The 119,054-nt window shown below is 41.0% G+C and overlaps 10 protein-coding genes across 16 annotated transcripts; 3 read left to right on the top strand and 7 right to left on the bottom strand.

Annotated features, from left to right (window-relative positions):
• Positions 1-29,179: 29,179 nt before the first annotated feature.
• prox2 (prospero homeobox 2) lies at positions 29,180-38,268 on the bottom strand. Of its 2 annotated transcripts, XM_080293820.1 has the most exons (6): positions 38,112-38,268; positions 35,057-36,659; positions 33,198-33,311; positions 31,643-31,837; positions 29,769-29,958; positions 29,180-29,354 (listed from the first exon to the last, which is right to left on the bottom strand). In XM_080293820.1, exons 2-5 carry the CDS (start codon positions 36,599-36,601, stop codon positions 29,791-29,793), a joined length of 2,022 nt encoding a protein of 673 aa, XP_080149946.1. In that variant the 5' UTR covers positions 36,602-36,659; positions 38,112-38,268; the 3' UTR covers positions 29,180-29,354; positions 29,769-29,790. The 2 variants fall into 2 exon arrangements, with proteins under 2 accessions (XP_080149946.1, XP_080149945.1); XM_080293819.1 differs by having other exon boundaries at positions 29,180-29,958.
• A 3,819-nt stretch (positions 38,269-42,087) lies between these two features.
• Positions 42,088-51,807, top strand: dlst (dihydrolipoamide S-succinyltransferase). The gene is made up of 15 exons (XM_026152263.2): positions 42,088-42,298; positions 43,052-43,085; positions 43,168-43,210; positions 43,454-43,515; positions 43,796-43,870; positions 43,954-44,009; positions 44,314-44,422; positions 44,516-44,686; positions 44,846-44,931; positions 45,051-45,148; positions 47,172-47,302; positions 47,704-47,777; positions 47,866-47,949; positions 48,207-48,374; positions 51,101-51,807. Exons 1-15 carry the CDS (start codon positions 42,236-42,238, stop codon positions 51,233-51,235), a joined length of 1,389 nt encoding a protein of 462 aa, XP_026008048.1. The 5' UTR covers positions 42,088-42,235; the 3' UTR covers positions 51,236-51,807.
• Positions 51,808-54,112: 2,305 nt separating this feature from the next.
• rps6kl1 (ribosomal protein S6 kinase-like 1) lies at positions 54,113-60,000 on the bottom strand. Its single transcript, XM_026152973.2, has 12 exons — positions 59,885-60,000; positions 59,088-59,204; positions 58,728-58,900; positions 58,325-58,449; positions 58,033-58,125; positions 57,811-57,858; positions 57,267-57,399; positions 55,691-57,133; positions 55,506-55,595; positions 54,927-55,009; positions 54,723-54,818; positions 54,113-54,627 (listed from the first exon to the last, which is right to left on the bottom strand). The coding sequence occupies exons 2-12, from the start codon at positions 59,120-59,122 to the stop codon at positions 54,517-54,519; spliced, it is 2,430 nt and encodes an 809-aa protein (XP_026008758.1). The 5' UTR covers positions 59,123-59,204; positions 59,885-60,000; the 3' UTR covers positions 54,113-54,516.
• A 1,543-nt stretch (positions 60,001-61,543) lies between these two features.
• Positions 61,544-63,532, bottom strand: olfm4.2 (olfactomedin 4, tandem duplicate 2). The gene is made up of 5 exons (XM_026151096.2): positions 63,345-63,532; positions 63,082-63,249; positions 62,785-62,997; positions 62,559-62,700; positions 61,544-62,472 (listed from the first exon to the last, which is right to left on the bottom strand). Exons 1-5 carry the CDS (start codon positions 63,417-63,419, stop codon positions 61,679-61,681), a joined length of 1,392 nt encoding a protein of 463 aa, XP_026006881.1. The 5' UTR covers positions 63,420-63,532; the 3' UTR covers positions 61,544-61,678.
• Positions 63,533-65,896: 2,364 nt separating this feature from the next.
• Positions 65,897-82,060, bottom strand: olfm4.1 (olfactomedin 4, tandem duplicate 1). Of its 2 annotated transcripts, none has more exons than XM_080294031.1 (6): positions 81,294-82,060; positions 67,729-67,757; positions 67,453-67,629; positions 67,148-67,360; positions 66,931-67,078; positions 65,897-66,852 (listed from the first exon to the last, which is right to left on the bottom strand). In XM_080294031.1, exons 3-6 carry the CDS (start codon positions 67,459-67,461, stop codon positions 66,017-66,019), a joined length of 1,206 nt encoding a protein of 401 aa, XP_080150157.1. In that variant the 5' UTR covers positions 67,462-67,629; positions 67,729-67,757; positions 81,294-82,060; the 3' UTR covers positions 65,897-66,016. The 2 variants fall into 2 exon arrangements, with proteins under 2 accessions (XP_080150157.1, XP_026007863.1); XM_026152078.2 differs by having other exon boundaries at positions 67,729-67,869.
• lrrc74a (leucine rich repeat containing 74A) lies at positions 67,920-73,558 on the bottom strand. The gene is made up of 13 exons (XM_080293704.1): positions 73,447-73,558; positions 73,148-73,320; positions 72,965-73,072; positions 72,768-72,861; positions 72,504-72,553; positions 72,309-72,390; positions 72,132-72,217; positions 71,869-72,063; positions 71,687-71,782; positions 70,742-70,885; positions 70,447-70,551; positions 70,231-70,316; positions 67,920-68,864 (listed from the first exon to the last, which is right to left on the bottom strand). Exons 1-13 carry the CDS (start codon positions 73,556-73,558, stop codon positions 68,255-68,257), a joined length of 1,941 nt encoding a protein of 646 aa, XP_080149830.1. The 3' UTR covers positions 67,920-68,254.
• Positions 82,061-84,058: 1,998 nt separating the features above from the next.
• Positions 84,059-90,970, top strand: angel1 (angel homolog 1 (Drosophila)). The gene is made up of 10 exons (XM_026152074.2): positions 84,059-84,211; positions 84,719-85,594; positions 85,701-85,930; positions 86,016-86,085; positions 86,178-86,617; positions 86,705-86,840; positions 86,965-87,075; positions 87,186-87,219; positions 90,102-90,262; positions 90,366-90,970. Exons 1-10 carry the CDS (start codon positions 84,145-84,147, stop codon positions 90,524-90,526), a joined length of 2,286 nt encoding a protein of 761 aa, XP_026007859.2. The 5' UTR covers positions 84,059-84,144; the 3' UTR covers positions 90,527-90,970.
• Positions 90,971-94,494: 3,524 nt separating this feature from the next.
• vash1 (vasohibin 1) lies at positions 94,495-98,454 on the bottom strand. Of its 3 annotated transcripts, none has more exons than XM_080294017.1 (8): positions 98,162-98,325; positions 97,562-97,767; positions 97,243-97,331; positions 96,812-96,868; positions 96,372-96,446; positions 95,358-95,739; positions 94,848-94,957; positions 94,495-94,686 (listed from the first exon to the last, which is right to left on the bottom strand). In XM_080294017.1, the coding sequence occupies exons 1-8, from the start codon at positions 98,172-98,174 to the stop codon at positions 94,614-94,616; spliced, it is 1,005 nt and encodes a 334-aa protein (XP_080150143.1). In that variant the 5' UTR covers positions 98,175-98,325; the 3' UTR covers positions 94,495-94,613. The 3 variants fall into 3 exon arrangements, with proteins under 3 accessions (XP_080150143.1, XP_080150142.1, XP_026008680.1); XM_080294016.1 differs by having other exon boundaries at positions 97,562-97,814; positions 98,162-98,291; XM_026152895.2 differs by having other exon boundaries at positions 97,562-98,454.
• Positions 98,455-98,735: 281 nt separating this feature from the next.
• On the bottom strand, positions 98,736-102,785 carry fcf1 (FCF1 rRNA-processing protein). Of its 3 annotated transcripts, none has more exons than XM_026151905.2 (8): positions 102,482-102,785; positions 101,833-101,897; positions 101,650-101,721; positions 101,412-101,560; positions 101,209-101,281; positions 101,024-101,111; positions 99,378-99,472; positions 98,736-99,237 (listed from the first exon to the last, which is right to left on the bottom strand). In XM_026151905.2, exons 1-8 carry the CDS (start codon positions 102,491-102,493, stop codon positions 99,189-99,191), a joined length of 603 nt encoding a protein of 200 aa, XP_026007690.1. In that variant the 5' UTR covers positions 102,494-102,785; the 3' UTR covers positions 98,736-99,188. The 3 variants fall into 3 exon arrangements, with proteins under 3 accessions (XP_026007690.1, XP_026007691.1, XP_026007692.1); XM_026151906.2 differs by lacking the exon at positions 102,482-102,785 and adding an exon at positions 102,231-102,378; XM_026151907.2 differs by lacking the exon at positions 102,482-102,785 and adding an exon at positions 101,999-102,081.
• arel1 (apoptosis resistant E3 ubiquitin protein ligase 1) lies at positions 102,236-113,510 on the top strand. The gene is made up of 22 exons (XM_026151904.2): positions 102,236-102,374; positions 103,064-103,284; positions 103,696-103,864; positions 105,717-105,937; positions 106,453-106,524; positions 106,750-106,976; positions 107,080-107,317; positions 107,409-107,578; positions 107,746-107,926; positions 108,011-108,255; positions 108,529-108,606; positions 108,710-108,851; positions 108,952-109,073; positions 109,753-109,828; positions 109,938-110,047; positions 110,141-110,320; positions 110,659-110,784; positions 111,279-111,408; positions 111,531-111,589; positions 111,668-111,757; positions 111,851-112,026; positions 112,589-113,510. The coding sequence occupies exons 2-22, from the start codon at positions 103,137-103,139 to the stop codon at positions 112,689-112,691; spliced, it is 3,063 nt and encodes a 1,020-aa protein (XP_026007689.2). The 5' UTR covers positions 102,236-102,374; positions 103,064-103,136; the 3' UTR covers positions 112,692-113,510.
• The last annotated feature ends 5,544 nt before the right edge of the window (positions 113,511-119,054 follow it).

Raw genomic sequence — 119,054 nt, forward strand, 5'->3', positions numbered from 1 at the left:
ATAAATGTGATTTTGTATTTAAAATATGACTCATAAAGTGTGATTTATGGAAATTGACAGATCATATGTGATTCCTGAATTAAATATCATCCAGATCGCACGTTTTATGTCCTTTCCTCTCCCCTGTCTCTCCTTGCCTGAGAAAGAAGCCTTGACCATGCAGGTAATTTACAGTGTTATGGGACGAGTGCAAAACATGCTGTAAATAAATAAGACTCGACCCGTTTCATTTTAGGACAGTGGGGAGGTCAGCTGTCCCCCCCCCCCCCCCCACCACCACCACACCCAACCCGGCCCAACCCCCAAAACCTCACCCTGCTGCCCAGCTAACACAGTGATGTCCCATCACTGGGTGCGTCGGTATATCACCAGGAGGAAGGGGACCACAAATGGGGCAGCAAGCTACACTCTGCAGTCCATTTGCTAATTTCAATATGGTGTCCGTCTGCACGGGTATGGCCTTGGGCACAGTAGCAGTCCCCCTCTCAGTTCACTGCCGCTCCCCCGTCTCTCCATTGTGTCCCTTTGACCTTGCACTCAATCACAAACAGACTTCACACACATATTGACAGCATGAGAAACTGCACACAATCCACAGCACACAAAGAAACTCTGGGGTAAATAAAAAAAAAAGATTCATATATTCATTTTAGTTTAGTGCCACTTATGCAAGTTTTCTTTTCTTTCTTTTTTTTTTATGGAGCAATTAAAAGCGCCTCTTATTGTCAGACTCAGGCAAACAGAAATCTACCCGAGCCTGACAAACATCCAATATTTTTAGTGTACATGCTCTTTTTTTCTTTGTGCAGTAAGAGCTCATGTATCTGCGAGGCGTTTTAGGACACATTCAACGTAATTAATGAGTGAGCAGTCAGAGGATGAATAATTTTAGAAATCCCTGTGACCACATCGGTGAGTATGTGTGTGATCTGCAGCTTGTCTCTTGGCCCCAGCAGCGCAGACACACACCGCACATACCTGCATTTGAATTACTGTGACTTGCTCACAGCTCTCTACAGTGACACGGCTATGATCATTGCCCAGGAAACTGGTTTCTCTTACTGCTTCTCACAAACTTTCAAAGACAGACAGAAAAACTTAATTTGAAAAATTAAATGAAACTTTTTCCTGCGATCACATCACATTGTTTTGTCCTCAGTGCCCAGCACATCTGCCTGCCTGCTATTTAAAGCTTTACTGGTTCATGAATCGTGATGAAAACATCTCCTGTGAAATATCTTTTACACTTGTTGCAGTTCGCGCGTACCCACAACCTCCTAACTTATAAGTGTCTGTACATGTTCTCTCATCCTCCCCTTTCATTTCATCTGTGTGTGTGAGTGTGTGAGTGAGAGAGAGCGTAACGAGAGTTCATGTGTGTGAGGGATAGGTGTTAGAGCAGAAGCAGAGGGAATATTACACAATCCTCTGTGCATTATTGTAATTAGATTTCCCAGGATAGCTCAATTAAGTCATACCGCTCCAGGGACCCGGTGGTTTGTGGTTTGACACTCACCCACAAGGGGTCCAGTGTATTAAGTAAGGCAGAGAAACACAACTAAAATGGTCACTATAGCCGTTTAAATGTTTTTTCTTCCTGAAAACGGCAACACTTTTGGGTTTTTTGTTTTAACATGGAGCAGGTAAAGGTTGAGCCTACACCACAGCACAGCTCTTGTGATGCTGTTTAAGGATGATGGACGGCGCACAGTTACCGGAGAAGAGCCTTGTAATGTAATGTAATGCATATTCTAATGAGAAGAGCTCCATCTATGGACCACCTGTTGAACTGCATTCATGATAAAATCCTGTAAACCCAGCTTGGTGTTGGGGGAGCAGAAAGGCTTGTGTGGGGCAATTTCAGATTTCAAAGCTCTATTTTTAGCAGCCACGGGATAAATCTGATGGACACTCAGTATTACTGTAGAGGTCAGCCTTTAAAGGGCCCTCCTGGCTTCCTGTGATTATTTATTTGTATGAATGCAACAAACATGAATATGTTTGGAGGAATTGCATGTCATGTGTGGTGACAAAAGGAGATTCAGCACTTTTGATGATATGTGGTTACATTACTGGTCTCAAGGCTGGCGCCGAGTTTAAATGCTCCAGTAACATTTCCTTTTATTTATATCCGCAGACCTTGGCTGAAATAAATGAGTTGAGACAAGTGTGAGGGGCCGGTGTTACGAACAATTTCTTCCTGACATCGGGAAACGAGTATGCGCAAGACATTCAACTCTTTCACTGCCAGTGGCTGACAGGCCGTCCCGGCTCGGCAGCAGGAGGCCTCTTAAAAAGATTCAATGTCGGCATCAACGTGAAAGTCGTTGTGTCATTATCTTAAATCTTAACTATCCAGCAGGATGAAAGTGTGAGAGACAACCATATCTGTCAGGGGTCGGCAGGAGATGTTTTATTCTCTGTGTACAGTGAGTGCCCCCTCTCACACGCTGAGATTAGCAGTCCCAACCGAGGAAGTCACTCTATAAGGGTCATTCTGCACCCTGCCTTCAATTTACTGCCACTTTTAATATTCTGTCATAGTTAAATTTTTTATTGCCCTCTTTTACGACCATATCCTTATGTCCCGTGCTTATGAACTTTTCTATGCAAATCACTCACTTGAATCAAAAATGAAGGCCCGTGCTCTTTGTTTTCAGGCAGCTGAGGCATCAAGAAAATCAGAAGCTTCTTGTCTTCTGTGCACAGTTTCTGCAAGCCCACCCCGTTTCTGAGACAATGTGTGGTCCGCTGGATGGAAGGGGACAGCTGTCCAGACAAAACAACTGAGGAACAGTGTCAGATATTAGGAATTCAAAATTACGTCAACTCGACGCTGTGTTTGGTTCAAAACATTTTTTCCCCTTTAGTAAAAGTGTATGAGTCTATTGTGGGAGCAAACAACACAACCTGAGCTGAATGCAGTGCTTCCATCCCATGTTTTTCTCTCTCTCTCTGTAACGGTGCACATGGGCTCACGGGGGACTGGTTTCTCTGAGCTTAACATTTGTACTTCCTTCACCTCGCTGTATTTTCACACTCTTCTTGCTCCCTGACAACTGCCCCGTCTTGTTTTCTCTTCCTTTGAGGCTTGACAGGCCAGCGGGCATCTGTCCCTCTTGAAGAAAAAAAAAAAGAGCGGCGAAGAGGATGAGCCAGAGATTTACGGCTGCATCGATCTGCCACCCGGAGGATGAAGTTTATGAAGTTTATGATTTTGTCCTCTTTATAGGTTACAACGTTAAATGCAGAGAGCCGTGCCTTTTGATATGCCAGAAGCATGGATCATACAGTCTGCCACGTGGAGGAGGAGACTGGCGTGAGACTGAGTGGTCAGCAAGGCTGGACTATTGTCCTGGTGCCATGGTGACTGGGACCAATCGATACTGTATTAGTTTGATATGGATACGAGTTGGTGGATGCCTCTCTCCACACTCACACACCCACAAGCACACATGGACTTTTAATGATAGTTATCTGATTGGGAAAGGGGCATCGAGGAGAGGGCAGACCCCACCAGGGTGATGTGTGGATGTGCAGGGGGCCTCTAAGTGCTCATGAATGGCCCTAATGAGGGTGGCAAATGGAGACATAAAGAGGGAATGGGTACACTTTTCACTTTAGCCTGACATACCGTTGCTGCCCCCTAAAGCCCTTGAGGGGGCATTTGTAGAGGGTGCAACCATGCTTCAAATCCTCCTCCTCCTCGGACTAATTGTTGAGGATATTGACCTTGGGAAGGAGGAGAGAACGAGGGAGGGGAAATTGGGTGAAGGGTTGAGGTGGCTCACAGTTCATGCCGGTTGCTTGACCTACAGCTAGGCCATCTCAGTGCGGCCCACACACATAGTTTACAGTCTCAATGATGTTTGCAACCTTTGTGGAATCAAAGGAGTGCAAATAACATCACATTCAAGAACATGGCACCAAATCTGTTGGAATCAATCACTCCATTTTCTGGCCTGATTTTTGCGGCACTTTATTGATTTTAAACACGAACGCAGCACTATTGAATGCATGAAGCCGAATGTGGGGGTCTCACACAAACATTCCCTTCCCCTGTCCCTTGCCCTGACCCTGATCTGCGTTAGACAAGTTCACCATCCCGTTCTTCTTCAACACCCAGTCAATGAGTGTCAATAAGCTGGATTGTCCGGGCGACAGGGGCTCGAAAGGGAGTCGATGAGGGGCTGAAAAGCAGGCTGCTTTGTTTTAGTAATGACGGCTTAAAAGAACGCCCGTCGGCCCTTCCGTTAAACCAGAGCCTCAACTCAAACAACAAGCTTACATCAATAAAGGGACAATAACACATATCTCTAGTACGGCTTCATCCTTAAAACATTTATGACACGCAGTTTTGCACAACCTCTTCAGATATTATTTTGATGCAACTTAAAGTGTCAAGCCCAAAGTTCACAACGTCCTCATCCAGATCAAGGGTTGCAGGGTCTTATTTCTCAGCGCTAACTAAGAAATTAGAAATCCAGCACTAAAACCCTTCCTTTTTATTTTTCATGCTGATTAATTGCCAGCTTAATGGCATTTTATAATGTTACATTAACACTTTAACGATTTAATACTCTTGGTTCTGCATTGTAATATCCAAAGTTCATTAGAAGTAAATCATATCTCATTACTGATCATGCTGGAGTTATTGAAATTGTAATTCTGATTTATATTACACCGAGATATACGGTATAGCAAGAAAAGCCGTGGATGCGGATGCAAATGTTTGATCAGAGGTGACTACGCATGAGCGTGCACATGCAACACAGCATGTATTCACACCACGGGAACTTAATGCACGCTTATGCTGATTGCACATGAAAAAGCAAGGGCGGCCGTGTGTCTGTGCTCCATGCATGGTTTTTAACCACTTACGTACTCGTTCCGTTGCTTTAAGAAAGATGTTTACATTGCATGGCCTCCTGCTGGGAAATCACCTTTCAGTGCCGTAATTTTTCCCAACTGTTAATTGTCATTTTTCTCATTTAACTGTCTCATATACTCCTGCTCACAGTGTTAATTTTACTATGTATAGACACGGCTTAAAGACATAACAAAACACTATGATGAAGTTAATCACGACAGGCGTATAAAAGAGAGCTGCGGTGATATATTTATTACATTAATATGTGAGGTGTTGCGGGAAAAAAGAATAATGTTTTCAATGGATCATTGCCCCTGTTAACATTTAGCCTAAAGACTGCTTTGACCACTTGCTGTGCTGTACTGTATGACTGCAAACAATAGCCTTTTTACAAGAAAGCACTCCTCCCTCTCTCTATGACAGGCTTTTATGGTGTGACAGTTGCACTATACCTCCGCAATTACTTTTCAATTAGCACGATGAACATTTCCAACACTGCGGCACAATTATTTTATAGCCCAGTGTCTTAGCCCATTAATGGTGCTACCAACAGCATGGGAAGTGATAAACCATCTGGCCAGGCTCCCAAAGAGATAGAGCACACTTAATGGAGTGAAAAAGTAAAAGCAATTAATGTCACATTAATATAATGATAATAATGCCTTCCCTTACAGCTCTGGCAGGCAGAGCAGGATACTGGGACAGGGCTTTCATGAGTGCTGCAGAGCTGAGGACAGGAACTCTGCTGGGACTCTGCACAGCCCCAAACAACCCAGAGGATAGGGAAACAACCTCACTGCTCCTCCAGCTGGAACATGAATGGAAAGAAAGTCCTGGCAAGGGAGGAAAAATGTGAATGGAGAGGGAATCGGATACAACAGCAAGAAACGAATCCTGTTAGATATTTAATTCCTGTACAATTAGGGAAATTCATAAGCGGGCGATTGGTTTGAAGAATGTTTATGTCTATTGAAATATTCCTCCATCAATTTGAGTGTTTACATCTATCAAAGGTGACATTCCCTCAAAGGTGTATTAGCGCGTGCACCTGCAAACGTGTGTGTGTGTGTACATGCTCAGAAACATTAATGGGGTTCATTTTATTTAAGCCTGTGTGTGTGTTGCGTGTGTGTTTGTGCGTGTGTGGGGCAGTGCCTGTCTCACGAGCAGCTTCCCTGTCCTATCTCCTGACCCCTCTGTGTTCCCGCCGCCCTGCTCTGTTTGTGTTAATTCCTCTACATCTCCAGGGTGGCTTACATTAGAATATCTTAACCACTGGGCTGCATTAGCATAGTGTGATGGATGCCGCTGAATCTCCATGCCAGATAATGTCCACATTTTGCATTTTAAACTAAGCTACGCTATGGACGTGCTATCCATTTTCACAGGGGGAAATTAGGTCCTGGTGGGAGAGCGCCTGGCACTCTGTCATCCCAAGCAAAGCTCCCTGCCCAGGTTTTATGACACCTCTGGGGCACCATACAGAGACAGGTTGAGGGTCATTGTCTAGCACTGGTCAGCTGTGATGTCACATAAACACTTCGTAAACTTGGCTGTCAGTTTACTCCACGTGTTTGTTTTTTTAAAGCTCACCAAAGTTGGGGATGGGATTGTTGTGTAGCGTGCACCTGCAATATTCATGCCTTTCTGTATGGTCCACCTGTCCGCCAGTCTTTCTGCAATGCATCCTGTAATTCTTTCCATGGAGTTACTTGCAAGCGGAGCGTGATAAATCATGCATAATTTCCATTTCAATCCTTACAGTCCAACAGATGACTTGCGTGCACATGTGTCTGTGCAGTCAGACTGCCTTGGCTTTGAGGGAGTGTTGATTTCCGTTACGAGGCTGTCTCGGCCTCCGGCAGTTGATCAATAGGAATAAATCAGTGGGCTCCTTTATATGACATGAGATAGTTGTACATTTATAAGCCTCTTTATGAGATAAGATCTCAACACTTGAGATTGCATCATCCACGCTGACACACACTCGCATGCAGTGCCAGGTTCTCGGTGCTTATTAGGCAGCAGAATAATGGCATATCTGTATACTTTGCCTGAGGTGTGATATTCCTCAATAAACATCCACAGACGGATTTTATCACTTTTATCCTTATTGACAATGCTAACAAATGTTCCGACGGTGTTTTATAAAGCATCAGCCTTTAAATCAGATTGCACAAGCTAAAGAAATTAATTTTAAAAAATGACAACACTATGATTATGAAGGGTCAGATTGCATTACAGTAAAGAGCTGGATGGTTTTCACCAGTATATAAACACCACTTATATGCATAAGCCTGTGCAATGACTAGCTCATTGATTAGTCGTCTCCTTGCTTTTTCTTCACACAAGCATGAAAGGCATTGCTCTGCAACCTAATAATTCCGTAATGTTCTGCTAATTACGTTTGACTAATTATGAGTCTTTTATGCGGCAATATAAGCTGGGAGTTTCCCCTATTATTACAATATAGGTCCTGGCTGTGCTTCATTGATTCACGATTGCACACCAAGGTCTCTGCTTTCTGTTTGTTTTGTAATTAAATATTAGCTTTAACCACGTTGAGGGTAGGGAAAAAGGGGGGTAATTAAACTATTACACCCCCACGCACCCAATGACCGCTCCAGAATGTGATCAAGTGAGACTCAAGCTTTAATTAGACGCTTGGACATCACTGTTTTTTTTCCCCAGGTTAGGAAAACCCAGGCAGGATGCTTTCAACACCAAGCACATTGACTGAGCTCAAATTACATCCGCCTTTAAATAGTGGATTGATTGGGGAAAGGATAGGCTGTCTTTACAAGCTAAGTATTTCTGAATAGAGCTGCAGCATATATCTCCTCTACTGCCCTTTCATATTCCCCCATAAAAAAAGGGCTCCGCTCAAATGGAGTGGGGAGTATGTGAAAAACAGAAGTGATTCAGATGTTTACAGTTTAATGAAAAAAAAGAAGGAGAAGAATCCATGACCCTAAAAAGTGAGGGTATCCTGCAGCTTTGTTGTGCTTTGTGGGGCATTTTCCAAGCCTAGTTTAGGTGTACTGTAAATCAGTCCAAAACCTTTTTAATGAGTATAATTTCTTCAAGACATGAAAATCATGTGACTAAAAGGCTGTGGTCATCATTGTCGTGAGACCTCGACCAACGATTATCAAATTTGATAGTGCATGCAACTATCTTTTGGAACCATGTTGTTCCAAATGTTCCCTTCAAAATACCCTCAGAGAGGTAGAGAATCTGAGCTAAGGCATATTGAAGCTCTTCCTTTGTCGCGCTTTGGCCTTAACACCATAGCAGGACACCTAATGTTGTTGTTGGTTTTTTTCCTTTAATTTGTCACCCGCCCGTAATTGAACAACACTTGTGTAGATGAAAAGGAGGGGGCCAGCGCCGTGGCAAAGACAGGATGTCTCAACAGAGAGTTCGAGAGAGGAATGTGCCGGGAAAGGTGTGTGCATGTGTGGGTAGGTGTGAGCATGTGTAGGTGTGTGTGTGTGTGTGTGTGTGTGTGTGTGTGTGTGTGTGTGTGTGTGTGTGTGTGTGTGTGTGCACGCGCTGGGGTGGGATGGGGTGGAAAGCAAAGTGCCACTGTGCTCTCTCTCTCTCTCTCCACAGATGATGGATAGCAACAGTGGGGAGAACAAAACCAAGCATTCCTCATGCTGTCACCACAATGAAACAGGGACATAACAGGATTTGGTCACAATGCGAACGGAGCACTTCAGAGAGATGCCAGGCCATCATGCCACTTCTACTGGAAGTCAAAGACTCCATCCATCACATATAACGTCCCCTTAGCATTTGACTGGGGCTGGCGCTGCTGTCTTCCATGGGACTTCCCAGTCTAACTTGCTAGCCTGTGTGATGGATTTATTTCCCTGCCCATTGTTTAGCTTCTGTTGTTATTCTATTGAGGGAGTTGTGAATTGGGTGTGCAGAACAGTTCATGTAACATATGCAAACACAGGAGATAAAATTAAAAACCTATTGTGTCTCTTCTTGAGTCAGTTTAAAGTATTAATAATAATTTGTTAGATAGATGAGAAGGTCACCATCCCATTGGTTGATTAGTGAGCTTTGAATCTGCTGGTAGCCAGATATGGGTTTTCAGTCAGGCTATATTTTTTCCTCCATTTCTTATTCTTATTGTAAGCTAAGCCAAACAAGTAACTGTATATAAAAGATGGACATATTTGGTGGTCTGAAAACTGAAACCAGGGCAGAAATGTTGTAAAATGGCATTCATATGCTATTTCAATTCAATTCAGTTTCATTTTACTTATATAGTGCCAAATCACAGCAACAGTTGCCTCAAGGTGCTTTTTATTGTAAGGTCAATACCCTACAATAATATAAAGAACACAGAGAGAACCCCAACAATCATAAGTCACGCTATGAGCAAGAACTTTGGAGACAGTGGGAAGGAAAAACTCCCTTTTAACAGGAGGAAACCTCCAGCAGAACCAGGCTCACGGTAAGAGACACTCTTCAAATCAGTTTCAGCAGCCATGGCACAACGTGCCAGGAGACGAAAATTGGAAGGTGAACGACCTTTGTCAGACAGTACTGTGTGAGGTACTGCATGATGGGTATAAAAAGGCCCTTAATGTGTCGCTATCTTGTCTAGGATATGTGCATGCAGGGTACTCAGGTTCTCAGCCTCACTTTCCTCGCAAATAACAAAAAACGTTTGCTAAGATTTTTTTTTTTTAAACAAAAATCTTGCACCCTGATTATTATCATAAAACAAAGAGCGATGACTGTTACACCTGTCTTTTATTTACAGTCTAATGGGACAGCTGTGACAGTACCATCTACCTTATCATGTAATATTTAGAAAGCAAACAAATATTATTTCCCGAAAGTATGAAAATATAATTTGAAGCAAACTTCAAGTTTAAGATGCATAAGAATTATTTAGCATATTCTTCTTTATACCATTTAGTGATTTAATGTTTGTTTTTGCTATGATGTTTTAAATCCACTTTGTCGGTCCTTTCTATTGATGGGTGTAGTCCGTGCAGCGCAGTGCTAGCAGGTGTTTCCCCTTGTGTCCCGAGCTAAGAGATCAGCTCTATCTATAGTCATGGGCTGTGCTCCTGTCTGTAATGTGAAGCCCCCCAATCACACCACACAAAACGAGGACCCTGGGGGGGGAGGACAGCACTTACAGCCGAGCTCCGGAGTGATAAACCCGATTGTGTAACACTCCTGTGATAATGTGAATATTGTGATGTGAGGAGCAGCTGGGGGTGTGGGTGCTTGGAATGAGTGATTGGAGGAGGGGAGTTGCATTCTCAAAATTAAAAATTGTAGCCTATTAGTCTGTGTTTGGTAGCTGAGCACGCGCCCATGCCTAGCACGCCTGCTAATAGGAAAAGATGTGTGGAAGTGTATGATTTATGGTTGCACGCAAGCAGGGGTGGAATAATTTGGTGCAGAACGGGTACTTACTGAACGGCAACAACTCGGCTACTTATCCGTACTTTCTGGTGATAAATTAGCTCTTGTTTAAAGTAGCTGGAGACCCATTTTTCATTTTGATTACTACACTTGATATCTCTTTCTTTCTTACTCTCTCTTTGTCAGCAGTGGTTCTTAGCATTTTTTGTGTGTGTGTATATGGTTCGGTGTATGGTGTATGTGTGTATTCAGTCAAGCCGCTGGTCCTTAAGCTCTCAGTGACTAGACACTGCAGCACACTCTCATGTAAAAACAAGGTAGCGTTCCTAATTACGCAGAAACGCAACATGGTCAGAGTGACATGGCTTTTCTCATTGACCGTGAGCTGTCCTGCTGCCAGCTGGATGCAGGGCTCCTGTCAATCAGTGGCTGACCCCTGCCGGGACCTTCCCCTGCTCAGACAAGGTTCCCATTGATCCCTTCGTCGCCCCTCTGACAGGAAGCAGCTTCAGTGGGGGAAATAAGAAGATAAAATATTAAGTTATAAGTCAACTTCCAATCAATAAACAGAGACAGAAGGGGAGGGGTGGAGTCTGCACAGCAGGGTCCCCACTAGCCAGGGGGTAATGCGATTGAGGTCTGCGGATCACCCCAAAGACCTGCGGCAGAGCCGAAGCTACTTCTCTGCTCCCTGACTGAGGCTGTCACACTGAGTACACTGCCAAGTCCTGCAGCACTAGCTGGCACCCGCTCTTATAGACCTTGGCTTGGCACTGCCACCCATGTTAGTGCCCAGACAGAGCTGGACACTCTACAAACGGCATAAATAAAACATATGAGAGCTGTAATGAGAAAAGAGTTGCAGGGCCAACAGAGTCAGGGTGCACTGTCCATTGATACACACAGAGAGACAGCTAAAAAGGAGTCCGATACAATTACAGATGTAACAGAAGGCTTGCAGAGCCAACAGCTCCACCTTTGGTTTTCACCGGGAACCGCAGAGAAGCACAGGTCGTATGTGTTTGAAGCCGTTGTCCTGAGTAGTTTGCTTAAATCGGTGAGCCTCTAGCCTCGGGGTTGGATAGCTTGGCAGGTGTCAGCGGTTATCTTGGATTGTCTTCTGTGGACAGGGCAACTGAGGAGGTAGCGATGAGCCCTTGTCAGCCCCCCTCCCTGTTAGGCCTGAAGGGGCAGGGGCATGGGGGCAGTAGGGCAGCTCAGAGAGAAGGCCTTTTTCCAGCAGGGCTACATCTCCAGGGTCTGCTCCTCCAGCCCCCTCCCCTCTCCACTCCCCCCTATGCTTGTGCTTCTGACTGACAGCTATCTTCCAGCTGCGGGACATGCACCCCAGCAACCCACTGCTGATAAAATGTTAATGTAATTAACAGATAATGGCTGTTGTTTTTAGCTGTCAATACTCGGACTGGGAAGGGATAAAGGATTGAAGCCGCACAAAGTCACATTCAGATATCTGCCAACCATTGTAGAATTCAATTATTCGGCAAAGCTATCCCCCACCTGTCCCTAGCTGCTAACCTCCACACCACCATCTCAGAAATCTCTTTTCTCACCTTTATTAAGCAGAAGCGCACATCCGATCGTCTCTATGTGATATTGACAGCATTTCCTCTGGCCCGTTATTCAAGGGTTACGTGACTGGAAGACGGGCTCGCTCTCTGGCCAGCCATCGGGAAGTTTTTCCATATTCAACTGCTGCTTTTGGATCATAAATCATGTGACTGAGGCAGGCAGCCACGGGGCTCCTCTCACCTCGGACAGCACGTCGGACACAAACAAACCCAGCCAGCCAGCCTGCCACAAGACAAATGTATTTTTATTTGTAACCAAAAACACAACGGCTATCAGGACATGGTCAGTGCTGCTTTGGACAGCGCCTGCCTGACTATTCTGGTATTTTAATAAGTATCAGGCCCAAACAAGATTAGGCTCTTCCAGTTTACGAAATGTCAGCGAAGGCAGTGCTATCACTCATAATAAATGGGCTTATGCAAACAGTGGGGTTTTTGCCATGCATAAGAGCTTGTTTGGTGTGCTCCACAGTGATGCTGTATGCTGATATGCAATTATTCTAAAGAGTATCAAAGTTCAGGTGTGAGTCTACCGTCTTACTGGAGCAGTGGGGGATGCTCTGAGCAGCTACAGATTACCACTGGAATATTCCATGAATAAAGAGGGGAAAAAAATTGTGACGATAAGCGGGAGCCTGGGAGTATGATAAAATACATTCCATAATGGATGGTTCTCTGTGTAATCATATTTTGTTTTTGGTCCAGCTCTATGGCCGATGTGAGTGATAACTCTGTAGCCCTAGCCTTAGCTGAATTTACTCCCAACCATGTCAGACTGGAACTTTGATCAGTCCACCTCAAGTGTTTGTGCTCCCATTCCCTAATTAACCCAGTTTGTATGTGCTAATGACACCTAATTATCATTTGTGTAACAAGATTGCTCTCATTGCCATAATGAGAAAAACTCCTTCAAATGTTGCACCGCTTACAAGCGGCTTTCTGCTGTTATTAGCGGAGTGTTTATGCAATCACATCTAATTGAAGCGTTGATTAAATCAGGAATACCATTTTGCTAAACAAAGACGCTAGGTAGCGGGAGAAAGCTAAGGTTAAAAGCCTAAAGACACCCCCTTTCTCGCCAAACATATTTTAGGAGCCTCCCCCCCCTTACCATCCCCCACCACTCAAACCACACATCGTCTCACCCTTTTACCAGCTGCATCCACAGATGAGGAAGGAGAACCAAATAGAGGTGATTGGCACTTTGACTGGCTAGTTGAAATCAGGCCCCTCCCTCGCTCCCTCCTGCTGAATCACTCTTAATTGCCATGCACAAGAAAGTGGAAGGCCTGACGACTCTTGACCTTGTCTGCCCATCAATAATCATGTACCCGCTGAACGAGGACAAATATCAGTAGTCAGTATGTAGATAGACTGGACACGTTTTAGAAATCTAATGTGTATGTGTGGCCAGCAGAGACACACATTTGTATATTTACTTGACTAATATTAGCACAACATTAAAATGTAACATAACAAACACTGACTGTGACTATTATATTTTCTTGGATTTTTTTTAAATGGCATGAATCATCAAAAGTGCCATAAACACGTATCTTAGAATTTTAATTTGACATAACAGCTCACAAAGCTGAGAGAGGATGGAAACTCATTTCAAACTGCAGGTTTGTGTAATATAGAAGATTTCTGGTTACTCCAGATAGAAAAAAATAATGCAGCAAAGACATAAATACTGTTATTACACCAAGTTTGCCTCATTCTTGTTAAAATGTGGCCTCTACATTACCCACAAAACACTTTGCCAAATCTTAGTGTGGCATTGTTGTAGCCCTTAAAACAAATTGTCTAGTACGGTGGCCCATGGAGCTCAAACGCACTACAACAATGCAGAAAAAATGCAGCAAAGGCACAAAAAACACAATGGAAATTGATTTAAATACAAAGGAAATTAAAAACAACAACAACAAAAACAACAAAAGTGTTTTGGGGAAACAAAAATAATGTGACTGCAGAAGAGACATGCTAACAGAGAATGGCTAAAATCAAATTAAATTGTGATTAAAACACACATTACCTTGCATCTTTTTCTACCTCACAACAATGAATCCGTTGCTTCTTGTGAGCAAGTATCAGTGCAGACCTCTGCAGCTGTCCCGTCACATTATTGTCTCCCCAGAAACACTTCAGTTGTGTTTCGTGTGCCTTTGCAGCATTTTTATATTTGCTGGTGTTTTCTTAATCGGCAGTACAATTGACCTCTCGGGCTATTACTGAGATCTTGGGAAAAAACAAAACAAAAGATATTCCCGCTCTGTACTGTGCAATTCAGTGTGTTGCATTGCAGTGTTTAAAATATACATGTGAGACCTTTAAAAGCACCTGAGATCACTTCTTTCTACCTTTGTGGTATTAAAGTCAATACAGGTAAGACAAGTAACTCAAACATGCTATTTAAATTCTCAGTGCAACGCTCAGGAGCTGGCTGTGGAGAGTGTTGTGACGGAAATGTGTGTTTGTGAAATGTGTGCGTTAAGACTACATACACAATAGGTCATTCGATATTGTAGCAGTGATACACACATCTAAAAAGAGACAGATATTGCAGGTATTGGCACACACACAGAGAAAAAGCTTCAGTTAGGAGATTATGAATTGATTTCTTCCGCCCTATAAAGCTGATGTCTTCCTCGGTGAATGCAGTAATGTGTCCACTTGACCTTTCTTGGTGGACTCCTTTCTGGTGAATTGACTCCTAAGTGTTTGGCCCTGGCCTTTTCAGCACCATGGGTGTCCTCCATCTGCAGAGTGTGGCCTGGCTGGCAGACATCAGCAGCCTGTCAGCGCGTCACGCTCGCCCTTACAAATGCAAGCACGCTCACTCTCACACGCTAAGTGCATTTAACTGCTGAGGCATAACACAGAAGGCCTTACTGTATAGTAATACAGTATGTCTGTATAAGGCTGATACAGTGAATCCAGCTGCAGGCAGACAGAAAACAAATCAAATCAAATCACTTTTTATTGTCACATCACATGTGCAGGCACACTGGCACAGCACATGCGAGTGAAATTCTTGTGTGCGAGCCCCACAAGCAACAGAGATGTGCAAACACAACAACACAAACGAGCAAAATACAAGAATGGCCAACCTGAGACTAATAAATATATGTACAATATATAATAGTGTATGTGTGTGTGTGTGTGTGTGTGTGTGTGTGTGTGTGTGTGTGTGTGTGTGTGTGTGTGTGTGTGTAGATACTGCATGAGAGTGCCATACGACTGAATTTATTTTGTTGACCTACACCTATTAAACTGGACTCTAGCCTATAGTTCTACCCAGCATAGTTAATGCATTATGCAGTGTAAGACACATGTATAGAGTATTTGCTGCCACTGAATTTCCTGGTCTTTGTCCAAGTGCCGTCTCAGGTCTGTGGAGTGTGGTGGAACTGAGAATGGTCAGTGACACCGAGGTCTCGGGCATCTGAACTAGCATCTGTTGCGGACAGGAGCAGCACAGCGGCCGCCCTGTCCTCGCTACTGGTCCGACATCCTCCCACACCGTCCACTGTCTGTCACATTCAGCACCACGCAAAGTTAATTGTGAACTAGAGTGGCGCGTTGGGGCCCTCTCGCTAAGCAGCCCCTAATGACAGGCAGAGAGACAGCTACACATGTTTGCTGGCTCTCCCTCTGGAGGAGGCTACAGATAGCGCTCCGGCACAGACACTGACCTGTCACAGTGCTGTCAGCAGCCAGCCTGTCAGCCACGCAGCCCAGCACGCGGCCTAGCTATCCCAGGTGCTCAGCTGACAATCTCTGCATCCTGTTCTGTCGGCTTCTCTGCCAAGCCTGCTGCCACTAAGATTCATTAAGGCTTTATTCAAAGCAGCCTCGGCCACTTCATTATGAACACACCGAAGTGTGCGGGACACACTTTACAAGCTTTGAATTGCTGTTCAGAGGCTTCTAGAGTCAATGTTGTTTAGTAATCTTGTACGGGTGTTAGATTTTGAGAAAATTCTCACCCCCTCTGTTCCACTTGGTCTCCCTTGTTGTGGCGGCTCCTGAGATGTGCGTTTTGTGTTTCTGAAGGATTCTCCTGGTAGTGCAGTGGAGCTCAGCACAGACGTATGGAACACATGTGCTAATATCTCCTCATAGGAGCCCAAATGAGCCATTACAGAAGCTAATCTGACAGGCACACTGCATTCAGTTCCCCATCTGCCATCCGCGGTATTGAGAGCCACATTGTGTTCCTTCTGAGTGCAGAGCTGGAATGGATCGGCCAGATGGAAAACACTCTACTTTGGAAACAAACTACTGACCACGGATACAGAGCGATGCACGGAGGAGGAGGACAGTTGATAGCATCGTGGAATTACCTGGTCAGGGGGAGATGTTTGCAGGAATCAACGCACAATTCAGCACTTTTGTGAATGAGGTTGAAGGAAATCCTTATTTAAAATTATACAACACCTTTTCTACCTGGCTACATGGACCCTCTGCATCTTCTGCTTCCATGCAGTTTCTCAGTTTCCTCCATGCTCTTAACCCATGGATATTAGGAGAAGAAAATGTGGAAGGAACAAAGGAACAGTACAGGCTGCTGCCTACCTCTTGAGGAAGAAGACATATAACATTAACGGCATCTGTTAACATCTCCTTAACCCCAATCCTCTTGCTTTTGGAGCACCTCCCATCCCCTGTGTCGTCCCCCCTCGCAGCCAACCACAACCCAACACGGTCCCTTCTACCTCCACCCCACCCCTCAGGCTTTGCTCCCTGGGGGCCTGTTTGTTTCCCTGCCAGGGGCACAGGCGGTGGAACACTGATGAGGTGCTCAGGCCACCGTGAAATGCACCATAACCTGCCAGCGCAGGGGCCTGGTGAGATTGCCGTATTTACTTTTTAATCTGGCCGCCTTAATACATGCGATAAAAACTTTGTCACATTAGATGGTGACAGATGGGCCCGGAGATGTTATTACTGGTTGGGGGTGGGGGTGTCGGGAGGAGCGGGCGCGGGCTGGGGAGCACAGGGCGGGAAAAGGGGGGCAAGAGGGAGAGAGAGGCAATGCCCCCAATCACGATAATTTTTCATCACCCCAATTACATTGTTGAGTGCGTCTCGCGGTGGCATGTGCGCACCCAGTCCTGTTGCTGGGAAAAGAGCGAGGCAGAGAGACATAAATAAAGATAAAACGAGGTGCCCTAGGTCTTCTATCCCGCTGACTATTCCTCTGCCATCTCTCCAAACTGATGGAGGCCCTGTTTAAATGAAGGCTAAATCTTATTTAGATAAGAGAACTGAACTGCTGCCCGGGACGAGAGCATCATTGTTTGTTACTGATGGCTGGAGAGGTGGAGAGGAGGAGGAGTATGGGGAGCTTTAGGGCGGGGGGAGGGGGGTGGTCTTTGCATGTTCTTATGCTATGAGAGAGATTGAATGTTGTTTTTGTGTTTGCAGGAGAGCAGGCGAATGATATCTGACACTACAGAGATAGACAGGCGTGGTTTTTGCTTTCCAAGTGTGCATTTGTGAAGTCAGTCCCATGGTAATAAAATTTCATTGCAGTATATCTATCCTAATGTCATTTCCTACCTGGGAGCTCTTTTTGGCTCTGTATTGCACGGAATAAAAGATCACAATACAGCTGTTGTTTATAGTTTCCCTTTATAGATGAGCAGCCGAATGTTTGTTTGCATCTGTGAGTATTTGCTCCACAAACAATTTGCCTGAGCCGCTGAGCATGCCGCACTGAGAGGCCTCAAGCAGGACAAGTTTAGCAACTGTTTTCCTTTTTAATTGTTGCGGAAATTAAATAAGAGAGTTTGTGACATGAATGTTGGAGGTAATGAGAGCCCAAGAGCAGCTGGGAGGCTACGGGCCTGGCGTGTGCATCATTAGGAGCTCAGAGGCTCCCGGGCTCCACGCTAGCGTAAGCCGCTAATGAAAAGAATGTAGTCACAGATCTCATTTTTCAGGCAATTCTTGTGTAAACTGGAGATTTTCCAGTGTATGCACAGTGGAACAGGGGCCCCACATAAATCACGCGGGCTGGCTGCCCTCGGTAAGAAAAAAGAGGGGGTTTCGAGCGCATGCTAACTGCACAGACATATGCTGCAGAAAAGTGGAAATCTGCAATGGCACAGCTAGAGGGAGAGCAGCTCACAACACCTACACCTGTCTAACCCACTCACCCCACCCCAACACATCTCTCCCCATCTCCTCAAGCTCTCTATCCATCTCCACTGCCCCTGCACAACAGCCCAACCCCCACCACCACACCACCCCCAGACACACACACACCCATAACATCCCCTCCTACCCGCAGGCAAACCAGGCAACCGGCAATGCCTGCATGCAAGCTATTGAAATGGGTCATTTTTTAATTAAATACAATATTAATTACTGCGAGCATCATTACCGATATGTGAGATTTGACTAATTAGTGTAATAGTTTTGGAGTCACGCTCATTAAATATGAAAATTACAGCAGTAGAAAGGATTGGTTCCGTGATCAATCTTGTATGGACAGAGAGGAAATGATTTAGAGAATAGCTTTTATTGTACAATTAACTCCATTACAACCTGCCAGACAAGAATAAAGAGAGCAGGGAATTTGGTCGATGTTAAGAGTTTCACACAAGTGCTGCCTTCGGGTGCTGGCTCGCTCACTTTCAAGCGCAATTTTTTTTTCCCTCTAACTAAAAGAGACACTTGCCAAAGCATACTGTACAATACGCTCCCAAGGAACCTCAGCCTCATCACCCACTCAGTTATGACAGCTGCTAAATGGAGGACTTGTTGATCTCTTCTATTTGACACCCTAAGAGTTCTTTGTACTTTAGTTTGGCAGCTTTGCACGCAAAAGGGCAAAAAAAGTAGGTCAGAATTGTTCTGGGGAAGCTGCGATTTGTTCTGAGGTTCATCTTAGCTCAAAAGCTGTCCCTGGAAATTGCCGATCGACCCCCAAGCAAAAGATCATCAACAGGAGAAGGAAGGTTCAGGCAGGAAAAACGTAGCAATTCAAATAGACAATATTGTACAAAATAAACGTTCCACATGCCAGAAATAGATTATGGATGGTCTCCAAGGTGGCCAGTGGGCACAGAGCTCTATGTTATTTGTGTGCATCAGGGTCTCTCTCCACTGCCCTGGTAAACACATTGCATAGGACCACAGCCAGTGCATAAGAGCTGAACAGAGCTCCTCTATGTCCTCACCATTTGTATTGCTAAACACTGAGAAATTGGCCCCTTTTTTCTGCAGTGGGTTTTTTGTGTGTTTAGCATATCAAAGCTGTGAAAATAACCGTGTTTGCATTGCCTCTTCCCTTTCCAGGTGGTCTATCATATCTGGGCCCTCAGACCGAATGGCACGAGCTGTGTGTGCTGATCAATATAGCATCTGGGTAAGGGGAACACCCCTGGCTGGCACTGCAAGTGTGGTAGTTTCAATAGAAGTGATGGCAGCCATGGCAAAACAAACATGTCAAAAGCCTCATTCAAATTAGGCTTCTTTTTACATAATTGAACATTTTTTGATGGACAAATATCACCATACTAAGAAAGATAACCTTGCAGTTACCCTTTGATAAATTATTGACTGCAAGTCACCTGATAAATGATCACCCCCTAATAATCATTAAGTTTATTTATGTAATGCATCGATCCTTGTTCATCAGTTGCTCTCAGTCGTAAATAAGCTAGATTGTCATTTTTAATCATATTAAAAGGGATCTAAATATTATTCCTGTGAACTGTTTTGTATTAATATTGTACTTTATTGGCATCAGTTTGAATACAATTATATCCTCCTTGCAGTAAAGCTCCCTATTGTTCATGACCTTGTACCTTGAATGTCTTTGCGACCCTCTGCTTGTATACGTATGTACCATAAACATTTCCCCCCTCTTTGAATATATGCAATAATCCTATCTCCAGCCACATGAATACCGGCCCTCCATATTATTGTAATGCTAACCTCCAGACTGCATGCCTGATAGCCACTATTTTATCACAGCTTTGCCTTTTTTATGGGTCTGGTGTCTCTTTAAAATGATTGCCCCTGTTTTGATCTGATTAATTTTGTGTGAGCACAAACAATTACTTTTCATCTTTATCTGCTCAAGGAATCACCCTTTTTTTATGGGTATCATTTATTACAGGTGGACAGCTACTTGTTTATTAGAATTTCAAGCAGTCTATCGCTGCTGAGATCTCCCGCGGTCTATATTTACATTTCAACTTCAGCTAAACAGGTATGACAAACACACACAGCAAAGGGCCAGCCATGGCCACGCTTCATTTTCATATTGCCTCCTCACGAGCCAGCCAGACTGGACCTAATGCAAAAGTTCCTGACATGGTGGCAGAAGGCGCTGAGCGGGAGGGAGAGAAAAAGAGAGAGGGAAACTGAATGAGAAAGGAAGCAAGAGGAAGGGAGAAGGAGAGAGAGGAAGTGAGAGGGATGGGAGTGGAGGAGGTGGGATGGCGAGAGCAGGTTGACTGAGTATGTGTTTGAGCTTTCAGGTGAGTGTCCATCATTCAGGGAAAGAGAATGGGTTCATGGCCTCTGAAATCCATCCATGGCAAGGGGGTCTTCACAGTGAATATAAATATATGTGTGTGTGCCACGGCCAGGGCCACTCTTGACAAGCCAACAGCTGTTAATTATGAATTGGCCTGCAGCGAGGGAGACAGGCTAGTGAATATGCAGAGCTGAAGGAGCGCGCAGAGCCCGTGCAACACAAGTGTCAGACCCCCACTGCACCTAGAGTGGCAGGGGTTGACCTGGGTGTCAATCACAAGCACTGGCCAAGCAACAGGACAGAGTTTGCTTGGAAAGGACCCAAAAAACTGCAGTTTGACTCACACAGAAATTAACTTTTCTATTTGACGACAGTGAGCAGAGGTAAGTGCAATCCTTACCTCGTAAATATTGGAATATTAAAAATTAAGGTGAAAGGAGGGATAGTTCAATCTTTGTACAGTGCTTGTTTTTAATTTCTCATGACTAACTGATGCTGTAACAAGCCAGTCACTTTTTTTTTCTTCTGTCTGCAGGCATTTTATCCAACCTGTATCATAGCTAAATGCATGTTAAACATCCAGAATGGAAGACGGCAGGTACATTTTAATTAAATAGAAATGTACTTCAAATATAAGCACCATAAATCAACATTTAAAAAGACACATGGGATATTACAGGTAAGAGAAAACAATGCTAAGTTTACATTCTTGCTAGCTGCTTTAGTAAGGGCTTTGAGCTAATTGCTAACACAAGATTAGCATCAGGCTTAGCTGTTTTTCACACTGTTTATCTTATTTGGTTTAGCCTGTTAGCAAAGATAATAAGAGCTAATGAGAAAATAAGTCGCTAAGGGCAATGGTTTGGGAGACATTTGGAATCAAACACCAAAGATGCCAGAATTTTGATTTATATTTTATGGATGAATTTCTGTATACAGCTTCCTTAGAAAATCCCATAGCAATTGTTATTTCATTGCTGTGTTTTACTGTATTTTTTAAGGTACTGAGTTTAAATCAGAGCACTAAACCAAGTAAATGATATGGCTAAAAATGCACAACTAACAAAGACTAATTTAGATGAGAAGCTTCAATTTAAATATGTCTTAATTTCTTATTGATTTTGGTATTGGACATTTATAGCTAATGGTACTTTAGTTTTAAGTATGGCCTGATTTTACTGATAGTCTTCTACATTTGGGATGTAATGGCTCTCTAATGCAGACAGAAGCCTAACTATGCAAAGGTTAAAAAAATGTCATCCCTAAAATATATATATGCACATCTCCTTCCATTCACAGTGGAGAGCCCCTGTGTATACACTAGCTATTCACAGTAGGACCAGGGTTAACAGGGCCTGTGCCTTTAATGACAGGGATATCTCCAGGAATTTTAATTAATTTTCCACTCTTAGCAGCTGAATCCGCGTTAATTTCCCCCTCAAGGACTTTTATAAATTTCATCATTAATAAAATCAGACATTCAATTAGTCCCAAAATCCAGATTGCCAACTGTTTCATAACAGTCGTGGTCTGATTTTCCCTTTTTTATTGGGTTGGGTGAAAAAAAAGTTAAAACTAATTTCATTAATCTAATTGTCATAACTTCGAACCATCTCTTAATTAGTTCAAATTAATATGATTAATCACAATAATGACAAAAACTCATTCAATTACAGGTTTTCAATGGCAAGTGGATGTGTTCGGGGTGATAGGGGCATAAAGGATGAGGGCGGGAAGCTGAGCTGGCTGCGAGAGTTGGGATTGGTGGTGATTATTCCAATGACTGACAGGTTATCAATCATGCTGCACTTTTAATAAAGGCTGCCTGAACTTCAGTGGAAGGCCTGGCTCAGTTGTCTCCTTTCTTGTTTTATTTCTTCAAAATCCTTTGGAACTCTCCTCATTCCTCTGTGAAATATGATCCCTCTTTGAATGACTTGAGCTGCACATTTTAATGAAGAGAGTAGTGTGCGTGAAAACAAAAGTGGACTCATCCATATGTAAATAAAAAGATGGCAGTGCATATGCTCATCTTCACTACCCCATTATTGCAGAAAATTGCATACGTTTATGCACTGGAATGATATCACTTTATTTTCATTTGTCTGAGCCTTTCGCTAAAGCTGAAGATGAGTCTGCCCCCTCTTGCGTTCCTTTCTCTCCGATCCTCTGCAGACATATGGGTGTGAGAGGTGCCTGCTGCTTTGCTTTCAATCAGGGCCACCGATCTAACAAAGCAGGGAGCGGAAGCATGTCACCATTTGTCACATGCCACTGGGGCACAAGTCGAGCAGCAGGTACACCCTCGGGTGTGTTAGGCCAGGAGGGAGTGCTGCAGCTGCCAGTCTCAGGCAGGTTCCCTCTTGTCCCGTGCTGTCCCCCTGGGACCAGCCACCCAAATGTCCCCAGTCAGTTGTCTGGGACGATTTGACCTGTGATCCACCCATCTGGAGAGAAGGCTGCATTCTAACGGCTGCTTAGTTTCCATCACCCTGAGGAGGAAGGAGTCAGATGATCAGTAAGTCCATCTGCGGTTTGAGATCCCCCCCCTGGAGACTTCGGAGTCCTAGAGATGTACCTGTTTTGGCTATTCGTGCCCGCTTATTCCCTGCATTACTTCAGACACCATGCTTTGATCCCTTCTCCCGTGGGGATTGGTACTCAACAGGGGAATTCACCTGCCACCCCAGGTGAAGCCAGCCAAAGCCTGCTGGAGCGTTAAGCAAAGCATAGCATAGATACATATGTTATGTCTCTGTGACAGTGCTTATCATGAAGCTCAAGGGCTCCCATCCTTTACCCAATGGTTATATCTCACACAGCATTGGATCCATGTCTGATGCATATCATGGGTGACAACATAGTTGAAAGCCTGGAGCAATGATAGACATGTAAAAGTGTATATTGTATATTGAACTGCTCAAAGCAGTGTACACTGCAGCTTTTAAGTCGCTCTACTCTGCTGTGGCATTTGTTTATAGACCCTAGTGATTAGAGGCTGCTGGATGTGATGCAGAACCACATAGTGCCATACTTTCTGGATGTGGGGCAGCATATGGAGCAAGTTCCTCTTCTCTCTCCAGGACTTTTTAGACATGTCACTTGGGCCTTAATCATGCGTTTTTCTGCACAAGGAGAGAATTGGAGTATCTGTGCCAAGCTGGCTTTTGTGCCCATGCAGTTTTTCCACCAACAAAGTCAATCAATAGTGCCCAGTAGGGCTGCCACAAACGATTATTTTGATAGTCGACTAGTCACCGATTATTTTTGCGATTAGTCGACTAATCAGATCATCATCCATTAGCTTACAGCTTTAAGTGTTTAAGGTCTGTGCTAACTAAAAATAAAGACAAGATGATAGTTTATTAAATTTTAATGAAATTTGCAGATTGTTTCGGTGAAGTTTAATAAACTCCTTGCTATCTAAAATATAACAGGACACCGGAGTATATTCTGGAGCATCTCACACTTCTGATAATCAGTTGTCTGCTTGACGTTTATTCAGCTGTGTAAAAACTATAACTTTAATCTCAGACAAACTGATTTAATCAGGAACAAATAAAATACTAAAAAAAAAAAAGCCAAACAATAACATTTTAAGTTATCTAAGTGACTCATATATATTTAACCTGAGTAGCGAAAGACGGCGGTGGGTTTGAAAACGATTTGCGGGGAGTCCGGTGTTCTCACGGCGCTAGTGAGCCTAGCCCCCGGCTCGCTAACGAGCTAGTGGGTAACAGATGTCTCCGAAAACGTCGGAGCGCTTTTGAAAATATGTGGTGTCCTGATAAACTGAGCAGATATTTGAGGTTTACACAGCTACATTCTCGCCTGAAAATATGTTAAACGTTTATTTTGTGACCCAGAAAGAATAATAAGAGTAACATTAAAACTAACTAACTACCGCCATTGTTGGAAACTGCGCTGGCCCGCGCTATGAATTCTGGGACACAGCTGCTTCTTCTTCGGGGTTTAACGGCAGCTGACATCCTTGTACATGCAATGCTGCCATCTTCTGTTTCAGTGCGTTATTACACTCTTAAATCCTGCCACTTATTCCTGCGTCTTTTGTGATCGTACAAAGTTTCGAACGACGCGTCGACTATTAAATCAGTCGTCGACGATTTTGATAGTCGACGTAATCGTGACTAGTCGACAAATCGTGGCAGCCCTAGTGCCCAGCATCAATATGTACACAATACACAAACACACAGTCACAGACAAGCGCAGTAAAACACATACACACACACACACAGTTTACCTCAGTCCTATTTAGGAGTCCGAGCTTATGCTGTCTGTTATTCAGGCCACCGTGCTTTAGACCATTCCTTATTGTCATCATGCTTTTTAATTAGAAGAGAGTGAACTGGTGGATGGGGGACCATACCTCAGTAGTTTAGCCTTCCAGAGACTCAGGGACAAAAAGGGCATTTTTCAAGGTCTAAACCCACCCTCCCCTAATATGCTCAGCCATCTCCAAGTCCCCAGCCACCCTTGAGAGGGAAGCACAGCCTTCCATGTGCATAAAGTTGAAATAAACTGCAGTCTGTATTTTCATTGGGGAAAGTGAACCCAATTTACATGCTGCTCCATTGAAGATGAGCACTCTAGCATACCCTAGCTGGTAATCTTGCCCAGATTCCCCCCTTTGTGTCCTGCATTATTGTTGAAATAAATAACCTTTCACTGCAATCAGTGTGGGGATCTTCACTTAAATTATCGCCCCACAGATAGCTCACTCATGATCTGCTTCTATATCCATTAACTATCTGGGAAAGTGATTTATTGGTGAAGGGTAAGAAAAAGGGAATGAGGAAAAGCAGAGGATTCGGTTGGGTTAGACAATAGTGCCCTCTACTGTCTGAAAGTGGATCAGCGTGACGGAGTGAAGACTGGAGTCCTGCACTGATAACATCTTCAGCGGTGATGCTGCGATAGAGTTTTAGGAACGGCTTCGGTATCTCTTGTAAACAAAAACCTTGTTATATCAAAGTCTAAAAATTCAGTTAAAATGATCAGGCATGGCAGGATGAGCAGATTAGATAGACAGCAATATTAGCGCACAATGTAAAGGCCAGTATATCCAATACTCTATTCAGAGAGACAGCAAAAACACAGAACTTTCATTTCAGATGGTAGCATGGGCATCATTATGCCCTCTCTCAGCAGCAATTTAAGCCAGGGCTCCACTACCTACCCCCCTCTTCATGCCTCCATCCCTCCTCTGCAGGCCCTCCATCCCCACACTCCTGTGATGTGTCGTTACACGCTCGACTGGCTCCTCTTCCATGACAGACTGTTACTTCCTGGAGTGGAAACACATTTGATTGTTAACATCTGGGCCATTACAATTGCAAACTAGGGCTCTGTACATCAATCAGGAAGTGATTTCAAAACAAAGAGACCGTCCTCCAATCAATCTATTGGGAAGCGGGGGCATTACATGCTCCTGTAATCCCGGCTAATTAGCGGGATAATGGGAATGAGATTTATGAATCTGCTGAGGAGAGTGGAGGTGCGAGGGAACACTCAAATTAGCGGGGATGTGCAGCAGCCATTGCTGCAATAAGGAAGATGTGCTGTTGATTTTTTTTATAAACCTCTTGCTGCCTGGCCACCTTTGGCTTGGTGTCATTGTGAAGGAGGCATTACAGGGTAATGTACAGGAACTATGTAAGGCAGGGGTACAGTAATCACAAAGAGAACTAGGACTATAAAACCATGATCAGATTCTTAATGCTCCTGTTGAACATCTGCCACTTTGCAAAGGAATATGGTTTACATGTTATTAAACAACAGCACTAAAATGACCAACGTACTTTAAAGACTTTTTATATTAGATGTGTTTTTTTGCTTGCTCTTTGTATGGTTGTTGCTTCCTCGGTCCCTACCTAGCTCAGGTTTTTACATCTTTTTCCGCTAAAAAAATACCCACTTTGTGAGCTGTATAGCTACACACATCGGTCGGTGTTGGATTGGAGATAAAGGAGCTCTGATGATTTGAATGGGAAGATGCAGCCTGGTTGTCTCTGTCACCTGGAGTGCAGTGTATTCAAAAGTAAACATTTTGGGAGTCTTGACTTCTGGTTATATCATCAACGCCATTGTCTCTTCCCTTTCTCTTTTTATTGCCAGCTACTTAAAATCTATGATGTTAGGAAGAAAATTACAGTCTAAACTAATTCGATGTATAGTTTGGAATTTAAAAAATGTGGCAAACAGCCACCGGTCTCCTCTTTTCCACAGCTGTCTGTATGAGTGTATGAGAAAGATTATGTGTACGACACTTGCTGTGTGGTAGGCACTGTGTGTGAGGCAGTGGATCCCTGGAGGTGGCTGTCTTGGTGGGACCCTGAAGCCTCTTTCGCCCCAGCGGGCCCCGGGCCTGACCTTGCCCGCTGGCGGGGGGACATCTCCCATTAAAGCAGTGCATTGTGATAAGGCCATTTCTTTTCCTTCAGCATCCCTTTAATGTCATCCCTGAAATATGAAGTCATTAAGCGATATTAAAACAGTGCTGACAAACTAATTAACAGAAGACATTATACGGGATGGGCTCGATTAATCCGCTTTAATTGCTCTTTTAAATGGGGGCTCCAATTAAAATTAATAAAGATTTACTGGTGATCGCACCAAACTACACCAAGAAGTGGTTGTCTGAAGGGCAGCCTAAAGTCAGCGGCTTCCATTCTCAAGTTACACTCCCTTTTGCTCCGAGGGCCCTCCCTGTGCGAGCCTGCCAAAAAGCTCCTATCCACGAGCAGGAGATTAAACAGAGGGACTCTCCCAGTGCCCCGAGTCCCACGGCTCCTATTGTTTCTAGCTCAGGGGTCTTTGATCCTGCCTTTGTCTTTCCAGGACCCCGCTAAGGAGACCAGATCTTTTTTTTTATTTATTTTTTTTTATTTTACAACGCACACACTGTCAGTGCAAAATCATCCATGCTTCTCCAGCATCCAGACGCACATTTTGCAAATGAAAAATCTGTTATGGCAAAACATTTCATTCAGTACTTCATAGGGTCAGTTTGCAGTGTTTGCTGTCCTAATTCTCTTGGCATCCTCTCAGATTCTACACAGTGACAAGTGCACCCCTGTGTGGAGAATAGTGTGCATGACGCAGTCTGATGCTCGATATTTAATAGAATTAAACATTATATATGCAGAAACTTAAATTTATAAAGAATTGTAGCAATTGGTTGAAATGTGAAAACATATTTGCATACAATATACACTTAAAAGTATTCAACTTACTCCGTCGGAGTTGAATCAGTCAAGTTTGGGTCAAAGCTGAGATGTATGTGCGATACAGCAGACAATCACTAGATGATGCTGTTACCCTTCTGTAAATACATTGCTCTATTTCTAGGAACTGAGCGATTGGCTCTGATTTTTCTTTGTACTGAAAACAAAAATCACATTGTCGAGAATTTCCACGAGGTTTAATCCAAACAAAAAGCATCTGCTTAGCCAGTGTTTTTCTTTTCATTTTATCACGTCCCCGTGCCTTTTACTTTCCATTTCATCTTCATTACACAGCGCGGCGTTTTATCTGAGATTCTCTAATACAGAACATAATTTCATATCGCGCCGTTTAAGTTGAGGCCTCGTCAGCCGGAGGCAGTTAAACAACTGAAGGTTGTATTTTCTTTGTTTTCTTTCATTATTTCAGAGGTTACCAAGTCTTGTTCAGAAAATGTCACACAATAAATTAATTTGAGCAAAGCACTTTGGTCCAGTCGGAGGCATTTTAATTGAGTTGAGAATGTAAATCAATTTGCTGAAGAAGACTGATCTAATTGAAAAGAAATGTCTATTAAAAGATTAGTGAGGTTTATTGTCTCCAGTCTTTGTCATCAACCAATCCAACTAATGTTTTAATTTCCTTAATGTTATCATTTCTGATGTAATTGGTGCTTGGGTGCCTAACAGGTTTTCCAATTAAATGTTTGGTTTTGGGCACTGACATTTGAATCTCACGCAGTGGAGAGAAACACTCAGCCTGCACTTTCGAGCTGTTGTGCACGCTGCGGTCCACCTTTCTTTTTGAAATTTTTAAAACTTAAATGCATTTTGCAGCCTTGTTCCTAGAGTTTTACTAATGTAATTACCTGCAAATATTGAATAATATTATAAAAATTGTCTATTAACTCATTCACTGCCAGCCATTGGCAGTGAATGAGTTAAACCCATTGACTCATTCACTGCCATTGACGGCTATAGACGTCAATGGCAGTGAATGAGTTAAAAGCGACACAAAAAGGAGGTGGCAAATTTGGCATTTATTTCCCCGCTGTGTGTTTATATTAAGCCCGGGGCATCGAGAGTAGCCAATCTGTGATTTCTGTGACATCACCAACCTGCGTGCGTGCGCGTGGTGTTTGCGATCAGCGTGGTCTGAGTGGATGCCTGGAAGAAAGAGTCAACGGGTTTGTGGAATTTTGCTTTGGTGGCACAACTGCGATATGAGGTCACCTCGGGCATTAGTCATTAGGAGGGAATGCATTGTGGCTGTTTTTAAGACATGGCAGTTGTCCGCATCCGCACAATGAATGCAGGCCTTAGAAAGTTGACTTGAATTGGCTCTGGTGAACAATGTGAACAGCATAGTTTGGTGGGGCATTTAACAGCTGGCTGTTGGACGTGGATTAGAGGCACCTTAGGGGCTCAGTACTGGGCAATACTGCTTTCACAGGAGGGTTAAACATTTACAACCCCAAATAAAGTGTGTACCTGCTGCTTCTTGTGTCTTCAAATCATGAAAATATGCTCAATATAGTGGAAACTGTAAATTAAAAAAACCATAACACACTAGTTTATATTATAATTTAGTGCATCTTTAATTTTCATCATCATCCAATACAATGTCTGTGACTGAAACATCAGAAAATGATTGTTCTTTACATAAGAATCATACCTTTACACGTGGTAATAAAAAAAACACACACATTATTTTCACATGCTTTCTGTCAAGGTAGTAGTTTACAGCATACAATCTGAAACACAGAGTAAGTAAATATACAGTTACAAGACACGCAGAGCAACAACAAAACAAAAGCAGAAAAATGGAATTAAAACTAAACTAATACCAGCATATCGAATGAGTTCCAAGAGGCTCAGGCTACGCTATGAATGAATACACATCTGTAAAACTTTATATACACCTACAAACTCAAAAAGCTCTCTAAATGTGTCGAGGCAGAATATATAAGTGAACACTACAAAAATCCACAAGAGCATTGCTGTGTGTTGTTTTCAGACAACAGATTCGTAACTCTTAAAATTGTGTGTGCGTGTGTCGGGGTGGGGGTACAAATTTCATCTACAGTTCACTTCACTAAGATACACTACAATAAATTATGATATAATACTGCCAAGTGACTAATTTCAAAAATCACCCATTCCTTCACCTGTACATTTCGCTACTTCAGCCTATAAGTAGGAAGACGTCTTGAACTCCTCCGGGACGTCGCTGTCCAGTTTACAGATTACCTTGTATATGGCTTTTTTCCATGACGGGTCTGAATCTTTAGTTGCAGAAATGGCGTTGTAAAACTCGTGCAAGGTAATCTCAGCAACCTCCAGAAACCTATCAGGGACCTGGAAGAGCAAAAGGAAGTGAAAGTAAGTCTAGTTAAAATCATACTTAGTGGAGAAATGCTCTTTGTGTAAAGCTGTGTTGCAAATGTGCCAAAGCGCCTGCCTTCAGATTTCTCAAAGTCAAAAACATAGCATGAAGAACTGCGGTGCAAACTCTTCAAACACTCAAACTGATGAAAGGCAGCTCTACTCTTTGTTCTCTGCACAAAATACAATAAATGTAATGCTTCAATAATTAACTTTAAATTAGGGGCCTCTTTGATTAGCTTTTTGTGTTTTCTTGAACCTTAACTAATTATAGGTAAGCCTTCTTCCCAGGGATTCTTCTCAGCTCACCTAAATAAAGCATTAGTATGAATTTCAATAGGAATATAGCAAGAAGCTGAAATTCGCTCGTATAAACCTTCAGACGAATAAAGATAATTGTGGATAAGTAAAGATTTGGAATGGTTATTGCTGGGGGCAAGAATATGGGACTGATAGGATCCACAAAAACACACCAACAAATAAAGGCTGGATGCAAGTGATACTGGGAGGAAAACTATCCAGCAGTGCAGCACTTGTTTCCCATCCATTGGCCGGTTAGCACAACAGTTGTTGGCATAAGTTATTTTTCTTTCCCCTCATCTCCTGACACAAAAGCATCCCTGGGAAAGGAATGTCTTGGTCCCAAGGTAAAGAAAACGGTCTCATCCCTTTCCCACCAACCGGCCTTCTCCCTCGGAATCCACAGCGTCTTTCTCAGCATTCCGCATCAGTAGCAATCTCTGTCTCGCTCAGGCGTACTGGTCCTCTAATCCCAAGTTGTTTTAGTGGGATTTTGCGGCTTCCTCTTCCCACAGTTTGATAAAGCATCACTCTGGAGTTTAGATAATGGCTGTAAAGGCTGGCCAGCCACAGGTGCAGTGTGACACACAGGTCAGCACACAGACATACATGACTGCAGCCACATGTTGGAGGTCCGACATGGTTACTAATAATAGTTGGTAAACAATGAGTCAGCCCTGGCACTTTAAATGAATTGCTTGACATACTGGGAAATACACATTTTAGTGATGAGTTTGGTGAGATTTGTATTACCCTTACATCTGTAATTACAATAACAAGGCTACAAGCAGCAACTAGTTATCTCAGCCTACTCTGTAAACAAGGGGAACGTCTAGCTTGACGAAAAGTAAAATAAAAATCAGCTAATACCTCTAAAATCACAAATGAGGTTAGGTAGATACATTCGTCACAGAAGAAGTTCAGAAGAAGTCATTTCAAGTGTTTCTTGGCCTTGTACGATATCCTCTTGGAGTTTCTGGAAACAACTGCGCAACATCAAGAAAATGCCTATTCCAGCATCCCAGTAAGCGATAACCTGAACAGTTTGTTAGACTGTCAACACTAATACGTTTTTGTTTTAAGCCTAGCATCTGCGCTCCTACAATGTTTTGGAACCCCTTATAATAGAAGTTTCGGAAACACTGCTGACACAGTTTTACTTTCAATCCTCTGATTGCATTTTAGTCAGGATGAGCAGAAAGCTGGGACTGTAAACAATAACACAGACGTGCGCGTTCACAGGACGAGAGCGCTGCTTCTTTTGACTAAAATACCTCCTCAGCGAAAGCATCAGCAAGATTTGTCAAACAATGCAAACTGGAAAACAAAAGGTCGGTGACTAACAGGTGACACTTACGTGAAAGTCGTTGGCTTTATTGTAGTGCATGTTCAGTGCCCGGAAGAGCTCCGAGTCCCTGCTAACTGACATGTCTTTGATGTCGGTGACGCCGTCAACGATGGCCTGGCGGGCAAACTTCTCCATCTGGATGTAGTAGAACTCCCTGAAGTTACTGAACCACTTGATCAGCTGAGAGGTGATGCAGCGATTAAACTGGAGGTGGAGAGAAAAGACTTGTTTGACATAATGTAAATTAGACCAAGTTCACAGCAAGAGACTGCCCTGCGACTGAAGCTGCAAGCTGAGAAGAAATGCTCCAGCCAATGAGAGTAGCTCAGGGGAAAGTGGCTGTTTTGTTGCTAACTCTGACCTTTGTCCTCCTTGCTTGAGCAGACAAATAAATGCAGATTTCTTGAAATGGAATATATTATTTCAGAATTCAATTACAGAACTCAATAACGAATCTTGATGCTTTTTAATTAAAAAGGTCTGGTGTTTTGGCATTAGCAGCCATTTCCATTATTGACTAAAAAAATTAATTTAGTACCTGTAGGGCAAAATGTCACCTAATGGTCTATCACTAGACGGAACATTAATTGCTCCAATCTTTTCCCACCGATGTCCGGGATGAAAAAACATCTGTCGGGGCTCTGTGTTTCTAAACTCAGTCTTGACATTAGTCTTGTTTTTCTATCTTGTCATCCAGAAAGACAGAAAAAAAATGCCTAAGGGCTGGGCAGGCATCAAAGACGCTTCTTCTCTCTGGTGTGGTGGGTGAGAAAGCGGCGGCATAAGAGCAGAAGGAAGCTTCCCTCTCATTGACTCGGGCTGATAGGATGGAATCAGACATTGGGATTAGGCGCTCTTTTGTTCAGTGCCACTTCCCACCACAGGATTGTAAGCAAGGAGGAGACGTTTGCAGGGCTGCAGCGACAGCATCCTCCCCCCTGACCCCAGGGGTCAGAGCAGATAGAGAGGCATGGGGCCCGCACTGGCTCACAGATCCAGGAGACAAAATAGGAGAGGAGATGGGAGAGAAAGTTGAGAGGAAGCAAGGAAAGGCAGTGAGTATTAGTTTGTGAGGTAAAAAGATGGAAGAAGAGGAGCGTAGAGGCTAAATTAAAAATGCTAACACAAAGAAGGAAACAAGAGAAAGAACAAAAAGATGACATGAGACTGAAGCCAGAGCACACAGGATGTTGTGTTTAGGACGAGCTCACCACAGCCTGGTTGCTACCGCATAAGTCTCTTAATACCAACTCTCTGTTGACACTCAATAGCAATGCCTTGCCTACAGAGTCCTTTGTCAGTCCATTTGCTGACTGGAGTGGCTTTTTTTAAAGAGAGAATACCCCCGTATCTCCCTCTGCCCCCAGGACATACTAGCAGCTCAGTGCCTTTGTTTTTTAAGCCCTCTGCGTTTTTGTTTCTCTCCTCCAACACACTGCTGATTGTTTCTGCCCCAAACACACACTGACAAGTAGATACCAGGAAGTTAAACACAGGGCAAACCTTCCATAAACTGTTCGACATGTTAAGATATTTGTGTACGTGTACATATAAGAAAAATTACCTTGACATCAGGGAAGAAGGTTTTCAGCACGTTGGAGCTGGGGTAGCGGGTGTAGAAGAACATGAGCTTCGCCTTCTTCAGATGACTCGGGGTGAGGCCCTCCTGGATGTTCACGTTAATGTTAAGGAAAAAAACCCAACTGAGAACTATACAGCACAGCATACAGTCCCATGCAAAGTGATAGGAGACCAGAGTATTGTGTTGCCTCAATCTTCAGCTAAATTGAATTTCACTAAAGAACAGCTTGGCATTAACTAGCGAGTCAATAATGACCCTAACATGTGCTTATTGGCAAAACAGAATTACGAATTAGATTAGGGATTTTTAATTAGAGAGTGAAGCACTTCATGCCTGGCAGTTAAGACAGCTTGTTGTGAAATGTTTTGAAAAAAGGAGACGATTTTCTGATATAATTGAGTCGATTTAAAGGCGGCTTATGCTGCTGCGTGTTGTTTTTTCTTTTTTTTTACCCCATGAAAAGCCGCAAAAATGAAAAAAAAAAGATTTTAAACAGCTTAAAATAATAAAATACAATAATTTAATGCCGTAAAGGAGTAAACAGTTTAACATGTAACAACATTTCCTGTAATTAACACATTCATAATTAATAATTGAAATTTTCTTTCTAGGTTTTCGCCCCCCTCCCATGGCAATAAAGGTGCTCTGGATCATTTCCTCTGTAGTCCACCATTTCGCCTTCGGTCATAATATTTCCTTATCAGGTCACCGCACTACACATTTATTAGGGAATCCTACCTTTGAAATATGAAAGTTTGATAAAAGATTTATGTGGTATTGTTCAAAGAGAAGCAGAGCTCTTTACACTGTAAAGATAAAGCAACTCCTGACAGGATCCACACAGTATTCATCTCTAATGCCCCGACAAGACAATCACAACACTTGTAGGATTTTCGTTTGTTTTTTTTAGGATTATTTACTTGTTAATGAGCAGCACAAAATTAAATTTCTTTCGTCTAAGGAAAAGAAAAATGAATATACACATTATTTTAATAGCATCAATCGTGCATGCTGATGACCTGAAAAATGCATATAGTTTTCAAACAATACCCATTTTTCTTCTTCCCATAAGAAAAAAACCCAAAACTTGATTTTCTTTGAGTTCCTGTGAGGTACAAATACTGTTATCTTACACTCAATTTCAATCATGTACGTTCTGACAAAGGTATCCAACAACAAATGCTCAAGACAAGAGCTCAAGTGTTATGGTTTGGAAGCACTTGTGGTTTCCACCAGCACTCAGATGTGACCTTTTAGATGCACCCCTATCACTCTGATGATGGAGAAATAGATCCTGCACCTTTTCAAGTCTGAAAAAACCACGCTTCCTGAAACAGAAACCGATGCTTTCTCTGCCTTTGAAAAATTGGCTTTTGTTCCTGGCAATTCTTATCAAAGCCTTGTATTCCTTTTTATTTGTCTTTTTCTAGACTTAAAGTCATTACTCTGCTCAGATTAAAGAAGATGCTATAATTTTCTATGGGGTTAGTGAGATCAAAGAAAAAATTCTCCTTGAAGTTTGTTACTGGAACTGCTCATGCTGCAATGAGCCTCAACCGAGCATTGTTCAAATGGAGAAGCTGAAATATGTGGGGTTTGTATAAAAGAGAAGGTAAATATGGTCTATATATATGAAATTATCAAACATAATCTGCGCTGCGAGAGTCAGGTTTTCGCTTCAAATTTTGTTTGTGCAGAAAAAAGAAAAGATAAAGAGGAAGTCTTAAATTAATACATTTGATATTGCTAGATGTTAAAAATGAACATCATAAAGGTGATTATGTTTATAGATACAGATGCCATTCTGACTCAGCTGTTAGCGAGTGAAAGGATATGTTTAGAGACATATACGGGTTTCTGTCGGCCATGCCCTGCAGTTCACCACACTCGATCTTGACGTGAGGGAGACACAGGTTGTCGACCGTCACCCCCCCAAGAGAGGAGGGACGAGCGTGATGGCCGAGGTGGCTGGATGTGACCTTGGATCTCATAGCAATGGTCTCCCAAGGCAGGTCGACTGAGTCTGGGGAGGTTCTGTCCATAGACGGGGGCAGGCAGGGGAGACCCCCGAAGTTGGAATGCGGCCCATATTTGAGAAGATGCTCGAGGATGTGGCTGTCGTGCAGAGGGGTACTGTAGCTGAATTGAAAGGGTGCCTGGTGCACAGGGTAGGGTCTCTTCACTGTAGGGGTGACGGAGCTCATAGGCGGCACCGCAGGCTTCCGTACCACCAGTGACAGCGCCTCGGTCTGGTCCTGTGGGCTGTGAGCCTCAGAGCTTTCGTAGTATTCTAACGACCGGGATTTTATCCCGACTCCCTCCGCCTGGGAGTGGTCGAGGGCAGAGCTGGCTTGCTGGCTCTTCCTCTCTGCACCTGTGCTAATTTGCATCTCTGGTGACGAGCAAATGCGCTGCTTAGGGGACAGGTCGAGCCCTTTGGAGGACACGTTCTTGAACACCCGGTCGACACAATCATTAACAGCTCTGGTGAGCTCCTGCTTCAGTGTTTCCTGTAGGTTCTGACTTTCTCTTTGCTGTACCAGATAATCGGCTACTTTAATACGGTCCTTACACTCTGCAGCCACCCTGTTATTTTTCCTCTCAAAGTCATCTTCAGCGCTTATGTAATGTGACTCTGTGCTTTCTTCCAGGATGTCACGCTCAACACCAACTTCGGTCTCATCTCTGTCATATTCGGCTTCTTCCTGGTGGTAAACTTGAAGAAACTTTTCCTGGAGGTGGCGCAGGAGACGCTGCATGCTGTGGAGCTGTTCTTTCAGCTTGTGGCACTCCTCATCCTTGGTGTTGCAGTTATCACTGCTGCTGCTTCCAGGCTTTCTGCTCACCTGCGCTGAGGCGCTGTGTTCCTGATGCTGAGGCAGCCTCTGCTTGCGTTTGTTCTCCCTGTAAGCTTCTCTGGCCTCTCTGGTGTCTCTCGCCTCATTTTCAGACCTCTCACTGTCTCCATGCTGCCTGCTGTTGGGAGAGCCAACCATGACTCTGATAATGTTCTCCACTCTGGCCCTCTTGGCCTGCAGATGATCGGACATTGCATGCTCTCCCTCTGGGCTGGCTCCTGTAGGGGCGTGACCACTGGGCGATGCAGCTTCGACAGTGCTGTCCTTTGAGGAGACACTGCTCTGGTCCTCCTGGCTGCAGTCAGCGACAGCAGAGCTGGAGAGGTAGAAAGGGCTTTCATCTAGTGCCCTCTTGCTGTGGATTGTCTTACGGAGGAGTTGGGAAATGATGGATCCGTTTGAGTACGAGGCCAGAGGCTCATCGTACATGTTTCGGTGGAAGCACGGCAGCATGACATCAGCTTTGTCGTCCTCTATGCAGCCTTCGCTCGAGCTGTGCATGCTTTGGTCAGGAAGACTGAGGTTCATGGTCTCTATTGGGCTTTACAGTACACACTGATGAATAAGATACGTAATACACAAGAATCTGAAAAGAGAGAAATTCAGACAATAAATTATAAATAATAACAACACCTCTTTACTGTCGTTAAATCCTGCGGGTGACCTTTTTTATATTAGCCTATGTGTTTATAAAAATACTTACCTAATACTTTTAAATGTTATTTTCTGGACACTGGGAAATTAAACATGCCTAGTAATGCTGTGGAATTATGACTATCTATCTATTATCTATTTATGTTTTCAATAGAATATATAAATGTGTGAAGAAAGCAGATAAATGAAAAGGTACAAAACATGTAATGCTTTAATTCGGTCTAAAACTTGATATTATAATTGTGATTGTGAAAGCAACTATATCACTATCACACCAACGGAAAAACAAGGAGACCGATGATATTTTCATATCTTCAGTTAAGGAAAAAACAACCACAACAACAACACCCATAAATGCTGAGCTTATATAAAGGAGCATATTCTTTTATATCCTTTCAGCTTTGGATTGTAATAATGGTTGACACAAAGGTTAAAAAAAATTGTGATAAAATCATGAAAGGTTACATTCAGGTCATGAGAGCAAAGCGCTATGCAAAAGAAAGAGCTCTGTCTATACATTATTCACAAGAGAAACTACTCTGAAAATGTCTTTCTCCTTCTGATTTCACTCTAAGTAATAACAAAGATCATCAGTGCCGGTGAAAACAAAAAAGCTCTTGGGGTGGAGACTGGCTTTAGCCACGTTTTGTCATAAAATACACAAATTAATCAAATCAATTTAAAAAAAATGTGAATAGGGATAAAAACCAAATTGATGGTTTCAAGGAGAGCAGGTTGAACTTTAAATGTTCAAGTCAGGAAGTCCCACCTGTGTCTGTTTCTTGGTTTTTATATGTGTTCACTACAGTGTGGCAAATTAAATAAATACATAAATGAATAAATAAAAATAAAAATTACACTAAAAAAATCTTAGGAGTCATTTCTGTATTTCCTTTACTCGCAACAATTTTTTACAGCTTCTGCAATATAATGTAGCTGCAGTCCAACTGCTTGCTGGGCAAATTGTAATTTCGCTAATGCGCACTGCGTAAAAAAGGAGCATCCACTTGCAGTTTAGATTCATTTTTAAAATTTCAAATTCATTTAGATAAATCTATAACAGATTAGAGTACTGACGGGTTGTCTATAGCCTTTTTAATAAACATAACACCCACAAGAAAACACTCGTGAAACATTCTCTAGACAATAAATAAACACTCAATTAGTCGATCAAGACCTTCAATATTAAAACCATAAAACACGCATTTATTAGCTGTAATGTGTGTGAAAGAGTGACTATTATTAAGCTTATTAAATTATTTTTTTTAAAAACCCCACTAAACTTGAAGAAAAGTGAGCTGCAGGCATGCGTTTTCACACTTGTAGGGTAGTGCAGCTAAACCACGGTTCGCAGACGGAGTGAGCGGCGGTGATGGGACCTTACCTGTTGCGCTGCGTCGCTGGTGTCGAGCTGCTGGCCTGCGCAGACTGTGAGTTGGATAGGAGAGTGCAGGAGAGTCGATGCGATGAGAAGGAAACTGAGCTGGGGCGTGGCCACATGAAAGCAAAGATAGTCCAGTCAACCCCACTCAAAAAAAAAAGGCCCTGCAAAGGAGGAACCACAGCAGTAATGTTGTGTAGTTTTCACTTCTCTTTATGCTTTTAAAATACTGTTTCGTGGCGTTGAGGAAACATTTATTTTCAAGTTTAACAGCAGCGATGCCCTCTGAGTAAAACATCGTTCTTTTTGTGTGGTTTGTGCACACATATTTAAGATGTTGATATTTTTGAAGTCAGTCTTTCATTTTGTTTCACTACTTGAATATTTTTAGGTGGTGTTATGCCACAATATTGTTTGCCAAACTGTGATAGTGTTGCACTTATATTCATAACTTTAAAGTGTTCAGACATATATCCAAACAAGCTCGATGTATGAATAAGTGGCCTTTATTGGCCTATTACAGGTCAGTATGCTTTCATTTTTGCCCTTTTTGTACTGATTTAAAAACGTTTTTCATTACAGAACATAATTCAAAACAGAAGAGAAGAAAAAGTACTTTAGGTAATATAGAAATGTTGTTATTGTATAGTTTGCCGAGCAGAACGGACTTCTTTTGTTTACAGTACTCTGCAACACCTATAGCAGGGCAGGTCTGAGCATCACAGCTTAGCAGATGATGATGAGACACTGCTCCAGTGTTAGCGTTCATAAAAAATGAAATACATTTTCCCCTAAAAATATCAGATTTTTTTCATTCTAAAATCAAAGTGTTTGTTGTTTGGTATCTGTGTTATTAATATTATTATTAGTAGTAGTAGTAGTAGTGATGTGCAGTGAAAGCACTTGAGCTGGTTACACAACACCCCCACCCTTTACATCCAAATGTTTTATTTCATCATTATGTTTAATTACAGTGCAGGTTGTGGCAAGTTTAAAGACTCAGACGTAGTCTGATTTTTCTATTTTTTTTTTAAAGTGGATCACCTACCTGATGAGCTTGTGAAGAAAGCAGAGGATGATGACTGTGCAGGGACATTTCTTTACCAGCTGTCAAGGAATGAATTTGCTCAGAGAAACTTTCACACTCACGGAGCAATATTAGAAGCCAGCTTACTCCTGCTATGAAAGTAACAGGGCCTAAAGGTAAGTTTTAAGAATCAGTGCTGGTTAATTGAGTAGACTACTTCATTTTCTTATTTTCGTGTTGCATTGACAGGATCGGTCAAGATATGGCACACAGACTGTATGTGATCACAGCGCATAGTACAAGGGAGGCACAACCTCTTTCAGCTCTAAGATATCAGGATATAATGAAAAAAAAAAACATCTGGTGCTCGTCAGATAAGTACAACCTCAGGTCAATGACAAATGACATATTAGACCACGCCATTATTTATCTGACACAAATTAAGGCAAAATACAGAGGCAGTGTGTGAAAAGCCTTATTGCTTCCACAGGAATTAACTGGGTAAGTAGCAGCCGGTGCTGCTTATCAAATGCATTTGATTAATTGATCATCAGCAAGTGTGAGCACCTATATAAAAGAAGAGGTTTTGGTAAAGTGCAGTTATAGAGCAGTCAGATCTAGTAACACTATGCCGTAGAGGAAAGCATCAAACATCACTATATCCCATCATTCATAAACTTGTTGAACCCCTTTGGTAGACATAATGGGTAATCATTTTCTATTACGTCTTGTGGTTTGTTCAAATGCAGTTTTGGAAACCTGAGACAATCTGTCATGTTCTTTTTAAAGAAAAGAGGCCTTGTTCAGTGTTTTTTACGCCATTAATTTTAACATTTAGCATGCTAACTGAGGGCTGTAGTATCTGAAATGTAGCTCTTGGGTTATTTGCAGTTTCTCTGACCTTTGCACAAAATAACCTTGGGAAAGATAAGTGGGTATCTTCAGCGTTTTCCACTTGGAAACACTCTTTCTCACTGCAGAATGGATGAACTTCAGATTGTTTGGAAATGACCTCATAACCTTTGCATTTGGTTAGTCACACCTAGATGCTAACTGAATGCATGCCGTAAGGATGTACTTAGCTTTTCACATGCTACTTTTGCATTTTAGCTGAATTTTTTGTCAAATAAATAATAACACAGTCTAAAAAGAAATGCTTTGTTGTTCATCTGAGGCTGTGTTTACCTAATTTTGAGACCTGATAAGGGCCAGATGTTTTTTGATTATGCACTGATATGTAAAACTGTCTCATTTCAGAAGAAATCTCTAGAGAGGAAGTGTTGTGAGGAGCACTAGAAGACGAAGGCTAGAAGATTAAAAAGTACTTCAATGGTTTTGTCCATTGCAGTAATTGAGTTTACTTACCTTCACTGAAATAAATCTAAGGGTTTTGACAATTAGTTTGCTGCAAAGACTCTGTATTGATATTATATTGAATGTGTTGAATTTGAGGCTTTAGTAGAATCTCGCCACGTTTTTGGCTACAGGAGGTGAAGTTTAGGGTCTTTTTGAATCGACTGAGCCTGATGGGCTTCTGCTACAGCTGCTGATCATCTCAGAAAAGGTACAGAGAGTATCTAGCCAACATAAAGGAAACACGGGTCTATCCATGTTGCTTTCCACCTACCTTCAGATATGCCAGTGAAGCATCGCAAATTACAAGCATTTTCAAGCTTGACGATACTTACCTTTTCACCTAGCATCCTCACATATATCATCATCTGTAAGAATAAGATAAGTTCTATGTGAAGAAAATTTAATGCAACTTAATAATTATATTCTAATTTAATCAATTATGTTGATTCTAATTTAATCAATTATGTTTATTAAATTAGGTCATTTTGATTCCTTTTTTTTCTTTAAATAACATGGATGCTTCAGTTATATCTGTTTGCATGTCAAACAATGCAGTGAAAAATGCAAATACTTTCATAAATCCTTTGAAATAATGTTCAGATAGAGATAAAAAAAAGTTGACAGTGCAAAGCTCTGACACTGGGGACCTAAATTCAACCCCAGAGTTTGCCGTAATCTGATAACTACATAACTGTATATTTTTAATATACGGTTAACATATAATTTTAATGTGTCATTTGGAGAAGGCAGTTATGCTATACTGCTGTTTAATGGTAAACATGACAGTTAAAAATAAAATATTGATCTTATGATAACATTGTGTACATAGTTATACACTCACTTTAAGTACATATACTCACATTTTAGGTGTCAAATTAATAAATAATCATAGTCAATAATTTGACTGATGGGCTTTAAATTCTCGTTTGTTTCCATTTTTATACATACTGCATCAATATTCTTATTGTAACTTATTTTGGCCATGATATCAGACTATTGAAAACCTGGTATCACATAAACTCTTATGCAGTTACTACTGCAAGTCACACTACAGTCACTGTGAGTTTAATCACTGACTAGCCACCCATCTAATGCCAAAAAAAAGAAACTCCACTGAAAGCTTTTTTCAAACAGAATGGGCCTAAAACGACGGTGAATCTGTTACAAGTAAACTAAAACTGTGGCAAATAGATGTCAAACATGATGCAGGCCTTTATAAATGAACATAAGCCTCAACCTCTTAATTTTTTATTTTTACTAAATAAATTACCACATTTGTCTTTAAATCTAAACGTCGTTAAAATCTTGAGGATAAAGAAGAAAACAGGAGAAGAACAGTGAAAAAGTTTAATATTTTAGGTTAACTACAGATTTAAATATTTAACCAAAAAAATAATGATCTCATTACGTTTTTTTAAAGCTCACCAAGATAAGCTTTGTCAGGTGAAACCCTAAATTATCTGTACCTTACCTTAATTTATTCAGTTCTATATTACTATTTCCGCGTTTACGTTGATACTTGTTGGCTGCCTGCGGGTGTATTCATGGGTGTACTGTGCGTACACAGTTGGGGGAGTAAAGGCTCGGGGGGGCAGTATGGACTCCCCTACTCCCCCTCCAGTAGGAGCAGTTGGTTTATCCCATAGTACTTCCTCAGTTGTTGCGCGTGCCTAGCTTAGCTGGTCTGTGTGACCGGAGTTTCCCTTCCACTGACGGGCTGCTGTCACACACACACACACGTACCATGTTTTCCCATTCCCGGTGTCTCACCAGGAATTTTGGCCGATCCCTCTCTGCCATCCGCCAGGTAGGCCGCAACCTCATAAAATGTTGTCTTTGCCATTCACAAGGGAATTGTATCCTGCGGCAATCTCTTCCGTTCATCTCTACCAGAGCTAACGTTAGCATTAGCCGGCTAGTTGCTATAGGCCAAGGAGAGGCCGTAACATTGTAAGCCAAGGACAGTATGACACTTCCGCTCACAAGTACTTGCTGCAGCTTAAAGTTGGAAACCGTACCTTCTGGATGTGTTTGATTTTGCCTTTTGACATACGTGTAGGAGGCTTGTGGTTTAGGCAGAGAGTAGTTGATCTATGTTCATGCAAAATCATTAAAAATGATTTCCACAGAATATGCTAGCTGTAAGCTAATTGTATGGATAACATAGCTAGCTGTCATTTTTCCGAGGTCATGTCAGAAAAGTAAGAGTCTGGTAGTGTAGCTTTCTGTGGCTATGTTAAAAAACTTTCAGTTAATCAAGACAGGTCCAGTTAATATAGACTGTCAGGTTGTTAGTGGGATTAGTAGTAAATAATTAAGCGTTAATGCAGCCAAGAATCCCCATGCTGAACACTCGGTCCAGCTGTCGTTCACTTCATTTTATTGATCATGTCAAAGGTCATCTTACGTCAGTGTGTGGAAGTGACTTTTGACCGCCAGCTTTCTCCAAAACAATTTATTTAAAATTAAAACTGTGGGTACTGTTTAACTTGATGGTGGATATTTGTGCATTTCCAAAGGTTGCAGATGTTTTGTAATGATTGACTTTGTCTTTTTACAGGGGAATAATGTGTTAGCTCGTCGGGCTGCAGCAGGTATGTATACTTACTGGTCAAACATGTTCATCCCTTCTCTAGAGAAGTTCTTTACATGGTTATCTTGTCATTCCTCGAACAGCTCTGTCAGCTAGCAACTCTGTCATCATCAACAGCAACAATGTGTAAGTGCATACACTCTCTAGAGACTGTCTGAGCTACAGTCAGAATATGAGGACACTTTTACAAGAAATATGTGATAATGAGCTGAGTGTTATTCTATTCTTAGCTGGTAAAGTTTAATATAAATTCCATTTATCAGTGTCTCTTTACTTTTTTTTTTTTTAATTATTCAATAAACACTGCATGCTTCATGCATATGTTTCTTGTCTGATTGTTTTTTTTTTCTTCCTCCCTTTTATGTTTAGAAAACATAATCCCCGATCCAGTGTCTTCCAAATTCAGTACTTCAGAACATCTGTAGCCTACAGTAAGTATTAACTTGATTTTGTGAGGGCTGTTTAGCATTTAACATATTAGAACAGTGGACAGGGGAGCTGTGGACAGAAAACGGGGGAAGACGCGCAGTAAATGTCTTCAAGGGAAGTCGAAACTTGGGCTTATAGGTTATCTGGTCAACCCAGTGATCTAAACTGGCGCCTCAGCATTAACATATTTTAATGTTTCATTTTTACTCTTGTCTAACTGTCACTAAAGCACTTTCACAATACATTGAAATGAATGTCCTTTTACTCGTCTTTGCCCTTCAGGAGATGAAGTTGTCACAGTTAAGACCCCTGCATTTGCGGAATCTGTCACAGAGGGGGATGTGAGGTGGGAGAAAGGTAATGCTTTTAATTCCTAAACATAAACTCATTGTTTCTACTATAGACATTGGCAAGATTGTTACAATGTTTTCTCCTTACAGCTGTTGGAGACACTGTCTCTGAGGATGAGGTGGTGTGTGAAATTGAGACCGATAAGGTAAAACTAAATAAATGTTAAACTAATTCAATATGTTTTTTTACTGCTGGTGGTTGTTGGACTTTGAGGGCTAGGATATATTTCCTAACTTTACAATCTGTTTTGTATTTACCTATTCAATACAAAAATGTAAGATTGCAATCAAAAGGTGGTTTTTAAATACATTAATTCTTAATTTCACATGTTTTAATTTGGCACGGTTCACCTCGCAAAGGTAGACTGTGTGATATTGGGTTAATATCCTGGAACTTTGTGTATTTCTTTATATATTTTAAGCATTTTTACTGCTTTTCCATGTTATTAGACATCAGTGCAGGTTCCCTCTCCTGCCTCTGGAGTGATCGAGGAGCTTTTGGTCCCAGATGGAGGGAAGGTTGAAGGAGGAACTCCACTTTTTAAGCTTCGAAAAGGAGGTCTGTGGATTTTTGTAAAAAAAATTTTTTTTTATTGATTAAACACACTCTAAAGACTGGGTTGTCATAACTGTTCATATCTCCATCTTTTAGCTGGTGCTCCTAAAGCTGCAGAAACTCCAAAAGCGGAAGCTCCAGCTGCTGCAGCCCCTCCACCGCCTTCTGCTGCCCCTCCACCCCCTCCCCCTTCATCCGTGGGCCCAATTCCCACAGCCATGCCCCCTGTGCCACCTGTGCCAGCACATGCTCTGGACAGCAAACCAGGTTAGTTGCCATCAGACAGACGGTCTGTGTCATGTGAGAACTGTTTTGCTTGACAGCTGCGTTCTTGACCTCCAGCTTACTTGATTAAACGTTGTTTGGTGCTCTTTCAGCAGTTGTAGACTGTATACTGATGTCCTTTTGCCTCATCAATTCTCACAGTTTCAGCCATCAAGCCCACCCCTGCTCCAACTGCACCAGTGGCACAAGCAGAGGGAGGGGCCAAAGCAGCCAGGACAGAGAGCAGGGTAAAGTGCAAAACATGACATTTAGGTGTATTTGAAAATTTCAGAGTTGTTTGATTTGAAGTAGTGTAGAGATGAAAAATATGCAACATAATTCTGTGTGTATTTGTGGTTTTTTTTAGGTTAAGATGAACCGCATGAGACTGAGAATTGCCCAGAGACTGAAGGAAGCCCAAAACACCTGTGCTATGTTGACTACGTTTAATGAGGTCGACATGAGGTAGGAAATTCGAAATTAACTGACCTACATTATTAAACGCTCTGTGCTATTTTAGATAATCAATGTGAAGTGTTCCTTGTTACATGAACACACACAAATGGAAATTTCTAAAGAAAAAAACGACAGACTTTGCAAAGTTTATGAGCCAAACTCTGCAACTGTGCAAACGTGTATTTGTTTGTGGTATTTTGTGTATGTAGTATACATACTGTATCACCGTTAAAAGCCAAAGCAACACTTTCACAAATGGTTATAGATTGGAATCTGTCCAGCAGGAAAAGCTTTTTGAAACCCAATATCCTCTTAAACACTGGAATGTAAATATTTGGTCGTAATTCCATCTAAAACAAAGATAAGAATTGTTAAAACAGGTTTTATTAATTTACAAGGAAATGTTATTGTCTGCACTTGCCCCCTGTGCTGAAGAGGACACTTTGAGGATTTCTTTTCCCCGCAAATGTGTGGTGTCAGCTTTCAGCTATTCAGGGTTTTCTATGTATCCTAATTAGATTGACATCGACGGTCTGGAGGAAGACTTCCCAGGCTAGGGCTCATCTGGAGCCGAAGGAGCTAGTCAGAACAGGAGGCTGGAGCATCTGCAGGGGCCCACAGAGACCTGCGCTCTGAGTGGAAGAGCTGCCTCAACCGATATGGGCTTTTATGACAGCCCAATAAGATTTACAGGCTCTAGAAAGTGAAGATTTTTATCGCTTCTTCTCTCCTTTCTCGGAGAGTCTGTGTCTTGGGAGGGGCTAATTACGTTAGCGGCGAAACCCTAGAGCTTCAACAGGGTTAGATACAGGAAAACAAACAATTAAGAGATACAAGAGGAAAAATGACCAATAGTGAAACAATTAGCAGGCCCAAAGCTTTTTTCTTTTTTTTTTCACTACTATCAGAGCCAACATTCTTTTATAGCCATCAAAAAGCCATGTGTTAAACTTCAGAAGATACAGTATTTAAAACTCTTAAATAAATACAATAGTGGTGCACTTTGTAGTAGAAACTTGCACAACGGACAATTAAACGCTGCTCTTGTTTGTCAGCATGAGAAATAGGTTGTCATACTTTATTAAATTGTAGCTCAAAGCTTGCTAACCATTGGTTCAAAGATGCTGCCTGGCACAGCTCTCTCTGTGTCTCAGGAATTTAGACACAGTCAAGTTAGACCAAGACAACCAGAGTAGTTCTGCAGTATTTTGATCTACTAACTGAACTCTGTCAGCGTTAACTGAGCTATAACCACTTAACCAGAAGAATCCTCAAACGTGGTCTGCACAGACACGTAGACGCTATCCTTCAAAATTCATAACTCTGCTGGTGCTAGAATGGCCAACATGAGCCACACTAAACAAGCTAGCTATTTAAATTATATTGTATAAAACCATGTCGTTTAAATGGCCTTTAAAATCTTATGCTAAATTTGTACAGACAATGTTTATTCATGTTCCTTTTAAATGTGCTCAAGTTTGGAGTTTGTTTTTACTGTTAGACTAGTCAGGTAGTGTTTTTCTTCTTTTTTTATCACTTTGTAAATTAGTCAGCAGGAATAATTTCGTGCCTTACTAGCATGAGTCATGGATTGTCTGCTGCTAAATACTAGTGAAATCCTCAGAAAACCATTAACTTAAAAAAAATAAAACTACTAAAAAAACTAAAACTACTACTAATCAAGTCAATCGGGGATTGTAATACCATAGAAATGATGGCATTTCTAAGTAGAAAATATATATATATATATATATATATATATATATATATATATATATATATATATGGCCATTACATTATATTTTTGGTTATGCACCACCTTTTTGTTTTTAAAGAAATCAAGTTTTTTTATAAATATTTTACATCTTTTCATTCATATTTAATGTGAATATATATATATTCAAATACTGAGATCTTGTTAGACTGCACCAGTTAGAATTCCCTCCTTTTTTGGATTCCATCAAATCCAGTGTCTGTAGGCTTGAACTCTGCTTAATCCCCAAGTTGATGATTTTTTTGTTTTTTTCCACAGCAACATCACAGAGATGAGGAAGACTTACAAAGATGCTTTCCTGAAAAAGCATAACATGAAGTTGGGCTTCATGTCTGCATTTGTGAAGGCTGCTGCCTACGCTCTTTCTGACCAACCTGCTGTTAATGCCGGTATAGATCAACCTCAAAAGAATGAGAACCCTTACTTGGTGGTATCAGTTTCGCACCACTGCTTTGCATGTTTGGTATCAAGTCATAGCAAGTATGTGCGGTGAAGAAAAAGATTTAAGTTTCAGTATCTTTCATTGCCCAACCACAAAACCGACTCTAACTTATTTACTGCTCCTAGACCACCCTGACCTATTTAGATAGACCTCAGTGAAACATGGGTGGTCTATATTTCTGCCCTATCTATAATTGTCTGTGGGTTTTTCTTGCCATGAGTTTTTACTTGCATGTAAGTGAAAATGGTACATAAGAAAGGGAACTTTTGGTTGCATGTAGTAGTGGAGATTCATAATTTAAATCTGCATGTAGATTTTCAGTAAGTCTTTCTTGTTTTGTGTTTCCAGTAATTGATGACACAACCAAAGAGATTGTGTACAGGGACTATGTTGATATCAGTGTGGCTGTGGCTACACCAAAGGTAAGACAAGTGAATTTTATGGTCGAGCTCATTGTGAGTGCTTGATGGCTCGTTTCTGAAATCTGACTCACGTGACTTTTTCTTTCAGGGTTTGGTGGTTCCTGTAATACGAAATGTCGAGGGAATGAACTTTGCTGATATCGAGAATGCCATCAATTTGTTGGGAGAAAAGGTAAGATTGTGAAACATTAAAAATTTTGTTATAGTTTGTTCCTTTTTTCTGTTTCTTTTCTAAAGTTTTATTGTTTTACATTGTTTTATTTACTGTTATATTGTTTTTATATTCCCATTTTCTGTGTTGTAAAGCACTTTGTGATTTTTATCTGTGAAAAGCGCTATATAAATAAATTTTACTTACTTACTTAAATCCTTGTTGGTAAAGAGTTTCTATCCATGCGTTTCCTCATTATATAAATTATGCGTTCTTAGGCCCGTAAGAATGAGCTGGCTGTCGAGGACATGGATGGAGGAACTTTCACCATCAGCAATGGTGGCGTGTTTGGGTCTCTGTTCGGCACCCCTATAATCAACCCACCGCAGTCTGCTATATTAGGCATGCATGGCATCTTTGACAGACCCGTTGCAGTCGGTGGAAAGGTTTGTGCTCTCATTATTAAAAAGAATCATGCATGACAGAATCACTATTTAATGAAAATGTGCTGATAAATCTCTTTGAAAGGGTACAGCTTGGTTTATTTATGAATCAGGTTTAACCTTTGTGCACATATCTCACTAACATGCATTGGTCTGGGGAGAAACTTCACATTTAACTTAATATGTACAAACAATATTTTTTTTTATATACCGGTACATAAAAATCACTGTAGTGCATACACATTGTGTCAGTAGTTATCTGCTGAATAATATGGTGCTCCACGGTCTGAGTATAGAGTGGCCTGGGGGGGGGGTTTAATTACCCTTTGTACAGACTTCCTGTTCTCAGTCGTGCCCCCTGCTTACCAAACACCCAGCCAGCAGGAGAGCCACTGAGGAATAGTAGAGGGCCAGCAGCAGCTTCTGGTCCAGGTTATTCTTCCTCAGGACAAGGAGGAAGTGCAGCTGCTGCTGGTCCGCCTTTACCAGGGCATTTGTGTTGTGGGTCCAGGTGAGATCGACTGAGATGGTGATGCTCAGAAACCTGAAACCTTAAGTTGGAAAAAGGATCCCACCTGTTCTACATTTATAACATTTATAAATGTTTTTGGTGTTTTACTGCCAAAACTCAAATATAGTTTTGAAACATACAAATATGAGAATGTAAATACATTAGAAAAGTGGGAAATAGGAATGATTCACATTATGAAGGCTGTCCATTGTTTTGTTTTTTTTTGTTTTTTTTCACATGTACAGTAGAGTGACACTGATCGGGCATAACATTATGACCACCTGCCTAATTTTGTGTTGGCACCCCTTTTGCTGCCAGAACAGCCCTCATCCTTTGAGGCATGGACTCCACTATACCCTTCTCCAAAGTGTCTGGCACCTAGATATCAGCAACTTTAAGTCCTGTAAGTTGTCAGATGGGGCCTCCATGGGTCTGACTTGTTTGTCCAGGATGTCTCACACATGCACGATTGACTTGAGATCTGGGGAATCCATTTTTGCTCCGTGGCAGGGTGCGTTATCCTGCTGAAACAGGCCGCAGCCATCAGGGATGACTGTTTCAATGAAAGGCTGAACATGGTCTGGAGCAATGTTTAGATAGGTGGAATGTGTCAAAGTAACATCCACATGTATGACAGGACCCAAGGTTTCCAGCAGAAAATTGCCCAAACCATCACACTGCCTCTGCCAGTTCCCATAGTGCATGCTGTTGTCAGGTGTTTTCACAGGATAAGCAACCAGGCCACCTTTTTCCATTGCTCTGTGGTCCAGTTCTGAGGGTCACATGCCCACTGTTGGCGCTCTTATGTTGTTAACAGAGGTCAGCATGGGCACCCTGATGGTCTCCAGCTATGCAGCCCCATATTCAACAAACTGTGATTGCAACAAGCTCAACGTCAAAAAGAGTAAAGGTCGCTCTCGAGTAGGACTGCACGATTAATCGTTAGAAAATCGCGATCTCGATTCATACTTATGTGCGATCTCATTTCAAAAAGACGACGATTGTACCGCTTTTTGATCCGGGATGTAATCTGCATGAAAACAAGCGCTCACTCTTCCTGCTCAACAAATGACAAGGGCGGAGCCTTATACCACGTGATGCAGAAGCTGTGCTGTGTGATGCTAAAATTAGCAGGGAAAACCAACGGAGAGCACGTCAGGGATATGTTCAGTCTCAACTGTTACGAAGTTGATGTGCAGTTAATAAGTGCAATAAATATTTATATTGGAGAAAAAAATCGTGAGAGAATCGTGATCTCAATTCTAAGCCAAAAAATCGTGATTCTCATTTTATGCAAAATCGTGCAGCCCTACTCTCGAGGATGCCGCTGTTCACATTTTGGACCCGAGAAGACGCATTCGGTAAAAGACGCCATCTACGTCCACTGTAAATGGCTGTCACTGAAAAGAGGTGGTGGGTAACAACACCAACTGCCAGCCATCTAAAGTGTGCTCTTGAGATCCCTTCCCACGGTCCTCAAACCCCATTCACATCTTGCGTTAGGTGACCTCAATAGGCCACATGATGGGGTGGGGCAAGGTCTGATAGTGGTTTCACCTGAAACCTTGGGTGGTATAACCCACACCTTTTTTTAACACTTTGGCTCACATGATTTATAGTGGGTCAACAACCACCTCCTAAGAGACGACCCCCACTAGGGTTTAGTACCTGGGCCTCTCTGGCTTTTGGTTTTTCATTTTAAAAAGAAGTTTGCTGAACTTCTTTAAGCGCTTACCATGACCTGGATGACTGAGAACCTACACAGACAGCTCGTCTGCCCAAACAGGCCAGCCTTCGTTTCTCATGTGCATCAGTGAGACTTGGCAGCCCATGACCCTGATCGCTGATTCACCACTATTCCCTCCTTGTATCACTTTTGATTGATAGTGACCACTGCAGACCGGGGATACCCCACCAGAGCTGCAGTTTTGGAGATTCTGTGTTGTCAAGGCATCACAATTTTCCTGCTTCTAACACATCAACTTTGAGGACACAATGTTTACTTGCTCACTAATATATCACACCTTAACAGGTGCCATGCTGAAGAGATAATCAGTGTTATTCACGTCACCTGTGATTGGTCATAATGCTGTACCTGATCAGTGTATATCATTATGACTCCTCTCTCTGTTTTATTAAACGAATTTTTATGTACAATATTATCAAGTAAGTTAAGTCTTCACTTTCTTCATCATTATCGTTTGGTTGTGTCTTGTAGGTGGAAATCCGTCCAATGATGTATGTTGCCCTGACGTACGATCATCGGCTGATTGATGGAAGAGAGGCTGTCACTTTCCTGCGCAAGATCAAGTCCGTGGTGGAGGACCCCAGGGTGCTGCTCCTTGACATGTAAACCTCTGAACTCCAGGCCCAAACAAACAAACCACCCACACAAATAGTGGCTGTACTCATCTGACGAACATTACTACATGTAATTTTGTAATGTGTTGTTGTATTGGTTAACTACAGGGGGAAAAAAAGAAGACAACACTTGGGTTGTGCAATGGACATTTGCAAAACTAGCAGTGATAAAGGGTTTTGTGCTGCTGTGGAGAATTGTTGGGGTCTGGGGTTTCTGGTGCTGGTCTATAGATCAAAAAAAGAAAGAAAATTGTCATACTGATGTGCGCCATATGTCGTTTTCTACATAGGACTGAAAGATTTTCAACTTATTGTGAGACGAATGGCAGACACAGTTAAAACTCCATAGATTAATTTTATTGTTTTAGCAGAGAGAAAAACAAAGAGCACATATTGGGCTAGAAACCAAGAAAAGCTGTTCTAAAATCTCCAAAGTGATGAAGTCCTCAGAGAATTTACGCCACCTGCTCAGAATAAAAGAAAAGGTCTCGTTTTGCTGTGTAAGAAAAACTATTTAAGAAAAAAAAACATTTTAAACAATAAAAGCTGAATTACTCGACTGTAGTCCTTGTCTGGGTTTGTTTTATTCCTTCCAGATTAACCACAAGGAATAGATGGCTTAGAAAGTAGCTGATTGACGTGTTTCAAATGAGGGGTGGATATGTTGCTTTGTAACATGAATGACAAAAATATGGGATGTAATCCAGCCCAGTGGATGGTTGCAGAGAGAAAAATGTTTGAAATGTCCACTGCAATTTACACCAGAAAACATGGCTGCAAGTGCTTCAGAACCGATTGCTTTGCATAGGTTTTGGTCAGAAATGCCAGATGTCTGACTCATTGTTAGCTTGAAGGCGGCCTTACTTACAAATTACCCGTGACCTGCCTTAGTACGCACAAAGGTCTGTAGGCCAAAGCGCCATGCTGACACACTGCTTTGAGTTATGACAGTAGTGTTCCTTTGTAATGGCACATTGTGTATTTTTTATTTTATTAACCTTTATTTAACCAGGAAGATCCCATTGAGATTAAAAACCTCTTTTTCAAGGGAGACCTGGCCAAGATAGGCAGCAGCAGATGTCTCACAGTTACAGAAATTATTCAAACACAGGCAGCAACATCACACATAAGTGAAAGAATATAAATAAAATTCAAAAACAAAAAAAGTCAGTTAAAATGACAATCAATAAAAAGCTTGTTAGAAAAAACTAAAATCCATTTAAGATAGTAAAAAAAAAAAAATACCCCAAAAATTCAAAGCAGACATTCAACAAGGAGACATGCTGCTGCCATCTTGGACTGTGGACATGCAAAATGTATGCATGTATCCAGGCAGAAAGAATCCTGAATAACTGCAGTTATTTTTCTGAAGACATCTCAAGCTCTTAATGTGTTTTGTTGATTTAATGTGAACTTTTTAAGAATCCAGTTGTAATTCTACTAAAAGAAAGTGGGAGATGTTGGCAAAGGATTTTGAAGTTGGAGCTGCCAGGCAGTAGGAGGAGAGACCAGAGAGAAGATTCATTGATGCAGTGGAGGAGCACATGAGAAGGACTTGTGTGACAGAAGAGAATGAGCTGCTGTGTTGACCCCTAAAGGCACCGGCTAGAGGAAAAATGCAGAGTAGTTTTAAATTTCTGACCCATTTGAGATCAAGTTGCACTTCATGTGACTCATGTGGGGGCGATACCATCTGTTGTAAATAACTTGTTTATCCTAGTTTCTGAACATACACTCACTGGCCACTTTATTAGGTACAACTTGCTAAGAATGGGTTGAACCACCTTTCAACTTAAGAACTGGCTTAATTCCCCATGACATAGATTCAGCAAGATGCTGGAAACATTTCCCAGAGACTTTGGTCCATACTGCCACGATAACATCACAGGGCTGCTGCATATTCATTGGCTGCACACCCATGACACAAGTCTTTCATTCCACTACATCATAAATGTGATCTATTGGACTGAGATCTGGTAACTGTGGAGGCCACTGTGGATACTCAAACTAGCCCCCGTGTCACCAATAACTGCACCATGTTCAAAGTCACTTAACCCACCTTTATTTTCCCATTCTGATGCTTGGTTTGAACTTGACCACGTCTTCATGCCTAAAAGCACTGAATTGCTGCCACGTGATTGGCTTATCGGTTTAATGTTTGGGCTAATGTGCAGTTTTAACAGGCTTACCCAACAAAGTGATCAGAGAGTGTAGGTATCCATGTCAATACCTGTACATTTTGAGTCATACTGCTGCAAATCTAATCTCAATAGGTTTAATGTATCCCTGATAGTATTACTGTTGTTTTAAAATTGTGGAGCCTTAAGACTCAGTGACAGACTTTGTGAACATATCCGAATGTACAACAAGGAAACACAACTCCTGAAGGGAAGGAACTGTCAACTTAAATGTAAGTTTCAGAGTGGTCTGTGGAGGTCCACAGCTATGGAGTGAACTTGAAAGCACAATAAAAACCCTTCTCTGTCTTTAAAAAGTGTTTTGCACCGTAGCCCAGTCCACACCCTAATGAATCTACACTTTTCATATTTTCATGTGTCACTATCAAGAGATGTAATCATTTCATGATATGATACTTTAGGATCTAGTTTAGTATGAGAATGCATGTTCAAAAGGATATATTTTAGGTATTATGCAAGTATTTGCTGGTGTTTTGGGTCCCTGGTTATGAGCCCTGCATATCTTTTGGGGAGTCCCACTTCACAAATGGCTACTTTATATGTAATCATATTTGAAAAAGTTTAAAATTCATTTGAATAAACCAAAACTTAAAATTGTGCCAATCTTTGGACGTAGTAATGGCCTATTTATGAATGATAACCCAAAATGACAAAGGCTTTATAACAGGAAGGGATGTTCAAAGAAGATGTAACAATTTATTGCCTATTTATTCATTCTTCATTATTGTTTTTCTACATCAAGTAGTCCAAAATTAGTAATTTTTTCAATTGTCACATGTTAGGTTTAGTTGGCATCGGTTTTCATGCACGGTGATACTGAACTTGTAAAACTATCAAAATTACATCAAATATATATTAAGTTACATCTCAAGGGTTTAAAATAATCCATCTTGTTTCACTGTCCATGTGACAGTTCACCATTTTTGTTTCAGTTTTTATTTTGTCATATTTCTTTGGGAAGCACAAAATTCAAATGAAACCAGTATGCGGTGCTACAACTGTTAGGGCCACGTTAGGATGCTCGGATTCAGCCCAGTGTTTCAAGTCCAGTGTAACACACAGGGATCATCTCCTGCTAGCAGCTCAGAGCCTTCCAGGAAACTCCATTGAAGAAGGGATGACATTTGATGTCACTTACACCCCCACCTCCAGAGCCAAGGCGATAACCAGCATCGAACTGGAGCAACTGTAAGTGAAAATGAGTAGAAACACAGTTTAAAACTTTTTGAATACACTCTTTATAACAAAAGCCTTGCAGATCTTTCAACCCTTAACTCTAACCTCGGTAAGCAGAGAAGCGGCCGCGGTGCTCAGGTGGTCGGGGATGAGCAGCTGAGTGTGGGAGTGGATTCCTGCTGGGTGGAGCTGCCACAAAGGCTGCGGGAGAGTCAGAACCAATATTTTGCAGGGATGGTACAAAACTTACAAAATTCAAAAGTTGCAGACTATTACATTATTAATATGCTTGGAGAGCGTTTAGCTTACCATTCCTGTAAGAAGTTCGAACAGCAAAGCCCCAAGACTCCACCAATCGCAAGACTCTGTGATCCGGGACACTCCGCCAATTTCTGTCAACAAACATCAAGCTGAGCTGAGTTCAGGTATCACTGATGTTTCCTGAAGGTGTGTTTCTTGTTATCGCTTTATATTCACTTGCAATGTGTCGAGTTGGTTGAGATGAATTTAAAAGGCTCTACAGCTGAGTGAATGTGGCTCAGCCAATAGAGTGGCCAACTGCCTAATTGGAACGTTGGTGGTTTGATCCCTGGCTGCTCCAGGCTGTGTGGCAAAGTATTTTTGGGCACGACACTGAACCTCTAAGTTTGTCCTGATGCTGGATCACAGTGTGAATGGTAGACAGAGAGCACTTAGATGTAGAAAAATGTCCTTGTGTGAAGGTGTTTTGTATAAGAAGAGTAGAAAAGTGATATATAGAGACCTCTCCACTTACCATGAAGTACCCAACTTCTTGTTCAGGACAAAGTGGACCAAATGGACATTGCCACTAGGTGGCAGTTTATGCTAAGGAGTAAGCAAGGGTGCCAGCTTAGAGTGAAGTCTTACCGGGAGCACAGTACATCTGTTCCATGGATTTGGAGCTGATCTCTGACTGAACCTCACTCCACTGGCTGAAGAACGTCAAACACACCTTTCCTGTGAAAACATTATAGCAAATTAAACTCAAATACAGCACAAATTGGGTTTTTTATCATGTGGTCTTTGACAGTTGCTAGATTTGATAGCCTTACCGTTGCTAGTGAGCAGAACATTTCTAGGGTTAAGATCCCGACACAGGATGCCTTGCTGATGCAAACTCTCCAAGGCCAACAAGATCTGTGCCCCCCAGATGCGCACTTCATTCTCAGGAAGCCCCCAACAGGTCTGCATGGCCTTATCTGCAGCCCCGGGTGACTTGATAGGGAACCGAGGCAGATGGCACCACCCATCCACCTCTATGATCTGGTCTTCTCTTTCACCATCTGGTCTTTCTGGTTTTATAAAACCATCCACATCCTCTCGCTTCCTGTTGGGCGGGGCATCATGAGGGCCAGAGGAGAACCAGCCTACAGATGATCCCTTTGTTGTAGGTGCACGCTTCTCTCCAGGGCTTAGCAGCTCACGGGCTTCCTCTACTCCTTCTTTTGCCTCACTTGAGCAGGCTTCCCCTTTATTACTGAGCCCTGAAAAAGCCAAAGGAACCCTGGAAAACATGTGCTTTTTTTCTGTAACACTGAGGCAGAGTGAAGCTGAGGAAGGCCAAGAACTGTCCGAGGTGATCTGTGTATCTCTGTGGTCAGAAAATACTACTCTGTCTGTACTTCTGATAACTACCATTCCATTTCTTTCTTCCACAGTGGGACTGCTGCGTTCCTGCTTTGTGTTTAATTCTGCTGAGTTTACACCTAAAACAGATCCCTGGGGAGAGCCATTCATATCCCATGAAGCCCTGCCATGGATCTGGGTTTGGCAATGAAGAGGAAGATGCAAGATGGCAGGACTAGAACTCAAAACATTTTCACCGTTTTGTGACCCTGCTTTAATAAACGAGTCCAGATTCGTATGAGGTGCAGTTCGTTCTAGGGATAAATCAGCGTCAGTCAGTGCATAGGGGTTTGTTTTCTCACAGTTGTGCACTGGATCCGCAGCTTTCCAAGCCACTTCGAATTCGGAGCTGCACTCTATCAGCCCCATTCCAGGTTTCTTTTTATGGAGCTCCGACATGACGTCGAGAGCTTGACTGACACGAGCGCAGGAGAGAGGAAGAGCTGGCTTTTCCTGAGTTTCGCTGGAGTGCAAACACAAACTAGGAGCTGGTGGATGGATGTGAGTTTTGACCTGTGTCCTCGTCGGGCCAGACAGCAGAGTGAGCCGATCAAGCTTGGTGTAAAAAGACGCCGCCGAGCGTGTGTTCTGCAGACAACCCGTCTCTTCGATGTAGGAGTGAGTCCCGCAGCTCTCCAGTCGCTGCTGCGTCTCATCCCACGAGGTAGGGAAGTCTGCGTCGGGGCTTTCGTCGTTTAGTTTCTCAGGAATCACCGCTGCACTTCTGCTCTGCTGGTAGTCTGCGCTGATTGCAGGTGAGGTCCGGCTGGTCTTCAGCTTGGTGTTATGATGGCGAGAAGCGAAGCATTCTGGGTGTTCCTTGGCCTTCTCGTTCCTCAGTTTATGCAGCTTGGAGAAAAGCCTCCCACCTACAGAGAAGGAGCAATGCAAAAAACAAACAAAACAAAAGAAAAAAAACCCTCTATATTACACTCCATTACTGTTACCAAAAATCCATCCACATTGTTCCAGCAGCAGTGAGAGCAGTGGTTAAACGCTCACCTTTGACATGCTCCAAATGCAGATACACAGCATCCTCACTGACGTAATATCTTAGCAGCTTAACCATGTATGGCACCCCTTGAGGAATGATGGTTGGCTGGTCCCTGCTCTCCCAGCTAGACTTAACCAGGCTCTGGAACATAATGAGCATGACTCATATAGTTATATATAAATTAGCATTTTCTAGATGAGAAAGACGCAGGTGCATTATTACTCATTCAGGCGTAGATTAACCACTGCTTGGATTGACCCTGTAGGTCCAAGTGCCTGTCTGCTGCAATGTCTATCTGTACACTGAAATATGAGGTGCACTAGCACTGGCTAAAAGGGTGAGAGCTCTTAGCCTTGATTAATGTGGAGTGATACTCTGGGAGACAATCAGCATCGACTAGCCTGCAACAGAATACAACAACGGTGTTGCTGCTAGACAGCCACCCTCCCCCTCAAATCATCTCAACTATCTGTGGACACGTGTTGGCCAATGGATGTGTTTTTATAGGTATAATTTTGTTGATCAACTGGCTACTATAGAGCGCACACTCACCTTTACCACAAATGTCTCCTTGTTGACCATACTTTGCACAATTAGGACCTTAAGAATGAGAAATAACACCTTTAGCCTTCCACATAAAAGCGGGTAAATTATTACAGCAAGTTTCAAGGTTGGAGCGCAGTTGATCATTGACACTTTCACTGTGTGCTACAAGGAGTGCAAAAAGGCAAAAGAAACAATAAAAATCAAAATTAAAACAAAAGTCTTTCATACCTTGTCAGCCACACCCACAACCTTACACATCTCCAGATCCTCCACGGGTGAACTCAGGTGTCTGATTGGACGGAACCTCAGACTGCTGTAGCCCTGATGACACAGAAATCAACCGGATCTCAAGTAAGAATTTGAAACTTGGTTTGTGATAGTAGGCACTAAATGTTTTGTCCTTTGAGAAGAGTACAAGCAAGGACTGCTGAGCTACAATATGTTACAACCCTGCATACAGATCAACAAACAAGATGCCTTTTTTTCTTCTCTTAAAAGCAGCAAAGGATGATTGTCTTACCCCTAAATGAGAGCTCCCTTTCCCCAGGTTATCCTGTAGATGTGTTATAAAGATTTCTTCTGCTCTCTTCAAATACTGGGTTGTTTTCCTCTTCACAGCCTCCCGACGATCCTTGTTCGGATCCACTGCAAAACAATTAAACTCAGTCTCACACCAGTAAAAGTGGGTAAAACCTTGGCTTTGGGAATATATTAAATGCCACAAAGTACCTTTGATCTATAAAACAGCAGCACACACCTAAAATATTTGGCCAGCAAGCAAATCTGTGCTTAACCTTTGGTTTATGACTTCCTGTTTTTATACTCGTTCACATCTTCCCATCACATGTCTTGTGCAAACATGCATTTCCATGTTCCCTATTCACTCTGTCACGCAGAAAAGAGACCAGATATTTTCCACTTACATTGAACCCCATTTAGCAGCAGGTCCACGCCGTTCTTGTAGTAACTGAAAGCTGCCTCATAGTCCTCATTCACCTCACTGTCCAGTGCCATGCGGATCTGCTTGGCCGCCTCCACCAAGTAATCTCTTTTTGCCATCACTTCTTCTTTTGGACCTGTCAAGGTCCAGCTGGGCCTGTGCATAGCAGGGAAAGTTAGACATTACTCTTAAATAAATGGAACTATATTTAAATATAGTTGAGATATGAGCAAACTGCCTAATCACAGAAACAGAAACTGAATATAAAACTTGGGTATGTTAATCACACTGCTGCTGTGAGGCTTTTAAAATGATATTAAAACAACACAACCCTTCAGATTACCTTTGCTCTTCAGTCTTATCAACAGCAGGGCTCATCTCTGCCCTCGATCACTGGAATCAGAGCGTGTCTGCTCCCAGTGACTCCAAAACGTGGGTCTCTGCAGAAAGGCATGATCATCTGAGCGAGCACAAGCAAAGAGTTAACCGTCAGAGCAGAACAGGAAGTGAGTGCAGGCTTTGCTCTTCTATTTGTGATGAATGGAAAGAAGCAGAGCAGAAAATGTCCAAGATGACAGAGAGATGACTCAGAGCACTGAGGCTCATAGCTGTATGTCTCATAAATGCAATGTTTTTTCCTTAAAATATGATAAATACGCAAAGGCTTGCCTGAAAAAGGTGTAGACACAAGGACTCCCAACTGTACATGCTATAAAAACTGGGGTAATCGACTCGCACAAATCACATGACAGTGATCACTTCCAAGGAGCAAAAGTATGTGCTAACAAGAGGCTTGATTAAATTTTTAGTATGCCATTTATAACATTAAATGAATGAATTATCAGGCTGCATGCGGAGGCTATGGCTCAAAAGAAAACCTTCTATATATGAAAATCCTATATCCCCCCTCCAGTTCAGTCTACACTGAAACATCAGAGCCATACACACCCCATCCAGCCGTGGACGCGTCATCATCTGAGAAGTGTGAGCCACACAGACCCATCTGCAGTCTCCTCCATTATAATCCATCATCTTCACAACATTCACCTCATAGCCAGTAAGCTAGCAGTGTATCATGATACATAAGTGCACTAACACCACAGAAAACACGTGTAACCCGCACAAATGCACGCTGTGTACCTGATGCAAGGCGAGCATGGCCTGGACCCTCCGCCCCAGCAGCATCAGCAGCAGCAGCAGCAGCAGCCCGTGTCTTTAGCAACCAGAACACATCATCCCACAAGCAGGACAGGAGGAGAGAGCTCAGGCGAGGCTGCTGATTGGCTGAGCATGATGTCACTTTAGGGTACCATTCCACACACAGAGACCACTTCCCCCCTGTCATCCTGACAGATGCTAGAGGATTTAAAGAGACAGTGCTGTATTTGTGTTGACTGACTGAAGGCTATTTTCAGCCCAGATTTATTTATTTATTTATGTAATTAAAAATAATGGATTTTCCTCAGATTTCTCCAGACAAATCGCATTTAAAATTATTCATTTTATACAACAATCGATTATTTTATTTTTTTAATGTCGACCATGTACAGTTAATGAAAGGTTCCTCCTGTTTAGAATTGATAAGCTGCTGGGTTTTGGTGGGTACTTGGTACCAGATGGAGCCACGCTCCAACCAGAGCACAAAGGCAAGTCCTCCCCCACCCCCTCACCCACCCAAGGGAGGGATTGGGTTACGGAAGTGGGAGGAAACTCCAGCATGTCCCTGGAAGAAGGGGGAGAAAGAGGGGCATAAGATCAAATGCTGTAACCTTATCCAAAAGGGGAGGGGTATTAGTCACCACAGAGGTTTTTTTTTAACCCATCCACAATTAAATCAAATCAAATTTTTATTTTGTTTTAATTCAAACTGAAGAAAAATAACCCAGTTGAATGATAAACTTTGATTTTAGCACAATGTAAGACAACATTTATGACAATCACAGTTGTGCTCTTGCTTGAAGAGCTTCTAACGTATTCAGATGTGACAGCTGCTGTTATCTGTAGTCTAATACTCCTCTTATTATCTGTGACATCATTTCATGGCCATAAACATTTTATTAGAACAGCATCACTGACCCTTGAGATTAGTGCACATGTGTGCATTATGCATACTATCCTTGGACTACTACAGGTCCATGACAGGGTTCCTGTTGTTTGTTTTCTTTATTTAATCTGATGTATGAAAAAAACAGAATTAAAAGAGGATTATGGCGAATCTTTATCTTAGTACTTATGGTGAGAAACTTGAGTTTTTAGTATCAGAAAATAAATCCTGTATGAATTCTGTGAAATGTGTGTATATGTTTATTTGCATCGCATGATAACAGCTTATCTTCAGCTGCAGTTTAAAACAGTTTATTATCTCCTTTAAACTCCTGTAAACTCTCCAGTTACATGAAAGAACTGCTCAATTAGTTCACTTTGATCAATGAAAGCTAAAGTGATTAATCTGCAGTAAAAATCACATTTTATACTCAACTTTATGCGCACGTTAAATTCTGATTGTGAGTCTTAATGCCCAGCCGCAGATAGAGCACACAGTTATTTAAACCCCTGTTTAACATGTGAACACTGGACAAATGTGCACCACTGTGTCCCTATTTGTCATATTTTGGTTCATGTTTTTCTATTGGACTTGTGTGCAAAAATTTTTATCTGAATACAGTAAGAATTGTTTTATCAAATTCATGCATTTTTTCCTGTTTCATTTGATTATCTAGAACTATTTTAAATCTGAAGCTAAATTTGTGTGGCATAATTTCATAATGATATAATTTATGTGCATAGACAATTGTTCACTTTATTTGAATGCTTCAGTTTAATTTTATTCAGGAAAAGATGGCCAAAAGCCAGTGCATCACAGAAAACACAGGGCATAAGAGATTACAGAAGACTCGTATCGATCACAATACGGCAGATGACCGAGAGATAAAATTATTCTTTGTCAAATTTCACATTATAGGACACATAATAGCCATTGTTGTACATGTAGAGTTTCTGGTCGGTGGGGTTGTAGTCCAGGTTGGTGTATTTGTCCTGGAACTTCTGGAACTGAATACTGAGGTGTTTCTCCTCCTTGGTCTTCGTGTCAAATGCGTAGTAGATCTCCTCTGTGGCAACATCCACTGACCTGGTGGCATACATAACTCCACAGGCCATGAAAGAATTACCCACCATCTCCTTAAACACACCAGTATTCCACTGATCTTCAACACCAAAAGATTTTTCTTCTATCTTAGCAATGACAATTTTCCCTTTGCTTGCCTCTGAAGCATACATTACCCACATTCCATTTTCATCAGCTGCAAAGTCTAAGAACTGACTGGCTGAGTAACTGTAAGAGAACTTCGAACTAGCGGCTGAGATCACTCTGTAGTCATATGTGGAACTGGTCAGGTTCAGTTTGGCCATACTGAGAGGTGCGTTGCGCTGATAGTATAGGCTGTTACCGTGAACAATAAAATTGCTCCCAAGCCCTGCCCACCCGTTTGGTGTGCGATGGTGTTTGAATGCAGACCTCAGAATCAGCTTATCATAGTTAGAGTACAAGTAAAAGTCACTGATTGAAGGGGAGCTGTATGCACCAAAGAAGTACATGGACTCAGAACCTCGAAGAGGTTTGGAGTCTTTTCCCCAGCCCCCATAAATGGAACCTGGGGTCAGATGAGCATTCAGCTGAAGCACCATTGGCTTGCTGAGGGCCAAGATTCCCGTGTGATTGCAGTTACCTGAAGAGAAAAATAAGCATGTTTAAAATTATTAGTAATGTCAAAACCGTACACCAGCGTTAATCCAGCCAAGGCAGTGGCCTTACCAATATCTGGATTGATGAGCTCCTGCTCCTTCTGGCAGTCCTCCAGCTTCTTCTGCAGCTTAGCCAGCTCAATGCGGAACACCGCCAGGTTGCTCTCATCATAACTCTCCAGTTGGTTCACAATGAGGGTCATGTTGTGGATCTACAAAGCACAGAAAGACAGACACATAAATTAGGTGCTCTTAAAAATAAGTCATTTGCATGTAAGTTCAAACGCAGTTTTTACCTCAGTGTACAGGCTGTCAAATATGGGTGAGGAGGAGTTGAGAGAGTTTTTGAGCTGAGATACCAGAGCCTCAAATTCTCTCAGCTCAATCCTGAGCAGCTCAAAGTCCAGTTTGATGTATTTGTCAGGACTGCTTTCCAGTATGTTCACTCTAATTGTCAGCTCAGTTAGGTCCTGCAGGTAGACCGCCAGCTTAGCCTCAAAGCCCACTATCTGGAAGGGTGAAAAAAAGCAATGTTAATGTCTTACTACAGCATATGCTTTCAAATGTCACATAATTATTTAGTCCTACTGCACCTTGTTCATTTGGATTTCCACTTCCAACATCAGATCTTTAGTGACTTCTTGCATGTGCTCAACCCGGTCAGCAGGGAAGGTTGTGTCAGGCAGAAAAACATGGCAAACACACTGACCTGACTCACTCACTGATGCCGTTACATTTCCAGACTCCCAGTCCTCCACTGGCTAAAATAAAAACAAACAAACAAACAAAAAAACATTCAAAAGACATAACTAATCACTGTGCCTGCATGCTTTATTAGAAAAGTAAAGGCACTTACAATCCAGGCCAAAACAGGGCTGAGGGCTGGCAGGAGCAGCAGCAGAAGAGCTGGCAACATTATGTCTCTGTTCATCTCTCAAAGGTTTTCTCCGTGGCTTTCTCAGAGTGTTTTTAAAGGTAGCTCTTATCAGACCATCTCAAACACCTTCTCTCTTCACAAATTTACTATCTTAGTCCAACATACACTCAGGCATTGTATTTGTTTGCTTATGACAAGCACAGAGGAATCCGCCACGTCACGTTTAATACAAATGTGGGGTGCGGATGAGAAGCACAGCATGTGTTGCTGCTGTGTTGTTATGTTTATGACCTGACAATTTGGACAAGTATTCATTCTATGATCCCGAGTCCTGTTTGCACAAAGGCAAACACAACTTTTTTTAGGAGTAGATTGCTGTAAGTCATAAAGGTTTTTTAGGACATCGTCCTAAAAGTGTGAAGTCACAAGTCCATTAAAATGGAGCAACTTATACTTCTCCATCTATGCCAGTAATTGCAAGTGACTTGGGTGGAGTTTTTGAACACCGTAGTTTGTGGAAACGAAGCGTTTTGCCACAAAGAACTTTGAATAAAATGCTGACTCAGCTCAATAAAATCACTATGTTTGACAAACCTATCTGAATCAAAATGCTGGTTTAAAGATTTCCTCATTAAATAGCATTAGAGTTTAAATGTATTAATAAAAGGCAGATGATACTCGAATGCATTTTCTTGTGAAAAGCTGACTGTGAGTGATTGAAAATCAATAAAGAAGGCAGTAATTGAAGACTGTAAACGAGCAGAGACAAGTGATAAAGCCACTGCTCTCATGACACAAACCTCTGAGGGCAGAAGGACTCACTGGATCATTAGATGAAGTATGTGTGAATCAGTCAATTTGGGCTTTACAGTTACCAAATGTACCAAGTCTACCAAAAGTATTTTCTATATCAGACATGATCACGTCACTCAAAGAAAGAATTTCCAGTAACTGAAGCACTTTGGATTTAGTTTATTTTTTTTGTAACAATTTCAAATGTTTGCCCTCATTAAGGTCTTTTTTGTTGAACAGCTATGGGAGATTTTGCCTGTTAGTGTGTGGTAGCACCTCACCTGTGAACTAGTTCACTATATGAACTAAATGATTTCTGCCTTTCTTGCTTTGACACACAAACATATTTATGGGGCTTTTATTTATTTGTTTGTTTGTTTGTTTGTTTATTTCACATATTTTTGAACTCTTAAATATGTTTTCACAAAAAAAAAAAACACCCTGCTATTTGTCATATTAGAAAAACTGAAAAACACTGAGGGACAATCTTGCAATGACAATTCGAATGAGTTCTTGAACAATCTTCAGACTTGGCGTTCACACCTGTAAAGTTTTGAGACGACTTGATTTCATGATGAGATACAAACATGGACTTGCACAAAGACTCAAGAGGTGAAACAATACCAGGTGTGAGAAATATTGATCTTTTTTTATTATTTATGTGGTATCAAGTCTGAATGTCTCCATCCCATATATGCCTAAGAATGCCCTCTAGTTTATTTTGTAAACACGATAAAGTTCAGTGCAAGGTGGGATCACGTTTGTTATATGCAGGAATAGAACCCTGTGTTGGGTGTCTCATTTACCCAATTGCAGAATAAGTTCTCTCTCCCTGAGTCACATTTTTTCGATATTTACAGATAAGAAACTATGTTCGTCAGAGTATTTTAAACTTTCCATCTCTTCCAGAAGGGGGGACCAATTTTTAAGCTCCTTCTGGGCTCCCCGAACTCTAACAAGTTGGTTTCTGGTTTTGTGAATGTTTTTCCAGAGTATTTGAATTCTAAATCTGACTTTGTGAAGAATGCATGGGAGGAGCTGGGTTTGCAAATTGGGGATGAGGCGTGGGAGAGGAGTCCGTGTAGGAATCATCATTGGAAATGGGGTAGGATGTATTCTCTGACTGTAGCAGTTTTTAGTCAAGTTACTGCACATACAGGATGATTATTCCATTGCACTTTAAATGCAGACATGCATACAGTGGTTCAGTTAGATCATTTATGACTGCAGTCAACACAGATGTTATAGTTTTGTATGTTCAAGGAAGTTTTATTTTTATTTCATTTTGACATTTTGTTTCTAATTCTGCATAATTTCAATTTCCAGGGTGGATTTCCACATTTGAGTTTCATTTTTATTGTGGGAAAATGTTTAGTTGAGTTTGGATCAGTTTCAGTGTTAGTTTTTTTTTGTTTGTTTGTTTTTAATCTTTTTAAATTTTACTGAATAGAGGGCAAACATCTGAGGCAAGATTGAGGAAAATGAGTACAGGTGTTACAATAAAAATATAGGTTTTGAAACCGTGGACTCACACTCTTGTAGACATGCCTATCAATGATTTGTCAGGGAAGTTATAATAATTACAAATATTGTATTAATAGTTAGCAAACTAACTAAAACAACAGATATTACCTCTACAGTAGAATAGAAGTGTTTGAAGGTACAATTAAGAACCATTTTTATTTTAATTCTGTTTTAGTTTTCAAAGTTCACAAAAAAAGACACTCATGACACTTGTGTGATGCTTGAAATCATTTATTAACAATCAAGAAGGATTAGGAGGTCATTACTCGACAAGATGAGACAATAGTTGGCTCATTCATATGATGTGATACTTCAGAAAATATCAGATCTTCAATTTAGGTTAAAAGAACTTGTGGCGCCGTGGTGGTCGTAGCCACAGCTGTGTGGTTAAACCACAGGTGATACTGGACATAGTAGCCATCATTGTACATGTAGAGCTTCTGGTCAGCGGGATTGTAGTGCAGGTTTGAGTACTTCTCTTGGAACCTCTCAAAGGGAATACTGATGTAAGTTTCCTCTTTGGTTTTAGTGTCGTACTTGTAAAATATCTCTTCAGTGATGGTATCGATTGTCCTGACCGCATACAAAGTGCCACAAACCATGAAGGCATTGCTCACACCCGGCTTGTAGATACTAGTCTCCATTTTCTCCTCTATCCCAAAAGACGCCTCATTTATTTTAGCAATGACCATCCGACCGGCAGACTGCTGTGTGGCATAGGTCACCCACAGCCCCGTCTCATCGGCAGCAAAGTCAAAGTTCTGACTGGAAAAGTATGCATAAGAGAAGCCTGAACTAGCCTTGGGGATCACCCTGGACTCATATGCCATTGTGGTGAAATTCAGTTTAGCTAACCCAAACGGGCTGTTGATCTGATAATACAGAGTGTTGTCACGGAAGATAAAATTGGTTCCTGTGCCACGCCAGCTGGTTTGTAAGCTGTGATGCTGAAAGTGGTTTCTTAAAATGAGGTTCTTGTAGTTAGTGTAGAACCTGATGTCAATAATGGAGGCACTTGTATACCCAGAGTACCAGTACATGGACTCTCTGTCTGGAATAGGTTTTGAATCTTTCCCCCATCCACCAAATTTGTAGCCAGCATTTAGATGGGCATTCAGTTGGCTTACTATGGGTTTGCTGAGCTTGGTGATACCAGTGTGTGCACATGAACCTGCAGAAGGAGACGAAAATTAGGTTGTAATCACAAAAACAGGGATTACAACTGGAATGACGGTATAAGTGAGCTTACCAATGTTGGGGTAGAAAAGCTCCTGGTGACGTCTCTCACACTCCTCTAGTTGCAGCTGCACCTTAAGGTATTCTCGGCGTGTCACCAGAATTAAATTCTTGTCGTAGGTCTTTTCCAGCCTGTTCAGGGTCTCCACCATGACTGTAATCTGAAAGATAACACAATGGATCTCCACTGCTTCTGCTGGCTTTTAAAACACCTTCAGCTCGGGACATACCTGTACACGCAGGGATTTAAGGACAGCAGTGGAGCCGTTGATGGAGAGCTGCAGGTCTACAATCAAGGCCTCCACTTGTTTAATCTCAATCTTTATCTCATTCTGTTCACTTTCACTGTAGCCATCAGGATTCTCCTCCATTTTTTCAATTTTTGCTGTGAGTTTTACGATCTTTTCTTCATATTCTGTCACTTTGATTTCATATTCCCCCAGCTGAAATTTAATTGGGAAAAAAAACATTCAAAAATGTTTTTTGTCACAATTATGCAATCTTTTAATGCACACGTTCCCTTGTGACTAAATACCTTGCCCATTTCCAGCTCCAGTTCATGTGAGATCTCCACTGCTGTCTGCTCTATCACCACCAGATCACCTACAGGAAAAGTTGAACCGGGCAGGAAGGCGTCACAGGAGCACCTTTCACCACCTCCACCTCCGGACTCATTTCTTGGATTCCCTTCACTCCACACGCTCCTCACTCCCTAAAAAAGAGTTAGATGGAAGAAGTCGTCTCACCTAAATGTGTACGGAGCTTTAAAGAATAAAGATGAATCGCTTGATCTACCTCATGCCATGCGTACCTCCCAGGCAACCGTGGAGCTCAGCAGTGCTGAGAAATACAGAGTGACGATCATTCTGCTGCAGTCAGAGTGGTTATGACTGAGATAGGTGGATCATTTGAATTTATAGATCCTCCTCCATCATATCAGAGGACACAGCACCTGTCTCAGTTCACAGAATTATTAGTTGAGGAACATGCCAGGATATAATGCTCGTTCTTATCTACAGCAAACAGAAATTAACGTCAGATGTTTGTTTACAATTATCCTCAAGAGTGTGGGCTCGCATGAGAACACCATTCCCGAATACCATGATGAAATATTATGTTTCTGAAGAAGGCCCATCCCACTCAGTGTCGTTAACTGCAAGGTGGCGAAGACATGACCGCTGATAACTTATTAAAGCAATAAATATAGATTTTTAGATAAGATTGATAATCAAATGTGTTATTTATTCATTTAAAAATATTGCATGACATAATAACCAAGGGAAAAACAAATCACATGTATAATATATCACGTAATACAGCATTATACAGTGTTCATGTCACTTGACCGTTACTGCAGGGTTCTTTGAAGCTTTGTCTGCATTCTTCTTCGGTTTCTTTTTCTTCATTTTCTTGGCTTTGACTTTACTTTTACCCTCTGACTGCTTTACATTGAGAGCGGGCCTGGATCTCGTCAGGCTGTTAGCAGTGGGGCTTAGCTTGCTGTGGCTCATCTCTGGATCTGAGCGAACGCCCTGAGCAGAGATGGACTTGTCTGGAGCAGAGCGAGGGGAATCGGCCGACAGGTTTGGCTGGGAGTACGAACGCATCCCGGAGGAGCTGGTGGGACGGTAAGGCGTGGCGCCTCTTAACATGGGCAGGTGGATGTTGCTCATGTTAGTGACAGAGTAGCGGCTGCTGTTGGACATGACAATGTGGTGCCAAGAGCTGAGAGGGGTGGCGGAAAAGTGTTGAGGGCCATTCGAGTCTTCTTTGGCACCTCCTGGAGACATGACTATGGAGCTGTGAGGTGTCACCGCCTCCACAGCACTTTGGAAGGTTTTGAGAATGCGGTCACTCTTCTGCTTCTCTTTCTTCTGACGGGACTCAAATTTCCTAAGCTGGCGGCGGTGATCCCTCATCATTTGTTTCCTTGTATCTGCCAGTCCCCTGCACAGAATGGTCAGATTATAGTATAAACATCACTGACTGCTTTTAGATTCATACGCCAACCAATTATCTACCTGTCTCTCCACAACTGCACTTTTCTGTGAAGCCTAACAACTTGAACAGCCTCTCCTACCTCACTAACAACGTCACTACAATTACTGCTTGGGTGTCCTTAATATTCTCTCAATTTCAATCTCGACAACTGGGTTCTTGTGTTCGGACCTGACAGCTTCTCATTCCACTGGCTGAGTTAGAGTTAATTTCAAAATGTTGGTATTTATCTATGTGCAGTGTGGCAGAACAATGAGGCAGTGGTTAACACTGCATGATGGTCCTAGTTTGAACCCACCTGTGTGTGGAATTTTTGCACGTTCACTGTACCCCAGATGAATTACATACAGTATAAAGCCCATCATACCCAGGCTTCTGTATGCATGAGGATCTGCTTTAACCTTATTCCAGCAGTAACCTCCCTGATCATATGATCAGGGTCTTATAATTGCCATATTTATATATTTTATGCTCATATTTAAATCTAGAGGCGATCATGTTTTTGAGACTGTAGCTTCTAAACGTTGGTGCAACCTCCCTCAGCCTGTCAGGATGGCTGAATCTGTGGTCTGCTTTAAACAACTGCGGAAAAGGGTTAGCTTTTTCTTAAACCTATGATCATTACTTTTCATGTAGTTTATAAAACACCTATATAAAAATATGAATGTATAGACCACATGGTTTACCATCTGTTTGCATGTTGAGCTACGTGGACTTCTTTAACATGTGTTTTTATCCAAACTGTGGAAGAAAAGCTCCCATACAAGTTATTCTTAGCTTATGATTCTCTCTGTGCTATACATAACTATACATATATAACACTATCACTACTTCAGTGGAGCTTCTGCGATTAGTTTGGTGTGTCTGTCTGTTTGTCTGTTAGTAGGATTACTTAAAAAATGTGATCAGATTTCTTTTCAGGCAGATTTGCAAAAAAGAAAAAACAACTTCTGTAGTAAATTATATATACAGTAGATCTGTGAATATTTGGAAAAAGCTTTTACCAGTGCGAGAGACAACCCAATATCCTAATATACCAGTCAAATAGACTTCTGCCGCAAGTGAGTGAACTTTTCAGGCTTGAAGAGGTTTTCAGCTACTCTTAGTTTTGATAGGGTCAGTTGAACTTAAGATCTGGGCAAATTCCCAGGTCATAACTAAGACACTCTATGCCCAGCTGTACTATCAGTAAACGAGAGATAAAAACAATCAAAATGTTAAAATGATAAGCTTTAACACGCCAAAGCTCCACCTTGTAACGTAAATATTGAAGCGTCAGATGTGAGTATATTTAGTCAGTATGGGAAATGCTCACCTGTAGTCCACCATTCCTGTCCTGTCCCGATCAAGTCTCTGAATCAGCTCCTCAATCTGGTATCGGTCCAAGGGAATGCTTGATTGCTTACAGTTTCACACAAAAGAGGAAAAGGGAATCAGTTTCATAGTTGCTCTCTTTATCACAGTAAACTCTCAGTGAAATGCACTGACTCTACACGGCTCCATATACAGTATCACAGTTTGTTTGGAAAACCTGAACTGCTTTCCTGAAGTCAGTAACAGACACTCTCATGATGCCATCTTTATCGATGTTTCGAAAGAAATCCCACAGCCGCAGTTTCCGCTGGTCCAGATAATCCTTCAGAAGCATTGGTAGAAGTGATTTTGACAATAATTAAATGCAGACCAACAAAATAAGTAAACATCAGAACAGCAAATATACTCTGAATAAAGAAAGAAAGAATAAAAATAAAGATATATTGTGTATATTTTCACAATAAAATTCATGCAGTATGTGTCAGATGCTCATTCGACCAACTGAGACAGACCTGAATGACTTTCATTGGATCAACACGTTTTGGTGGCTTCTTAGCCATGAAGCCTCCTACGCCTCCATACTGTACATCCAGACCAGGATGCTCCTGACACGTCACCTCCAATAGATGCACAAAGTGCTCATTTACCAGCACATTCTGTTCAGATAAAAGACAACATGATATACACACACACACATTTTGCTTCCTATGTCAAAAAAAAGGAAAAAATTACAACTTTGACTTAATATGAACACAAAATTGAACTGAAATCAGAGCAAAAAGGAGTTGCTTAAAGAGAAAGTTCCCCTTATAATTACATATGTTTAAATCTGGCCTGTAGTGCAGTTTCTCTGTATAGACTTTTTAGATGAGAGTTGCTCAGTTTCAGTGGCACTGAATATTTCCAGAAATGACCTGGTTGTGAGCAGTTTCATTACTATTTTTTCTCCATAAAACAACACCTGCTGACTGCATAACTGTACAGAAGGAAGTGTGCATTTACCCATGACGAGAACCTGGTGATTGTGACAGCTTGGCAGGATGTAAACGCTGATAATGCTTTCTGCTATGGTGTAATATCAACCAGCTGCATGTCTACATTAGATTATGTCGTTTGGTAGAAAGAAAAAAGGACGTCGTGCAAGAATTGCTCTGAATTGCTCAAGAATTGCTCGGCTCTAATTGGGTCTTGATCTGCGGAAAGAAACATAACTGTGGGTTTTTCAGATGTATTATTTGAGTGCTTTGAGCATCACAAGTCAATTTCTATTAAATGTAGACACATCTCTACAACCAATAACTCAAGAACTGGGACATTTGCACCAGAACAATTCACATGGATAAATCCGACTACAGGCCAGCAGAACAATATGTAAATTTGATTTGTGGATGCACTGTCCCTACAGCCTGTGGTAATCTGTCATGACATGGAGCAGAGCAGGATGCACAGCCACTCACACATATGTTGATCTCCTCCAAGGCAGTTTTAGGTGAGTTCTTCACCACGTTGACTAGAGCCAGTGCGCCCTCTACTGTCAAAGAGTTATAAGCCAACTAAAGAAATAGAAGACATTATCCGATATTTCACTTGAAGCCATGACTGTGATATACGTTACCCTAATGCAATTTCATCCACCCACCGTCAGGACTCTGAGTGTGTCATTGAATTCAAGACCCCTGCACAGCATGCTGGCGCCTTCATTGGTCAGGCGGTTATTGTTGAGGTTGAGATGCACCAGGGTGGTGTTGAATTTGAGGGCTTCTCCCATTGCCAGAGCACCTTCGTTCCCAAAACCGTTCCACGATAAGTCAAGGTGCTTTAACATCATATTCACCTAAATGGGAAGACTGTGATGAAATGCTGCACACAGAGTAACTAACAAATTTTGTTAATCAGCCCTACTTTTAACCCAGCGCAAAAAGCCACAGCCCCTTTCATTCTTAGATGATTCCAGCTGAGGTCCAGCACCTCCAGGCCCTCATTGTTTGCTGTAGAAATAAGAAAGCCAAGTCAGTGAAAGAATACATCTATACTGCTATTAAGAACTAGTCTTAGACCTATTAAGACGTTTTACCATACCCAGCAGCTGTCCCAAATGCTCCCCTCCTTTTCCACAAAACTCATTATGGCTCAGATCCAGTACCTTTATCCTGGAATTGGTCTGAATGTAACAATATGTGACAGGTGCAAGTAGCAAAAGAACAATTTATGAATATAGAAATGACTAAAATGGGTTGTTATGTGTGAAAAAGCAGGACATAACTGATAACTTACTGACAGAGCATCTGCAAAATATTTAGCATCATCATCAGTAAATCCATTCCCTGCAGGGAAGAAAATGCATTCAAAACAATCATGAAAAAAAAAGATCACAATAATTATCGCTGTTAAATAGACAAACCAATCAGAAACTAACCTCGACTAACCTGTCAGGAAAAAGGCAACCCCGACACAACAAATGTAAGCTGACTGTTTGTGATGCCAGTCATCTGTCACGTAACATCTGACAAGTTAAATGCATTGTCACGTGCATATTACCTGAAAGCTTCACAGATTTTAACGAAATGCTGTCCAGCAACATTTTAGCCACATACTCAGCCCCAGCAGATTTCAGATGGTTGTGGGATATATCCTGCAAAAAATGTATTATTAAAACCAAACTTGATGTAGAGCTCTCAGATTTAGACCTGAAATACACTTGTGCCCTCCAGTGGTCAACCTGCAGTCTTACATACCAGGTGCTGAATGGTGAAATTAGCCCTCAACGTCTCCATGAGGTATTTGGCTCCCTCAGCTTGAATTGAATTGTCTGCCAGTGCCAGGGCGCTTATTTGTGTATCAGTCTAAATAAAACCTGATCATCAGTTTTCTATTTAAAAGTGCCTCATTGATTAACAGCTCTTAGATTTTAAACATACCACTAAAGCAATAGCAAGTGCCTTGCATCCCAAAGGTCCGAGCCCATGGTGGGAGAGTGTCACAGCTGGAGAGTCAAGGTTTCGAATAAAGTAAGAGACCGGCACCACACCTACCAGCTTGCAGGCCTGCATGTACACCTCAGCAGTGTCCATCTCCTTGTTGATCTTATTTCCTGCATATTATAAAAGTCATAAATTAATATAACCAATGTATAGATTTATAGTAATGACTACTAAATTACTTAGTATTTAAACAAGAACCTCAAGGATTATTCCATGATTGAATTTAATATGCTCACCATCTGATTCCAAGTCTTTGTCAAACTCATCGCCAAAGCTGTCGAGATCAGTTGGGGATGGACAGTTGTCATCGTCTTTTAAGCAGAGGGACTCAAATGACGGTATCGACATTACGGCCTGTCTTTAAAACTTGTCCTTATTGAAACGGTTCCCACTCACAAACATCAGGCTGTGATGTGCCTGGTAAGAACAGGGCCTGTGAAATGAAAGGGGCCTGTACTATGCCCCGGGTAATTCTACCCCTCAGGTTGTGTGTCTTGTGTCGTTAACAATTTATGCATCACTCGGGTTACAATCCTAAGCAAAACCTACAGTTATAGTGTGCTGTAATTTAATTCATCCAATGTTATTTATTAGTACAATCTCCCACATTTACAAAATTCAACACATGACTGTCACAAGCAAAGTATGATACGTGTGCAGAGGAAGTTTCATAAAAATGTAATTTGATCTTCTTAATTGAAATTGTGACAATCCATCAGTTTGATGGAAGCAAGTGTATGTTTATGAGCAAATGCTAATGCTAACAGATAGAGCTACCAGTCGCTGCACCGTTGAAGTGTTAATATATAAAGAATTTAATGGGTCAATACTGGATCAATACTGGAGTTATTTAGCAAAAAGAAAATTGACTGCATTTCCACTGTAATGATTACTAACTGGTGTTATATGTAAGCTTTACTCCTTCTAGAAAATATGGAGCATTCACAGCCATTATAATGCTGAAAAAATCATGAAATAAATGCACTTATTCAAGAATTCACCAGTGATAGAGAAACAAGGATTAATTCATTCATTATGTCAGAGATTTATGGATTTCCACACAAGAATTGGCCAATTTCTGAATGACTGTGGGCAAGTGCAGCGCTGAGGTCTAGATGCCAGCAGATATGAGACAGCAAGCTGAGAAGGAAATTTAGTTAATCGTTTAAATTTACTAGTCAACACAAGTTTCAGTTTATATGAAGATTTAAGGAGGAAAATCCATCTTTGAAACAGGTTTCAGTTCAAATATACATGTAGTGTAGGTAGTCTCTAAACAGCTTAGAAATGAGTTTTTTTTAGATTACTGTAAACACGTAGTAAAGGCTCATAATCAAGGGAATAGGGGGGGCACAAAGTTTTAGAAACTTGCTAGGAGCAAGTGAAAGCTTTACTAGTGGTTGAAGCTGTAACTTCTACATCCTGAATTTGGCACCAAATGGACCATTAAATAACAACAGTAACCTAGCATTGTGTTTCAGCCCACGCCAGGCTGCAGAGTGCAGCTGTCTTCATTATGCTAAAAATGAATCTTTATTTTTGAACAGGAACTTGTTACTTTGTTAAATACATGTGTTTAAAAAACATGCAAACAATGAAACCTTTATTGTTTAATAAAATGCAAACAAAAAACCCTAAATTAATTAAAATGTTATTGAGTGAATATGGTGAAGAAAAGTCCAAATGTATTATTTTTGAGGGCGTAGAATCTCAGGAGGCTATTTTTTTTTTTCATATACAAATATATGCGTTTTAAGGAGTTTGTCACGGCTGGGATAGCTGTTTGCAGAAGGAGGACTCAAGTTGCAGACACAAAGCAGTGATGAGAATTACAAAGTAAACTGAACTGGGAAAGCCAGTAAGCTGACCTAAAAACATAACACAAAGGGAAGACATGAGGCGAGAAACAGAAAACAGAGAGACACGGAGAAACACTAAAATAACACAGACGAACCGGCGATGAGCACAGACCGACACCCAGGCTATACACACACACACACACACACACACACACACAAGGTAATTAGGAAATGACACAGAGGGGGGAAGCACAGCTGATCCTAATCACAAGATGACGGGGAAACACAAGCTAAACACAGTTAAGTCACACACGGATCTACAAAGTAAAACAGGAAGTTTCCAGACAGAATACAAAATCAGAATAAAACTAGAACACGAGAAAAATAATCAAAACAAAACCACTGCGTGTGCAGACTCAGGACCATGATAGTTACTTAAATACAATGAAACAATAATCTTTTTCATGTTTATTCAGAATAAAATTGTTCATTTAAAAATTAAATACCATATAAAAGCTTCTAATCTACTGGTTGTGAAACAGAGGCTTCTCTATTGGGTTTTGGAGGTGAACATAGGCCTCAAAACACACAACAAAGGATAAAGGGAGACTGACACAGATGTAGCTGGCAATGGAACAACAGGTGGGAAGACAGCTGAAACTAATCACAGATTAAAGAGACAGGGGAACCAAAACTGAACAAAACACACAGGGGAAAAGGGACTATTAAACAGGATACCTGGCAAACATTAACAAAAAATGTAAGAATATTTAACAATATCCAGAATACATTTAAGCTGGAATCACTGCCTCGTGGTTCTTTGCATCAGCCAAATTGTTAAGTTGTGGTTTAAATTCTTGTCTGTCGAATCATGTCTAGAGTCACTTCTGGCCAAATACCAAATGGCATTTATGTCATCAATGAAGCCGAGACAACATTTATCCTAGATTAACACTGTAGGACCTCTACCTTGCAATTTGAAGCAATAGAGATGAGTTTTTGACAGTTAAGCGGTGCTAAATGAAAATAAAATTAAAATAAAATAAATAAAACTGAACAGATCTAAAGGTGTTCCCGTAATTCGGGTTTATTAGAATAAAAGATCGATGAGGAAATTTTAAAAAAATATATGAGTTGGGTCAGTCATATACTCTGAATAAGTTCACTACATGTCTTAAAACTGAAACAACATTATCTGATGAGGGTATTTCCAAGCTTTGTGAGGCGGTCAAGGGATCCACATATGTGTAACAGGTGAGCAATCAGCTGAGTCTTCATCAGATGTACTGTGTGACATTAGAGATGGTAAGATATTCAAAGTAGTTCTTTTTTTTTTTTTTTTAAACCAAAATCCATTATGTTTCAAACTACTGCTATACCAAGATGCCTTCAAAGTTGTTAATCCTTTAGGTTATGGAAATAAATAGATAAAACTGTAGTTAAAGGGACCATGTTTTGGGCTCACATTGCACTGGTGGCTTCTGCTTTAGTCGTACACATCATTTCTGTAGATATTGTTTAATGATGCAATCTGTTTTTCAGGGTGGTCCAAATCAGTGTGGAGCAGAATGCACCACAGAGATGTACAACTCTCCTGCTGAACACCTCAAGACTGAAGGTACACCAGATATAGGAGGAGTAAAGTTTGAGTCAGTTTTCAACTGTTTAAAATATTTTCACATCTGTCAGCCAGGTTTGCCATTTTGATTAGGACACAAGATTTTTATGGCATTTTGTCATATGATGTTGTGCTGTTTCTTAAATTTTTTTGTGAAGAAAAAGAATGGTTCGCCTACTCCATTCTGAATTGGAGCATTAAACAGTTTAAATACTCTGACTCTGGTACCTCTTCAAAGCCGTGTGAGGTCAGTCCTCAACAAATTCTCAGCACAAACAAAACTGGAACTTTTTAAGGCTGTTGCCTCTCATAATTGGTGACAGAGTGGAAGATGGAACAGATGACTTTTACCCCACTGCATCCAGACTGCAAATAAATCGCGCATGTGCGAAGGCACTGCTGGCATGTGATGCACAACAGCAGAAGAAAAGGACCTGTGAGGCTCAGTAACAGAGATTTTATTAGAAAACTAAAGACATTTTGCCCCGAAAAATATATATTTTTCCCAATGCATCATGATAACTTCATTTCAGTTTTTTCTTTTCATCAACAAATAAAGGAGGTTACATATAAGCTACTTTTTTTTATTGCTCAAAACTTGTCTGAACACAGGCTGCACGTGTTGGTCCACTGTGATGTATGTGGCTGACGAAAACAAATTGTACAACCTAAAAATAACAGCAGTCCTGATCAAAAGTTTTAGATCATTTGAAAAATGGCAAAAAATCATATTTTGCATGGTTGGATCTTAACAAGGTTCCAAGTAAAGCTTCAACATGCATGCAACAAGAAGAAACAGGAGTAAGGCAAAACATTTTTTGAGCATGCAATTTATTAAAAACAACGCTTAAACTGAAACAGGCTGTTTTACAGCTGATCAAAAGTTTAGGACCACACCTCCAAAAAACATGGGTAAACCCCCAAAACAGAAAGTTCCAAACGTGAACTCAATAATTATTTGGTCCGCTGTTATTGTTGATCACTTCATGCAAGCGTTTCCATGAGGTGAGTGGGAACATTTCTCCAAGTGGTGAAGACGGCCACACGAAGGGTGTCTACTGTCTGGAACTGTTGTCCATTCTCAGTTGGATTTAGATCAGGGAAAGACGCAGGATGGTCCAAAAGAGTGATGTTATTCTCCTGGAAGAAGTCCCTTGTCCTACGGGCATTGTGTACCGTAGCGTTGTCCTGTTGAAACACCCAGTCGTTACCACACAGATGAGGGCCCTCAGTCATGAGGAATGCTCTCTGTATCATCTGGACATAGCCAGCAGCCTTTGGACACTCCTGCACCTCCTGAAGCTCCATTGTTCCACTGAAGGAAAAAGCATCTCCCCAACCATTGTGGCACCCCCTCGTCTGTAGGGTGTAGAAAACATCTCAGGTGGGATGTGCTTGTCATGCCAGTAAGGTTGGAAGCCATCAGGACCATCAAGGTTGCATTTTTTTACAGGCGAAAAAAAAAGGTTATATTTTTTTCTCATCAGAGAATTTTTTTTTGAAGCTCTTCACCACTAATGGCCTTAATTTGGGTTGAGGATTTTTTAGGTCTTCCACTTCACGTTTTTGTTCCATAACCCCCGGGATTAGTTAGGAAATGACCGTCTTAAATGCATCCCACCTCAGCAGCGATGGCGCGCTGTGAGCGACCCTACTTATGCAGTTCAACAAGTCGACCATGTTCAAAAAGGAAATTTTTCTTTGCTTTTGCCATCAGAACATCCTGACAGTCTGACTACCTGACAGAAAATGACAATGAATCCACAGTTTTGCACAGATTTGGCCTTTTAAAGGCAAGTGGTCCTAAACATTTGATCAGCTGTAAAACAGCCTGTCCCAGTTTAAGTTTGTGAAATGTAAGTTAAATGTTTTGTCTCACTCCCATTTCTGCTTGTTGCATGTTGTTGGAACCTTGTTAAGATCCAGCCATGCAAAAGATGATTTTTTTGCCATTTTTCAAGTGGTCTTAAACTTTTGATCGGGGCCGTATTTAATAATCAATTAGTTTCTTCTGAATGGATTAAGAATGCTTTATGTCCGCATTGCAATGCATCACAATTGTAAATCATTACACGATTAATTGTGTCAGCTCTATTAGATGTAAGATTGTATATTTGCTTTTGAAATGGGCAGTTTGCTTTATTGTGCTTTGTATTTGCTTTCAGACTGCAAGGAAAGAACGCTAATGTACACCGAGCATCTGAAGAACAACATGCAAGTGCTCCAGCACATTGGATCCAAAACCTGTTCCAGTTCCTCAGACACCGTCAGAGACTGTTTTGAAAGCCCTCTACTATCAATCTGGAGAAAAAGAAACTTTGCCAACCACTGCAAGTATCAAGTGTTTTAAATTTTGTTTGACTGTTTATTATGTACTTATTTGTTTTTGGTTGTATTAAGTTTGATATTAATTAGATCAGTGCCTTTTTAGTCATTAATTTGATTATTAAATATAAACTGTTTAGGGCAGCATGGTGGCACGGTGGTTAGCACTGTTGCTGCACAGCAAGAAGGTCCTGAGTTCAATTCCACCATCAGGCCGGGGTCTTTCTTTGTGGTGTTTGCATGGTTAATTGATTAATCCAAATTGCATAGGTGTAAATGTGAGTGCGAATGGTTGTCTGTCCCTGTGTGTTAGCCCTGTGACAGACTGGCAGCCTGTCCAGGGTGCACTCCGCCTCTCGCCCTATGAAAGCTGGGATTGGCTCCAGCACAACCCTGAAAAAGGATAAGCGGATGGATGGATATTAACTGTTTAATTTAATCATTGTCTCTACTGGTTTTTATTAATGTTTCTAGCAAATTATGACAAAAAGTCAAAGAATGTAAGTTTTATGCCTATTAGCCCTATTGTGTTTATTACCTCATTTGTTGGACCTTAATCTTTTTAGACCACATTCTGGCTGCAACAGCTGCCAATAATTTCGTGTAAATATGAACTTTTGAATAAAAAGGCATGTTTTGTATTATACAGTTCTTCTGTGCTTTGTCAATAGGAGACGGTAAACAAGCTTATTAAAATGTATTTAAACTGGTTTACTTTATAATAGTTTTTTATTTCAATGTAATAATTGTACAAAAACCAAAGTTCACTGTGAATTTTACATTTATCAACAAATATACCGTTATGTATTCTGCATTATCACTATATTTTCCACGGTGAAATTCTGGCAACCACAGCTGCCAGTATTTTACCGTAATATTCAACTTTTTAGGTATGATACCGTATTATTTTATACAGTTTCACTATATTTAACAAAGTAAGACTGTAATCAGGTTAACGGAATGGCTGTTGTTTTCACATGAATTTATGTTTAAAAGTTAAAAGTTAGGGTTTTTTTGTTGCTCTTGTTTACTTTTAAGCCAAAAATAAAATAAATAAAGCTACAAGGTAGGGCTGGGCGATATAATTTCAAGCATGTGCGGTAACGATATATATCACGATATATATTCTTTTCTTCTGTATAACCACACAAAAAATCCTTTCATTTTCTCAAAAATCGAGAGTGCGCCTTATGTATGGATTCTGGTTGTGCTTACTGACCACGAACCGATTTCTGCGTGCAGAAATCTGTTAAAAATGTTTTAGTACAACTTTGGCAAGCCGCACTGCTTGATGGATCGTCAGAGCATTACGGCTGCTGTAGTGAGGAGCTTCGTGGAGTAATCAGGGTCCAAAACTCCTTCCTCTTCAGGTCCCAAAGTCAAACGAACACTGAGAGTTAAAAACGGTCTAAATTCTTCCATCTTTAATAAAATCATCAGCGTTGCTGCTTTATCGGGTGTAACAATTAAGTTTAACATCCAGGCATCCATGAAAACAGAATTTATTAAATTTAAAGGAGTTAGAAGTTAACAGGAAGTTAGCTCGCTAGTTTACACCTAAACATTTCATAGCATGTTCTGACAGAGATTTTTGAAGCTAATTAAAACGTACAGCTCTGCTATCACTTCCAACATAAATGAAGACAGAAAACTAAACAGCAGTGGCGTTTGCAGGGTTACTGAAGTTGGACTACCTGCTATATAATGATGTGCTACGTGATTGCTAGCGACACAGCTATGTTAGCATAACATTAGCACAGTGAAGCTGGAGGATGAACGCCAACTTTTTTCCACTCGATAAAAGTTAACGTGAGGGATTCTGGTGGTCAGGTACAAATGCAATCGCATAGCAGGATGCTGTACACGGGCCAAACTTCAGTCAGGAGAACAACTGAGATTATTCATCCACAATACGAGGTTAGTCATTAATATACTGCAACAACATGGGAACAGAACAGCTGCGAGACAATTCAACATTAATGAATCAATGTTACGGAAGTGGAGGAAGCGCAGTTTTTGGCTTTCCCCATATTTCAAAAGTGCTTCATCTCTTTGCTATGACTGTCGCCCAGCATAATTTGCAGATGATAATGGTTTTAGCTGCAGCTATGCTTTCGACCAAAACAGGCGCAGCTTGATGACATCATCAACATGCGCTATCGGATAGAGCGTCAAAGTCGCTATCGTTGGCCAAATTTATATCGTTTCTATCGCCCACCCCTACTACAAGGTTTAATATTGAGAAACTTGAGGTGGAAAATGACTTGAGCATTGTATAATTCAAGTAACATACATTGAACATACCATCAAAAAATAAAATAAATCATAACATTAAACTCACCTTGCTAAGTTGATCAGGCTTTTTCTTCATCCCCTGAGACCAGCTGCACTGAATCATCACCAGCTTTCCTCATCTTTTTCGCTCAGTGAGGTCTTTCCTTTCCTTGGCCATTCCTCTGCCAGCTGCCTTTGCACTGGAAAACCAAAGTGTGTGATCACAGGTGAAGTAAGGGATATTTTTTCCAGTGCAGGGTGTAGAGTAGTGATGGTAAATTTGATTCTTTTTACTGAATCGAATTTTAATGAGTCGCTCACCAAAGTGAATCGGTTTTTTTGAGTCATTTGATTCACTGAGTCAGTTGACCAGAGAGTGCAAAAAATTTACATTTTCACTCAAACTTAATTTGTCTCTCTTTTCATGTAAATCCCACTGCTAAGATGAATGATTCTAAAAAACAACCCAACTATTTTATGGAGCATAAAAGAGCAAAAACATTTCTAAAATTAAGCAATTTCCTATCAAAATTGCTTAATAAACATTTATTTTGTTTATTTTTATTTTATTAGTATTTTCCTTAAATGTGTTAAATATATATTTTCTCATCTAAATGTCCACTGAGCTGTGAGCCAGGGGGCGGTAATGCGCCTTAACATTGGTTGCCAACCAAGAAGAAGAAGAAGCTGTGAGCCAGGAGGGAGGGGGTGAGTGAGTGAGTGATTCGTTCGCTCGCTCTATGATTCAGCACAGGAGGGAGGGGGTGAGCGAGTCCTGAGTGATTTGCTTAAGCTTACGATTCAGCACAGGAAGGGAGGAGGTGAGTAGCTCAAATGTGTTGTTAGCATGTTAGCAGAGCGATGCTACTGTGAACCGAGGAGCTATTTTCTTGATGTGAGCTTCTACTCAGGGTTTTTTCTTCCAGTTCAGAGCAGAAATGCTTTTGTTAAGAAACTGGCTGTTGTTTTCTTCCCCCCCGCAATTTTAATTATAAGCTAGATATATTTCTACTAAGCAAATTAGTTTGCTAACAGAAACAGGGATGAGTCAGTGAGTCAGTTGGGCTTGTGAATCATGATTCACGAGTCAGTAAAGTGATTCTCGAGTATTGAACGATTCGTTCACGAATCGAACATCACTAGTTTAGAGTGCTCCATTTGGTGATAGCTGTTAAACAACATTTCTAAGGATGTTGAAAAAGACAAATATTTCTGTTTACTATTAGGCAAAATCATCAAATAAATCACATTTTCAACAAAAGTTAGAGCGAAGGCACAGTTACAGGGAAAATGTGTCTGTCTGTGACTAAATGTACTGAGGTGAGTAATTTGCTATCAGCCTGCTTATTGATTCATTGTACTGATGCTACAATGATTTGTACAAATTTTGGAAATCTACAATAACATTTCTAAATAAAACTGATGATGTACAATGTTGTCAAACCACCTGATTTATAATATTGTCACTTAAGAATAAGAAAAGTAACAGTCTTCAACACTTGCAGATAACAAACTCACAGATTCTCACCTCACGCTCGATGATACCAAACGCATCAGCAAAGAGCTCATCAACCTCCAGGACACTTACAAGACTGCAGTGGAAACCATGAATGATGCCAGGAAGCAGCTGGACAGTGAGATGAGCCGTCAGACACAAACCAACTGGGAGCTTGAACACCAGACAAAAAGAAGCAATGACTATAAAAGTCAGATGGAAAAAGTTACAAAGGAAATTGAAGCCATGAGAACACGCTTATCAATGCTTAGTAAGACCGGTTTCATTGTTTCTGTATATGATAAAATTGTAAAAGCATAATGATTTATTTCATAATTTTTTATAAAGGTGGTATTATTTTTTGGAAACAGGCGATGGCTGCAAACACTGTCCTGCAGGATGGATTTTAATGAACTCTGTATGTTACTACTTCCCCTTGAAGTCAAATGAATTCAAAACATGGAAGGAATCCAGAGATTTCTGTCAGCTGCAGGGAGGAGATCTTATAATCATAGACAGCCAAGATGAAGAGGTTTGTTAGTATTTCTGTGGAGCAGTTTTCATGCAGATTTCTGAAAATTTATCTTTGGTTTTGTTTCTTTTTTTGTTAGAACTCAACAGTCAATTATTTGAGAAATCAGCTACTTCCGTGCAACTGATATAAGATGCGGTAACCTGAACACAGCTTCAACCGTCTGTTTGTTGAAAAATAGTAACTGTAACGGCGTTGTAACAATAGGAATAGTAATTAGATTACTCATTACTGAAAAAAGTAACGCCGTTTCTTGTAACGCCGTTATTCCCATCACTGGTCTTTCCTCATCATAAAATTTAGATTTTGTGGTAACAAACACATTGATGGCTTACATAATTGGGATAAAGAAGTTAAAAATATGTACAGCTTCTGAATTTAATGTAATTAAAAGATAAAATTCACAATATGCCCGCTCAAGTATTCACCAGAGAAAGAGAAAATGAATTAATTCATTTACTATGTCCCAGATTTAGGGGCTTCAACACAGGACTTGGCCAACTGGAAATCAGGCCGAGAAGGCAAAAATACTTTTAAAATTAAAATAGTGTTTACATTTATTAGTCAAGTTTGACTTTATATCGAGACTTAATGAGATAAAGGCAGGTTTCAGATCAAGTAGACATGTCAGGTGTGTGTTTGAATCAATGCCTTTAGAAAATGTCTGTTTGCTCCACTCATTGCAATGAAATGTTTGTAAAGCATTTTAAAAATATATAAATATTTTCCCGTTTTTGTCCGGACCAGATTATCAAATCAAAGCAAAGTAACAACTGAAAGTAACACACTGGAAAAACAAAACAAAAAACGTGACTTTTGCCTTCAGGCCCCTACCCTCCCACAGCTATCACCAAATTCGGAGTGCGCATGCGTTGATTTTTGTACCGCAACATGATTGGCAGTCTGATGTTTTATGTGCTCTACTATTTATCACGGTACCTGACCGTTCGACCCTCAGGTAAATCTAACAGTGGATTTGCAAACGTGTCTGAACTTGTGATTGTCGGCTGAGCAAATACGGACTGAAAAAAAAAAAACTACGTATGTATTTCCCCAGACACGCTGCCTGGAGCTAATAGTGCTAAAGTTTAGTTAGCACTTTTTTTGCTGTCTGCTTCACCGGCATGAGGTTTTTGGTAATGTTTCCCGTTATAAGCTCAGTGTGACACACGTTGTGGTGTCCCCAATTTGCCAAAAGTTTCCTCTTTGTGAAAACGGTAACGAAGAACATATTTAGCTGTTGCAGTGTAGCTAACTTTATGAAGTGCTACATGAGTTAACTTGCACCTGTTCTTGAGGTCTTGACGCCCCCTTGTGACGCAAAGACGCTATCACATGACTTTTATGGTGTTGTTTATGTTCCGTAAGCACGTCTGTGTTTTCATGGGTTGTCGTTGACCTCTTAAAGTATAAGGTTTAGTAACTTTTAGCATACCTGCTTTCTTACTGTATTCTTGGCTTACAGGGGCCTCAAAAAAGGGCCTCCCTCCTGCCGTGGTTAATGACAAAGCTGCGTGGGATGCCAAAACCCGGAGGTTCACCGATTTGCAGACAGAGCAGCTGGAGCAGCGGCTCCGCCCAACCGGTGGTTCGAAGGGAGAAACGAAAGAAAGGGTAAAAGATCCAAGCCCGGAAGTGGAAAAAACTACAAGGAGCAACATGGACAAAGAACCTCCAACGGCTGTCCCGGATAAAGATACAATGAGTGACGGAAACTCAAACATTACTTCAGAAGTACCATCTGAAGTAAAAGAGGAAGAAGCGGGGAAGAGACATGGAGCAAATCAGGAGAACCTTCAAGATTCAAAACAGGAGGATAGAGAAATAATTACCCACCTTAAGGTGCTGCATATGGATGCAGAGGATGGGGGAATCTCACCAGCAAAGGAGACGATGCCAGAGCAAGCACTCGAGGAACAGTTAAAGTGTCTGCAGACAGAGGACAGCATAAAAGATACTGCATCTCAAGTACAGAAACAAGCCATGGGAGAGTCTGGATCTCCAGCTAAGAAGAGCACACCGGAAATGACCAGCTCAGCAGAAGACCAAATTCAAATACCATACATGGAAAAGTTAGAGACTACTTTTGAAGAGTGCTGGGATGAATACATAGTCCCATCTGCAGATGAGCCACATGATGGAGTCAGCATTTCCGAGACGGTGTTTCCCTCCCTTCTCTCTCATCCTCAGGCCCACTTTAAGCTCAGTGAGCAGCACCATGCACAAACCAGCTGGCACTTCCCTGCAGGACCTGGTCTCACAGAAGAGGTGCAGTGCCCACTTATAACTTTTCCTTCTATGAGCTATTACCCTCCTGTAGAGCCAGCACTTCCCTTGGAAGGTGAGGATGAAGGCTATATTTTGTTTTTAATTTAATATTTTTACTTTTTTTAAAAACTAATTTACAGTTCAGTAACCCGCTCCATGTATATCTGTCCTTCTTCCAGTGATGTGGAGAGTCTGGGTAGAGATGGATGAGTGTGCTGCTTCAGCAGAGCCTGCCCTCATACCCTTCACAAATGCCACTATGGACTTCACTGTAATGTCCTACAACATCCTTGCTCAGGACTTACTAGAAGCCAACCAGCAACTGTACACACACTGCCCCCTGGAGGTGCTGGATTGGCATTACCGATGTAACCTGCTTTTAAAGGAAATAGAACAATGGCTACCAGACGTGAGTCATGTCAAATTCATGTTTCTGAAATTTAACCTGCAAAATTTTATATCTAATGTTAGGTGTCCGCTAATACTCTGTGTAGATTTTGTGTCTTCAAGAGGTTCAGGAGAACCACTACCATGAACAGCTGCATCCTGCCCTGTCTCAGATGGGTAGGTCAGCTGAGACAAAACAGTGGAAGAGTCATGTTGGGGGATGTTTTGACAAAGATGTTACACATATTCTGTTCATGTTGTTGATCCAGGCTACACTTGTGTGTACAAGAGGCGTACGGGAACCAAGACAGATGGATGTGCTACTTGCTTTCGTAGCAGCTTCTCTCAAGTGGCTGCCACTCACCTAGAGTTCTTCAAGCCTGAGACGGAGCTGTTAGACCGGCACAATGTGGGCATTGTTTTGCTTCTTCGGCCACTGGTCAACCGGGGTTCACAAGTGAAGGAGGTGGGCTCGCCACTCTGTGTAGCCAACACCCACCTGCTTTTCAACCCCAGGAGGGGGGACGTGAAGTTGGCTCAGTTAGCAATATTGCTGGCTGAAATTGACAGCGTGATCAAGTCCTGTAAGGCTAAAGGTGAACACTGTAACGTAATAATGTGTGGAGACTTTAACTCTGTCCCACACATGCCTCTGTACCAGCTGATCACTACCAGCCAACTCCACTACCAAAACCTGCCAGCATGGATGGTAAGAAAATATAAACTAATTAAGTAACACCTTGTCTCAATTTTTATTTATTCATGCCTCAGTAAGAGTTTCTGTATTCACTGACAGGTATCAGGTCAAGAAGATCTGTCATATAAGGCCAATTGCCACAGACTGTTGGCGCCACTTTGGCCCAGCTCTCTGGGAATCACTGGCAGCTGCCAGTACACTACTGCCAATGAGATATTTGAGAGACAGAAATCAGGTAAGGTTAAGTCAAGTGCACTGTTACTATAGTAATATTGATCCATAGCGCATGTCTCATTCTTCAGTGGTATCTTTTCTCCATAATTTCTATTGATGCTTGATGATTTCTTCTTCTTGCGTAGGGAAATGTCAGTACAACCACGACTTCATGCTGCAGCTGCGCTACTGTCCAGCTGCTTGTGTCCGTCCTCAGGGCCTGGAAGAGATTCCAGGGGTGACTGACATCACACCAGGTAGTACAAAAATACAATACAGAAACTGCACTCGCATTTTCATTTAAAGCTCCTGATTTCCTTACCATGATATGTTGATTCTCTGTTCATTTTTTTCTTATTGTGCACAGATGCTTCAAGGGCAAATCATCTTGATGATAAAAGGTCAGTTTACCACAGAAGCAACAGACAATAAACAACATAGTATTAAAGTTACTGTAACTGAATTCTTTCTACCATTTAGAAAGTTACATATCACACATGGAGCTAATGTATGATGTACAATATTATCAAGCTTACGCTGATTTTTAGCTCCATGTTTTTAGTTTTAGACTCTCCTATGGTAGCTTTACATGGTTTAAAAAGCCCTTATTTATGTTGAACCTCGGTGGAGAGCTCTGCATCATCCGCTGTCTGAAAAAAGTAGTTTTAGCTCCTGTCACTTTGAGGCCACTTTACCTTTAAGCCCTTTGTTCTGTTTGCTGCCCTTTGTAAACAAAACATTACGTAGCAGATGTATGGTGCTGCTGTTTACCTGGTATCTAGTCGTTTACCTGGGATGACAATATTAAGGATGTCCACACTGAGCCTAAGCTTTTGGGTCACACGGATCACATTTCAGTACTGTGTAAGCCTCTTTACATTTCTTTATATTTCACCAGGAACTTGGGAAATGCAGAGATTTATTGAAATGCATACAAAGATACAAAGTTTGTTCAATTCTAATGAGCTTTTAAAGTCAATAGTTGGTATTCTTCAGCACTCTATTAGGCAACTTTATTGTAATTTATTTAAGTGGTCTTTATAAATGGATCTTCAGGTGTTTTGAAGGACATTCAAAGCTCTTCTTTGGATGTTGCCTTTTATCTCATTCTCTGTCAAGATGATCCCACAGTGCTTCAGTGTTTTTCTTCATATCCAGGTATGCTTATACTGCATTGGTACTATGTTTGGGGCTGTCTTGCGGAAAATTCTAGCTTTTGTCAATCAGTTGCCTTCAGATAAGTGAGGCACAGTGGGTGAAAACTTCACAGTATTTTTATACATGCATAATTCCATTGTTTTGACAAGATCCCCCAACACCACTGGCTGAAATCCCACGACAGAGCCTTCCTGTATTTTACAGACTGCTTTAGAGGCCGTTTGTACCTCTCTTCTCCCTCCTCTGTGCATATTAATAATGGTTGGGGTGAGAAATTTCAAATTTGGATTCTCATCCCACAGCGTCATGGTGGTTAGGACTGTTGCCTCACAGCAAGAAGGTCCTGAGTTCAATTTCACCATCAGGCCGGGGTCTTTCTGTGTGTACTCCAGCTTCCTCCCACAGTTCAAAGACATGTAGTTAGCTAAGTTAGGTTAATTGGTAACTCTATAGTTAATTGCCCATAGTGAGTGCGAATGGTTGTCTGTCTCTGTTATCCCTGTGACAGACTGGGTATACCCTACGACAGCTGGGATAGACAAAGATAAGTGGAAGAGAATGGATGGATGGATTCTCATCCCACAAGACCTGCTACCACTGACTTTCAGTCCAGTTCTTGTGTAATTTGTCATTCTTCATCCTTTTGGTATGGTAGCTACCCTTCCAGTAATTGTTTCTGATGAGGCTTTAGCAATAAGGATCGGCTGAAGGGCCATCTAGAATTTTTTTTCCTATTTCTTACCAAAATAATTTTCAAATACTGTCCATTTTCTGTTGATAGTTTCTTTTTGACTTGTTATTGCATCTTTTTTTCTGCACTTGTGCCGTTATCCTATTTTCTTTTTAACGACACACTGCACACTCTGCCAAGTTTTAGGCTAATAGCTTTTTGAAATTTTGCAAAAATACAGTACTATGCCTGTCAGACTTGTTATCACTGGCACTTTTTGTAGATTCAGCTAAAGAAAGTACACCTAATTATGTTTTATGTGACAGACTGCTAGCAACAAGGTGCCTAAAGAAACATCCCTTGAGTTTTTATGCTTCAGGGATCCATGGGTCAGTGTGAAGTGGCTTAATAAAGACCAAAAGATATTTATCTGAAAATGGTCTGTTTCAAGGACTGGACTAAAATGAGTAAAAAGCAGCCAATATCCAAGTAAGAACTTTTTTTTTTTTTTTTTTTTGTTATTACTTTATTCTGAACAAAACGAGACAGCAACTTAGAAGAGACAGATCCAGGACAAGGACATAGATGACTTAAAAACACGGACGATACAATAATTGAAACACGGGGGATATAGGAGCGAGTGTAGAATTTATAATGTGCAAGGAACCTCAATGTGAGAAGTGTCTTTAACCAGAATCTGTCAGTGATCAGGTGAAAGATGGTGGGATGTGGCAGCCCAGCAAGTAAGACAGCTGTGCAGTAATCTGGGTCCAAAAGGGCTTCATGTAGGTGCAGAGCCTGATTGCATCTCGGGGTGTTCTGAGAGCACTGTATGCAAGTATCGGTGTCGCTAAATCCAATTTTGCAAAGGTGATGCCAAGAGTGAGATGAGTAATTCTTTTTTTTTTTTCTTTCCAAATAGTTGAATTGAACAAGCTATAATTGAATACAAAGTCTGGGTTATTGAAGATTAGTGACTTAGATTAGTGGATGGTCTAACTACAGAGTGTGTGATCTGATATGCATCCCACCAGAGTTGACGCTATTGTTATACTTTGGAAGCATTTATGTTTTTTAAGAGGCTGGGTGATAAGCGGTAGGTCTGACAAATGTATATCTTTACCAAGTACTTGTTTGGTATCTAACCAGATGGTTTCATGTTGGGAGTGCAAGTATAACTTTGAAAGACCTTCAGAAAGCTTTGAGAACTACTGCTCAAGAACACTTTAAAAACACGAAAGTGTCATTTGAAGCAAGATATCCAGAAAGGAGGGGGTGGCTCAAGACTTTTGCACAGAACAGTACATATGTTGACCTAATTGCATCTTTGGCCAAAACTAATGAGCATCCACCACTGTAACAGGATAGACAGATGAAAGATGATAAGTAACAGCAAAATATGTCCACTGGAAGTATAAATAAGATCTATTAATCATTAATTCTATGGTTTTGCAGGTTCAGACACACAGTCCACCATCGGTTAAACCTAGAGTCGGTTTATAAGCACATTCTCCCAGGTTCTGGAAATCCAGAAGTGACAACCCTGCATTCGGAGGTCGGACACACAGTCGACTACATCTTCTATTCTCCAAAACATGTTCTTACTGGTCGACAAGGTATGAGGATGTCTGACACGAAGAATATTTAAGATGTTCAAGCTCTAAATTAATTATTTGTGACATTAAATATATTGTGTTGTTTATTGTTTCTTTTCCTTAGCTTGTGCTAGCTTTCTGAACGATGGCCTGAAACTCATCGGGTCTCTTTCTCTTCTGTCTGAGGATGTCTTGTGGTCAATGAATGGCCTTCCCAATCACATATTCCCCTCAGACCATCTCAGTCTTCTCGCTAAATTTCAGCTGGACCTCAGTAATGCTTGACGGGAAGAACTGTGATTGAATGTTGGAACATATTTTCTTTCCAACTGTTCATTTATACAGGTTTTTGTTATAAATACATTTTTTCTGCTTCACTACTGGCAACAAAATCATAGTTTTGCAACTGAATAGACCTTAATTTCTTTTCCCAAATAGCAATGTAAATAATGGCCACCATTTTTCAGTCTACTTTTTTTGTGCTTTTCATTAGATAAATACTGAAATGTCACAATTCTTTAATGATGCTTTAACAGTTTCTTTTAAAAATGCAGCCATTGATTGCTTTGTTGCTGGTGTGGAAACTACATGGACCTGTTCATGTTCATGTTGCTGTTGGTGAATGTTGTTTTGTTTGGGGTGGGATTTTTTTTTTTCTTTTAAATTTAGTCTTGAAACTATGAATATTTTTTAGATTGTTAATAATGCTGAATAAATATATTCCCTAAATGTGTGCATCTCCCTGTGTTTACTGTCTGGTGATGTCTGGATGACATGAATTAATATTTGTGTGATGTTGATTTGTTAATGCATGATGAATCTTAGTGTGAAAGGGTAAAATGTAGGCTGTAGAGTGTGTCATCACCCCTGTCAGTATGCTGTTTAGATATATAGGGTTATGATGAAGGAAAACCATGAACCCCTTACCTCTGCTGGTATGATTTTGTTTACTTTGTGTGAATTGCAGTTAAAGTTCAGTTCATCATATACTAGTGCAGCCCCTCGATTAACCCACTGTTTGAGACGAGTCATTTTAAGATAACATACTTTATTTCTCCCTAAGTTAGGACATTCCCTCGCCCTGCTAGCTGCTTGTCCTGTGTGAGCACACCATGATTATTATTTCTACTAGGAGTAAAACTATAAATAGATTATTCAGTTTGGGCATGGTCTTACTTTTTCAGCATTTTTTCCAATTTGAAGGTATTCTGAAATCTAAAAGTCCATTATGTTGAACTCTGCCATCGCAGTATGACAGTGCTTTAGTTTGCTGAGGCTTGTGTTTCCCCTGTTATAGAAGTGTTTGCTTTGTATAGTAGTCCTGACAGAGATGGTGTTTAGAGAGCTCAGTGCGCTCTTGTTATGTGCCTCTGTTCTGGAAGGATCTGCAGTGCTCATTATGAACTGCTGATAGATAGAAAACCAAAAAATTCCCTGCCTGGCACAAAGACACCAAATTACAGTGTGTCTCCTTGTTAAGTATAGAGTTTATGATCTTGTTAAGGATTAGCAGACATTTTAACCTTTTTTAAGCAAGGTGTTGCGTAATCTCCAGGCATTCAAAGTTTTTTCTTTGGTCATTTGCTGCTTTTCACAAATTTTCAGTCCAGTCCTTGTACCTGACCCGTTTCCTAAACCACATAACACTGACCTATGACTTATTCAAAGCATAAAAAAGGCACGTAATTCAAGCAACGAACCTGTCTTGTGTTTACACATTATAGAAAGCTGAGCAAAGAACCAATTTTAAATTCTATATTCAGAAACTTTGTTACTAGAAGCCTGTCACAAAAGCAAATTTGTTTCCAGTTCTTCGGTTAAATCAAGGAAAACAACAAAAACTTGGGATATCTCAGTATAGCATACAGTGTGTTCTTAAACAGTCTGAGGAACCTGGACAAGTAGAAGACCAAAGACGTGTCAGGCCTAAAACCGTATCTACAGCAGATAAGCACCATCGGAAATTCCTTTAAAAAATTGGACAAATTCAACAAAGACTTAACCAGGGTCCAACAGACCCATCTAGTGTCATAAAACTGTCCACAACTTGCAGTTATCACTAAAAAATAGATATACAAACACACTAAACCACTGCCTTAACTTTCTTGTTGGAGGTAATAAAAAAACCCATAAAGATGTGTTGCCATAATCAACGTGACTCTTTATTGTGATTCTGCAAATCAACAGTTTTTGATACAAAACAACCGTGTTATAAGACATGAGAATGGACAACACCTACCGTAGAGATAAAAACGTTGGCTGCAGCAACATTTGAAACAGGGTGATAAACAATTAAGTATTTACGGGTGATCGTCAACAACGAGGGTATAAAATGACGGCATTTCCAATAAAAAAATACAAAATGCAGGTAAAAGTGCTGTAAACAAACTGCTATACACTTTTGTTTAAATGGAAGTCAGTTACTTAGGTTACCACTTAAGGCAAGTGAAGCATTTGATAAAGTTGCTACAAATAAAAGTACAGTTCACACAAACTCGCCTCGTTGTTACTTTACAATAAATGCAGCTGCATTACTCATCGGCTTTAACTCATGTGAAAGATGTTATATTTATCAGTTAGAATAACTGATGACACGTGTGTTTATGTTATAGTGATTCAGACGGGCAGAGCTGCTTTGTGTTTAGTCGGGCAATAAGAATAATGGGTTAGATGTTTTTAAAAAAGTGTTTATCCTCCTCTTTGAATTATCACACAAGGCACGAGGGAAGTGGTTTGCAAACTAGTCACTACACAAGTAATGGTTGCCCAGCAGAGTCTAAGTGGATATATACTACATGACATTTATTTGCACACTTACAGTACAACTAGACAGATTGCAGACGAGCCTCGAGAGCTTCTGTAGACAGCACAGGGACCTGTGATATGTCCAGCAGCTGAGCCGGTACTTTTTGTCCAGCTTTAGCTTCTTCGCTTTGTTTTACCAAAACTTTTTCAGTCATTTATAATGTTTACATATTACTGCACTTGTGCCCCAGCTCTGTTTTATGTTGGGAGCACTGCCAGCACCAATTTCTATGCACAGTAACTGCTACAGAAAAATACTGTAACAACACAGGGAAGCTGAATGAGGCGTTTGTTTGCGAGGAGTTGCTGGTAATCTATTCAACACTGAATCCTGTGAACGGGCCAGTGTGTACAAAAAAATAAACCTTAGGTTAAATCACTGGCCCCTGGAAAATATCAGATTCACGTCATATGACATGTAACACATTAACCACCACTTCCATGATCTAAATCTAAATCTGTGGGCACAAATTCAATGAGCAGCATTGGAATCTGTGAGCAAGAAACAAAACAAAAGGGTAGGAAGGCATAGAGGGGTACCTGTGTGTACAAAGCTCAGATCAGCCCCAAGCATGAGGGAAATTTATACACAAGTCAACTCTGCTTAAAAAAAATTAATTCTGCTTCTGCTTCTCTCACGACCTGATTCGAGGATTAGAAATCTCTCGGCCCTACTGTGATTGGTCACCGTAAACACAGTCATACCCACATGGAGATTCTTGTACTGTCACTGACAGCTAATATTACAGGAAGTCCAGAGGCGGCGGAGTTAATGGAGACTCCAAATTAAGGGTCCACATAACAAATTCAAGTAAAAACATTTTTGTCAAGTAACATATAAACATTGTAAAACTGGCAGGGAAAAAGTGCATTGTAAGATTTTCTTTAGCCTATCCAAATGAATAGCATTCCTTAACTGTTTTTAAGCCTGAATAGGTAAGGCTACACAGTGGGTATAACTGTTTTGCAGCAAAACACTCAACTCACACGCTCTGCCCTTTGTTCCTGATTGGATCATTAAATTGAAATTTAATAGAAGTGAAAACATCAGAGCAGGCGTTTTTCTTTTTACACTGAGCTGTGGTTGCACCTATAGAGCATCCATATTTCACTGCTGTAATCAGATTTTTAAAAATTGATATTGCATTTTTTATGTTGTTGTACCATTATGCAGCATACTGACTGTTTTTATGCTGCATTTTAGCGCTTTTTCTTTTAACCAAAACACATTTGAAAGATGATGTCACTTCACAGCTTTAGCTGTGCCATAGCATTAACCTGTATGAGCACGTGTGTCCTCCAGCACCAAGCAGAAACGCTCTCAGACACATGTCCCATTCTTTGCCTCTCCCTGTGTTTTTTGTTTCCAGCTTGCAGCTGCTTCCCGGTCATTGAATTTGTGCATGAGGACTTGTGAGTGGGTGGCAGTTAATATGTGCACGTGTGGAAATAATCAAATTTTCTAATGAACGTGTTCTGTTACGCTCGTATTCTATGGCAAAATCTAACACCCTGTGTGGCGCTTTGAAATCTGCTAATTATCTAAAAAAATAAAATAAAATCTTCCTCAGACTCGAATCTGGTATCCGTTCATATCTGTGGAGGATTTTTGTTCCAAAACCTTCTTGTCTCCAGAGGGGCTGCAAATAAATAAATAAATAAATGTTAGAAACAACAACGAGGTTTATTCATATAAGAAGCAAACTGTGACTAATTTAGAAGCTCCTTCTTTTTGCCTTCGATCATAAGACATCTCCAGCGCAAATACTGAGAGCTATGCAGAGCATGTGATTAATCATACCGCCTCTCAACACGGCTGATCCTCCGTATGGGGCTGCCTGGTCCTCTGAGGGGTGAACCCATGCTGTTCCTCCTATCTTTGGTGGGAGATGGAGGTGCAGGCTTTCCTATCTGCAAAACCACAAAAGAACATAAGAGCTTCATTCACTTGAAAACATCATGAGTGAGCTACCAGTGCTTTCACCATTACTCTGAGTGTCAGTGGCTGAAGTATGTCTCTGTCTTTAATGTGATTGTGTAATGCACTGAGTGCACAAGATCAGCTACTGATGGACAGAGCCACCCTTGAGTAAAGCACTGCAGAGCAGCGTCAAGTCATTAGTTTTATTATACACCGAGCTCAGCATCCAGGCTGCCTTCATTATATGAGCATCAGAGGTGATGAGAGAACAGCATTTGAGAGAGATTGCTCTTCAAACAGCAGTTCAAATCAGTGTCACCACGCATGAAGAGAGAGCACGTCAAAGGGAATTTGATAAGCAGAAAGGGCAGTCCACCTGCGCCACTCTACCTTTAGCCTCATGTCTCGAGTATGTCTCTCCAGCTCCTTCCGTAGCTCCTCCTTGGTGAGCTTGTCCACATCAAGTATAGAATGTTTCCACTCTATCTGCTCCACGCTGTGAGGATCGTGGGAAACGTACTGGCCAATCTTGACTTTTCGTAAGGTGTGCCAGTAGCCCCTGTATGCTCCTTCAAACTCCTGGACCAAGTCCAGTAGTGTTCGAAATTCCAGGGGCTTAAACATGAGGTCCTCTCTTCGGCTCATGCCCAGCGCTCCGAAGCGCCCCCCGCTGTGGACTCCCAGCACAATGTGGTGGAAGTGGTTCCCTGAGAACTGAGATTTAAAGCTGAGGGGGAAGCGCTCCACGGCAGGCATGTTGTTGGTGAGGTAACTGCATCAAGCTGAGTCAAGGAAACGTACAACTGACCTTCAAATCCTAAGTCTAAAAAACGTCTGTACAAATTGATCTAAAACCGGGCATATAATGGTGAAGCCTGCTGCTTCTTATTATGTAGAAAATCCATCTGTTTTGTTCCGCTATACTAGATAATATCTGAAGCCAAAATTTGATGAGAAAACATACGGTAGATCTGCCAAAAAACAAATTTATGAATCCATTCTGTCAGGCTCCACTGGAGTGAAGCAGAAAACAAAACAGTAACACTTTATAATACGGCCGTGACTAAAGGTGCAATCCCATAGCAATTAAATGGAATTTCATTGAATTTTATGCATATGTATTGATGTATCCATTAATGTTTTAAAATTACTGTTTGTTTTTTCACTAAACTACCAGGAAATTATGCAGTACTTAAATTTACATACAGTATAATTATTTCTTGTTTACCTACCCTTAAGTATTTGTGTAGAAATATAATTACATTGTAATTTTAAATAAAATTAATTGAAATTTAATTTAATTACAGGGTAATTACGCCCTTAGTCTCAGGCTGTATTGTAAAGTGCTGCCAACAAAACAATAAATTAAGACCTGCACCACGTCCTCTGTGGTCATAAAGATACATTCCCAAGATCACTGCCTCCAGACATTTGATTGGCAGAGCCTCCCGCGTCATCTCCTTAGCAATGTCCATTAACCTGCGCAAAACAAACGAAAAACAAGAGTACCATTTAATGTCATTCTGAGTTAGGGGACAGCAGCCTACTGCACTACCAGTTACAGGAACACATTGTTATTGATTTCATGAAAACAAAAGCATTGTCATTGAGCCAGGGAAATAATATTGGCGCTACTAAATCTAATAAAGTGAGGTCAGGGAAAGTGTTTTCCAGCCCTGTGCTGATTGACACACACTCCTACACACAAAGCCCTGAAGTAAACCAGAGAGATCCATATGCATGCACTCACAGCAACACTGGGTAAATATTAAGAAATCAAAGACCCTCATCCCAGACATCCTGTGATTGCTGCTGTAAATATCTGTGACTGAAGAACTCCTTACGCAGTAAGAGGGCGGCTTTTCTTTATTTCAAAAAACTGCGTTCCTGTGTGATTGTACCTGTAAAGCACAGTTAAGGTCATACTGCGAGAAGGCAACATGACAAATGTTTTAAGAGAAAGGAAAAGGCAGCTCCTTAAAGTGCTCTGTGGGAGTCATAGGCTGTTGGTTAATAATGGATGAAATCCTTCTCTGGCTGGAAATCAAGCTTTCACCTAATATAGCATCTGTGGTGGCCTACATTATATTTCAGCTGTCTGGCCCATATTTTAAACTGTGAAAAAAACAGTGGGTCAGTGGGATTCTGCACTTTAACATCCACATTTCCTATGATCGGTGTGTAAAATCTATAAACAATCTATATAGTCTCAAAATCATTTTAAATGCACCCTGTTATCACTGATTTAGTTCTAACCGGCTTGCTCAAAGGATACTGCAATTCCCTGATGTACTTCTGTATGGCTTCCAGGCGCTGTGGGATAGTGGTGGTAGGCTGGTATGTAGGCACACTTGGTATTGGAATCTGTGGGACAGAGCATCCGAACATCTGCATTACCATAACACAATCCCAATATTCATTGCAGCTGGTGAATGTAGCATTGTTTGACCTCTGTGCTCTTCTGTTTTGTATAACTAATAGCAAAAGTAGCAAAATAGAAATTTCCTGTGCAGGGAAGTTTGCACAAAACACGCATTATATATTCAGTGCTGTGCGAGCAGCTGCATTTCCTTCCTCCTTCCTTCGGGCTTTACCTTGGGCAGGTCAGTGGCACCTCTTATCTCCTTCGCCAATGCTTCACCGCTGGGATGGATTCGAGCCACATGGCGCCACATCCTCTCCCAAGTCTCCTCATCCACCGGGAAGCCACTTCTGTTCACATAGAAAGGCACCCCTCCATCCCTCAACTCTTCGTCGCCTTCATCCTCCTGCTCCTCGTCTCTCTCCTCCAATGAGCCAACTGTGGCCAAGAGCATCCCCTCCTTTACCAGGAAGCCCAGCAGAGTTCTGGCACAGAAACGTCCTGACTGATGCCTTTAAATCCTTACACCTTGATTAATCTGCTTGCAGGTTTAAGTAGGTGTCCACGACAGATGGCCAACTCATGACACCGAGTGGATTATGGCATCAGTATTTCATAAAAGAAAGGCTGATCTGCTATAATTAATATTCGCCTGTGTCACAGCACGTAAATATGAGGCAGTGGTTTAATAACGTGTATTAAAATCGTACTGCAATAAGTATTAGACACTTTGAAATAAACAATAGTAGACTAAAGGCATTCAATGACCAGAAATTGAAATAAATAAATCGAGACAATAAGGCTACTTAAGGTATAAAATGCTTGGCCTTACTGTTAATGTTCATCAACAACCAAACACAGGCCAGCCAACATTAACACTCTCGATGCGAGGATTGACTTTGCAGACAGCAAAGTATAAATTCCTAATTCCCCCTTTCGTTAGAGGTCATTCACGCCACAGACATCCAGCAAATCGCCGCTCTCCTGCATTTCCATCTCCCCGGCGCTGCTCACACGTCCGCTTTGTCCGTTTCACCAAACGATTTCCGTCCAAGTCCGCCGGTTCATTGTTCACACAGATGCTCTTCTTGGCTTCAGCGTCTGCGGTTATTCACATCCAACGAGCTACTCAGACACTCCCCAAATCTCTTCTCCTGCGCATGCTCCCTACTTAGCGGATGATCTCAGCAGGGGTACGATGATGCATTTAGGTGCTCCTCGTAAGCTGTCAACCTGAGGTCTGCTTTAGCTTATATTTCAATTTTCCAATTTAACAGTATACTACAAGTAGAAAATAAGGAAATGTACTTCTTGATTATAAAATGTCACATTACTGTTAAATGTTAAATTAGCTCTGAGTAAACATCACTTTACACATTTAACATGGAAAAATGAAAGACAGAAGATATTTCAATAACACGTTTATTCAATGAAAAAAAAAAATTGGAACAAAATGTTTCAAGAACAAATCACTCAATTAAATTATTTTGCAGTTTGAAATGTGATCAAATACACCCCATCCTCACTAAATGAAACTTCCATCCATTCAAGGCTTATCTAATCCAGCTGACACTGGGTGAGAGGAAGGATACACGCCAGACAGGTCACCAGCTTATCACAGGGGGTGATCATCACAATCATTCACACTCAAACTCACCCATACTGTCAAACCACAATCCCCAGTTAATGTGTTTGTTATATTAACCTAACATGTACGTGTCTCTGGACTGTACGAGGAAGCAGGAGTATCCAGAGAAAACAAAATAAGCCTCAATCCTCAATATTTTTTAATACAAATGAAAGGAATAATCAACAAGAAACTTCAGTCTATTTACACTTCTTGGTCAGCTGTAGATACATTAAAATCTTGGAGCACCGTAGTCATCAGGCATCCGCTCAATGTTATACCTGTTTTTAGAATCAGAACAAATTGATTTCAAAGTTAGCAATAACATTATTTTAATTTTATATTTGAAAAACACTTGGAAAATAAAATAGCTACAATTAAAGCTGCCATATATTTTAATTAAAATGCAGAACCCTGCTACCTGTGGTTTGAGATGTACATGATGGGAACTCCAGGGATCTTCCTGACCCTCCTCTTCAGATCTCGGTCAACAGTGGCCAGGATGTAACACTTGTGCTGCAGAAATATTTTTACATAATTTACATCTCCCCTTAGCAACATAGCCAGCGTTAGAAGATGGACATTTATACACATCACAGTTACTATTTGGCAATTTGCCTTTTATCAGAGAACTGTTCCAGAAAGCAGGATTAGTGTAAACTTTTAACTCTATCACACTCCTCTTCTTACTGACTGGTTTTCTTTAATAAACCTGAACTGCTTATTTGATTCCTTCTACAAATACACACATGCATATATATTTTATCCTGTTTATTTACCAAAATTTTTAGTTTTTATGTTTTGTACCTCAGAAAATGTTTAATAAGATTGCCTTCTTTGCATATAATTTAGTTGCACTTTTACTTTTGTATAATGACAAAGATTCTGAATATATGTGCTTTGATATCAAGGTATCCATAAAGGAAAATTCAAATCAAGAGTAAATAATAGAAGAGTGGAACACACAAAATAAAATGCAATTCATGGACTTTTTTCCCCTTCCTGTTTTCTAATTCATTTGATCATCCTGTTTTTTGTTGTTGTTTGTTTAAATACCACATATCACTAATATAATATACTCGGAACATATCACAACCTGAACTCAGAGTGATAACACAGAATTAACTGATCTAACTACAATCAGCTGTTCTGGAAACTGAGACTCTGAGGTGATTTTTGCACATGAGACCTGGACGATCTTGAGAAAAATCTGGTTTTAACTTTGTCTGAAAGTGTCCTTTCTCACATGTAGCACACAGCAAAACACTAATCGCTTCAGCTGGGTTCTCACTATTGGAACTACTCTGTTTAATTTCAGCCTGAGTACAGGGTAACCACTCGCCTCATCAAATCTGCAATCGGTGTCTGCAAAGTCAGACTTAAGAGATGCAGCATCATACCTATGTTTTATCATCTGTTTCTTACTATCAGCAGATCAGACAGATAGACATTAGATATCTGACATTGCCATTTCCGGAAAGCTGACAATGAGCTGGCTAAACAACAGCAGCTGATTGTAAGCTAACATTATTCCAGCTACTGTTAGGCTAAAGTGTCCTAAAAATCAATTTTCCATCTGTTGAACAGTTTTATTACATTGTCACATTTTATGAAAGTTAATTCAGTAAGTTTCTAAGTCCAACAATGTTTGTTCCACTTCAAAGAAAGTCTTACTAACACCACTAACAGCGGCAAAAACGGCAGCACTTAAAACCATCAGTGTCACTGTCATCAGACAGAAGTGAGCTCATATACTCATATCAGATTCCTTTCACGATATTTTATAGCGTTCTCCACAGTAAATGCACAAGGACACCAGCTGAGGTAAACAGCAGGCTGCAGCAGACATTTTCTCTACATCCTTTACCTAATTTCTTTGTTTAGGGAATAGCTGCAAAGACTCCACTCTAGAGAGTTTTGGAGTTGGTTACGTAGTTCCTTTATTTTCTGTGGTCAATTTTTAAGGCTACCTAATTGTGTTATCTTACTGTTAAGCTCTTGTGTGTGCTGACAAGCAAACAGCTGGTGCAAAAAAAATTAACACTGACATTTAATTGCATATATTACCTGTGTTACTCGTTGGACTAAACAGTCATCGGCATAAGTTCCCTTGTGTGTGCAAGGCAGACGCTCAAATCTTGGATCTTTTGCTATCCTACAAAAAATAAACGAGGTGAAGACTGTTTCAATAACAAACATAACTTTAAATGCATTCAAGTTTGAAACACTTATTTACATCAAGCAGCCTTTACCTGAGTGCGACTCTGTATTTCATTCCAAGCTTTTCAATCTCCGCCATTACACAGTCTGTAATATATGGTATACCTGGATGGGATGGAATTTATTTAAAAAATTCATATAAACTTTCTGTTTTATTGGATGCTGATATAAAACAAGTGACATACAGCAACTTTATTATTTTCATAAAAAATTCCCACTGAACACTAATACTTACATTTGGCATAAAGGCAGTCCATCATAGACTGAACAATGTCCAGTTTGGCCTTGATGGAGAAGTTTATAAAGTTTGTGTCAACCAGAATGTGGTATGGTGGGCCAAGCTGAGTGTTGTATTGAAAAAAGAGGCACGATGGGTACTTAGTCCTGCACAAAAATCAAAGAAATGAAACCAAATTCATGATCAAACACTTTTTAACGATCCAATGCGTATTTCTGTTTCGTGGCTAACTTACACTTCTCTCTCCTTCAGCTGCGAAGGGTCTTTCTTCTTTTTCTCTTTTGCTTTGGCTCGGTCTGTCTCTTTTCTACAAAACAAACGATGAGTTGTGGCAGCTTTTTACGTGGGAAGTGGGTGAAGCAATGAATCACATGGCTCTAAATAAAGCAGAGACGCAGAAAGCACTGGCGAAACTTACATTCTTTGGTCCTTGAGACTGATCATTCTTTTCATCGCTGCATATCTCTTCGTTTTCTGCTTCCCCTGCATTGATGAAGCCCAAAATTGATCACAACCAACACTTAACAGCAGAAACTTCAACTGTGTTAATATACAATTTCTCTAAATAGAGTGACAGAACCTACTCAAAACCTTTTGAAACGTTAACGCTCGTTAAAAAAAGATACCGTTCACTGTTTAACCTTTAAAACGTCGCGACTAAAGATCCGATGTGGAAACATTGCATTAGCATTAGCATGTTAGCTTAACGGTAAATCTGCCAAAACTTTCTAACCTTCAAGTTAAAAAAAAAAGAAGTTATCTAACAACAATTGTTAAGTCGGTGATGTTACTCTGATACAGTGAGAAACTACGTACCATTTCAAATTTCAGTGACTGAACCCACAGACTGGCTACAAGTACGACTTGCTACCCTCGTGTTAGCAATGCGCAGACGTAATCAAAAATCGACGCCCGCTCTGCGCATTTTCCGGTGGCTACGCTAGCGCCTCGCAGACGAAGGTATCTGCAGTGTTTAATAATAGTTTGGCTATATTACAATATTGCATTTGTTCAGTTTTGTTTTGTGTAGTCGTGGTTTTGCAAAAGGCACCTGTGACGATATGCACCTTAATAACCATTTTGGGGCAGGCGACGAGATTTCTGAAAGGACGCTGACATTCAGGGCTAACTCTGCTAGCTGTTAGCGTTGTGTTGTCTGGTCGGAGTGCTACTATAGCAGTTGTGAAGGGTAGCCTTCCCACTGTGTCAACAGACCAGAGAGAATTGATGATGTTGCAGTTAACCTTCCGAGGCTTTTGACCTTCCCAATAAATTCTAGTTAAGCTTTCTGTTTGAATATGTTATTTCTTTAGCTAGCAGATAGTGTGAAAACGTGCTGGCAGCTGAGCTAGCGAGACCAGAATGGTTATCAATATCTGTCATAATCAGTAGCTGCACTGTTGGTCTCTCATTGGATTTGACTTGCAAATCTTTGACCCTGTTTGTCCTTACTAAAAGGTTTGTCAGAGCCTCGTTTTTCATACATATTTCAATGCCACGGGTTTCGTATTATTCTGGACATTTAAATATTCATGTTTGTTGACAGAACAGTCTACAGCCGGGCTCCTTGGTGTTTCCATCTACTGCTTGTTTGAGCAACTTTTTCTTTAAAATCCCATCTGGCTAAACTCGTTTTTCCTCTGTTGTAGGAGATTTGAATAACTCGATGGTGTTTGGTGTTTGAGCACGGAGAAGTCTGAGTGAAGGCTGAAAGATGGTCTGATGGACCGCCGTTTCTTCCTGACCTTCCTCTTCTGCTCACTGTCGTGGATCTTTTTCTGGGAAGTGCGCTGGAAGAAAGGAAAAGAGAGTCAGATCGAGGAATGGCTCAAAGGACATAACCTCTCTCAATACAGAAACTTATTTGAAGGTCAGTGGATCACCTTTGACTTCAATCCTACCTGACCAAAACAATACAGACATTTAGCTGATTTCTTTTTCTTTTAAAGAGCAAGCTGATGTTAGTGATATGTGTGAGAAGACTTGAGTTTTTGCAGAAATAACAGAGGCAAAAGTATCACTTTCAACTGGATTTACTATGGGTTTATTTCAGAGAGATTGCATTACCTCTAGGTTTGACTCTGATGATATTTTTGTTTTGATCAGTAAACATTCAGACTAAATTGATGCCAGTGGCATGCACATACAAACAGCACAGGCTTAAGCTTTCATTATAGTAGGTTTTAATGAGGATATAGACGTTTCGGGTCATTATACTGATGTGGATTTACTGGCAAGTATGAGTATTGGAGATTTTATATGCTGTTCATGTGCCATCCAGATGTACACACACTTGAGGAACTGAGTCTGAGTGTTCTTAGTCGTTTGGAAGAGGTGGTGAAGGAACAGCAGCGCTGGAGGGAGATCGCAGAGGCTCACATCCAGCTGCTCCGAGACTTTGCCTTCCAGGAGTGGCTTTGCTCCCAGAACCTGGAGCACTATTATCATACGTAAGCAATGAAAAGTCTTAACTTCAACATTTCTACTAATCTGGTATGAGCAGCAACCCTTTGATGTAATCAATTACTTTTTGCCTTGTCATAAATATAGATTATTCCAGGTGATTTCTAAGATTTTGTTTATTTTTTTTAACGCTTTTTAAGTTGTTTCATGTTGGTTAACACACACTAGGTTTATTTATGTCCACTTGAGGGCACCCTCTCCATTCACGGCTAGCTGAGTCTGCTGACACGGAGCTGTGTAGGCTGCAGTGTTTTGGAGGGTCACTGCAGTAAAAAGCATTCTTTAGAGACTGCATTTGTGAGACCCTGCAGTAATGCAGATGTTTCTGTATATGTGTTGGGTGCTTTATTCTGATTCAAACAGAACCAGCTATGATTAGTATTAGTTATTGCGCTATCAAAACAATAAGTGTGCTGGGATTCTTTTTTGAGTAAACTGTTATGTTTCTAGAGATCAGCTTTGTTTCGGAAACATGGAAAATACTGTTTGTTAGGAAGATTCCTGACATTTTTAGTGGGATACAGTGTCACATTTCTGAAGGTCATGGCTGCAACACTATAGCTGCCTCCACTGCTGTTGGCTTTTATGTAAGCCTTCATTGCCCACATCATTTTTTTCTGTGCTTTTGGTTCAGTAAAGAACTGAAAAAGCCAAAGTTAATTATTAATTTTTTTTTTATCAAAATGTAGTGTAAGTGGGGATTTAAAGTTGCTTTTAGTATTAGTTGTACCATTATTGTCAGTATGTACATATTAAACTGAGACAGCATCGCGCATGCTGATTAACAAAGGATAGAAAAGGCAGTCTTACAGTTGATTTGATTTTAGTTATTCAGATAATATTTTATACTAATCTCTATTTTTGCCCATAAAGATCATGCTGTGAAAGCGTAATTAGAAAGTGTACTTTATTGATCCCCGTGGGGAAATTCCTCTCTGCATTTAACCCATTCACTCAGTGAAGCAGTGGGCAGCCACTGGGCGCCCGGGGAGCAGTGTGTAGGGACGGTACCTTGCTCAGGGGTACCTCAGGGTAGCTGTTCAGGGGAATCGAACCCCCGACCTTCCAGTCATGGGGCCACCACTCTGAGCTATCCCTTTTCCCTGCATGATCTCTGTGTCAGCTGACACAGAGACAGTATGAACATTTGTTTTAGAGGATTAAAGGTCTTCTTTGTATTTATTAATACACTGTATTTATCCAGTCCATTGTTGCTGATCTGATTTCGAGCTAATGTTGTCAGGAAGATTTTATAGGATGCCTCTAGCTAGTAAAAATGTGTATGAGGGATCATTTGTGCCAGATGCAATTAGTGATGCTGTGATGTTTTTTCTGAAGTTTTCTGTTGTATATTTATTAATGTGTGCTGATAATTATCAGTATATTTATTTATTATTGATTTGTGACTTGGTGAACCAAAGATGATTTTCCATTAATCTGGACAGTAGCGTTATTATAATTCTAATAATCTTTTGCTGTTGGCTCATCCAGTATTTTCCTCCTCCATGTACACCACAGGAATTAGATTTTTTTTTTTTTCCTTTTATTCTATTTATTTTGAAAAAGGCTTGTTGGAACATGTCATCCGATGTAGCTTTTGCAATACTGGAGTAGTTTAGGAGATAAGATTGAGGCTCCTGGCCTGAATTGTACTTAAACCAGATTTTGTTAAGCATGCCGGACGGGTTGTGTGTGTGGTTGGAACTGCATTCTTGTTTAACAGACCTTGAGTTAAAGTTAGGTTTCAGTCCCGAAGCCTAAAAGAAAGGCGGTTGCTTAATGCTAGATTCATTTCTATTACCTGCTTGACATACTTTCACTTTTTGTTTTACACTGCAGACTGAAGACCTTGGGTTGTATGAATTTGGATGATCTCTCTCAGTTTGACAGTCAGCTGCAGCTTTCTTTAGCTGCCTGGGGCTACTACTACGAAGACTACATAAAGTTGTCTACAGGCATCAAGATCCTCCAGACCTCCAGGGGGAGTCGTGACCAGGACTACGAGATCCGGCTGGTGCACAGCCTCGCTGAGAGACGTCTGAATGAGAAGTGGTCATTTGGTGAGACCCTGATCACGTTTTTATTGTTGCCTTTAAAGAGTGTTAGTTGTGGTTGTGTTCGCCAGCTGCAAAGTATCAACAGGCATTCAGATACAACATATAAACCGAAGTACTGTTTGCTTAGTCTTTTCAAGGGTTTTCACAAATGTTACTCAAAGAAGCATAGATCATTTGAAAGCAGCTCAAATTCTCTAATGGAGAAGTTATGTGTTACTTCATCTGTCTGACAACAAAACAACTCTCTACCTTACCAGCTTTCCTGTTGTTTAACAGGGTGTGGTTTTTCATACTAAAGGACAAAGCTGGACATTTTTGTCACACCCTTTCTTTGCATTTGATTTAAAAATAAATTTAGTGGTATGGAAGACCTACCCGAATTTACATAATAAGAAAACTATGTGCTAGAGACAAAGGAAAGTGCAAGCATTGACACGGACTCTGCAGACAAGGAAGAGGAAGTGAGTAGTTTCTACAATTGAAGTAATCAATAGTGCATTGTGTTACTGTCTTCTCAGCGGGAGCTCTCATATTTGGCTGTAGTGTGGCACTGTGCTTCTTGATAAGGGACCTCATGTTTTACGTGATTGGTGAGTACAACATTATCTGGTAGTGTAAGAGTTGATATGGTTGGTGTTTACTTGTATGTGACTGATTTTTATTCCTGCTCACACTTTGGCTTTAGTTGGTGCTGCTGTTTTTGTTTTTTAAATAGTTGGTGATGAAACATTGCTTAAACTTTAGTTATTTTAATACTGAAATGTTTTTTTGCAAAATGAGTTCCAACTCTTGTGCTTCTTTCCTTCTTGTGGCAGGTGGAATTACTGTTTCCATCATAGCGTTTGTCTTTACCATCAAGTTCCTCTGTGAGCTTGCGGCAAGGGTGGTCAGCTTCCTGCAGAATGAGGATCCAGGGCGACGCGGTGATCGTAGCATCTACGACTATGTCCGGGGAAACTACCTGGACCCACGTTCCTGCAAAGTGTCGTGGGACTGGAAGGAACCACAGGAAGTGGGACAGACTATGAGTTTCAGAGTCCAGGTCACACTAGATTCTAGATGTTGAGAAAGGAAAAAGAGATGATAATAAAATCTCATTTCAGTATTAAATGGCACTTTTTATTTTTCTATTTTCGCCTTTTCAGCTTTTCTATAAGAATGGTCAGCCTTTCCCAGCACATCGGCCTGTGGGGCTGAGGGTCAACATTACTCACATTGAACTGGCCCTGGACATCCCTGTCACACAGGAAGTCCTGCAAGACCCAGAGTCCAATGTAGTCAAAGTGGCTTTTACAGTACGCAAGGCTGGACGCTATGAGGTTGCAGTCAAGCTGGGTGGACTGAATGTGGCCTATAGCCCTTATTACAAGATATTCCAGCCAGGTAGATGCATAAAATGTTTTCATGCAGTTTACATGTCAAAACAAAGTCTTTATTTTGGATGACTATATTTCTGTTCTCTTTTTCACTTCAGGTACAGTTGTTCCATCCAAAACCAAGATAGCCTACCATTTCTCCACCCTGGTGCTAACAAACGGACAGCGGCACACTTTACAAATTGAGCCCAGAGACGAGTATGGAAACCCTACTAGTAACTCCACATCTCTGACAGATGAAGCAAACTACAGTGTCCATGTGCACTCTGTAAGCGAGTGAAACTCCTGTTCTTTTACCCATTAAACTGAGATTATTTTCTTGATGATGACGAGTATAAAACCTAGGATTAGTTTTTATTCTTAAGTTGCACAATTGCACAACCATTAGCTTTAGAACTAAGCTTGGATTCATTTGTAGTCTTTCTGCTCTTTCAGCTAGGCACAGCAGATGATGACAGTCTGGAGGGCCTCTACAGCAAATCTGTTTCAGTCAACAAGCAGCAGTGCCAGGTTCTGTTGAGACTGACCCTGAAGAAGACTGGTTGTTTCAGGGCTCGCATCTCCTACAAGGATCAGCCGCTCAGCAATGGGGAATTTGACATAATTGTTCTCAGTGGTGAGCAGCTTGTACGTGCTGAAGAGAAATGTATTAGCTACTGTTTTCATAGCCTAATGCTCCTCTTTGCATGTCACATTGCAGAGAATGAAAAGGCCTGCGTGGAGAAGAATGTATCCACTCCTGGCATAAGCATCTACTTTGAGGCATACCTTTACAGTAGTGGGAACTACAGCAGTTCATCGTGGCAGTTACCAGCCTCCTCTTTGTTGGCTCCCCAGAGGAGGCCCTCCATGGGAGAAGAGGAGGATGAACATGACTCTCCTGTGGAGGGACAACCTGAGAAGGTCAAGAAACCAAAAAAGGTCTACTGTTACATATCGCCAAAGGTAAGTGACCGGTGGCAATATAATGGTTAGGTATTGGAACCAGAATCACCTTTACTGTCCTCGTCCTCTAGATCAGTGCCCACATACATACAGACCTATTTACACAAAAGCTTTAATACCTGGATTATATTTTATGAAGTAATAATTGAAACACTTCAGTTGTTCTTGTATGCTTATTGTCTCTTCCAATTTATTTATTTATTTTAAATTCAGAGATTTTAAAACTGCCGGTATGAAAATATGAGGGCATTGAACCTGAGTTTTTTCAAACAGCAATTATCCGTGAAGGAATTCTACCTGAAAATTATTCCATGGCGCCTTTTCACCTTTCGAGTATGTCCAGGAACAAAGGTAAGCAGAACTAATGTTAGACAATCCTGGAGAATCGGTATTTTTTTTTTTAGATCGCTTTGTTTTATACGTGGTTAATGTTTAATTGAATTATTTTCTTTAGTTTACCTATTATGGTCCTGACCCAGTTCACAAGTACCTAACTCTAGTAGTGGATGATGGGATACAGCCTCCTGTGGAGCTAAGCTGCAAGGATAGGAACATCATGGCTGCCACCTTCATTCGCTTCCTGCACAAGAATATTGGTTTGTTTGAGTGGAACGCCGTTACTTTTGCACGATCTGCACTTAGCAAATACCGTCTCTTTGGAAAACAGTAGTAGTAATTTAATAATGTTGTTTTTAGGCGGCTCTGAAACGTTCCAAGACAAGGTGAATTTCTTTCAGCGTGAACTCAGGCACATCCATTCCAAGAGACCTCGCACCAAGACCTGCCTAAAAGTCAGCCGACACGCCATTCTGGATTCAGTAAGTCTTACGCCGTATGTTATTCTTTCTAGTGGAAAAGCAGAAGAATAGACATAATTTGTCTAATCCAGTGTGTAATATGTGGTATGTAATTTATTTCTCCAAAACAGTGCACCAGAATGACGTTAAGCATTAAAGTCCGAGGTTTATTAACAAAAACATTTATTACCAATGTTTTCTGATTTAAAAAAAAAAAAAAAAGGTTTAGAGGAAAGCCTTTTTAAATATCAGCTCACATGTCACTCTGACCTTTTTCCAAAATGTTTTTTCTACGATGCCAAACACGGTGAAACAGTGCTCCCTTTTGTCTCTGTGTGTGTAGTACACATGTCTGATATATTCCTGCATAAGAGTTGAACTTGGCAGGAGTTACAGGATTTTGCATTAACCAAATGGCGCGTGTTAATCTGAGGCATGATTTCACCATCTGAGTATGAGCCAGACACACACACACACACACACACACACACACACACACACACACACACGTACGTCAGTCCTCTGAGATTTCAGTTTCCAAGTGTTTTTTGCTTTACATTTAGGACGTTCTATTTACTCAGATTTGTTTTATTTTTTTTATTATAAGCTATGTTTTAAGACCACAGGTGTAATCATAACAGTGACGTGACCATTATGATCATATAGACTGTTTCAATTGTCGTTTTTGTTCTTTGTTCAGTCATTGAAGGCCACGAGGAACTTCTCAGTGTCTGACTGGAGTAAAAACTTTGAGGTCGTGTTTCAGGACGAGGAAGGTAAACGCACAATCAACACGAGGCCTATTGGAGAAATGACATTTTGCCTCAAGCACTTCACTTAAAATCAGAAAAGGATTTAAGGTGCGTTAAAATCTTTCCTCTGCAGCTCTGGACTGGGGCGGTCCACGCAGGGAGTGGTTTGAACTGATTTGCAAGACCCTCTTTGACACATCGAATCAGTTGTTCACCCGCTTCAGTGACAACAACCAGGGCCTTGTGAGTTTCTGTTTTCAACCCTTTGTATATTCTGTATACACCATCAACACTTAGTTTTGAAACTCACAGAGAGTATTCGTCTTCATTTTCCAGGTACACCCAAATCCCGAGAGGCCACCCCACTTGCGCCTAAAGATGTATGAGTTTGCGGGTCGCGTTGTAGGGAAATGTCTGTATGAGTCTGCTCTGGGTGGAGCCTACAAACAGCTGGTTCGAGCTCGCTTTACACGTTCCTTCTTGGCCCAAATCATTGGCCTGAGAATGAACTACAAGGTATGGAACGCAGTGCATTCCAATTAAAGAGACACTTTGCTCAGAAGTTGTAAGGTCACATCTCTATTGTTTATCCTCTAGTGTCAACTGTTCTATCTCATCACTTAAACATTCCTGACAAAGCCAAGAAACCTCATTTCTTTCTTGGCATTATTTATTTAACAGAAAACTACCCAATGTGTTTGGCTGTTTATCCAAATAACTTCGCTTTCAAAGTTGAGAACTCCAGTCCACCCAGTCATCTTTTTATCCTTCCCTGCTAGAAGATGAAGTACCGTGTTTATTTAAAAATTTAATTTTTTTTTTTCCTGGGTTTTCGTTTGGTTTTCCACATGCAGTACTTTGAGACGGACGACCAGGAGTTCTACAAAACTAAAGTGTGCTTCATCCTAAACAATGACGTGAGTGAAATGGACCTGGTGTTTGCCGAGGAGAAGTATAGCAAGTCGGGACAGCTGGAGAAGGTGAGGCAACACTTTGGAAAGGAACCTCCCCTTATTTTTTTTTTTTTTTTTTAAGTACTGATGTAGGAGATCCCAGGAGATCGAAGCAGTAAACCAAGCAAAACAAACCATATTGCTTGTTTGGCTAGAGCCTCAATTTTTCTTAAAAGAGGAAGAGTGGTGAGTTTATATAAAAGGATGGACGAGTAGAGTTTGGCATTCTTTATAAACTTTGTTGTTCACTTGTAAAATATCACCCAAATAGCTGGCTGCATAAATCTGTGATGAAACAGAGCTCAGACTCGCAGATTTTTAATTAAATAACGACGTTACTTCATCAAATTGTTTCTTTAACATTAAAATGAATTGCCCAAATATTTATAAATTAGCTGAGAAGTAATGTGACATTTTTCAATGTCTAATTCTTTCCTCTGGTTCTTGCTGTTACTTGCCAGTTTTCAACATACCTTAAATGTCATTTTCTGTCATTTTCACCCCGTCGTCCTCTCTTCCAGGTGGTGGAGCTTATATCTGGTGGAGCTCAAATTGCTGTGACCAATGAAAACAAGATGCATTATCTTAACCTGCTGGCCCAGTATAGACTGGCCAGTCAGGTAAGAGATGAGGTGGAACATTTCCTTAAAGGTAAGGAAATGAAGCTAGCACACAGCTGCATTTTTGCATTTGTATTTTTCTTGCCAGTTCCTCTCATTTGAGATCTCTGGTAATGTGCACATAATTGGTGCATTTTTCCTGATCAATTGCAGGTTTGAATGAACTGGTTCCAGAAAACCTGCTAGCCATATTTGATGAGAACGAGTTGGAGGTATGTGCGATGTATTGTAATTAAGTCCTGCTGACATTTTAATCAACACCGGATATTTATGGATTTTTGTGCTTCTAGCTGCTGATGTGTGGCACTGGTGACATAAACGTACAGGACTTCAAGGCCCACGCTGTGATTGTTGGTGGATCATGGCACTTCCGAGAGAAGGTACGTCACGGACGCTTTTCTTATCTTGCCTTCTTCCCTAGCAGCTGGTGGAAATGTCTGATCTTGTTTGCTTTTCCTTTTTCCTTCCCTCAGGTGATGAAGTGGTTCTGGGCGGTGGTGTCCAGCTTCACACAAGAAGAACTGGCTCGTCTTCTGCAGTTCACCACTGGCTCCTCTCAGCTACCCCACGGCGGGTTCAACACTCTTTGCCCCTCGTTCCAGATCATCGCTGCCCCCACACATAGCACTTTGCCCACTGCACACACCTGGTGAGTAGAAGCACACATACTGAGAGAAAAACATGCCTCAACAGTGCTGCTATGTGTTTTTCTGACTGCTGCCAAATCCTGCATCATGTCTAAAACCAACAGTCTTCTCACTGATGATATAAATCTTTAAGACCAGATCACAGGTACAGTAAAAATCTTTAATTGTACAAAAAAAATGTTATTCAAACAGGAGAAAATAGCACATTTCTGTGGAATAGCTTCAGTGGCTTATTTATACATACTAATGAGTTTTTTTTATGGCAGCAACAGGATGGCATACATGGGACTGAGTCAAAATAAACTGTGTGAGAGAGTGGGAAAAAAATCCCCACTGCAACACCATGGCTCACTGATATGTTTTTAATAGTTGTTGGAAACAATAGAGCTCTGTGATGGTGTGTTTTGCTGTATCACGTCTGGAAATGTTTAAAATCATTTCCGTTTTTGGTCTTTTAATTTGATTTTTTTTTCTCTATACATAAGAAATAATGTAATATCAGCCCGTTCTCCTTTTCAAATCAACAATAGTTCAACCACATGCTGACTCTCTGTGTCTGTCTAGTTTTAACCAGCTGTGCCTCCCTACCTACGACTCCTACGAGGAGCTGCACAAGATGCTGAAGCTGGCCATCAGCGAGGGCAGTGAGGGTTTTGGCATGCTCTGACTCTTCCATCAACTGGCACTGTGGTTTCACACATACAAGAGACCAGCACTGCTCCACTGCCCTGGTTTCCTGCATTCGTTCACATTTAACGGGTGGACTTGTTGGCACTCTCATCCTCCCTAATAAATACCCTCTCTCAAGATGAGCGAGCGTTTCAGGAAGTCCCAGGAGGCTGTAGTGAATCTCGTATGAACTCTAGTGCTACTGTATATAAAATATTCCACTTTTGTATAAGGAAAAAAAGACAAAAATGACAAAATTCCAACTGCTGAAAAAGGGTGTTTGGACAGTTTTTATTTCCTGATGCTAAAGTTTGCTTAGTTTTATATGCTTGAGAGACGAGTAATACTAGAGCAAAAGCCTTGAGTATAACTGTATAACTGCTTCTTTGGCATTTTGCAAACTGAGGAACACTTAAGTGCAACAGCAGCCTACATGTGACGTGGGTGACACGTGCATCTACAGCACTTTGGCCTTAATCGATCAGGGACTGATGTGTGTATGTAAATATTATAATATCACTCTTTAATTTGTACATACTAGCGCGTATACAAATGTTTTCATCTTGTTACTTTTTGATTTAATATTTAAGGAGAAGGGATTTACTTTACTGTTGCACGTCTGATGGGTTGAGATTTAATATAATTTCTACAAGTTGTTGTTTTGTTTTTGTTTTTTCTATCTGAGCAGAAGTGGTTTTAAAAGGAGCCAAGTGATATTGTTTCTATATTTACATTTTAACTTATTGTGTCTTGAAGGTAAAGTTTCTGTTGTCCCTTAATCTTTGTTTTTATGTTTTATAAACCCGCCTTATTCTTGCCCTTTGCCTCTGATTGTATCCCGGGGGGTGTGTAGGTGAGAGAAACATACTCAACAATAGTAGGTAATAGTCATGTTATGATTTTTCTCTTATCACATGCAGAGGTTACTGTGGATGTGAAAGCTGTTTGGGTGTTGGAGGGCTGAGCCCGTGTATAACATTTTGTTATATAAAGCTTTTGACTGACTCATTCACAGCCTTTCATGGGTTTACCTCAGAATCTCCTTTGCCACCTATGCATCCTCTGACACAGATGTGTGTTTTCATGCACATGCATGGCAAACGTGCATACGGTTTGTTCATAGTTGCCTCCTTCCAGCCCTGACTGTACAACCTTTAGCCATATGCTCCATCATCCTGTAAGCTGAGCAAAGCATCTTTGAACAATAAGCCCTGTTTGTTATATTGTTGTAAAACTATTTATTTTTATTGCTGTTAGTTTTGTTGATATCCTGAGCCAACAGAAGTGTTTCCTTGTTTGTTTGTTTTATTAAGTTTTTTTCTTATTTATTAGCACTTCCTTTTGTGTTGCAGAGTTTACATGGTCATTGGCCAATTTGGAGAAGTCTGCTGACAGCTTGTAGAGCATTTAGGAAAAGTGATGTTTACTCATAGCAAACAGAAAATGTTAATAGGTAATGATTCTTCTTAGTAGTGTTTTGATTAGTTTTGCCCCGTAAGCAGTCAAATTTGATTCAAGAGATTGAACTTAGTAAATGGCAAAGAAATCCCATTTTGACAGTAGGTGTTGGATTTATTTGCATTGGCTCCTCAGTGCCAATCGAATGTCAGAGCTTTAGCTGATCTTACAGTGTTAAAGAAGTTTGTGAGGGTTTAGGCGCTCGTGTTTGTTTGGGTTGTGCAATGTTGACCTGACCTTCAGCACCAGTACCAAAAGCTGACATCATATTTATCCAGCACAAAGCGTGAGCATTACTTGTACGACTTGATCAGTGTAAACAAGTATAACTGAGTTCTGTCCTGTAATTTTATGTTGTTTAATGTTTTGCTCTTCATGATCATTTACTACTCTGTTTTCTGTTTAGATGCTTTTTGGATCAGATGGCCTGAGTGTGATTTTTAGCGATTTAGATGTTGTGAAATATTTGCCTATGAAGTTGAAGATGGGTGGGGTCCGGGGGGGAGGGTGGGGGTAATTTTTTCCTTTTACTTCTTTGTTTTTGTTTGTTTTGGGTTTTTTAATGAGCCTCTGCTGCTGATGAATGTTTGAGATTCTCTGGATGGAGCTACTTTGTTTATGGGAATAAAAATGATGGAATAAATTCTTGTCATCTTATTTCAACCTCTGTATTGTATTTATCTTATCTGAAGACGTGTTATTACACACCCCTATTTCCACCCAAAAACCCAGTCTATGGTTTGGTGCCTCACATGTGCTGGTTTGAAAATTGACCTTGATCTGACCCTAAAACACCCTGTAAACTAAAGTGGCGTTCATTTAGAAAGCTGGGATACGTGTAGTGCTTGAGAATAAGACTTTCTTGGCCAGATGAATGCATGTTTTAGACACAAGAGGGCACTGGCTCTACATGTGACATGAGCTCACCATGAGTGACAGATGCGTGCTGCATCTTCTATAATCCCCACAGACAGGTTGGCTGCAGTGATGAGGGAGCTTTCCTGTCTTCAGATAACCCTCTATACTTTAAGTCTTCCACACAGAGGGAATCCCTCCATTTACGAGCATTTCTCATTCTCTCCTCCATGCTCGCAAATACAAAATAAAGTTAATTTAACTTGGAGGGGTAAATTAAAATTTGTATGGTTCCTAAATGCAGAAAGCATAATGGGGGGGATGGCTTCCATCATATGGAGGCAGCCGCAGCAACACAGGATGTGATAGAAGTACACTCTTGCCCTCCTGTTTGTTTTCTCAGTTGATGTCTGATAAGCCCTCAACTAAGAAAACATCTTTAATGCCTGTGGCTATGCAGGTCCTGTGGCCATCAGCACGATACCCACATATTCCTGGCGCGACTCCACGTACTGTGGTCTGAACACTATCAGGAGCCGGGAGAAGGCATCTTGAAGTACTTGGAGGCAGAAGTCCAGTTATTTGGTCTTGGCATGCACCTGTGGATTTGCATAATGGTCTCTCTCAAATTTCCCCCAGGAATGCTCGCTAAAGAGGGACCACAAATCAGAAAGTCGTCCTCTGGCATCTAACTAAGAATAATGTACCATGTTGGAAAGGCCTTCTTTCCTTACAGAACCCGTGGGAGATCGCGCAGCAACAGTACAGTGTTGTTTTTTCGGTGTGTTTTTTAAATAAATGTAAATCTGATGATAAAAATTCCCAAGAAAAAATATGTTTCTCAGACAAGTTTTCCATGCACTATTCCATAAACAACTCCAGACCCAACTGTAGCTTGGTTTGGAGGTTTAGGGTTTGCCAAGTTCCTGGAGGGGGGGGGGAGTCAATTTATGGGTGGTTCTCTTCGACCAAAGAATTTACTTACTCATTTCCCACTTCAGACACCCCCTGCCTCCGAGGAGATGTCCGTCGGTTTCTCTGATCAAAGATAATTGTCCGCAGACAGGGATCCACACAAGGGAGACAACACAAATGTGGCACGCCTATATGCATCTTTAGAACATGACCGCGCTCTCTTCCCTGCTAAACAGCCGTGGGGGTTGTCTGCTTCCCATTCCAACATGCAGGTCCTCATTACCTGATTGGACGGTGCTGATTAACTGCCAACTGGATTGGCTGCAGATATTTATCATCTGCGATGATTGGGCCAATTTAGACTCCAATCTTAATCAGGGTTGTTGAAGGACAGCAGCAGGCCGGGACTTCAGTTCTCTCCAGGAAGTTCACCGTTACTGTACACAATCTAGTGATTTCATGTTACATGCAAATGCGTCCAAACCCTCCCAAACATCAGCTCTCTTCATATGCTGGTCCTCTAGAAGAAGCAGAGTATGAAAGAAGAGCCTCCCTCCATCCGCAATGGCTTACCACAAACGCGACTTTGACTGTTTTGGCTTTTTGGGGGAAATTCTGCCTCAGCTGTGCCTTCCGAAGTTGGCCTATCAGCATCTTAGAAGTGTGGTTCTGCTATTGACGTTGTTGAGGATTATGGAGAAAACAGCTGTAAGAAATGCACATCACAGTGATGACAATGGTCTGGCAACTGAGTGCGGCACAGGAATGTATGGATGGGATGTTACTGCTGATTAAAGAGATTTTTTTCCCCGTGATCTCTTGATATTTCACAGATTCTCTGTTGCTCCTATCAATTCTTCTGTTATTTAAGTGATGAGATCTGGCTCTCAACACTTAGGCTGAGATGACTGCAAGTCTACCTGGAACAGCATGTAAAAGCGGCCTGACAAAGGAGAAAGGGCCTTGTTTGAATACATTCCTCTGCCGGGAACAGGACCGCCAACATGTGCTTTGTTTTGAAAGTGATATAAACGTCCATGCGTACAGCTGAGGTCAGAGACAAGCAGAAGCACGCGTATTGAAAAACGGCTAGCGCGGAGATTAAGTGTCCCCCAGCTGATGGCTGTCTATATTATATATATGATGCTGGAATGTGCCTATTGATTCATGGGGTTAGCTGTCCTGCTGGGATGTGCAGCTGCACTGTATTTGATATGTTGGGAAACATTTCAGTAGTTATATTTCTTTTGTAATAACAGGGACTCTAATGTTGATTGTCTAACTGTCTGAGAAATACCCCATGCTGCTCCGCCCTTATTGTTAGCACAGTTGTCACTATAGCGTGTGTGAATAGGCTGTGAATGTTAACAGCATGGGTCGCGGTCTAGTTGAGTCTGTCACCTGACCATTTTAATCTAGACTGAAACATCTTGACAGTTTTGTACAATTTGTCTCCTAGTGACTTTCCTCAACTTTTCCCCATAACACTAGGCTTTTCTTTTGTGTCTGCTGGACTCATTGTCAGTGGGACAGACTTGTCCTGCATCCCTCTCAGAAAACTGAAATATCTCAGCACTACTCTGTACATTTAGGCATTTGTGGTTTCCCCAAGTTAGTGATGTTTGATTTCTCTTCAGCTGCTGAGTTTGACACAGATCTGCTACAGCTCATCTAATGCTATCACTAGATCAAAAAAATCTATTTTTAGGGGATTTATGATAACAAAAAATTATGATAATATCTTTTCTAGTGTAATACTATAGTACTAAAGTCTTTAGCCTGAACTCTCTTAGGCAGCTTTCTTGTCAAGCGGTCTTCAGGAATAGTTCTCCAGGCTTCTTGTAGGACGTTCACTGCTCTTCTTTGGATGTTGGCTGCCTTTTGTTCTGTTGTCTTTCAAGATGATGTTGGGTGTTTGGGATTATTGTCATGTAAAAAGAAAATGAATCGGGTGCCATTCAGATGCTTTCCAGATGGTATTGCATGGTGGATCAAAATCTCACTGCACTTTTCTGTTTTCATAATTCCATTAATATTGAGAAGATCCCCAACCCCAGCGATTGAAATGCAGCCCAACACATGACAAAACCCCCCCACAGTGTTTTAGAGATGACTGTCACTCTCACTGTTGTTCCTCTCTCCTGACCTCTTGGACCTATTGGTGACGTTTTGAACCAAAAACTTCAGTTATGGATTAATTACACTGATTTTACCACAGATTTTCAGTCCAGTTCTTGTGTAATTCTTCTCCCCATTTCCCCTCCTTAAGAATGGCTTCTTGATAGCCAAACTTCCACTGAGACCATGCTTAGTTATGCCAAGTTTTATGGCTTTGGGAATCAGCTTGTTGTTTGAATGGGGACAAATGATGATTTTGCAATAGGCTGCTTGTAAGTGCCTACAGATACAATTTAACATTGGTTGTCTGTTATATGTAGACACAACATTGACTCATCCCTTGAGTTAGGTTCCTTCTTTATGCTTGAATGTTTCATAGCCCAGTGTTAAGTTTCCGTACAAACTGGACTGCAAACGAATGAAAAAGCAGAAAAGACTTCAGCAAATAATATTGCTGAAGAGCACTTTCAAAGTCACAAGAAAGTCTGACACCTTGGAAGTGAGATATAAAGAAATGAGGGGTGGCTCAAGACTTTTGCACAACACTGTATACTGCAAACACTGTTGGATATTTAATTCCAATACAGCTTTACAGAGCCACTAGTCTGACTCTCAGCTCTTTTAGTCCTTCTGTCCGTATCCTCATAAAGTTTCCCATATCAAATTGTCCCTTTTACTGCGCGCATGTAAAATGCTTCATACAGTTTCTGAACCATGAAGAAGAACAGGACTGTTTACAACAAATTCTTCTGGCGTGATAAAAAGCTGCATAACTCTGGTTTTTGTGCCACAAGGTCAGGATCAAACTAGCTGTCATGAATTCTGACTCCCACAGTTATGCAAATAGAAATATTAGGGTCTAGTAGAAAATGGCCAATAATAAGCCTGGCATTGGTCCTCTTTCCAACCACATCCACTCCAAGTCAGTAGAGTGCTCCAGGCCACTGGGCTGATCCCAAGCACTGTAATTATTCACCTAGGAAGCTCAGTATGTTCAGCACAGTCGTCATATTTT

The sequence above is a fragment of the Astatotilapia calliptera genome, chromosome 19 (genome assembly GCF_964374335.1).
Source record: "Astatotilapia calliptera chromosome 19, fAstCal68.1, whole genome shotgun sequence".
NCBI lineage: Eukaryota > Metazoa > Chordata > Actinopteri > Cichliformes > Cichlidae > Astatotilapia > Astatotilapia calliptera.

Bases quoted from the DNA above. Each gene is read 5' to 3' on its own strand.
- vash1 (XM_026152895.2), bottom strand. From the start codon at position 97,783: ATGCTCTTGGCCACAGTTGGCTCATTGGAGGAGAGAGACGAGGAGCAG. The intron at 97,332-97,561 runs GTAAAGCCCGAA...TCTGTCCCACAG, and splicing joins GTGCCACTGACCTGCCCAAG to ATTCCAATACCAAGTGTGCC. The intron at 96,447-96,811 runs GTAAGGAGTTCT...TGTTTTGCGCAG, and splicing joins AAAAGCCGCCCTCTTACTGC to GTTAATGGACATTGCTAAGG.
- dlst (XM_026152263.2), top strand. From the start codon at position 42,236: ATGTTTTCCCATTCCCGGTGTCTCACCAGGAATTTTGGCCGATCCCTC. The intron at 44,010-44,313 runs GTAAAACTAAAT...CCATGTTATTAG, and splicing joins GTGAAATTGAGACCGATAAG to ACATCAGTGCAGGTTCCCTC. The intron at 47,303-47,703 runs GTATAGATCAAC...TTGTGTTTCCAG, and splicing joins CCAACCTGCTGTTAATGCCG to TAATTGATGACACAACCAAA.
- angel1 (XM_026152074.2), top strand. From the start codon at position 84,145: ATGATTGGCAGTCTGATGTTTTATGTGCTCTACTATTTATCACGGTAC. The intron at 85,595-85,700 runs GTGAGGATGAAG...TCCTTCTTCCAG, and splicing joins GCCAGCACTTCCCTTGGAAG to TGATGTGGAGAGTCTGGGTA. The intron at 86,086-86,177 runs GTAGGTCAGCTG...TTGTTGATCCAG, and splicing joins TCCTGCCCTGTCTCAGATGG to GCTACACTTGTGTGTACAAG.
- arel1 (XM_026151904.2), top strand. From the start codon at position 103,137: ATGGACCGCCGTTTCTTCCTGACCTTCCTCTTCTGCTCACTGTCGTGG. The intron at 108,852-108,951 runs GTTTGTTTGAGT...TGTTGTTTTTAG, and splicing joins CTTCCTGCACAAGAATATTG to GCGGCTCTGAAACGTTCCAA. The intron at 109,829-109,937 runs GTAAACGCACAA...TTTCCTCTGCAG, and splicing joins CGTGTTTCAGGACGAGGAAG to CTCTGGACTGGGGCGGTCCA.
- olfm4.1 (XM_026152078.2), bottom strand. From the start codon at position 67,782: ATGATCGTCACTCTGTATTTCTCAGCACTGCTGAGCTCCACGGTTGCC. The intron at 67,630-67,728 runs GTACGCATGGCA...ACTCTTTTTTAG, and splicing joins GCTCCACGGTTGCCTGGGAG to GGAGTGAGGAGCGTGTGGAG. The intron at 67,079-67,147 runs GTATGTCCCGAG...GTTATCTTTCAG, and splicing joins TTAAATCCCTGCGTGTACAG to ATTACAGTCATGGTGGAGAC.
- prox2 (XM_080293820.1), bottom strand. From the start codon at position 36,601: ATGAACCTCAGTCTTCCTGACCAAAGCATGCACAGCTCGAGCGAAGGC. The intron at 33,312-35,056 runs CTAAACATATCC...CTTAACATTAAC, and splicing joins ACAGAAACCCGTATATGTCT to GTGAACATCCAGGAGGGCCT. The intron at 29,959-31,642 runs GTAAGTGTCACC...TTGCTCTTCCAG, and splicing joins ATAAAGCCAACGACTTTCAC to GTCCCTGATAGGTTTCTGGA.
- rps6kl1 (XM_026152973.2), bottom strand. From the start codon at position 59,122: ATGAGCCCTGCTGTTGATAAGACTGAAGAGCAAAG. The intron at 55,596-55,690 runs GTAAGGCTATCA...ATGTTTTCACAG, and splicing joins TGTTCTGCTCACTAGCAACG to GAAAGGTGTGTTTGACGTTC. The intron at 54,819-54,926 runs GTAAGCTAAACG...ACTCTCCCGCAG, and splicing joins TCGAACTTCTTACAGGAATG to CCTTTGTGGCAGCTCCACCC.
- fcf1 (XM_026151905.2), bottom strand. The intron at 101,282-101,411 runs GTAAGTATTAGT...CATCCCATCCAG, and splicing joins GGACTGCCTTTATGCCAAAT to GTATACCATATATTACAGAC. The intron at 99,238-99,377 runs GTAGCAGGGTTC...TTCTAAAAACAG, and splicing joins ATGTACATCTCAAACCACAG to GTATAACATTGAGCGGATGC.
- lrrc74a (XM_080293704.1), bottom strand. From the start codon at position 73,558: ATGTCGATACCGTCATTTGAGTCCCTCTGCTTAAAAGACGATGACAAC. The intron at 73,321-73,446 runs GTGAGCATATTA...TATAATATGCAG, and splicing joins CAAAGACTTGGAATCAGATG to GAAATAAGATCAACAAGGAG. The intron at 68,865-70,230 runs GTGAGCATTTCC...CATTCTGTGCAG, and splicing joins ACAGGAATGGTGGACTACAG to GGGACTGGCAGATACAAGGA.
- olfm4.2 (XM_026151096.2), bottom strand. From the start codon at position 63,419: ATGAACAGAGACATAATGTTGCCAGCTCTTCTGCTGCTGCTCCTGCCA. The intron at 62,701-62,784 runs GTAAAAACTGCG...TGTGCTTTGTAG, and splicing joins TTGACAGCCTGTACACTGAG to ATCCACAACATGACCCTCAT. The intron at 62,473-62,558 runs GTAAGGCCACTG...TTTTCTCTTCAG, and splicing joins GCTCATCAATCCAGATATTG to GTAACTGCAATCACACGGGA.